At 40.1% G+C, this 144,179-nt stretch overlaps 1 protein-coding gene, 1 long non-coding RNA gene and 1 pseudogene across 3 annotated transcripts; all 3 read right to left on the bottom strand.

Moving 5' to 3' along the window:
- Positions 1–32,516: 32,516 nt before the first annotated feature.
- LOC112631089 lies at positions 32,517–34,458 on the bottom strand. Its single transcript, XR_003121064.1, has 3 exons — positions 34,330–34,458; positions 33,579–33,674; positions 32,517–32,635 (listed from the first exon to the last, which is right to left on the bottom strand). It is a non-coding gene; the product is annotated as an uncharacterized LOC112631089 (long non-coding RNA).
- A 17,540-nt stretch (positions 34,459–51,998) lies between these two features.
- On the bottom strand, positions 51,999–91,611 carry TRUB1 (TruB pseudouridine synthase family member 1). Of its 2 annotated transcripts, XM_025397570.1 has the most exons (8): positions 90,951–91,611; positions 87,103–87,201; positions 78,270–78,325; positions 69,736–69,817; positions 59,219–59,291; positions 57,374–57,513; positions 55,291–55,347; positions 51,999–54,558 (listed from the first exon to the last, which is right to left on the bottom strand). In XM_025397570.1, exons 1-8 carry the CDS (start codon positions 91,234–91,236, stop codon positions 54,299–54,301), a joined length of 1,053 nt encoding a protein of 350 aa, XP_025253355.1. In that variant the 5' UTR covers positions 91,237–91,611; the 3' UTR covers positions 51,999–54,298. The 2 variants fall into 2 exon arrangements, with proteins under 2 accessions (XP_025253355.1, XP_025253357.1); XM_025397572.1 differs by lacking the exon at positions 87,103–87,201.
- Positions 91,612–127,040: 35,429 nt separating this feature from the next.
- Positions 127,041–128,313, bottom strand: LOC112631078 (annotated as a pseudogene).
- Between the last annotated feature and the right edge of the window lie 15,866 nt (positions 128,314–144,179).

Raw genomic sequence — 144,179 nt, 5'->3', positions numbered from 1 at the left:
GGGATTCATCTTATAATAATGTTAATTTTTAAAGCATTTTTATTAAATTTTTAAAAATTGTTCTCCTGAAAATACAGAAAAATTCAAGAAGGAAGCTGCTAAGTGTGCCCAACAGTTCCACATCTGACCAGGACAGTGTTAACACAGCCCTGCTTCAAAGCAGACTGTCGCAGCAAGTCAGAATTCTCACTCTCTATTACAGAAGAGGCCCAACTGAAAGAAACAGCAGCCCAGGCACGGTGGCTCAAATGTGTAATTGCACCTACTAATTTTGAAAGGCCGAGGCAGGCAGATTACCTGATGTCAGGAGTTTGAGACCAGCCTAGCTAACATGGTGAAACCCCGCTACTGAAAACACAAGAATTAGCCAGGAGTGGTGGTACATGCCTGTCATCCCAGCTACTCGGGAGGCTGAGGCAAGAGAATCGATTGAACCCAGGAGCCTGAGGCTGCAGTGAGCTCAGATGGTGCCACTGCCCTCCAGCCTGGGTGACAAAGCGAGACTCTGTTTCTAAATAAATAAATAAATGGGTGAATGAATGAAGCAGCAATCCTAGCAAAAGATCTTCGACAAAAGACCTTAGCATTGCCTTCTTCTCTAGTATTAGATATGCCAGGTAAGAAACGAGATGCAGTTAGACCCAATTCTACCTGAGTCTATTTCTCAAAGTGTGGGCCCCAGATCACCTGCATAAGGATCATATGAGGTGGGAGGTGAGATGGTTCTTTAAGGTAAAGATTCCTGGGCTCTATCCTGACCCAGTGAATGAGAATCTCTGAGGATCGAGCCCAGGCATTTGCTTTCCTTAATAAGTTGTCCATGTGATGATTTTAGACATGCTAAAGTTTGAGAATCACTCCAGCCATAGCTGTCTCCTCTCCAGTGGGCCACAGGCACCGCCGACACCCCAGCACACACACAAGGGGAATCTTTCTGCACTAGCAGCTTAAAAGCTTTTCTGGGATGGTCTTTTTGGTATATTTTTAGTCAAGTAATAAAAATAATGACAAACAAGTATTTACTCTGTGCTAGTCATCATTCCAAAAACTTCTATTTTTATATTTACTGACTCTTATAATAACTTTATAAGGCAAGTTTACTATAATCCCCATTTTATAGAAGAGCGAATAAAAGCACAGAGAGGTTAAGTCACTGGCCCAACATCACACAGCCAGGATTCAATTCCAGGCTGAGCCTGGTTTCAGAGTCCACACTCTTAAGCTACACCAGGCTATTGCATATCTCAGTTTCCTGTAATGTGGCCCCAATCCCTGCATCTCATTCATCTAGCAAATACCTCATCTTTGAAGACTAACAGCAGTCCTGCCTCTGTGAAGCCTCTCCTTACTCCATGAGGTAGAGAGTCTCTTTCTACTGCATGTGAGAGGGGAGATGGAGACATAGGGAAGTGGTAGAGCTAGAGAGGTAATAAGAGCCAGGCAGGTCACGGAGAATGTCTTTGAGGAAGAAAGTCAAAGCAAGGTGCCTCTTTGGGAGCTGCTGCACGAATCCAGGCAAGAATGGTGGGACCTCAATGACGGATCACTGCAGCAATGTGCCTCTTAGCCCCACCCCTGACACTGTGACATAGACCACTTGTTAGCATTGTCATCAAAATCACAGTTCTGGCGGGGCACGGTGGCTCATGCCTGTAATCCCAGCACTTGGGGAGGTTGAGGCAGGCGGATCACCAGAGGTCAGGAGTTCGAGACCAGCCTGGTCAACATGGTGAAACTCTGTCTTCACTAAAAATACAAAAATCAGCGCGGCATGGTGGTGCACACCTGTAATCCAGCTACTCAGGGGGCTAAGGCGTGAGAATCACTTGAACCTGGGAGGTAGAGTTTGCAGTGACCGGAGATCATGCCACTGCACTCCAGCCTGGATGACAGAGCAAGACTCTGTCTCAAAAACAACAACAACAACAGCAGCAGCAACCACAGCAACCATCACAGCTCTCAGGTAAATGAAGGTAATCAAACATTATAAGACTCATTGCCATTGAATGTACCTGGCAATCAAACCGTGAACATGCATGCCAGATTTCCTAGACTTGACATAAAATTTCCCCCTATTTGCAAATCAGCACAGGTCAAAGTAAAAGGCCCAAAACAGGGGCCCGGGCCAATGTGCCAGTGACCTCCTAAGGCAGGACCGAGTCTTTCATCATTTTTCCAAATTCTCAGGACAGTGTAACAGTTGACAGATGTTTGTTGAATGAATAAATGAATTCTGTATGATCACATGACATTTTCTGGTATCTCAGTAGAAACATCAGTGCTGGCCGGGGGCGGTGGCTCACGCCTGTAATCTCAGCACTTTGGGAGGCCGAGGTGGGCGAATCACAAGGTCAGGAGATCGAGACCATCCTGGCTAACACGGTGAAACCCCGTCTCTACTAAAAATACAAAAAATTAGCCAGGTGTAGTGGTGGGCGCCTGTAGTCCCAGCTACTCGGGAGGCTGAGGCAGGAGAATGGCGTGAACCCGGGAGGCGGAGCTTGCAGTGAGCCGAGATTGGGCCACTGCACTCCAGCCTGGGCAACAGAGCGAAACTCCATCCAAAAAAAAAAAAAAAAAAAAGAAACATCAGTGCTGGGGCAACAAGCTTCCTGTCCTTCTCAAACTTTCCCTCCCTCCAAACTAGGAGTCCTGCATTGCTATGGAGGGTCATTACCCTTCCTTCATAATTGGAGATGTACTAAGCGATATTATAATGTCTCATATTTATGTAAAGCTTTTACCCGAGCAGATTGTAAATCCTTTTAAATGGTCTGATCCATCCCACAATAGTGCTGGGAATTGGGCGTTATTACCATCCTCATTGTGTATGCAGAACCAGTTAGACCTGAAGGAAAGTCAATGACTTGCCCAAGGTCACCGCACGTGAGCTGCCCAGGCGACTTCAGAAGCAGGCTTCCTAACTCACAGGCTGGCCCATTCCATCTTGTGGTCCTTCCCGCTCTCTCTGGCTCCTAAGACCATATGTGGCGGTGAACATCTGCGAGCTCTGGTCACTTATGCGTTTCCTGGTATCTGATACTCTTTCCCTCCCCACCAAGTACATTTCCAGTGTGACAATTACTCCATCAGCCACTCCAAGCAGGAGGATTTGAAAGGAGGGCAGCTATTTTCCATGAGTGCAATTATTCATGTGCACAAATAATTGTGCACATAATTGGCTAATGGAGAGTGCAATCGGCCACATGTGAGCATAATTAGCCACTTGCCCCTCATTTGGAGGGCATAATTATCAAAGCAGGCAATTTTATATCTGAGGATAAATTGTACATGCAGGAGAGAAAGACAGCTAGGAAATCCAGTCCTTAGTTACTTTTCATGTCCTTTTATTTCCAGAAAAGCATTTTAAGCTAAAGGTAACCTTCTGATTTCAATTGCCCATTTGGATCAACCATCAGACCTAGTCATGGAGAGGAGGCGAAAAAACAGAATCTAGGGAAGAATGAGCCAGGATCATGTGGACCAAGCTGAAGCCTGAATCTTCCTCGCCAGAAAAACCCCAGCAACCAATTACCCTGGACGTGACGCCGAGGCCCACCTAGTGGTCAGCCATCTGCCTAGGCAGACAATAAAGCTCAATTTTTCTCCTTCTCCATTATTGTGTATCATTTTTGCTTTAGCGGTTTTAACGTTTTCCTCACTTTGTGGTTTTATCATCTCAGAAATGCCAGTTGGCTTGGCACAGCAAGTGATTTTGTTCGCTGCTGGAAGTGGGTCATTTAAAATGCTTTAACAATACCTTTAACTAGTCATTCATCTGGGATGTACATAGAATAATAAATCGAGAACACATCTCTTTGTGGTTGTTCCAAGACCTGAGATGGCAGAGATTTTACAGTGTCTGCTGTGCACCCCCCTGCATTCTGGCTTCAACAGCTCTGCAAAACTTTTCCCGCTCTCCCACTCAATCACACAAAAATACACTTGCTAACAGCAGATCCTAAAAATACATGTCACATGCAAGCACAAGGGAAATTTTTTTTAAACATGAATTGACTCTTTAGGAATATGCAGGCTGAATTTTTTTTTTTTTAAAAGGAACACCAAATCTCCTATTACACTATCCTTCATTTCCATCAGAGTATTATCTTCTAGCGGAGGGAAGATAGCACAGTGATTGGGGAGACAAGCTGTTTGGTGTTAGAGGGACCCGAGTTCCTGGCTCAGCTCTGGCAGTTGCCAATTGTGTGACCTTGGATCATTTACTGAAACTTTCTGACCCAATTTCCCTATCTGTAAAATGGGTTGTTCTGAAGGTCAAAGGGAATGCAGGTAAAACTTAATGCTAGGCACATTGTAAGTTAGGCTCAGGTAAGTGGGATCTATCATTAATATTAAGAGCCTCATCTTTTAATCTCTAACACACCTTATCGGTACCAGGCACATGGCACTCTAGAGTACCCGTTTACAGCCCTAATTCTCCTCACCAAGTGGAGAGAAATGTCTTCTTACACGTCTTTATAATGCACATGGCAAGATGCCCATAGGAGGTCTTCCATAATTGGCGATAAATGATGATTCACAACATCACATGACATCCCAGACTGACATGCACTGACCTTGAGCACAATGTCACACTTGCTTCTATGGCTCCTGGACCTGAACTCCATCTCCACCCTTTCCTCTGTGGTCACCCTCAGAAACTGGTTGCAGGGGTGGGGGTTGGGTGGTGGGGGGTTGCCATTCTAATTTCTGTTTTCACCTCTTCAGCTTCATGACCTCTGCAGTCACCTCTATTTCAGCCACCTCAGCACAGTCATTCCCTAGACTTCATCATCCCTCAGACCTGAGACACCTCAAAATCTTGAGTTTCCTTTGACCTTGTTGATTTCACCTTCCTTACCTTCCACCTTGCCAGCGAACAAATGTGCACATCTCCTGCCAACCCTGCTTTCAGTGCCTTCACATTCATAGCTTGAAACTGGTCATGGTGGGAGTATTTGCACCACAGAAATAAGCAAATATTACAAATCAGGGCTTCCCCTCGCCCCTCAGGAGAACCAACTGTTAACCATTTTCCAGGACAATACTGCATGTATTCCCATGTATTTCTATCATAACCCTAATCCCTGCACACCTAACTATTCTCCATCATCCCCTATTGATTTCATTTACCTTCCTAGTTCTCCTTCAATGTCAGCGCTTACTGTATTTAATACATGCCATACTGTTCCTCAGTCCCATGCCCTTTGATGGCCCGATGATTCTACTTTTCTACTCTCCACTTATGGGTAACCCCCATGTCCTCTTCCTCTATCTCACTCTTTCCTCCTATTACCCATCTCTCATCAACTTCTAATCAAGTTCCCACTGCTAATATTGTGACCCTTCAGCTCCTGGTGCCTGTACAGTAGGCAATGCTTTAAATAGGATAGACTCCACTCTGTTGGTGTTTATTGTCCAGATACTCACATTATCTCTCAAAAAGAGAGAGAGAGAGAAAGGTTGTATGCAGGTCTTTTAATGGCTTGCCTATGCGGTCCCTTTTTAAACCCAGGTTTAATACTAATGTAAACCTTCAGGCGGTGAGTGACATGCGGCATTTGATGCTTCTTTTTCACTCGCTTCAAAGTGGAATTCTTTACTGTGCAACACCACACGACTCTCCTACCCTATCTCAGCCTTGAAGTGTTTACTAAAATTGATATTGCTCTTCCCTGAAAGAGGCAAGTCGTAAATATTGTCTTGTTTAAAATTAAAAATCTACAGTGAAGTGCTTACCACAAGAAGAATGTGTCTCAAGGTTGTCTCTAGTGCAACTGCAGTTGACATTCCGTGTTCCTTTACTGAATGTTCATTGAGCCCAGGCTTTGGTCGGAGGAGGCTGAGGGAAGAAGAAAGGTTAAAGAGAGACAGGAAGGAGGAAGGCATAAAATAAAATAAAAAAGAATTATTATGTAGGGCACTGCACACTAGCCTCTATGACTGCTCTGCACATGGGCTAAGAGACTGCAAGCTGATCTGAGAACCTTTGCCCCACACAATCCTCTTGGAAATTTGAGAGATTTTACACTAACATTGAGATTTCTGGCCTTTTCTGAGAAATCTTCAGTATTGGCTACACTGGGCTGCAGTTCTACACGGGAACACAGTTGGCTGGAAATGAGTAGCAGCTGTCCTTTAACACAGGCGTGTGCTCCCCAGCTGGAAACCCACCCACCCGTAATTGTTTTCCACCCAGCCAGAATCATTTACTTATGTTGTCAGCTGGGCCTCTGCAGGCATTTGAGTTTGTGACTTCTACGCTGCAGGAAGCCCTGGAGCTTACCCACATTTCTAAAATTTCCCAAAGTGATGGTTTGTAGGAGACAGTGGGATCGCATGATTTTATTCATCTCTGAACTGCTGTAGTGCCTTGTACAAAGTAGATGCTCAGTTAACTAGAATGAAGTGTTCACTGAATTAGATGGGTTGAACATCTGAGCAGATATAGGTCCTAGATGGCCCTGCAGAAGCTCAAATGCAACACTGCTGCTGAGATGTGAACAGCAGAATGTCATTCACAGCATTTTAGGCTCTGAGCTCTGGGTAATGGTAGTTGAAGAGAAGTCCCATTTAGCTGTGTGTATGGGACACTGGCCTCTTGAAGGGAAAAAGTTAGAATCAGTACATTAGGGTAACTCCTTTTACTGGAAAGATTTATTATTGGATCAAAATTTTAGTGCTTAATAAAAGGACCAGAGCACTAGTCATTTCGTCTTGGTTAAGAGAGTTTGCTACTGTGAGTCTCCGTTTCCTCATTAGAAAAACAAGAGTTTGTTGGAAGAATGAACATTCTTCAGGATTCCATTCTGGCTTCCTCCAGAAGAGGGGGTTGGTAAAATCGAGTTATCTCAGCACCTTCACAGCAACTATCTTTATAATTAGGCTTGTTCATGACTTCAGAATAATTTTAAAAAATTTCTAAATTCCAACTAAAATAATCAGCTTGGCTCTTCTGATGTAGAAAGCAGTGGGAGATTTCAAGAACGTTAGTTTCTCACCCTCTTGACTTGTTCTTTAGAACACCTGGCTTGAGTGAGTTAGGGCTCTGTGAGATTGTTCGTCTTCCTGAGCCATTTCCTTCAGCCTAGGCATCGTAGAAGTGCAAGTCCTGTGTGGAGATTAATGAAGACCTGTGTGACCACGCCTTCAAAGCATCTGCCTGCTCTCTAAGTCATGCACTGGCTAATTAGAGCGGAACAAAATGGATGCCTTTCCTTTTTGGTTGAAAATTAAAAACCAAGAAACTGTTTCTCTTTCTTTTGATGTGACCTGACACCACTGTGCATATGAAGCATCTCCTGTATTGAAATGAAGGATAAAGAAAATACCAAGGTGCTAATTGAATTCATGTCTCCTCCTCTCCCAGAAGCCAGAAAAACAGAACTAACAAAGCAGTTTCAGTTCTTAGAATCTAAATAACCCAAATGGGCCCCTTCTCAGACGAAAATCTTTTGAAAACATCTGCAACTGTTGCCAATCAGATCTGATTTTGTGTACAGATTCGGTGTATTGTTCTGTACAAACTGTTTCTAGGGAGACAATTCCTTAAAAAAGAAGCAAGAATATTATTTTAGCAAATAATTTGTTTATCACAAAGCCAGTGACATAAAATCTGTGAGGGCTTAATTAAAAATTGCTGGAAGCTCTCATGTCAAGTAAAAATAAATGAACAAAAATGAATTTCTTAAATAAAGATAGGTACAGCTCATTTAGACAATTTCAAAGCTTTTGCTTTTGTTGTTACAGAGTCTTGCTCTGTCGCCAGGCTGGAGTGCAGTGACACCACCTCGGGTCACTGCAACCTCCACCTCCCAGGTTCAAGCAATTCTCCTGCCTCAACCTCCTGAGTAGTTGGGACTACAGGTGCATGCCACCACACCTGGCTAAATTTTGTATTTTTAGTAGAGACAGGGTTTCACCATGTTGGCCAGATTGGTCTTGAACTCCTGACCTCAGGTGATCCGCCCTCCTCGGCCTCCCAAAGTGTTGGAATTACAGGTGTGAGCCACTGCGCCCGGCCCATTTCAAAGCTCTTGAATAATTTAAGTGTATTACTTTTTAAAACCGGGCGAGATGGCGGGCGCCTGTAGTCCCAGCTACTCAGGAGGCTGAGGCCGGAGAATGGCGTGAACCCGGGAGGCGGAGCCTGCAGTGAGCTGAGATCCGGCCACTGCATTCCAGCCTGGGCTACAGAGCGAGACTCCGTCTCAAAAAAAAAAAAAAAAAAAAACTTTATTAAATCGTTGTAATAAATAACTCTTAAATTTTCAATAGCAGGTACTACTTGTGGAATCCTTATTTCATATCAGACAATATCCTCAACACTTTTCATAGGTTTATTCCTCCTTGAAACCATCATTATTCCATCTAACGTATGCAGAAAGAGAGCTGAGAGAGACTAAGTACATTTAAGTCCATTCAGTAAGCGGCAGCATTGGGATTTGACTCCATCAAAGTCTGTCAAATATCAGACAGATTTAAGGCCCATGTTGTCTCTTTAAATAATAAAAACATTCAAGATTATGAATTCGACAATAAGTACAGCTTTGACCACATCCCATTCATTAAGAAATTCACTGTTCTTGTTATTTTCCTACTTATTATAGTTTTTATTTCTATCTATTCAGACATATCTCTTGAGATCTTAAATTTTTTAAATGTATGGCTATAAGTTGTTATGTATAAAGTTATTATCATTTTTGTTTATCAATATGTGTCTTGACTATTTCCTTCTACTTCTGAATATTTCCTGTCAAAAATCTGTTCGTCCTTGTTTTACATTCTGCCATTTTTGTTTCATTCAGGACAGGAGAACTAACAGATGGTAGTAAATAATTAAGAGATACTGAAAGGGTGTAAGGTTTAAATAGACTAAGAAATGAAGAAAACAGTGGTGTTTGTGTGGGTAAGGAAATATACAAAATAACATAAAATAAAATATTTTAGAGGAAGTAGTATGGTAAGGTTTTAAGAATTCCCAGGTTTTCTGGTAGCTATTTGTAAATAATACCAATGCATTTTATTTATATATTCATGTGTTTAATTGTGAAAAACAGTATCATGCTTTTCCAATCAAATCCATGTCAAATCCTTGAAAGAACAGCTGTTTAAACAAAGTTAGTGAGCATTCTCTCCATAGCCACTGTGAACACTATTGCTGAATTGTATGTATTTTTGCACTTGCCTGTTTACCTTTCTGTCTATTTACCCAGTGAGCAACTTAAGGAAAGCTACAATGTCTTACTTATCTTTGCGGCCCCTGTGCCTAGCACAATGCCCAACACATAGTTGACACTTGGTAAATTCTCTTTGAATGAATATAGTCATTTCCTGGAAATCCCTATTGAGCACTGTATTACACTCCATGGGCTGGTGTTGGTCAAGGTCCAGCACAAGTTTCTAGGTCTTTCTAGACTCCATGTGTTAAGCTGTGAGCTCCCCTTGCAGACCTGAGACCTGGAGATGGGCCAATTTCCCTAGCTCTGGCCTGAACTACTTCCAGTTTCCTCCTCCTCTCCATCAATATCCCAGCAAGCCCTGTGTACAAGGATGCATAAATTATAGTACCAACTGTCTAGCTACTCTGAAGACATCCTAAATGAGGGAATCTTGAACACTGAGTAAGGTGCCAAGCGAGAAGCAAGATGTCAAAGGTGGGGAGGCAGGAAGGAGGTGGTCAATTAAAAAGAGAACTTGAAAACTGTCTGTAGATTGGCCAATTATGTTGAAAGGCAGTGGTAATCTTTGCCATATAAGTTAGCAGATGAGAAAATGGAGACAGAGAGTATAAAGATCTGTTTAAAAACCTTTAGTGCAAAGGGAAAGATAAAAATAGGATGATAGCTAGTGGGAAAAACCAGGCCAAGGAAGATTTTTGGTTTTGGCTTTTGTTTTAAGATGCTTGGTAACGACACAGTTGAAAAAAATCTGGAGCAAAAGAAAGATAAAGCCCCTCGCCTTCAGAACTCCCATTTAAAGAAGGCCATAATAATTTTAAAAGTGATTTGAAGTCAGCCATGACATAACCTTCAAAGATTATAAGAACTCAGAAGGGGATGCAAAGGCCTTAGAGAATGTGACTCTACAACTAAATGTCACTTTGACAGCTTTTTTCTTGGAGGTACATTTAAGATTATTTGAGTTGTCATTTTCTCTAGGAAGACTTCACTTTAATTATACAAATATTGAATATTTTTCAAGATAAAAATAGTAAAGACTCTGCTTTGAAGTCTTTAGCCTTCAAACACTATTATGTGAAATCCTGGTTGGAGAAACAGTGAGAAATATGGAAATAAGTGCAATCAGGCCTCATAAATAAGGAACTGTGGATGTTAATGGTGTAGTTTTACCACAAACCCTTTAAAGGGCCAACGGAGAGGCTTTATTATTTCAAATGTCACAAACCTAAGGGTTCCCTAAGGGAACTAGTGATAAATATTGGTAAAATGCCTATAAAGACAACAAGGCAGAAACAAGCCAAAACTTTGAGCTGGCCATTTAAAAGCTACCTAACCTTTCATTTAATTGGCTTTTTGCAGCAAATCAGAAATAAGATCTAAAAGCCAAGTGTGATGGGTTCTCCCGAACATGCTCTGAAATATCTGCTATAAGGGGATTTAAAGTGCAATCGCTTTGCTCTCAGCTTGAGTGCAACCAACTGGGGAAAAATTGAATTTTGGTCTGCTAGTGGATTGTGGCCGTGTGCGTCTCTGGGTAAGGGTGGAGGTGGAGTGGGGAGGGAAGTCCTCAGAGGTGCAGCTGTGTGACGAGCAGCTTGGAAGAGCAGACAGAGCGAGCACGTGCACTTCAATGCTGTCTCTTCCATTATGTGGCTGACTGATCCCGCATAAGTTACCAAACCTTCTTGAGCCTCATTTCCCTCATCTGTAAGATGATTATAGTAATATTTAACTTAGAAACCTATAGCTAGGATTAAAAGACAGAACTCATTCATGCAACAAGTATTTATTAGATACCACTACATGCTGGGCTCTGTGCTAGACTCTGGGGATACAGCAGTGAACAAAACAGGTTGACATTTTAGTGTGGAAGACAGGAGATGCAGAAACGACGTAAGTCAATATCATGTGAGAAGGGGATGATGAACGCTGTGGAGAAAGTAAAGCAGATGCGGCAAATCAAATTTTTCATACCTGACCACAATACTTCATATCCCATAGGCTCTGATTACAATGTGATTTTGACCCTTCTCCAATTGAGAAATGTGATCTATGTTCCTCCTCCTTGAAACTGATTGGTTTTTGTGACTTTTCAAACTGTAGAATACATGGAAGTGATGCTGTGTGGATTTCAAGGTTGGGTCATATGAGGCAATACAGCTCCCACTTTGCTTGCTGGAATACTCAGCTGCAAAGCCTTCAGCCACTATGCTGAGTCCACTGCCCTGAGGACACTGAACTTGAGGAAGTTCAGACTAGCCCACATGGACAGACCACCTGGAGGAGATGTGAACTATAACAGAGACCCAGCCAGCCCCCAGCTACTAGAACCCTGCTTTGTTTCAGATTTAGCCAGCATCTGACTCTAACTGCATAAGAGATTATAAAGCCAGAGCCTCCCAGCTGAGCCCTTCCAGAATTCCTGACCCTCAGAAACCATGAGAAATAAGATGATGGCTGATGTTTTAACCCACTACATGTGGGGAGCGATTTGTTACACAGCAATAGTAGCTAGAACAGTAAAGAAGGGGAACAGAGAGTATAATTCTACAGAAGAGAGAGAGAAGACTTCACTGAGACATTTCATCAATGAATTGGGGGAGGCAGGGAGTAAGCTAAGATGTCTGGGGGAAAGTGTTCCAGGCAAAGAGAGTGTGCCTGGTGTATTCAAGGAACAGCGAGGAGACCAGAGTGTGCCTGGAGTCAAGCAAGGGAGGGAGAAAGGAACAACAGATGAGGTCAGACACCGGATAGCATAGGCTCTTGGAGGCCACTGGAAAGATGAGTTTTTAACTTTGAGTTGGGAAGCCATTGAATGGTTTGGGGCAGAGCAATGACAGGATATGATTTAGGTTTTAATCGGAACACTCTGGATGCTCTGCTAAGACTGATACCTTATTCCTTTCATTACAGTATCTCTTTAAAAATCCAAAGTTGGTTCAGTAAGGCTAAGAAATGTATCCAAAGCCAGTAAGCTACTAATGGCAGAGATGGGATACAAACCCAAGTTATCTTTTTCAAGTCCTAAGAAAATGAGCTTTAGAGAAACTTAGCATCCTGCTATAACTTCCGGAATGATGCTGATGGTGGCCATCACCTCAGTTCTTTTTTTTTTTTTGGATGGAGTCTCACTCTGTCACTCAGGCTGGAGTCCAGTGGCATGATCTCAGCTCACTGCAACTTCCGCCTTGCAGGTTCAAGTGATTCTCCTGCCTCAGCCTCCCAAAGTAGCTGGGACTACAGGTGCCTACCACTACACCCAGCTAATTTTTGTATTTTTAGTAGAGACAGGGTTTCACCATATTGACCAGGCTGGTCTCGAACCCAAGCTCTGGTGATCTAACTGCCTCAGTCTCCCAAACTGCTGGGATTATAGGCGTGAGCCACCATGCCCGGCCCACCTCAGCTCTTCTTGTGCCAACCCCTTTTTTGGGGAAAGCATAGTAGTTACAAGCTTAGGTTCAGGAGCTAGACTGAGTTCAAAGCCTGCTTTACCATATATGAGCTATGTCACCTTGGGTAAGTTACTTCTCTGTGCCTCAATTTCCTCATCTGTGAAATGAGAATAATAACTGTACCTGCCTCAGAGGGGTTTCGCATGGGATAACAGACAAAGCATCTCAGGTACTTAGCCCATTGCCTGGCACTTAGTAAGTGCTTAACCACATCAGCACAGCCACCCAGCCTAGCTCCCTGCACTCCGCCTCCCTCAACTCTGCATTAGAATAATCACCACTGTCCGCTCAAACCCCTCTTCTCTGCCACCTCCACCCACATTCTCCTTCCTTTTTGGGTCAATAGTGCTTTTCTCCACACTACCCTAGTTGGAAGCTCTTCTAATCTCATCCTCTATGTCCTGAGGAACTCTACCCTGTCCCCTACTGTGATTTCTAACCCAGCTCCAGGATTGCTTTTGTCAAAACCTCCTTAGGAGACCCAGCTGCCCACCATCCTCCGGACTCTCCTTCTCAGTTTTGCAACAGCGACGGCTCTTGGGTGGTCCCCATCGTTTATATATTTCACCCACTCCCCATTCCCTTCAATGTTGTCTTCTGCCTCTGGAGCCTATCTCATTCCCCTGGAGGGTTCCAGACTCTGGCCGTGGTCTATTTCTCTGTTGTTATTCTCGAGAACATCCATCATTTCTGCCAACGGTGTTCCCCACAGCCTGGTCTCATAGTTCCTCAAACTTGTCATTTTCCTCACCTTTGTCTTTGCCCCAGTTACATTACCGGTACGCCTCTGCCATTGCTCTCATGGTTTCTCAGAGCTGGCTCACCCGCATGGTCTACGAGGTGGAGGAAAGACTGCTTCCCGAAGAATTCTTTCTTTCTTTCTTTTTTTGAAATGGAGTCTCTGTCACCCAAGTTGGAGTGCAGTGATGCAATCTCAGCTCGCTGCAACCTCCACCTCCCGGGTTCGTGTGATGCTCCTGCCTCAGCCTCCCAAGTAGCTGAGACTATAGGCATGAGCCACCACACCCAGCTATTTTTTTTTTTTTTTTGTATTTCCTGTAGAGATGGGGTTTCACCATGTTGGCCAGGCTGGTATCAAACTCCTGACCTCAAGCGATCCACCCGTCTCAGCCTCCCAAAGTGCTGGGATTACAGGCATGAGCCACCATGCCCAGCCTGCTGCCCTAAGAATTCCATCCCTGACGTTGCTGCTAATGGACTGGGTGTTTGTTTTCTCCAAAGAAAAGTTCTCTGTACTAGCAAAGCAGAAGGGTCTCCTTTTCTAAGGAGATCCTTTTATTTATTTATTAATTTTTTGCGACAGGGTCTTGCTCTGTCATCCAGATTGGAGTGCAGTGGCATGATATTGGCTCACTGATATCTTGGCATCCCAGGTTCAAGTGATTCTCCTGCCTCAGCCTTTTGAGTAGCTGGGATTACAGGCACATGACACCATGCCCAACCAATTTTTGTATTTTTAGTAGAGATGGGGTTCTGTCATGTTGGTCAGGCTGGTCTTAAACTCTTGACTTCAGGTGATCCACTTGCCTCAATTTCCCAAAGTGCTGGGATTACAGGCATGAACCACTGCACCCGGCCTTTCCTTGTCTTAATAATGAGTTTCCTGGGCGATTCTGTGGCTTATAAAAGTGCCAGGCAAGTAGGGATCTACGATCCTAGGTTAAGGTTACATAATAAGTTATTTTGCCTTTTGGTATGAGTTGTCTCTGCTCTGAAGAACTTTGGGAAGGAGAGGAATACCTATTTATGAAACAGTACAGGGACTCTTATTGGTTGAATTGTTCCTCCAAAATGTATGAAGTCCTAACTCCCGGTTCTTCAGAATGTGACCTTATCTGGAATAGAGTCATTGCAGATGTAATCACTTAAGATGAGGTCATACTGGAGTAGGACTGGCCCTTAATCCAATATGACTGGTTTCCTTATAAAAAAAGAGAGAGACACAGAGACCTGGAGAGACAAGGGGAGAACACTATGAGACAGATGTTGAAGTAGAGGCAGATGTTGAAGTGCTGCAAGCCAAGCGATGCCAATGATTGCCCGCAAACCACCAGAAACTAGGAAGAGGAAGGAAGGATTCTCCCCTGCACATTTCAAAGGGAGCATGGCCCTAGCAGCACCTTGACTTTGGACTTCCAGCCATCAGAAATGTGAGAGAATTCATGTCTGTTTTTAGCCACCTGGTTTGTGATACTCTGTTATGACAGCTCTGGGATGTGAATTCAGGGCCTTCTAGAAGTAAAGGAACTCCACCCCTACTCCCTAAGACAGGGGTCCCCAACTCCCTGGCCACGGACCAGTACCAGTCTGTGACCTATTAGGAACCGGACTACACAGCAGGAGGTGAGTTGGGTGGTAGGTGAACGAGCAAAGCTTCATCTGTATGGACAGCTGCTCCCCATCCCTCACATTACTGCCTGAGCTCCACCTCCTGTCAGATCAGCGGTGGCATTAGATTCTCATAGGTGTGCAAATCGTATTGTGAACTGCACATGCGGGGCATCTAGGCTGAGCCCTCCTTATGAGAATCTAATGCCTGATGACCTGTCACTGTCTTCCATCACCCCCAGATGGTATTGTCTAGTTGCAGGAAAACAAACTCAGGGCTCCCACTGATTCTACATTATGGTGAGTTGTGTAATTATTTCATTATATATTACAATGTAATAATAATAGAAATAAAGTATACAATAAATGTAATGTGCTTGACTCATCCCAAAACCATGACCCCTACCCCTGCCGCTGGTCCATGGAGAAATTGTCTTCCACAAAACCTGTCCCTGGGGCCAAAAAGGCTGGGGACCACTGCCCTAAGATTCTAGATAATCCCTGTAGTTGATAAAAGAAAAAATATCCTTGAAATAAGATTTCTTGAAGAAAGAGGGTATCCAGAATGGCAACCCAGCTCTTGTCCAGCTCTAGAGGAGAACTGTTTCAGTGAGCATGTGGCCCAAGCTGGAAGCTTCCGTCGATTCAGCCACTTCAACATAGTGGGAGAAAGGGGCTGACGGACATAGGAACTAAAAAGGACTGTTACCCAGGACTCAGAATCAGCTAGTACTCTCTGCAGCTCTGCCAGATGTTTATGGCTTGGTTCATTCTCATTATTCAATGTCCATGCCATACCAACATTGAAATACTTTACTCTTGGGCCTGCTATAACTTGCAAGTTAGACATGGAACACAAATGCACCCCAAGGAGGAAACTGTTTCAGCAAGAATACCACCATGGAGTGGACAAGCGAGATGGACTGAGTGTTTCTGTCCCCACAAACTCATACGTGGAAATCCTGACCCTCAAGGTGATGATACTGGGAGATGGTGCCTTGGGGAGGTGATTAAGTCATGGGGGCAGAGTCCTCAAAAATGAGATTAGTGCCCTTATAAAAGAGACCCAGAGAGCTCTCTTGCCCCTTCTGCCATGTGCCATGACAGAGTGAAAGTCATCATCCATCTATGAGCAAACGGGCCTTCACCAGACACCAAATCCGCCAGTGTCTTAATCTTTGACTTCCCAGCCTTCAGAACTGTCAGAAATAAATCTCTGTTATTTATAAACCATGCTGTCTATGGAATTTTGTTACAGCAGCTGAATGGACTAATGCAAGAATCTGAAGATCTACAGAGGACCAATTTTCAAAAGTGACACCATGAAGATGATAATGGCTCCTGTTATTTCTCTCCTTGATAGTCAGAAACAAGACTGTTACCTTATGGACCAAGTAAGTTCCTAGATTGAGAAAAGGAAGTTCTCAGGAAGATATTGGACTTCTTGCTAATGAGGAAAAGTGGGGATTCAAACAATTAATGAGAAAAATCAGAGAGATTCTGTTCTATTTGTAACCTAAGTTGAAAAAGCAGGTCAAAGTGGCAAACGGAACACAGCGAACAACAAAACTATCTATATGTTCGGCTGCAAAGGATGAAGTGTTCCAGGAATTATAGATGAGAAAATCTATTATTGGAGGATTAAAAAGATATTTTCTGAAACCTGTACTCCAGTTTGTTGAACCAAATCTCTGAGTGGACTCCAAATGAAATCTCCTTTCTACAGAAGTAAAGCTATTACTCAAAATCAACCAAGAGCAAAAGAGCCACCTTACAGCAATGGAAACTGGTCAGCTGTTTCCACGTAGAACTCAATTCAGAAAAATATCCATTTTCTCAGCAACAGCTTGTCATCAGCTATAAGTTCTGCTTGGAAAAAGCCAAGTGATGCTTTGCAGTCCAACATTACATAGATATAACACGGATGCAGTGGCCACTTCTCCATGAGCAAAACAGACAAGCCTACAAAATATGATTAAAGGAATCATTTGCATCGTTTGAGTACTCCAGATTGGCATGGCTGTACTTACCTATTCATTCTACAGGCTTCAGCTGGGTTCTTGGTGAGATCTGTGGGTGCTGCGTGCAAACAATGATATACACTCAGTAAGTGCTCGAAGAACACTTACTGTTGATGTTATTGAGTGCATAGAGGAGAACTTAAAGGGGCTACGATAATCCTAAGAGTGGTGGGAAATCACTATGATTTTCCCATGCACAAGAAAAGATCATAACTTTAGGAAAAGTAACAAAGGGTGACAAGGTACCAACTGGGAATCCAAATTCTACAGTCACGACCTGGCAGTTTATGCTCCATTTCTTTGCTATGTCCTTGTTTGAGTTATTAATGATCCAAGTTTTGCATCTATAAAGAGCATAGCAGCCCTTCTTATCTCCAAAAATACTGGAAGCCTTAATGAGTTAATGTCTTTGATGTGAATTCATCAAAATAAAGGTGCAAAAAAAGTGAACTACAGACAAAGTGAAGAAGGATTATTACTTACCATTTCTACCTCCTTGGGTATTACTGAATAAACAAGATACTTTGCTTTTTTCTACATATTATTCTTACATTACCCCTCCTTTTCATGATTTCTCTTGTTCTTTTCTCTTGATCTCTTTTACGTGAACACACACACATACACACACACACACACACAAACTGACTATACATTTATTTTTTCTCATTTTGACAGAAACTCATACTGACCCCCTCCAGAGCGAGATCATAGGAAAGCAGATTTGGTTAGCCATTCAACAGTTGTCTAGCCATTGCTTTCTATAGATAAGGTACTATATTCATTACTATGTGATATACTTTGGATATTTGTCTCCTCCAAATCTCATGTGGAAATCGATCCCCAGTGTTGGAGGTGAGGCCTTGGTGGGAGGTATTTGAGTCATGGGGGGTGGATCCCTCATGGACAGCTTGGTGCTTTCTTGGTCTATTATTTTTTAAGTTTTTTAAATTTTTTGAGACAGTCTCACTCTGTTGCCCGGCTGGAATGCAGTGGCACAATCTCAGCTCACTGCAACCTCCACCTCCCAGGTTCAAGTGATTCTCCTGCCTCAGCCTCCTGAGTATCTGGGACTACAGGTACATGCCACCAGGCCCAGCTAATTTTTGTATTTTTTGTAGAGGCAGAGTTTCACCACATTGGCCAGGCTGGTCTTGGGCTTCTGACTTCAGGTGATCCACCCACCTTGGTCTCCCAAAGGGCTGGGATTACAGGTGTGAGCCACCATGCTCAGCCTCTTGCTCCATTAGTTCCCACAAGAACTGATTGTTGAAAGAGAACGGCACCTTCCTTTCTTCCTTCCTTTTTCTCCTCCTCTCTTGACATGTGATGCCTGCTCCCCTTTGCCTTCTACCATGGGTGGAAACTTCCCGAACCCCTCACCTGAAGCAGATGCTGACACTATGCTTCTTACATAGCCTGCAGAACGGTGAGCCAAATAAACCTCTTTTTTAAATAAATTCCCGAGCCTCAGGTACTCCTTTATAGCAACACAAACAGACTAAGACACTATGAAAGATAGAAAGGTGTTCAGAGCATCATTTTTGCCTTTAAGGAGTCTAAAACATCTTGGGGGCATATGAGGCATGAACACAAATAACACAAAGCAAGCACGTGTGCAATAAATGCCAAAAAGATTCGTGAAAATGAGTTCTTAGACTTTTAGGAAGAAGAAAGCTCTTTTTGTAATGGAATGGAGGTGCTGAACTTTGAGCTAGGTTTTTAAAGTTGGGTATAGAATTCGACACAGGAAGATGAGTACAGGACATTCCAGAAAAGGTAATGGTGTGAGCAAAGGCATGGAAGGGTGGCAAACTTGATTTCCACTAATGACAATTATTAGTCTAATTTGGTTAAAAAGTGGGTTGTCTGTAGTTGGCTAGTAGCATATCGAGCTAAAAAGTCAATTAAGGTTTGATTGAAGAGGCCATTAAATGTCAGGCTGATGCTAACATAGTGGTTTTCAACTTTTTTTTATAGCTTTGTTTTTAAAAAATTAGTATGCAATGGGAGCACAACTGCTCTGGCTAAAATGCTTCCTCCCATCGCACTCACATACTCTGATGCTTTTAAGGAGCTCCATGGAACCCTTAGGACCCTAAGAGAAGAATTCTGCAAGAAATGCCTTCTTTTTTTTTTTCCTTTCTCCAGAGATAGGACCTTGCTCTGTCACCCAAGATGGAGTACAGTTGTGCCATCATAGCTTACTGAAGCCTAGAACTCCTGGGCTTGAGGGATGCTGCCTTAGCCTTCTGAGTAGCTGGGACTATGGGGATGCACACTAAGCCTGACTAATTTTGTGGATTTTTTGTAGAGATTGTGTCTTCCTATATTGCCCAGCTCATCTCAAACTCCTGGCCTCAGCTTCCCAAAGTGTCGGGATTACAGGCATGAGCCACCACACCTGGCCAAGAAATGCATTTTGTATAGGCAAGGTGCAGCCATTAAATGCTTTTCATTATTGTTGTTGTTTCGAGACAGAATCTTGCTCTGTCACATAGGCTGGAATGCAGTGGAGAGATCTTGGCTCACTGCAAACTCCACCTCCCGGGTTCAAGTGATTCTCCTGCCTCAGCCTCCTGAGTAACTGGGACCACAGGCAAACGCTACAGCACCTGGTTAATTTTTATACTTTTTTTGTAGAGACAGGGTTTCGCCATGTTGGCCAGGCTGGTCTGGAACTCCTGAGCTCAAGTGATCCACCCATCCTGGCCTCCCAAAATGCTGGGATTACAAGTGTGAGCCACTGAGCCTGGCCCATTAAATATTTTTAAGCTTGAGATTACAAAATTAGAATAGAATATTCTGAAGATATACCTGGCATTGGCAGCACTATTGGATTAATTGGCAAGGGGCAAACTAAAGACAGGAAAACAGAAAAAGAAAAATATACTGGCCAACTGGTATTTAGTAAGCACTGAGTAAATACAGTTGTCTCTCCATATCCACGGGGGAATTGGTCCCAGGATGCCCCACAAATACCAGACTTCACAGATGCTCAAGTCCCTTATATATAATGGTGTACTTGAAATCATTTCTAGATTATAAGATCTATATACTACAATGTAAATGCTGTCGTTGTTATACTGCATTGTTTAGGGAATAATGACAAGAAATAAAATTTGTTCATACTCAGTATAGATGCTTTTTTCTTCAAATATTTTCTATCTACAGTTGGTTGAATCCAGGAATGCAGAACCCACAGATACAAAAGGCCAACTGTTCTTGCTAGATGAATGATAATAGCAGCGAGCGAAATAGGTAAAGATATTGTCAAGGAATTATTGATAACACTTGCTACTAATTGATTATGGGAGACAAGAGAGAGGTTATGGTGAGAAATTCAAGGTTTTAAGTCTGGGCTCCTGGGAGAAGCACAGGAGTACTAATAGGAAATAAGAAAAGCTTAAGAGGAAGTGATTTGATGGTAAAGATTATGTGTTAGATATTTAGCAGGTTAAATACATTGGAGAGATATTCAATTGGAAATGTCTAGGGACATTTGAAAACGGGAGACTGGAACGTAGGAGAAAGACCAGAGTTATTGACACAGATGCAATAATGTAATAAAGACTCATGAGTGGATGAGATGTCATAGAGAAGTCAAAGAGGTGAGGCAGATTCTGGGAAACAAGGACATTTAGGGGATGGGAGGGGGAAGGGAAGCTAAATAGATAGTGGAAAGTTTAGAGAGGAAAAAGAAAATCATGATCATTAGTCATAAAAACCAAGTGAGAGACACCTTAAAGAAGGGGACAACAAACACAGTCGATTGCTCCAAAGGCATAAGAAGGAACAGAACTGAGAAAAGGTGACAGTATTTTGGACTTACCAGCTACCCTCAAAAGAGCAGTTTCAAGTAGTAAAAACCAAAAAGAGGTCTGGTTATACCGGTTTGAGGAATAAAAGGATGGGGAAGAAATGGAATTAATGCTATAGGCCAGGTGATATGGTCTGGCTGTGTCCTCACCCAAACTCATCTTGAATTGTAGCTCCCATAATTCCCACACGTTGTGGGAGGGCCCCGGTGGGAGATAATTGAATCATGGGGGCAGTTTACCCCTTATTGTTCTTGTGGTAGTGAAAAAGTCTCACAAGATCTGATGGTTTTATAAGGGGAAACCCCTTGGTTCTCATTCTCTCTTGTCCGCTGCCATGGAAGACATGCCTTTTGCCTTCCACCATGATTGTGAGGCTTCCCCAGCCACGTGGAACTTTGAGTCCATTCAACCTCTTTTTCTTTATAAATTATCCAGTCGCGGATATATCTTTATCAGCAGCGTGAAAAAAGACTAATGCACTAAGCTTTCAAGAATTCCAGCGATAAACAGAACGAGAGAATCAAGGAGTAACTAGATTGCAGGAAACGTTTTTCAGGTTTTAAAGCCTGAGAGAATCCCAAGCATGTTTCTGGGCAAACAGACAAAAGAGAAAGAGTCTATAGAAAAAAAAACTGATGGTGAAAAAACATTAGTCAAGTTAAATTTTCTGAGTGATTAAAGCTGTACTTATCAAAGCTGAAGATATGGTTAGTGAAAACAGAGTGCCTGAAATTCGAACATAAGTCTTATAAATGGACAATTATTGCATATAAGGCTGTGGTTTAAGAAGTCCCATGAAATATGCTTTACCTGGAAAAATGCTCGTGTGTACCCAATTCGTCATCTGGCAGGAGGCTAAGCAGCAGTTCTTTCAGTCGGCACAGAAAACAGAGAAGTTTATTACCTTGAAACACTGCTATGGGCCATCATAACATTAGGCTGTTTGTATAAGTGCTTGAAAATATTGAGCTGTAATTTCAAGGAAATTATGCTAAAGTTCTCAGGCTCTACAGAAAGTAGATTAAAACTCAGTCTAGCCAAGAGGAGCCTAAGCAGACATGAAAACGAAATGTGGTATGGTATCCTGAATGGGTTCCTGGAACTGAAAAATGACAGTAGGTAAAAACTAAGAAAATCTGCATAAAGCATGGACTTTAGTAATACTAATGTCTCAATATTGGCTCATTAATTTATTTCCTTCCTTCTTTTTTTTTTTTTTTTTTTTTTTGATGGAGTTTTTCTCTGTCACCCAGGCTGGAGTGCAGTGGCGCAATCTCGGCTCACTGCAACCTCCGCCTCCCCGGTTCAAGCAATTCTTGTGCCTCAGCCTCCTGAGTAGCTGGGAATACAGGCAACCAGCACCATGCCTGGCTAATTTTTTGTATTTTTAGTACAGGCAGGGTTTACCATGTTGGCCAGGCTAGTCTCAAACTCCTGACCTCAAGTGATTCGCCTGCCTCTGCCTCCCAAAGTGCTGGGATTAGGGGGCCTGAACCACAGTGCCCGGCCGGCCCTGGCTCATTAATTGTAACAAATGTACCGGAGGAATGTAAGAGGTTAGTAATTGCAGAAACTGGATGTGAGGTACATGGGAACTCTCTGTACTATCCTCTCAATCTTTCTGTAAATCTAAAAATTTTCTAAAAACTACAGTCTAATAAAAACAACAACAAAAAATAAACTTGAAAAGCCCAATCCTGACAACAGGGCATAGAAAGCACACCTGAACTCCAGCCATTTTCATTCTGTGAGCAAGTGGAGTAAAACTGTATGGACCACCCAGAGAAGCAGCGGGATTTTAACTAGCAGCCTGTGTGCTTCCTGATACCACCTTTCTCTGGCTTGAGACTTGCTTATTAAAGTGAGGTCTGATCACACTCTCTCTGCTTTGGCTACTGGAAAACGCAGAATCCGAGTCGTGGCCCACTTTTGGCAATGTTGACAGCGCATGCGTTCACTTAGTGCAGCAATTGGGTGCACGGGCTCTGGAGTCAATGATTAGATTCAAATCCCGGCCCCACCATGATAGCTGTGGAAACGGCCCAGTTGCTCAGCCTCTCTGGGTCTAGTCCTTATCTGTAAAATGGAGATGATAATAGTGCCTGCCTCAGATGGTTCCTTGAGGATGAAATGAGTTAATATACATAAAGTGCTTAGAACAGGCTCACGGTAAGAGCTGAGCAAATGTTGGCTATTTATTTGGGGGTGTTTCGTATATTAGTCTTATCCCTTGCGTTATTCACGTCCCAGCCCTCATTTTTTTTTTCCTGTGTCCCAATTTCCTCATTTCTAGACTCTGTTCCCTTTATTTTGTCCTTTTGATATATGTTGTTAAGCCATTTTGAGTCTTTAACCATTGCTAATCTTCCCTTGGTTAACTGACCATTGATTGTGGAACAATTAATACAGTCCTTATTTCTAGTTTTTAAAGCACAAAAATATAAACATCTTATGCATGGCTGGTGTTAGGATGTGGTTCTTGACTCTGAGGTTTAGGACTGCATTTTAATATAATTTTAAAGTGTGTGTGTTTGTATTTTTCCTAAGCAGCTAAAATCAGCCCATTGAAGAAAATAGTTAACATCAGCAAAACGTATTATTTTGCTAGGCTAAGCCAAGGTCATTTTGATATGCCCCAAATTTTCATTATAAACTGTATCTCTTGGCTCAATAAACAAGTTCAATCATAAAAGTCTCCATACATGTATAGTTTACTAATTTTGGTGTTAATGGATGTCAGAGGTAGCTCAAATTTAATTGTAATCCCTATGCAAAGAACTGCCAGTTTCCTGGTGTTTCAGGTATACGGGTTAATTTTTACAGGGACAAGAGGACCAGGCCGCTTGTTTTTTAAATCTGAGAGACTCCTACATTGAGTGGGGAGATTGAGTTCATCATTTTATAAGTCAAGTCCCATATTAATGCTTCTTCAGGGAATCAATGAAATATTTCTGGAGAAAAATTATTTTTAGAATAATTTTTAAATGCTTTGAAAAACTGGGTATGTTTTATAGTCTTACATCTTTGATTGGTGGCATGATTGGTTCCAGCATACATCCTTAAAAAAAACTTTTAAAAAATGTAGTTAGCATACACAGAAATCTTTTAGCCATCTCCAATTTATTTAGTATAAGGAATGAACTGCCATGTGCGGTGGTTCACGCCTGTAATCCTAGCACTTTGGGAAGCCAAGGCGGATGGATTGCCTGAGCCCAGGAGTTCAAGACCAGCCCAGGCAACATGGCAAAACCCCATTTCTAATAAAAATGGGAAAAAAATTGCCGGGAGTGGTGGCACATGCCTGTAGTTCCAGCTACTCAGGAGGTTGAGGTGGGAGAATCACCTGAGCCCAGGAGTGCAAGGTTGCAGTGAGCAGAGATTGCGTCGCTGCACTCCAGCCTGGGCTACCAGAGTGAGACCCTGTCTCAAAAAGAAAAAAAGAAATGAGATAAGGAATAAGCTTACTTCTTCCCCCAATTACTAGACAATTATTGCAATATCAATTATTACAAGATCATCTTTTTCCCCACTGGTTCACTGTGCTGCCTTTATTGCATATCAGATTACTTGATGCATTTGCAAGTCCACATCCCGGGACTTGATGTCTGTCTCATTGATCTGCTGGTCTATTCCTGCACCAGTTCGGATTTAATTACTGTCGCTTCATAATACATTTTAATATTTTGTATTTTTCTTTCCAGCAATTTGATTGAATATTTCTTGGGATTGGCATGCTTTTCTGGGAAGGATTTAGAATGTTGGAGATGGGTCAGAAGCATATTTTAAACCTCCTATAGCACAAGCTCCTTTTTTAACAGAGAAGCTTTTTTACTTTTTCATCTAGAACAATTGTAATTTTAGAGAATGAGTAGTAAGGAATGTTGAGTGTTCTTCCAGTGAGCTCCCTGCTCTCTTTCTCTCATTCTGTCTTTGTATCTTAATTATATTAAAGTTGAGCCTCAAACACTTCATAGTTTGGAGGAGATCGGCAACCATTCCAGTGAGGCACAGCATCTGCTATGCTTTTGGATTCCTTTCAATCTCCCCTTAATTTTACCCACAGCTCTCTTTACTCAGAAACAATCAGTCCAGATTTCTCTACAAATGTTATTCCATAGACATACACATGACTATACACAGTATCTATTTTCTCTGATGTTGTTCTTCCAATTAATAGGTCATTTAGAGTATTGTTTTGTGTTTCTCTTTTCTTTTTTCCCTCCCTGTTAGTTTTTAACTAAGAGAAGTATATCTTTTCATTGGTTAGTATACTGCATAATTTATGCGTACATTTTTAACCATTAATTTTTAGCTCTTTTACTAATTTTTTATTCAGTAAAAGGCAAGTGGCTTCCATCTCTTTCCTTTTTCAACAGAGAAGAGGAAGGGGCAGACATTACAGCATAATTAGAATAGGCTCTAAAGACATAGAGCCCTAAAGGAAGGAAAGTAGGAAGAAAGGAAGGAGGGAAGGAAGGGAGGAAGGGAGGAAGGAAGGGAGGAGGGGAGGGAGGAAGGGAAGGGAAACGGAGGGAAGAGGATGGGAGGGGAAGAGAGCAGAAAGGAAGGGAAGAGAGGAAGGAAGGAAGGAAAGTGAAGGGAAGGAGAGGGGGAAGGGAAGGGGAGGGGAGGGGAAAGGGAAGGGAATGGAAGGGGAGGGGAGGGGAAAGGGAGGGGAAGGAGGGGGAGGGGAGGGGAAGGGAAGGGGGAGGGGAGGGGAAGGGGAGGGGAAGGAGGAGGAGGGGAGGGGAAGGAGGAGGAGGGGAGGGGAAGGAGGAGAGGAGAAGGAGGGGGAGGGGAGGGGAAGGAGGGAAAGGGAAGGAGGGGGAGGGGAGGGGAGGGGAAGGGGGAAGGGAGGGGAAGGAGGAGGGGAGGGGAAGAGGGGAGGGGGAAGGAAGGGGAGGGGAAGGGAGGGGAGGGGAGGGGAAGGAAGGGAATGGGAAGGGAAGAGAACAGAAGGGAGGAAGGAGGGAGGGAGAAAGGGAGGGAGGGAGAGTGGGAAGCAGGCAGGCAGGCATTGTGCTTTTCCTGTTGGATGGCTGCCAGACAGAGTCCATCCTCTACTGGAAGAAGATGGACCTTCCATTTGCTCTCTTCTTTCTGCTGGGAAAGGCCCTTGTGTCTCACCTTGCAGGAAAGGTCGACTTCTCAGTACATCTGCGTCCTCCAAACTCTAAGTCTAAGAGAAGGAGAAAAGGCGACCTGGCAAAGATGGAAACATCCTTGAGTCAGAAGCCCTTCTTGTGAAAGCCGCCAAGATGTATTCAGTGGCCCCTGCGTCCTTCCAGTGAACCAGTTTCTGAGTAGGAGATGATGACAGTCCTTTCCTAGCCCTTTGCAGGTTGGTGTGATGGCTCTGCAGAGAAGAGGACCTGGCAGGCTTTCGGGCCCCTGAAGGTATTGAAACTTCAGTGCCAATAAATGGACATGGAAAAGCAGCCCTGGGGAACCAGAAGAGTTGAGGTAGAGTTCCTCTATCAGCTGGCAGTTCAGAGGTTGTTTCCTCCAGAAAGCCCTCCCTGGTCCGTGGTCTAGGTAAGGCAGCTCTGAGTTTTTGTAGCTGCAGCCTCCTCCACCTACGTATGGATGAAGTTTCATTAGGCACAGCTCTTCCATCCCACCTCTGTGCTTCCTGGGCATGGATGGTGTGTGTTTCACCTCACGACCCTTTGGAGCCTAAGTCCAGGAACTCTATTACCCATTGCTAAGGAAGGTCCTCCTTCCTTCTAATTTTTGCTATGCACCCATGTCCCTGTTGGGTACATACTATCTTACAGTGCTGTGCTTGGGCATTGCTTTCAGGAAGAGAGAAGGAGTCAGCATGTTCTGTGGAATGTTATAAAGAATCAAAACAGTTAACAGTTTGTCACTGGCATGCAGTCAAAAGATAAGACATATTGGAGAAAGAATCTGTTACAAGCTCTTTATTCTAATAGCCAATTAGACCTAGAGTGGAATAAGAGATCAGAAACTGGATGACAAGAAGTGAAGACTATTCAATAACAATTAGGCATGAGACAAATTCTGAGTTAGAGAAATGAATAATGTGAAAGAAACATAACATCAGCTATTCGGAACATATTTTTCTAGGAATAAGAAAGGAACCAGAGAATTTTCCAAAAATATTTGATTGTTAAAAACCTTACTTAAGTGCATTACTTCCAAAATGAATACGGAGATAGAAATGAAGGCTTCAGAAACAAAATATAGGAAACACCCTGAGAAAACAGGCTGGACGCGGTGGCTCACGCCTGTAATCCCAGTACTTTGGGAGGCCCAGGTGGGTGGATCACCTGAGGTCAGGAGTTCGAGGTCAACATGGCGAAACCCTATCTCTACTAAAAATACAAAAATTAGGCATGGTGGTGCACGCGCCTGTAATCCCAGCTACTCGGGAGGCTGACAGGAGAATCGCTTGAACCTGGGAGGCAGAGGTTGCGGTGAGCCGAGATCGCAGCCACAGTACTCCAGCCTGGGTGACAAAGTGAGACTGTTTCAAAAAAAAAAATTAAAAAATAAAAAGATCTGAGAAAACATAATCAAATACTTCTCTGAAGAATTTCAACACTGAAATGGCCTCTCTTTTGTCACACATGGCTAAAAAATCTCCTATATGGGGTTCTGAAGCATTTTCATGGAGCATGATCTGTGAGTTACTGTACATAGCATCGTAAATGCAATTGTTGACAATTATTTTTTAAAGGGAAAAAAGCATATATATTCTACCAGGTCTGTGGAGGAATAGAGACATAAAGGCCAACCCTTTAGCTATATCCATATGCGGGGTTCATATTCTGCATGAAGAGCCTATTAACTTTTACATATTTAGGGTCCCCAGTCAGAGCCTCCAGTCTCTTGTGTAAAGTTTGGTTGGGCAATGCTCAGTGACCCATTCCAGCATCTACCATCCCACCTGGGAAAAGGTGGTCACTGAAATAGCTATGGCAATTGTTCTTTTATCCAATCGAGTGAGGCCCTTGCAAACGTGGATGTTGTTCTGAAGTTCTCTAATTTCATGTTTGAAGCACAAAGCTTGGACCTTGGCTGAGCAAACAACCTCAAGAGGCACTATGGCAACCTCGGCTTCCATCAAACTGTTCTTCCAAGAGAGTGGATGTGGATGCCCAATGCCTTGTTGTAGCTCCTTTGAGTACGAGGTGATTCCAAAGAATCATTTGCTGTTTGACCCAGAGGAACATGACTGCCAGAGGGAAGAAAGGCAATTGAGCTGAGAAGAGCAGTATTTAAAGACCAAGGCAGGAAATGAAGCATTGAACAGCTGCTAGAGCAGCAGCCTCTGCACATGATGAGCAAAGTACCTGACCATTGGCACATCAGTGGCCAGCTCTGTTGAATTCCCTGTTATAATTCTGGTTTCTCTCACTCAGGTCGTCGATTTGGAATTGGGCAGCCAATTCTGTGTTTACCTTGGTAGTAACACTCCCGCACATGCAACAGTGTCAGGAAGTGAGTATTGCTACGAGCAGAACACTGGGAGGAGGAACGTATTATCAATCCTATAATAGACAAAAGAACAACAATCCTGAACCCTCACATTCATTTTTTGGCTTTCCTGAGAGAACTAAGAATTGTGGGTAACCTTGAGGAAGGAAGGAAACAAGCTTTGCTGAAACCGGGCTCATTTTCAGCTGTCAGTGGAAAAACACAAAGCTGCACCAGTCTCGGCTGAAAGTCTCAAGCTCGGCCAGCAGTTGTTTTCCAGCTTCTTGTTACCTTTGAAATCCAGACATTTTCGATTTCTTCCTTTCTGCTGTGCCAGCGTGACGGAGCTAAGTGAGAGAGTTTGCCCCATGAAGGTGCCGCAATCATGCACTGTGTCACCACCGGACATGCAGCTGGCGAATGTGCAGGGCGCCTGCAGCCGAGGGGCCCGAGCGTGCTTTTGAAAACGTGATCATAGCCACTTTCAGTTCGTCTTGCCTTAAATCAGTGGAGAAAAAGAGGCAGCTGATACTCCGCTTGTAAGGGACAGTAACACCATAATCACTTTTTTTTCTGTGCCAGTTTTCTACCTTGCCCTAATTTCATAGATGAAATCACATGTGTAAAACTGACTTTGCAATTTAGCTCTGAAGTCCAGAAAGGCTACCCAGGGAGCACCATGCCTTTTTTTATACTTATTCCCTGATATGTTAAATCACCTAGAAAGCTGAAGGAAAAAGCTCCCCGGCCTGCGCAAGTGCAAAGAGGGTGCCTTGAAGGGTAGCCCACCATTCTAAAGCTGAAAGAAAGTGTAAGGCCTAGGAGTAATAATAATAACAAGTATTATCTTTCTGTTTTTAACCTCAGATGCAGTGAGTTGATTAATTACACTCCTCAGCTCACGGCACATTTTTATTGTTACTCCTTCCAATTCCTACTTTTGTTTCGTATATTTATTTAGATTCCATTCCAGCTTATGGACTTCCCCCCCACCTCCAGCCACTACCCCATAGGTAACCGTTCGAGTATGTTTAATGTACATGTATTTATTTGTATGTGTTCTTACAAATTGTGTAAGCCTATATTATCAATTTACATAATGGTACTGTGTTACATATCTTTCCCTTTCCTTTTTCACTCAGGTCGGTTTTTAAGATCCAACTTTGTTGCTGTGTGTATATTGAGTCTATTGATTCTAATTGCCACAGAATACTCCATGACTCTAATCTCTTCATTAGGTGATTACTACATGCCAGATTCAGTACTGATTTAGGCATATTGATAACTTGGATTACCAATAACACTGAGAGTGTGAAGCATTTGTGTTCATCAAAAGGGATGTGAGTTTCTCAGAAGGCCTAAGAGACCTGGCTCTCCAGAGGTATTTTCTTTCTTTCCTTTCTTTCCTTCCTCCCTCCCTCCCTCCCTTCCTTCCTTTTCTTCCTTCCTTCCTTCCTTCCTTCCTTCCTTTTCTTCCTTCCTTCCTTCCTTTTCTTCCTTCCTTCCTTCCTTTTCTTCCTTCCTTCCTTCCTTCCTTCATTCCTTCCTTTCCTTCCTTCCTTCCTTCCTTCCTTCCTTCCTTCCTTCCTTCCTTCCTTCCTTCCTTTCTGTTTTTTTGTTTGTTTGTTTTAAAACGAAGTCTTGCTCTGTTGCCTAGGCTGGAGTGCAGTGGCGTGATCTTGGCTCACTACAACCTCCACTTCCTGGGTCCAAACAATTCTCCTGACTCAGCCTCCCAAGTAGCTGGGATTACAGGTGCCCGCCACCATGCCCGGCTAATTTTTATATTTTTAGTAGAGATGGGATTTCACCATTGGCCAGGCTGGTCTCAAACTCCTGACCTCAGGTGATCCACCCACCTTGGCCTCCCAAAGTGCTGGGATTACAGGCGTGAGCCACCATGCCTGGCATCTCTGGAGGTATTTTCAAGGGTTAGATCGCCAGCCACTTTACCAGCTCACTGTCTCTGCTGTCATGGGTCTCTCTCTTCTGTATAGTGACTTTCTCTCTTCCTTGCTTTCTTTTTCATGTCTGTCTAAACAACTCCTAATTTGCTAGCCCAGGTGGCTCCTTAGTTTTTTATTAATTTGTTTGGCCGGCGAATCGACTCATGCAGGGAGAGAAAGGAACTCCCCACAGGAGTCCAGGCGACAGAGGTTTGTGGCTTGGACTGGAGTTGTGGCAGCGGAAAAGATGAGCAGTGGTCACATAACCAGATTCTTTTGGCAAGGGATGGGGCGAAGATGCAGACTAGGAGCCAGGAGCCAAAACTCCATGTACGTGAGACAGGCAAGGTTAAGACAGAAAGAGTAAATTTCACATCAAAGACTGTTAAGGGTAGACTACAGGGAATATTATAGGGACCCAAAAGAATGTGTGTTTTGCTGCTTACCATTGCACAGGTGCAGGGAAAGAAGACTCTTTATGAGACAGTTTTTAGGGAAGATGGGTTACAAAGTGTACCGTGTGTTGCAGAAAAGGGTAGACAAAGCCATCACAGATCCCCATAATCAGATGTGATTTCTCAGTCTTCTAAAGTCTTACAGATATATAATACAAATATATACACAAATATGTATATATGTGCGTATATGTACACACATATATACATACATAAATACATATATGTATCTCCCTTTTTAATTTTTAAAAATTCTAAGATATTTCAAACATGCAGAAAATTCTGTTACAAATCTTCTTACACCTACCACCTGGCTTTAACTTATGTACCCTTTGGATTGCACCGACCTATGTAGCGTTGTATTAACGTTTCTTCTCTTTCTCCTCCTATATTATAGAGAGATGCCTGAGGACAGGGGCTTGACCTCCTCTTTGTGTCTCAGGAGCATCTTACACAGCATCTGTATACCTTAGACCCCCTAATTCTTGCTGAATTGAACGGAGTTCTTGAAAGACCTCAAAGAGACCTTCAGGAAAAAGGAAAGTGTAGCAAGCAGCACATACGATTCTCACAGATTTGAGAAGCTGCAGCTATTTTTAAGGTATATTAATTCAGAAGGAATTACTGGAAGTGAAAATAGGACAGCTGCATCTTGTGGCATATAACATTGAAAACTTATTTCATGGACGGATATCCTTGACCAATATTTCTGATTCCAGAATTAAAGCCACAGGCAACCCGAATCCCAGCTTTCCATGATTTCTGTGCCCTCCTACAAATGATAAGTTTATTTATTATGAAAGACCTTTAGCTGATAACAATTTACCATCAGCTACATCAGGTTTATCATTAGACGTTTATGCCCTTTGTCGAGTCCCAATGGTTTTGTCTTCTGTGCCTCCCTTTACCTGCTATAAATTCAGGAAAGTGTTGTATTGTCTGAAATATTAGAATTCTGCCATATTGCTCCTTGGTACAGAGCTACCTCAATGACTTACCAGAATTTCCAGAATTCAAAGAAGAATTTGCTATATACCAAGGTAAATGAGACCTTGGCAAGCTTTCTAGATAGTGGTAATGGCATCTGGCTTGCCCTGGATGGTCCCAGTTGTAGATCAATGAATTATTTTCATGCTTCCTCTTCACTCTCAAAAGTGTCTCTGGGCCAGGCATGGTGGCTTACACCTGTGATCTCCAGTACTTCGGGAGGTCGAGGTGGGCAGATCACCTGAGGTCAGGAGTTTGAGACAAGCCTGACCAACATGGTAAAACCCCATCTCTACTAAAAATACAAAAATTAGCTGGACGTGGTGGCGGGCGCCTGTAGTCCCAGCTACTCAGGAGGCTGAGGCAGGAGAATCGCTTGAACCCGGGAGGCGGAGGTTGCAGTGAGCTGCGATCACGTCACTGCACTCTGACCTGGACAACAGTGAGACTCGATCTCAAAAAAAAAAAAAAAAAAAGTGTCTCCGTTTAGTTCATAAATTATATGATTACTCTATTAATCCCCCTACTAAGCTTTTTACATCATAGGACTGCCTTCTGTGGATGGAACTTCCATTTTTTAAATTTCTGCAGTGTCCCATTAAGTGGATTAAATAAGAGCCTTTGATTTGTTAAAGGAAGACACACTAGACATCACAAACCTCTCTTTATTTTTGGCATCCCGCTTTCTGAACATAACACAAACCAAAATAAGCCCATACCCCCAGATGTTACCATCATGAATTGTGCCGACATGACATAGCTGCTTTCCATGGGGAAAATGTAAACCATCAAAAAAAAAAAAAAAAAACAATAAGACGAAAATTTAAATTACACAGTAAAAAATGTTCAACATTTACAGTCCTGGACCATTTACTGAATTTAATTGAAAACCAGCTTAAATTTCAAAAACAGCAACAACAATCCAGGCTGCCTTTTTTTATTACACGTTGGATTGCTCCTTGTCTCTTTGCTTCATCTATATCAGGTCAAAAAAAGAAAAGAAAAAGAAAAAATAACAATACAACCTTGGAATCATGTGAAGTTATAACAATATTTTCAGCCCAGCAATTTCAGCCCGATTTTCAGCAGTAATGTTTCATTAGAATCAAACATTTCCTAGATGGTTTAAAAACACAATGAAAATCTGGCACTTTGGGAGCTGATGTGAATACAGCTTTAACTTCTTATTTTCAAAGAAAAATGAGATTTAACATTAAAAAACTAAAGCAATGCCCCTGAAGGTTCTTCTCTTAAAAAAGAAAGGAAGCTCAGACTGCTGTACACATTAAATAATTCAAATCAATGATCCTTTTAAGCCTTTAGCAATGCATGAACCAATAGGGAGAAGCAATCTAATACTTCATGCATTTAGGGGATTGCATTAGAAAGACTGCTAGTCTGCTTCTGCTTTTATAAATGCAAATGTATGCAGAGCAGACAGATTGGGATCTGTACAATTTAGCAATGATCGAAACTTGTAATTTTTGAAAATAGGACAGATGTCCAGACTAGTTATATTAAGATGCTTCTTATTGAAGAAGAAACCAAACCAAACAAACAATTCAATGCCACCTCCTCTTTTAACTGGAAACAAATAAACAAAGGCATCACAAATCAGAATAAGTTATATATCATCTTGTTTCTTGCATGGATTGTTCAAGTTGAGAGGCAGCTTAGGGTAGTGGAATAAACATTTCCAGCATGTGTCACTGCATTACTCATCTTTCCGTCCCTAAAACACAGGAATGAAGGGAAATGTTTCCCCATTCAAGGACCAGGGGTGGGCTTAAGTCTAACTTCCAGAGCGGCCAGGTCTCTGATTCTGCGGACTGTGCTCTCCTTGAGCCATAGACAGGAAGGCAGGTCAGAGTCAGGACAGTCAATAAATATCTGCTGAATGAAAGCCTTTGTTTACTCACTGAAACTTGTTGAGTGTACATCATCTTTCTATGTTTGTAATATCACAGCTCCAGAGGTTTATTTGATGATGGCAAGTGCCTAGAATGTGCCACAAACTGGGGAAATAAAGGTGAAAACATAGCATTTACTCTCAAAGAGCCCGCAGTCTGGTGGGAAAGACAGACAAGTAAATGTATGATTAAGGTGAGTGCTAGCGGCTGGGCATTCTGGCCTGTAATTCCAGTACTTTGGGAGACTGAGGCGGGCGAATCGCCTGAGTCCAGGAGTTCAAGACCAGCCTGGGCAACACGATGAAACCCCATCTCTACAAAAATTACAAAAAATTAACTGGGCATGGTGACACACACCTGTGGTCCCAGCTACTCAGGAGGCTGAGATGGGAGGATTGCTTGAGTCTGGGAGGTAGAGGTTGCAGTGAGCTGAGATGGTGCCACTGCACTCCAGCCTGGGTGATAGAGTAAGACTCTGCTCAAAAATAAATAAATAAATAAATAAATAAATAAATAAATGTACAAAGGCACACAGAGAGGCAGCTAGAAGAGTGGGAGGCACTGAGTTATAGGAATTCAATCAAATCTTCATTAGGAATGTCTGCGTGTGGGGCATGGTGTGGGGCACAAGGGATGGAGTCCCTGTGGGTGCTAGGAGTTCAGGAAGGGGAATGACACCCAGCTGTGCTTCAGAACAATCACTCTGGAGGCGAGGCAGAGGAGGATGGTGGGGTTACAGCCTAGAGGCCAGGAGGCTTACCGTGGGCCCGAACCAACACAGTGAAGGGCTGGAGAAAAAGAATGCCTGCTTATCAGAGAGACTCCAGCCAGCTTTCCCACAATGCAGCTGCTGCTTCACTTTCAGTCAGCGCCGATGGTTCCAGAGTTCATCCTTTCACTGAGCTAAATCCACCTCACTCTTACTGCCATGTGCTGGCCTAGATATGTACTCTGGAGAAATTCAGAAATGACAGCTCCTCAAACAGTGGGTTGTGTTCATGCTTGATTGCCATCAGCAAAATCTAGATAAAATATTTATATTTCTCTAACAAACAAAAAAGCAGACGTAAGGCATGCATTCCAAAACCTCCCTGGATTTCCCACTCTCAACATTCCAGGCAAGGACGCGAGGTCTTCCTAAAGAGGCTCAAAAGAAGCTAGTTTAAAAAATTATTCCTGGCCGGGTGCGGTGGCTCAAGCCTGTAATCCCAGCACTTTGGGAGGCCGAGACGGGCGGATCACGAGGTCAGGAGATCGAGACCATCCTGGCTAACACGGTGAAACCCCGTCTCTATTAAGAAATACAAATAACTAGCCGGGCGAGGTGGCGGGCGCCTGTAGTCCCAGCTACTCGGGAGGCTGAGGCCAGAGAATGGCGTGAACCCGGGAGGCGGAGCTTGCAGTGAGCTGAGATCCGGCCACTGCACTCCAGCCTGGGCGACAGAGCGAGACTCCGTCTCAAAAAAAAAAAAATAAAAAAATAAAAAATTATTCCTTAAAAAAATAAAGCCTCAGCTTTATCGATGTTTTCTGGATTTGGGAAGCTTTTACTTAATGAATTACCCCTCTTCTTGCTTCCCAAACTCAATAAATAAGGGGAAAGTATTGCTCCATTCAAGAAAAATAGGATTTTGCAGCTGGGCATGGTGGTTCATGCCTGTAATCCCAGGACTTTGGGAGGCCAAGGCAGGCAGATCACTTGAGGCCAGGAGTTCGAGACCAGCCTGGCCAACATGGTGAAACCTCATCTCCACTAAAAATATGAAAATTAGCTGGGCGTGGTGGTGGGCACCTGTAATCCCAGCTACTCGAGAGGCAGAGGCCAGGGAGTTGCTTGAACCCGGGAGGCGGAGTTAAGCAAGCCGAGATCGCGCCATTGCCCTCCAGCCTGGGCAACAGAGCAAGGCTAAGAAAGAAAGAAAGAAAGGAAGGAAGGAAGGAAGGAAGGAAGGAAGGAAGGAAGAGAGAGAGAGAGAGAGAGAGAAAAGAAAGAAAGAAAGAAAAAAGAAAGAAAGAAAGAAAGGAAAGAAAGGAAGGAAGGAAAGAGAGAGAGAAAGAGAGAAAGAAAGAGAGAAAGAAAGAGAGAAGGAAAGAGAGAAGGAAAGAAAAAGAAAGAAAGAAAAAAGAAAGAAAGAAAGAAAGAAAGAAAGAAAGAAAGAAAGAAAGAAAGAAAGAAAGAAAAAGGGAAAGAAAACTAGTGTTTTGCTATTCCAAAGACACCTAGAGCTCTGCTCAGTGTCCAGTGTTTTCCATCAGTGAGGGACAGAAAAGCAGGGGGGGTCAGCTGCTAATCACGACCTCTGGCCTCTGCTTTTTCACCTTAGAAGACTCACCTCCTGCAGGTACCCTGAGAGATCTGCAGTTCTAAGAAGTTTCCTGGATTTCTATCCACAACTTTAGAAAGGGCCCTTCAGCCCAGACTACATTACCAGAGCAAGATGGTGAACCACTGTGGTCCCTGGTCGGCCAGAACTCTGCCCATGTGGTAATGAGGCTTTTCTAGTCATGAAGCCCAGGGACTAATATTGCTACTAGGTTTTGATCCGGAAAATATAATTTAAATTTTTTTATTATGAAAGTTGGCAAACATAAAGAAGATTGAAGAGGAAAGTGAACTGACATATTAACTTCCTTCAGGTTCAGCATTACCAACATCTTGCCACACTTCATTTACCCTTTGCTTTCTTTTTAACTTATTTTTTTTTAAGACAGGGTTTCACTCTGTCACTCAGGCTGGAGTGCAGTGGCGCAATCACAGCTCACTGCAGCCTTGAACTCCTAGGCTTAATTAAGTGATCCTCCCAACTCGGCCTCCCAAATGCTGGGATTATAGGCATGAGCCACAGCGCCCAGCCTTCTTCCTTCCTTCTTTCTCTTACCTTCTCTTCCTTCTTTGCCTCTTTCTTTTCCCCTTTCTTCCCCTTCCTTCCTTTTCTTCCTCCCTCCTTTCTGTCCTTACTGTAGTATTTTAAAGTAAATCTCTTACATCATATTCTATGCTAATATTTCAGAGTATGTAACTCTAAAAAATAAAATTGTTCTTAGAGAACTACAATACTGCTATCATACCTGACCAAATTAATAATTCTCTAACATCATCTAATACCCAGTTCCCAAGAAAGTTTGAAAATCGTGAGGCTTGAAATGTCTATGGCCTCTCCAGGGAAAGGCCATGCTACAGACAGTCTTAACAGATTCATGATTGGGGAATTCTTCTAGATACTGAGCTGAATTTTCATCCTATGACTGCATATTGTACCCCCGTGTATCACGTTAAATAATAAATCCCTCTTTTTAAAGTTTACACATTTCAGATATCTGTATACATTTAGCTGGTGTCTCTTTCATCTTGGCTTAGCTGAGCTATACACATTTAATTCTTTTAATATTTCTTATAAATCAATCCCATCAGCCCGTTAATCATTTTGGAGCTTTTCTTTGAACCTCCTCCAGCTAGTTTCTATAAGCCTAGTAATGGGTAGTCCAGAACCAGACGCAGCATTCCAAGAGCAGTCTCACCCACATCAAATCGCTCCCCACTTCTCCAAGCACTCAATCCCAGACCACGAACGCCTTATTTTCTGTCTCATTTTAACAGAAACAAACGTCTTGTTTTCTGATTTTATTCCTGGTTATCTTTTGGCATCGCAGCCTGTGTCTCATCCCTCCCACTAAATATCCGTGCCTCAGAGCACCCTTCTCCGGATGTGATGTGAACGGCATTGGCGGAACCCGAAGAGTATACAGCTCGGCCACTCCAGCTGCGTGACGCTTGGCAAAACACCTATTCCTCAACACCACTTCAAGTTCTTCACCTAAATAACAAATAAAGATAGATCCTACCTACTTCACAGGATTGTTGGAGGGACAAATAAGATGATGTAAATGAATGGGGTCTACTGGCCAGACATGGTGGCTCATGCCTGTAATCCCAGCATTTTGGGAGGCTGAAGTGAGCAGATTGCTTGAGCTCAGGAGTTTGAGACCAGTCTGGGCAACAAGGTAACCTCACCTCTACAAAAAAATATTAAAAAATTAGCCGGGTGTGGTGGCGCACACCTCAGCTACTCAGGAGGCTGAGTGAGAGGATCACTTGAGCCCAGGGTGTTGAGACTGCAGTGAGCCACGATCGCACCACTGCACTCCAGCCTGGGCAGCATAGTAAGACCCTGTCTCAAAAAAAAAAGCGAAGGGAATGTTTTACTAACTTTAATGCTCTCTCTCTCTCTCTGTGTAGACATATCTACTTAGTCAATTTTTGTACACTTACATGCAAAAGGTGAACATCTATATTCTTTAAAGACATCAATAGCCTATTTCACTATTTCATAATCATTGCTGTCAGAAAATTCTGTTTCAGCTCAATTCTTCTTACCAAAACAATAGCTTATAAAGCATCTTTGAAATGTATAATTTGAATCCATACATCATGAAAATTTCAGATTTACCTTTCTCCTCTTGGATATAAATCAGGCATGTGGCATTTGCTTCTGTTTACTGACTGTTTACTAGGTTCTAACAATTAGACTAAACACTATCTGAATGACCTAACTCAGGCTTCATAATTTTATGAAGTAGACATTATTAATAATCCCACTTTATAAATGAGTAGAGCAGGGCTTAGAGAAGTTCATTAACTTGCCTAAGGTTAATAGCTGATGATGAGCAGTAGGGCCAGGAAAATCTACAACACGAGAGCCCATGCTGTCAACCACAGGCATGACTTAGTATTTCAAATACTAACTGGGAATCCCTAACTATAGAGTAGCTTCAAAAGGCCTCCTATTTGCTGAGCACTTGGAGAGAAGTGAAAAGGCATTGTCCTTTTCAAGAGGCTCATTGTTTGGCTGGTGAGGGACTCACAGCTGTTAAAAGAGGAACAAGCATAGTGGGAGTCATTATCATAGGCAATGGTACCAACTAAGCAAGGCCTAAGAAAATCCTGCTCTTACACCAAAACTCAGATTCATTGTTCTTAAGAAAAACCATTTGATGACTACGGCTAGTCATTTTTCCCCTCTAATTCCATGGCTCTGGATTATCTAATAAATTACCAAATACCATCAATTTTCCTTTAAACTGTCCGTTCAAACATCCATTATCTGGTGATACTGTAGTTTGGTATTTATCGCCTCAATCCTGCATTACTGCACCAGACTCAGTTCTAACTGGGCTCTCTGCATCTCATTTCTACCTATTCAGTTTTTGGCACATGTCACTACCAGATTAATCTTCTTAAAATAAACCTTCCATACGAGCCAGTCCCTTCACTGCGCTTTACTCAATCCTGGCTTTCAAGGGTCTAAATGACGTAATCCCAAATGATGCAAATCCTCCTCTCCATCCAGACCAGTCTGCTCTTTACTGACTGTGTTCATCTTGTACACCATCATTTGTGCTGGAACTATTCTCCCCTCCTCAACTGCTCTCCTCTCTTAACCCTTTGAAAATTAAATACTGTTCAAGGCTCAACTCAAGGTCTTTCTCTTCTGTCCTGACCACCAGGCGTCCTGTTCTCCCTCCTCTGTTTTCAGTAGGAGATCAGCAGATGTTTGCAGAAATGAATTATTGCTCTATCAGTAGCACTTTTTGGCAGTATCATTCACTGACATGTATATGTATGAATTGTCTTGCACCTCACTGCTACTTACCTTTTTTTTTTTTTGAGACGGAGTCTTGCTCTGTCATCCAGGCTGGAGTACAGTGGCACGATCTTGGCTCACTGCAAGCTCCACATCCTGGGTTCACACCATTCTCCTGCCTCAGCCTCCCGAGTGGCTGGGACTACAGGCACCCGCCACCACGCCCGGCTAATTTTTTGTATTTTTAGTAGAGACAGGGTTTCACCGTGTTAACCAGGATGGCCTCGATCTCCTGACCTTGTGATCCACCCGCCTTGGCCTCCCAAAGTGCTGGGATTACAGGCGTGAGCCACCACGCCTGGGCGCTACTTACCTTCTTATAGGTACACTTCTTGCGTTCCCATCAAATGAAAGTTTCTTAAAGGCCCAGACTACATCTTTTGTATGGCGTGCATTCTTTCCCTGCACAGTAGGCACTTGTGAATATTTGAAAACTAACATATTTAATTGATATAAAAGAAAATCACCTAGTTGTTACCTTTAGATTATATTGCCAATTCTGTGAGCCAAAAGAATATTAATGACTTAAGATATCTGGCCTCTAAGTCCTGTCCTTAATAATGTAATAATTTGAGGAGAGTTTACTTTTCCATACCCCAATTTTCTCATTTATAAAGTAAGAATTTAAAAGTCAGATAATTCAGAGCACCTGAATACATGAATGGGGATTTATTAAATGCTTTGCCATTAGTCAACACCTTGACAGATGATTTTCTAAGAATATAAAATTTAACACAACATTATGGTATCACAAGTCAGTTTACGTGTCTTAACTAGATACAGAGTGTTCCGTTTCTAGCAAAAGTAAGTGGAGAAAATAACCTCAAAACAAGTTTCCACTTAGGTATATAAAGTTTCAACTGAATCCATAAAAGCAGGTGTATTAGATATGGTTCTGCAGAGAAACAGAAGGATACAATGTGTGTGTGTGATTTATTAGATAGGAGGCTGAGAAGTCCCACAATCTGCCATGGGCGAGGTGGAGACCCAGGACTCCAGGTCTGAAGGCCTGAGAACCAGGAGTGCCAAGGGCAGGATAGATGTCTCAGCTCAAGCAGAGAGGGGTAATTTCAACCTTCCCCTGCCTTTTGTTCTATTCAAGTCCTCAACAGACTGGATGATGCCTACCCCTACTAGGGAGGGCCCTCTGCTTTACTTAGTTCACCAATGCAAATGCAAATCTCTTCCGGAGACACCCTCACAGACACACCCAGAAATACTGTTTAATTAGATATCTGGACATCCCATGGCCCAGTAAGTTGACACAGAAAATTAACCATTCCAGCAGCTAAAAAGAGAACAGCTGAGGCCTGGCGCAGTGGCTCATGCCTGTAATCCCAGCACTTTGGGAGGCTGAGGCAGGCAGATCACGAGATCAGGAGCTCGAGACCAGCCTCACCAAAATGGTGAAACCCCATCTCTACTAAAAATACAAAAATTAGCCGGGCAGGTGGCGGGCACCTGTAATCCCAGCTACTTGTGAAGCTGAGGCAGGTGAATCACTTGAACCCAGGAGGCGGAGCTTGCAGTGAGCCAAGATCATGCCACTGCACTCCAGCCTGGGCAACAGAGCAAGACTCCGTCTAAAAAAAAGAAAAAAGAAGAAAACAGCTGAAATTGTAATGTATTCTTAAAGTCCAGGAGTAGCAGTCGAGAAACAAAGCAATCAACAGACACAAGAGAAGTCCATACTTGCTTCCTCGCTCTTCTCCAAGGGTCTCTACTAGGTGCTCACAAAAAACATTGGGGCAGGGCAGGAGAACTGAGAGACTGTACGAGGCACAAAGGCACAGAATTCCCTCATCCATGAGCCCTGCTCTCACGTTAAAGTCATAAGCTGCTGGGGGAGAGGCCCAAGAAAAGATGCCCTGCCTTTGGTAGAAGGGTGAAAGCAAGAGCTGTCTGCCACTAGAGGAAGGACAGAAAACGAGCTCAGCTCAGGATATTGCACTGATACAAAGCAGAGAGCTGCCACTACTGGGGAAGGGGCCAAATTACTGAGAAATCACTGGATTCCATCCACCCCGGGAGTCTAGGAGCTCAGGGCCCAAGACCGAGGCCAGAGCATGAAAACTAAAAAACACCATCTTACTCCATGATGAGCTATAACAAGCAACAGTCGATCACCAGGGAAGGTCAAAAAGAGCATGGGTCAGATTCCTTCTGTGGCACAGATATGAAGACTTGCTGAAATCTGAGCATGGGGGGAAACACTAAGGAAAAACCCTTCCGCAATTCAGGCCTCACATGAAGCACAAAGCAGCAGCAGCCCACTCCTGCAGCGACTGGAAGTCTGGTGCGCTGTAAGTATAGCATCAACAAATCCAAACCTAGTTCAGCCACTGACTAGACTGCCCCAACCTCCCTCCACACTGATGACTGGACACAAAAAATGTGCCTATTTCTGGATAGAAGAACGACTTAGATCTAAGTTTATTTTAAAGACAATATTTGGCATATAATCAAGAAATACAAAACCCACAGACAAGAATGAAAAAAAGCTGTTAACAGACTCATAAAGTTATTAACAGACTTAGATTTGAATGTCAGAACTGTCAGACAAGGAATTGAAAGTAACTATGACTAATATGTTACAGGATTTCATGGAAAAGATAGACAAAATGCATCAAAAGGTAAAAAATGTCAGCAGAGCTGGGCGCAGTGGCTCGTGCCGGTAATCCCAGCACTTGGGGAGGCTAAGGCAGGTGGATCACCTGAGGTCAGGAGTTCAAGATCAGCCTGGCCAACATGGTGAAACCCTGTTTCTACTAAAAATATACAAAAATTAGCCAGCCACAGTGGTGGGCACCTGTAATCCCAACTACTCGGGAGGATGAGGCAGGAGAATCACTTGAACCCAGGGTGTGGAGTTTGCAGTGAGCTGAGATCCCGCCACTACACTCCAGCCTGGGTGAGAGAGCAAGACTCCATCTCAAAAAAAAAAAAAAACAGTGAGTAGAGAGATGGAAACCAGAACAAAGAGTTAAATGAAAATGCTAGAAATAAAAAACATGATATTAAAGACAAAGAATTTCGTCAACAGGCGTTGAGCACACTAGACATGGCTGAGAAAAGAATCAGTGAACTTGAAGATAGGTCAACTGAAATTATTCAAAATGAAAGACAAAAAGTAAGAACGCAGAGCATCCAAGTGCCGTGAACAAATAAAATGGTTAAACACACCTGCAATTTGAGTCCCAGAAGGAAAAGAGGATGAGGAGAGCATGGAGTAGGGTAAATATTTGAAGAAATGATGGCTAAAAATTTTCCTAAATTAACTTTTTAAACTATGATTTTATTTTTTTTTTTTTGCAGCCCACTTGAGACAGACCAAAACTGATTTAAAAAAAAAAAAAAGAAAGAAAGAAAAAAAGGATCAAAGAAATTAAGAGGCCCCCAAAAGGATAAATACAAAGAAAATCACTCTAGACACATCAAAGTGCTGAAAATTAAAGACAATGAAAAAAATCTTGAAGGCAGCCGGAGAAACTATACAAGCCGGAAGATAACTGAGTGACTTCATTAAAGTGCTGAAGAAAAAAGAAGTTATCCAACATGGATTTATATACCCAGCAAAAGTATATTTCAAAAACAAAACACTTTTTCAGACAAATAAAAACGGACATAATTCATTGCTATTAGACACGTACTAGAAAAAATATTAAAGGAAATTATTTAGAAAGAAGAAATATGACACCAGAATGAAATTTGATTCTACATAAAGAAAGAAGAAAGGGCACCAGAATGTGAATAAATGTAATAGATATTGTTAAGATTTTTAACCTCTTTAGAAGGTAACTGACAGTGTAAAGCAAGGGCTGGCAAGCTAGAGCAGAGGATAAATATAGTTATATTGGTACACAGCCACACACATTCATTTATGTGTATTTTGTTTTCCTTTTTATTTTTGAGACAGAGTCTCACTCTGTTGCCCAGGCTGGAGTGCAGTGGCACAGTCTCGGCTCATTGTAACTTCCCCTTCCTGGGTTCAAGAGATTCTCCTGCCTCAGCCTCCCAAGTAGCTAGGACTACAGGCATGTGTCACCATACCTGGCTAATTTTTGTATTTTTAGTAGAGACGGGGTTTTGCCATGCTGGCCAAGCTGGTCTCGAATTCCTGACCTCAAGTGATCCATCCACCTCAGGCTCCCAAAGTGTTGGGATTACAGTCCTCATTTATGTGTATTTTCTATGGCTGCTTTCATGCTATAATGACAGAGGTGAGCAGTTGCAACAGAAACCCTATGGTCTGAAAAGCCTAAAATATTTACAGGCATACCTCATCTTATTGCACTTCACTTGACTGAACTTCCTAGATACTGTGTTTTTTATAAATTGAAGGCGTATGGCAAACTTGAATGGAGCAAGTCTATCAACACCGATTTTTTCCAACAGCATGTGCTCACTTTGCTTCTGTGTCACACTTTGCTAATTCTCAAACTATTTCAAACTTTCTCCCATGATTATTATATCTGTTATGGTGATCTGTGATCAGTGATATTTGCTGTAACTATTGTAATTGTTTGGGGGCATTAAAAACCACACCTATATAAGACAGCAAACAATTTATTAGTGTTATGTGTGTTCTGACTGCTCCACTGACCAGTCATTCCGCCACCTCTCTCCCTCTCCTCAGATCTCCCTATTCTGAGACACAACAGTATTGAAATTAGGCCAATAACTGTACTATGGCTTCTATGTGCTCAAACAAAAAGAAGTGCACCTCTCATTTTATTTTGAGATACGGTCTTGCTCTGTCATCCAGGATGGAGTGCAGTGGCGTGATCTCTACAACTTCCACCTCCTGGGTTCAAGCAATCCTCCTGCCTTGGCCTCTTAATGTGTTGGAATTATAGGTGTATGCCACTGTGCCTGGCCTACATCTCTCATTTTAAATTGAAAGCTAGAAATGATTAAGCTTAGTGAGGAAGGCATGTCAAAAGCCAAGGTAGTCTGAAAGCTAGGCCTCTTGCACCAGTCAGCCAAGTTGTGAATGCAAAGAAATATATCTTGAAGCAAATTAAAAGTGCTACTCCAGTGAACACACAAATAATAACAAAGTAAAACAGCCGTGTTGCTGATATGGATAAAGTTTTAGTGGTCTGGATAGAAGATCGAACCAGCCACAACATTCCCTGAAGCCAATGTCTAATCCAAAGCAAGTCCCTAACTATCCTCAATTCTATGAAGGCTGAGAGAGGCAAGGAAACTACAGAAGAAAAGTTGGAAGCTAGCAGAGGTTGGTTCATGAGGTACGAGGAAAGATGCCACTCCATTACATAAGAGTACAAGGTGAAGTAGCAAATGCTGATGTAGAAGCTGCACAGTTATCCAAGAGATCTAGATAGTATCATTGATGAAGGTGGCTACACTAAACAACAGATTTTCAATGTAGATGAAACAGCCTTATATTGGAAGAAGATGCCATCTAGGACTTTTGTAACCAGAGAGAAGTCAATGCCTGGCTTCAAAGCTTCAAAAAATAGGCTGACTTTCTTGTTGGGGGCTAATACAGTCAGTGATTTAAATTGATGCCAATGTTCATTTACCAGTCTGAAAATCCTAAGTCCCTTAAGAATTATGCTACATCTACTCTGCCTGTGCTCTATAAATGAAACTACAAAGTGTAGATGACAGCACATCTGTTTACAGAATGGTGGACCAAATATTTTAAGCCCATTGTTGAGACTTACTGCTAAGAAAAATAATTCCTTTCAAAGTATTACTGCTCACTGGCAATACACCTGGTCACCCAAGAGCTCTGATGGACATGTACAAAAAGATTAATATTGCTTTCATGCCTGCTAACACAACATCTATTTTGCAGAAAATGGATCAAGGAGTAATTTCAACTTTCAAGCCTTATTATTGAAGAAATACATTTCATAAGGCTATAACTGGCATCGAAAGTGGGTCCTCTGGATGGATGGATCTGGACTAAGTAAATTGAAACCCTTTTGGAAAGGATTCACCATTCTAGGTGCCATTAAGAACATTCATGATTCGTGGGAGGTCAAAATATAAATATTAACAGGAATTTGAAAGAAGTTGATTCCAACCCTCATGGATGACTTGGAGAGGTTCAAGACTTCAATGGAGGAAGGAACCACACATGTGGTAGAAATAGCAAGAGAACTAGAATTAAAAGTGAAGTGAGGCCTGAAGACATGACTGTATTGCTGTAATCTCATGATAAAACTTGAACAGATGAGGAATTTCTTCTTATGGACGAGCAAAGATTCCATCTCATTTCTTGAGATGGAATCTACTGCTGGTGAAGGCACTGTGAAAGTTGTTGAAATGACAACAATGGACTTAGAATATTATATAAACTTAGGTTGTTAAAGCAGAGCAGGGTTTGAAAGGACTGACTCCAATTTTCAAAGAAGTTCTACTGTGCATAAAATGCTATCAAAAAGCATCACACACTATAGAGAAATCTTTCATGAAAGGAAGAGTCAACTGATGTTGCAATCTTCACTGTTGTTTTAAGAAACTGCCACAGCCACCGTAAGCTTCAGCACCTGACTCCCGATCAGTCATCAGTAAGAAAAGACCTTCCACCAGCAAAAAGATTATGACTCACTGAATGCTCAAATGACTGTTAGCATTTTTTAGTAATAAAGCATTTTAAAATTAAGGTACTTTTTTTTTTAGACATAACACTATTGCACACTTAATAGACTACAGTGTCGTATAAGCAAAACGTTTATATGCACTGGGAAGCCAAAAGACTTGTGTGACTCACTTTATTGTGATATCCACTTCTTGCATATTTGCATTATTGTGGTGGTCTGGAACCAAACCCACAACATCTCCAAGGTATGCCTGTACTAGCTAGCCCTTTACAGAAAATATTTGCTGACCCCAGCCAACAGCAGTAAGGTAAAAACAAACAACAACAAACCCAATGTATTATAGGGTTTCTAACATATAAAATTATATGTATAAAAACAATAGCATAAAAATTAGGAGACAGAAATGAAAATATACTATTGTAAGGTTTCTACATTACACATGAGGTTGTAAAATACTATTTGAAGGTAATCTGTGATAAGTTAAATATGCATATTATAAATCCTATATAAAACAGAAAAAATTTTTAAGAGGTATAACTAAAAAGCCGATAGATATAATGAAATACAAAAAAAGTATTCAGTACTAAAGAAAATGGTCAAAGATGAAAAAAGAATAATGAAAAGATGGCTCACATATAGAACAAATGAAAAGATGGTATAGCAAATCAAACCATGTCTATAATTACATTAAATGTAAATGGCCTAAACATTCCAACGAGAAGATTGAGATTATCAGATTAAATAATAAATTAAGACCCAGACATATGCTGCCTGTAAGACACTGACTTTAAGCATAAGGAAACATAACATCTAAAAGTTAAAAAAAAAAAAAAAAAATGAAAAATATATACCGTAAAAACACTAATTTTAAAAAGCCAGAGTGGTTACATTAATAGCAGACACATCCAGAAAAATATTTAGAAAAAGAAATACTATCAGGAATGAATACAGACATTCATAATGACAGATCAATCTATCAATAAGACATTACAATTTTACATGTATATGCCCCTAATAATAAAGCTCTCATACAAATATAGCAAAAAAAAAGGTGATAGAACTGAAAGAAGGGCTGGGTGCAGTGGCTCACGCCTGTAATCCTAGCATTTGGGGAGGCTGAGGCGGGCAGATCACTTGAGGTCTGGAGTTCGATACCAGCCTGGACAACATGGTGAAACCTCGTCTCTACTAAAATACAAAAATTAGCTGGACTTGGTGGCTGGCACCTGTAATCTCAGCTACTTGGGAGGCTGAGGCAGGAGAATTGCTTGAACCCAGGAGGAGGAGGAGGTTGCAGTGAGCCAAGAACACGCCACTGCATTCCAGCCTGGGGAAGAGAGTGAGCCTCCCTCTTGGAAAAAAAAAAAAAAGAACTGAAGAAGTCCAACATTGTAATTGGAGACTGCAGGTCTCCTCTCACCGTAACGGATAGGCAAAGTAAACCAAAAACAGAAAACAGAACAAAGCAAAACAAACCCCCCATTAAGGCTATGGAAGACCTGAATAACACAAGCAACAAGCTTGACCTAATTGATATTTACAGAATGACCCACCCAACAACCATGAAAGCACATTCTTAACCAATGTACATGGAACAAATTCCAAGGTAGACCATTTCTGAGTCATGAAACAAGTCTTAACAAATTTATAAGAATGGAAATCACATATTTTATGTTCATGTATTTTATATTCTCTCACTGTAATGAAATTAAACATCAACTAGAGAATTTTATATAGAAAATCCTCTAATATTCAAAAAGTAAATGATATACTTCTAAGTAATAGGTAAAGTGAAATATCATAATGGAAATTATTTTAAAATGAATGACAACTTATTGTAACTTATGAGATGCAGCTAAAGCAGTGCTCAAGGAAAAACTGGTAACATTAAATGCTTAAGTTTGAAAAGAAGTGACCTAAGCCTCTATTTTAAAACTAGAAAAAGAGCAAGTTAAACCTCAAGCTAGCTCACTGAACTATACACTTAAAATGGTGAATTCCATTGCTTATAAATGTGATGTTAAAAAAATTCCTTTAAAAAATAATTGAACTTAAAAGGAAATTCACCAGGTTCCAAAATAAAGAACACTCTGAAAACCAGAGTGATAAACACACTTGTTGATGCTACAGCAATCCAGGTAGTGGGGAAGGGAGGCAAGATTTACTCCTCTCTGTAACCAAAGGGTTTGCATTTTAAGTGGGGATGGAAATGAAGAGGTAGGTTTTGGAACTGTGATACTCGCAAACACAGACATAAAACTGGCACCCTTAAAGGACTATACATTTAATATAATGGTAGACTACAACACAATTTACCACAAACATAGGGCAAAAACAAGGAAGCTTTTCTTTATTGACTTAGGCTTTAAATTAAACAAAATACAACACAACAATAAGAAAACACCTCTGCAATGATCATTTACGATAAGGATTTTGGAACAGCAATATCTCTGGTGTGCCTAGCAGAAACAATCCCGAAATCTCTCTGGAAGGACTCTCTCAACCCATGCACACACACTCCCATAAAGTCTCACTGAATTAACTCATAATCCAAGTTCGCAACACAAAGGACACAAGGCAGGACACAGTCTTCCTTGGCTGAGAATGGGGAGATTCAACAAGCAATATTAGAGCATACTCCCGAAGAATTCCAGATAACTGAGTTAACAGAGACTATTAGGACTAAATAGACAATAAGACTCAATAGACTAATAGACTACACAGAAAATGAGACTAAAAAATACACATAAAGAAAAACTCTAAGAAATCAGAGAAAACCTCATTAAAACCATATAGTGATGAAGTAAACATGTGCCTAAATGGTTCAGATGAAAACGTAAAATACTTTGTGGTGATAAGGATGTGGAACCATCAGAATTCTCATACACTGGTGGTACAGCAACTTTGAAAAACTGCTTGCAGTATCTACTAAAGTTTAACATATGTATACTCTGCAACCTAGATTCCAGTCTTAGAAATATCCATCAGAGGCAGGTCATGGTAGCTCACACCTGTAATCCCAGCATTTTGGGAGGCTGAGGCAGACAGATCACCTGAGGTCAGGAGTTTGAGACCAGCCTGGTCAATATGGTGAAACCCTGTCTCTACTAAAAATACAAAAAAATTAGCTGGGTGTAGTGGCGTGTGCCTTTATTTCCAGCTACTCGGGAGACTGAGGCATGAGAATTGCTTGAACCTGGGAGGCAGAGGTTGCAGTGAGCCGAGATTGCACCATCCAGCCTGGGCAGCGGAGAGAGACTCTGTCTAAAAAAAAAAAAAAAATTCCAACAGAAATGTGTGCATGTTTACCAGGAGACAAGTGCTAGATTGCTCATAGAGTATTATTTAAAATAGTCAAAATTGAAAGCTAACCAAGTGTCCATCATTCAGTAAAACAGATCGATAGTGTTAATAACTGAATAATACTAAACAATGACAATGAACAGGAAGTGGGGCCTTTGGGAGGTAATTAAATTTAGACAAGGTCATGAGGTTGGAGCCACCATGATGCTTATAGCATCCCTATAAGAGGAGGAAGAAAGACAAAGCTTCTTCCCTCAGCCATGTGAGGACACAATGAGAAGGTAGCCCTCTCCAAGCCAGGGAGATGGCCCTCACAAGAACCCAACCACACACTAACACCCCGATCTCAGACTTCCAGCCTCCAAAACTCTGAGAAACAAGTATGTTAAGTCACTCAATCTATGACATTTTGTCATAGCAGCCCAAGCTAAGACAGCCAAAATATGGAAGAACCTCATGAATGTAACTTTGTGCAAAAGAAGCCAGACATAAAAGAATACATATCACATACTTCTATTTATATGAAGCACAAAAACAGACAAAATTACTAATCTACATTGTTACATGAAACACTAATCTATAATCTTGATGAAGCAGTAGAGGATTCTGGAGGCCTTAGTGATGTTCTGTTTCTTGACTTGTTTGCTGATTATAGACATGTTTGGTTTGTGAAAATTCACTAAGCTATACAGTTATGTGTGACTTTCTGTACGTATATTAAATACCAAAGTAAAAAAAAAATACATTTTACTAAAACCTTAATGAAAGAATAAGACAACACACGAAAAAAGAAGAGGCAGATTTTGGAGGAAAAAAACCTGGTGTAGAAATAAAAACAAAAGGCCAGGGCAGTGACTCACGTCTGTAATCGTAACACTTTGGGAGGCCGAGGTGAGAGGATCACATGATGTCAGGAGTTCAAGACCAGCCTGGCCAACATGGTGAAACCTCATCTCTACTAAAAATACAAAAATAAAAAAATTAGCTGGGCATGGTAGTGCACGTCTGTAATCCCAGCTACTTAGGAGGCCGAGGCAGGAGAACCGCTTGAACCCAGGAGGTGGAGGTTGCAGTGAGCTGAGATTGCGCCACTGCACTCCAGCCTGGACAACAGAGTGAGTCTCTGTTTCAAAATAAATAAATAAATATATATAAAACACAAGAGTGACTGGAATAAATATATGATTGTTAAACAGTAAATAAAAATAGGAAAAGGCATTCATTATCTGGAAAAGAGATTGGAGGAAATTCCCCAGTATGCAGCATAGTGGGATAAAGAGACGGAAAATACGAAAGAGTAATTAGATATACAATAAAACAAAAAGACTTAAATAGGATTACTAGCTGGAAGAGATGCAATATCCAAAGAAATGAAGGATGGGAATTCTCCAGAACTGATCAATATAAAAGTTCAGGTTCATGAGGAATGAGTTCCTGAGCAAAATAATTACTAATTATCTACACTTGGAAGCCTAATATTTTAGTGTTGGAGAGATTCTTCGAGATGGACTAGTCTGTCTCCTTTGTTGTAAGGATAAGGAAACTGAGACCCAAACAGATTAAGTGATTCACCTAGGATCAAAAAGTTGACTAATGGTAAAGATAGAAATAAAGTTAATATGCTGCATTTTAACGGTTATGGATGACAAAAGCAAAATAATCCCCCAACTTCAACTTTCCGACCAGTATCACTATTTATAGCAGTAATGTGAAGATATGCCTGTTCATAAAGAGAATGTAGCCCACACATTAACAAATGAAGGCACTGCTGATTCAACTGCCTTAACAAATTTGCTTAATAAATAGTATTTAATGAAGAATTAGGACAAACTAGAGCTCTGCCCATACATTCCTTAGAGAAAGAAATTGTTTCAAGACAATCCCTCTTTAAATTTAACTACAAGGCCATTATACTCATTTCAGTGCATAAACCTCGTATCTATTATCTTTTTTTCTATTTAAATGTTTCAGCATTTTACAGTGCTTTTGAATTACATCTTTTTCTATAATATACATCATGATATAAGGTAAATTACTTACTTTCTTTAAAACAGAACAATTCACCATCTAATTGAACCTCAAAATGTTCATTGTAACTGATACAAATTTCAAACTGGTCAGGGGACATAAAATGTACTGAAGATCTGATACAAAGCACTCTTATTTAATACAGTAAATCATTTCTGATGATGAGTCAATGGTTTGTTTTAATTCAAGTATTTAAGAAAAAAAAGACCTAGTCAGTACAGGCAGAGGAAAGTATGTTTAGCCTTTATTCGCATTTCAAAACTTTGAATTTGCAAAGAGCAAATTTCTATTACATAAAGGTCCTGGATTTTAAGACTATAAATAAAATAATTCTATGACTTTTAACAACTTTTAAGACAATCTTTTTCAAATATAAAAAACTTAAAGTGTCAAAATGAAGTGATTTGGTATGTTCCAGGTTGAAACATTTTCAGATTTTTAAAACCTTTTACCGTTTTCTGACAAGTAAAACAACTTTATTACGTCATGAAGGTTTAGACCTAGAAAAATATAAGACACAGAAATTTCTTGAATACTTTGACAAAAATGAAAAAAAAAATTCAGTTGGAATTTAAATACCAGACTATCAGGGAAAACTAATTTGTTTTATGAATGAGTCTTGAACTTTTCAGAGTATCTTAATCAGTTTCAACTGCTTGTAAGAGCGATAAGATTTTAAAGTTTCAATAAATTTTAAACTTTTCATACTTATTAATCTGACAACGATAAAAGGGGAAGAATTATTAGAATTGCAAATTTAGCTAGCAAAAATGAAAATTAAAACTATAGTTAGCAAAAATGAAAATTAAATCTAAAAGGACAACAGACCATGAAAAATCCTTCTATCAAGTATTTACAACACAAATAACTCATGCAAATATGTACAGAAATCATTAAGATATTTATTTATATAAATGAACAAAGTATACATATAAATCACATAAAAGCAAATCAGAAAAACTTTGATTTCTCTCCTATATTTACTAAATTAGAAACAACATATAAAACCCCTACTCAAATGGTAACACTGTAAAATGTTACAACTCTTTGGGAATGCAATAAGGCAAACATAAGTCATAAAGTTCTTCATATTATTTCACTAAATAATCCCCCTCCCAGGAATTTATCATAATCAAATTTAAAACTACTTAAGTATTCAGCAATAGATAAATAAATTAAGAGTATGAAGTAATATAATTAAAATAATCATTATCACAACTAAATACATATAGATAATATCAAATGAAAAAGTCAATTTAAAAGTGTAGGTACCTTAAGACTATGTGAACAACAAAAAGGAAAACAGTAATATAAAAATTTAAATTCTAAAGTTACTACATTAAGATGGTAGAGATAACAGTAATTTTCCCATTTGGCAAAATTTCCTTCAGTTCTAAATATAAAAGAAAAAGGGTGACTATCATTTTTTAAAAATTGTCAACAATCTCTACTCCCTCTATTAGTAAACTCTATGTGTCAATTTTTAAGTTGAAAAATACAGCAGAAATACCTCCGATGTGTTCTAAAACCTAAGTATTTTTCTATTTGGACTTTAACTTGCAATGGAAGAGGACATACTGTAACCTGTACCATTCCAACAGGCAGGCGCAGCCACTGCCACCTTTGGTTGACACACACTGTGGGGCACCGGATATGAACAGTTTTAAAACTGCACATTTTTATTTTATGACATTGTGTATTTGGTATGTTATGTTAATGCATCATGGTATTAACATTCTTTTTCCTTACAATTTTGTCTTATACTAAGAATTGTTTTAATGTTTTCATTTAAAATATGTTGCCAATATGCTGAAAATGCTGTACTGATGCATATATAATATTTTACATTGAGTTTAAATTGGGTTAAGCACAAATAAAACTACTTTAGTTTACATATTTTAAATTTCAGAGTTAGAGATGACAAAGTAGAAAAACACCTTTAAAAAGAAAGACAAAGCATAAACATCTAAAAACTTGTATTTTATGAAATTTCTCATGAGTCTTCCTTTTGAAACCGTATTTGAGTAAAGGAAGAGGGATTTAATGTTTCCACAGACTGGCTGCATAATATATTGCTTTCCCACAACAAAAATATGAAGCACTCATTATATATGAAGTTTACTATTATAATGTGGCTGCATTTAAAAAATTATGGTAAAGAGGGATAGGGAACTTTCAGAAAGCTATCTGAATGAAAATGTTTGAGAAGAACTGTTTTTAAATATTTAGAGCAGAAGAGATTAGCTGGAAATGCAGGGCAGCCATCTCAGCATCTATAAATATCTCTGGAAAGAGCAAACAAAAGAAACAATGTCATCGGGATAACGCCCTATAGAGAGATTTAAATAAATACTAAAGAATAAAGTTTTTAGTTGAAGACACATTCTTTACATTTTAAAAATGATGGTACTTAATAACTTGGTACAAAGTGCTTAACCACGTTGAAATTACCATGAACATATCTCATAGCTGCCAAAATACAAAACTATAGGAGCTGTCTTCTGCTCTAACGGTAGGAAGGTGACTTCAGTTATTAGTCTTCTACTTACATCCTATTAGCAGTAGCAGTAATAATTTGGTTCATTTATAAATATTATCAAAGTTTATTCATTTCCAAGATCTAAACTAACACAGGTATTACTAGATGATGGCCATTTTATCAAAGAAATGTTTTTAATAATAAACTCTCCAAAACACAAGAAAGAGATCAATAATGGCCACTTTAAACAACTTAAAGAATTTCAATAAAATGAAGCCACCAGGAAGCCTAAATAAAGTAAAAATAACACTAAATTATGTTCATTTTTGTGAAACTAAAGAAACATGGAGCTCACACATTTTTTCTTTGATTAGAAACTCGTTCAACTTTTTCACAAGACTTAAGACAGATCAAATTCAGAAAGTTAATTTTTCTGAATCTAATCATATTCATATTTTCACAATACAAAAAATCCTAAAAGAACATTCCACAACACAGCAAACAACTGAGCAACTGCAAGGCCATTTATAATGCATAGCAAATAAATTATATGCTATTGAAACTGTAAATGATGGACGTTTTTCTTCATGCAAAAAAAAGTTAGAAATATTGTTTGTCTTTTGAATGTAGCTTGTCATTCTGCATCTGCACACAGGATTCAAATGTCAACTAGAAAATGATGATATTCCCAGGTCAATCTCAACACGTCTTAATTACATCATCTTCTCCCTTTGGCTCATTTAGAGTTATATATTCACAGCTCAAAACCTGTTCATTAGACTTCTCAGGTTTTGATTTTTTAAGTGCCAGCTCTGCTGGGAAAAGAGATGAGCAATGCTCAAGAGACTGTGCAATGTCATCAATTGTCCATTTGTCTTCAGGAAGGGCATGTTCTTCTAGCGTAAATGGTCCCTGTTTGGTTCGGGTCAGCTCTAGCACATTGGCACAGGAAGACAGTTCTATGGCAACAAAAGGTGGAGAAAAAATCCAGAAGATAATTGATTCAGTATTTCATAGTCTATAATTGTTCAAATGACCGTACTCAATTCAAATCTCTCAAAATCACCTAAAAGCACGAGTATAATAATCTAAGAACCAAGAGCCCTGAGATAAAGAAATGATTAAGTAGCAAAATAATACTTTATAATCCACCTTATAAGCTGCTTTAAAATCAACAAAGAACTTGCACACGTTTCTGTTATTTAATTCATGCAGCAGCCCCATGAAGATTACCCTCACTTCACAGATGAGATCTTATGACCTGTCCAGTGCAACAGCTGCCAGTAAATGGCACAGCCAGAACCGAAACCTTCTGGCTGTTTATAAAGACTACGGCTTCCAGTTCAAAACAATTTGAAAATAACTTTTAGAAGGTTAAATCTTTTTTTTTCCCTATCCCTAGTTTGAGTTAAAATCTTTTGTACTTGAAAAGATGTTGGCCCTAAGTTCATTATTCCTGTCTTCATTTTCTGTTCTCTGTTTCTCTTCTTTCCCATTACAAGCATTTCACTGCAGCTGCTGAGGCTGATAATTGCAAGCCAGAAACCTACAATGCTTTTAAAGCTGAAGGCAGCAAGAGTTCAGTTCCTAAGGCCAGTACTCAGAAATAAGAAAAACGGAAAATTCCCTCTTCCCATTGAAAAGGAGTATTGCTCTCTAAATGATAATTCATAATTCATTTTTATGCTTACCTTTTCCAATGTCACTGACCAAGCTTCTGATATAAAAACCTCCTCCACATTCAACATCTGGAATGTTAACAGTGACATAGTAAATTGCTAACCTCCTATGAAATCCACTTTACATAGAAATGATGCCCCTAAACAAATGTAAAAACGCACTATGCAAACAATTGAGTGATAAAATATTTATGCACTAAAACATAAATTATTCATCCAGTAGCATATGTGTTTGTGAGATTGAAAAGTCAGAGTGTGGAGAAAGCAAACAGCAGAAACTCATGAACACATTTTAAATTAACTGGCAAGTCATACCACTTTAATACTTCAGCCTTGTTCATTTAATAGGTTTTAAATAGTTAGAAATCTCAGCTTTGCTATCATGAGCTGTAGATTTTTAAAAATATTTTCAGATTTGTATGCCTTGTTCATTTAATAGGTTGTAAACGGTTAGAAATGGTAGCTTTGCCATCATGAGCTGTAGATTTTTAAAATATTTTCTGATTTGTACATTCAAAAAAAATACAACCAACCAACCAACCAAAAACCCCTTTTCACAGTGACAAGAATTATGTTTGGGGTACTGCACTACACACGAAGAACTCAGTTTATTTAAATGTTCTCTTGGAAATACTCCTGAAGAAATCATAAAACAACTTAAAATTATACAATGTCCCAGAACTGAATGTAAATCTAAATATCTTCTTAACACAAGTTTATTGGTTAAGAACAGGGCTCTCCGTTATTTTTATTCATCAGCAAGACTTCCTGAAAAGAGCTGCCACATTTCCACACAAAAGGACTACATTCTAGCTGCTTCAAGTCTTACTGGTACAAATAAAGTCATTTGGGAGAATTAATCAAAACTCACCACCTGGGGATTTTAATCACCCCCTGCTTTCTTCAGTCAGCTCATGGTTGGGGGCCACTGCTGAGACTAAAAGTGGGCACTGGGATGAAATGCAGGTGTGCTAGCATTTTTGCATGATATTTGGCTTGAGTGAAAAGATAGCTCTTTTGGCCTGTTATGCTCTCCCTAGTCAATAAAGTATTTCTGACTTAAATGCAATCTGAAAAACCTGAGTTTTTCTTGCTTTCATAGAGAATATCTACTCTGCCAAACCAGCTGCTTCATTTTCATGGAATGGAGCCCAACCTTTTTAAGCATGTTTTTTTCATTATCTGTCAAATATTTTAGAAGCAGGAACTTGAAGAGACAAAGTGACTTTTTTTTCCCAATGATACAAAACCATATCCTGCAGAAACATAACACAGATAAAACAATAGTGCCCATCAAAAAAAGCAATACAGTTTAGATTAAAAGATTTGGGGACATTATTTTTAAAAGGAATCCTATTCAATCCACTGTGAAATTAAGGGTAAGCCCAATTTAAAGGAGTCTGAGGATTAAGAACTACAGCTTTGGATTCTTCACAGATCTTACATGTTAACAACTTTCTGCAGCCAGATCATAAAATTTCCAAACAACAGAAATGAACTTTTTAGTGTTTACATTTATTTCAAATATGTATTAGAAATTAAAATTCATAACTTGAATTTAAAATGTGACCATGTATTCAAGAATACATTTCTGACTTACCCGTTTTTTCCATATTTGCAGGATCTTTAATAAGTTATAGGTGGTGAAGAAGGGGGTGAGGGGTTTCTTGTCCAAAAACTAAAAATGCTTTGTTTTCAATGGAAAACTAATGTCAATTCTAAAACTGAATGTATGGGGTACTAGCCAAGGAAAAGCATCCAAAAGATAATAAAAACTAAAATTTAAAAAGGATATACTCCTTACCTACTCTTCTCTATAGAGATCTAAAGTATGTTACTTTCAACTTTCTAGTAAGATAACATAGTACAATACATGAAACAGCCTAGTTAGAAAGGCATTTCTCAACCTCCATATAGCTACAGGTGTCTCATTAAATGTGTTACCAAAAAAGTATGAAGAAATCCTAACTTTCCTTAAATTCAAATTTTAAAAAATCTCCAACATCCTACAGATCTATTAAAATGACACAAAAGTAGCCAAATACAAATCAAAAGTACATGTAAATACAAATGATTTCAAATTTCTCCATCTTACCTAATGTGAAAAATGGTGGCTGGAATTTTTGAAGGGAGATACTGTACACAGTCACTGGCCTGGCAGGTTTTGCTTCTACAACTTCACCTCTCTTCATCAAAGTCGAAAGTCTCTGTCCATCTTTCTTTAATGCAGAATAGCTTGTGAGATGAGAGAAGGAGAAAGGAAACGAAAGGAGAGCAAGAATTGAGAGGGATTTGGAAAGATTGAGAGATTATGATTCCAGATTTGGCATGGAAAGGAAGGATGACTGGCAGTGCTTGACAATGAAAATCCTTCTGAAAAATGAATTTTTAATTCTAACCTACTCCATAATGCTGTCATGGATAGAGTTTCTAAATATTTCTAAGGCTGATATAACCTCATTCTGGCACACAATAAGCAGTGTTACCAATTTTATTCTTTAATCATTTTTCTGGAGACGATCTATTCATGTCTTGTCCTTACAAGTCCTCATTCTGTGTTAAAGGCACAAGGAATTTAGTAGACTCTGGTCATAATACTCTCAGCTATATTTCCTTGAAACAATCTCTACTATAATATTCATTTTTATATAAGTTACCAAAACATTTCTAAGAAGGTAATAAGCAAATAATCTACTTAGCGTACCCTAGCTTTTCATGATGAAATTTTACTAGAAAACAAAATCCTTGCAATAATCTTAAAAAATACTAAAACAATCTTACACATAAATATAAATAAGTTTAATTTATTTTAACAATGATCCAAAATTATGTTTATGCAGATCTTGCCAAAATTTTTAAATTTTTATATTTGAGGCAAAAATCATGAAAAAGCATCTCCTCAGAGATATTTCAATGTTCCTTAAAAAAACCCAAGCTTTTAAATACAAAATAAATACTAAAATCTAAAAAAAAGTCAGAAACTTATCCTGACATATCCTTTAACCAATTCAGCCATTTTTTTAAAAAAGGCAATTTGCTTGAAATGGTAATGTGCATGAAAATATGGCTACATGGTATTATGATCTGAATGCCAAACCTCCAAATTTATATGCTGAAATCCTAACCCCCAAGGTGATAATATTAGGAGGTGGAGGCTTCTGGGAGGTAACTAGGTCACAGGGTGCAGCCCTCATGAAAGAAATTAGTATGCTTATAAAGGAGGCTCCAGAGAGCTGCCTTGCCCCTTCTACCATGGGAGGATACAGTAAGAAGGTGCCATCTGTGAAGGCATCTCAGGCCTTCACCAGAAACTGAGCCTACTGCACTGTGATCTTGGACTTCCCACCCTCCAGAACAGTGAGAAATAAATTTCTGTTGTTTATAAGCTACCCAGTTTATGTTATTTTTGTTACTGCAGCCCAAACAAACTAAGACAAGCAGTAAAGCAATCTACTTATATTTTTAGTAAGTTGTAACTCTCATTGGTTTCGCTGGTTGCAGAGAACAGTGAAGCAAAAGATTGTGCCCAACAGGAATGGTCTCAGCACCTGACATGCAGTGCACATTAGGACTCCGACTCACAGCTCTGACTTCCCTCCCAGACTGGACTGGTCCTTCCACAACAGTTCTAGGAAAAGAGACATCTCTGGGCTCTAGAACTGCCCTGATGTCTGTTGATAGAATCAGAAAAGCCAATAAATACTGTAATAGGACAGATGCCAGGTTGTGGCCACACTCAGAAACAAAGGAGACCACATTCCACTCCCTCTTAGAGAGTGTTAAAAGCTCCACATCCTGTCTCACCTTTACTTGAACATTTGGCACATCAGATTTAAAACCTGCGTTGCCATATGCTAAGAGGAAACTCATGTATTTTAACTAGAGTCATGTTACCCATTGGAAAAGAAAACATTTTTCCAAATTTACTAATTGAACTTACAGGGGGGGAACTTGCATTATATTCCCAGTAAATTTCTGTAGAATGCCTTCAATATCTTCTTGTGTTATTTTATCTGCCAAAAATCAACAAAAAAGACACTAAAACAACCACAGAAGTACATGTATTACATTCATAGCACCAACAGCCCTGAAAATTCATTTGCAATTTTTTCCAAAAAAGCATGTATTATGGTGTATGTTTTATAGCCAAAATTCTACCTTGTTAAAAAGAATAAAATATACATTAATGAGATAAAAGAGGGAGAAAGTCTTATATTCTCTATTAAAACAATTTCATTTGTTTCAATTTTTCTCCAATAAAAATAATGCAATCATCTTATATATATACTCAGTTGGTTCTGACTATGGCCTTAAGAAGATCTGAGGAAAATCCCACATTAGCTATAGAAATGATCCTGCAGTAATTAATAATGAAGTGATCAGAATACAAGCAGCAAAATAATCCCCGTAAGTTCTTTTCTAAGTTTCTCTAGGGATCAAATATTGTAAATAACTTAATGTGGTACTTAACATTAACAGGCATTATCCACATTTTAAGTTTTACCTGGTAAGATTTCAAATCTGTTTTATGTTATGGCAGAAATTTTACACACTCACATTCAACTCTGTTGTCAAGTAAAATTGCATTTATCTGTCCCCCCCAACCTCCCCCTTCTCTATTGTTGGAATTTCTCTCGTTTTACGTGAACACTCACAGCCAGCCTCAAAAATAAGCCAGTGCAAAAAAAGAACACACGTAAGCAAGGATTTTAGCATGCTTACTAAACAAGCATTTTTTAAACAATGATTTTAGAAAATGTGAATGAAGACATATACATAAAGCTTTTAATATCTTTTACTTAGTCATGTTTTCAGCTTTTGTTTGGTATTGCTTCAAACAAAATGATGCAATATTAAAGCAGAGTTCTAGCATGGACCCTGAGCAAGGGTGACATGCAAATTAGTGAAGTGTTCCATATTTTACATATTTTATTTTTATTTATCTTTTTTTTTTTTTTTTTGAGACAGGTCTTAATCTGTTGCCCAGGCTGGAGTGCAGTGGTGTGACCTTGGCTCACTGCAACCTCTGCCTCCTGGGTTCAAGCGATTCTCATGCCTCAGCCTCCCAGGTAGCTGGGATTACAGGCGTGTGCCACCACACATTACTACTTTTTGTATTTTTTAGTAGAGGCTGGGTTTCACCATGTTGGCCAGGCTGGTCTCAAACTCCTGACCTCAGGTGTCAGGTGGTCCTCCTGCCTCAGCCTCCCAAAGTTCTGGGATTACAGGCATGAGCCACTGTACCTGACCGTGTTCCATACTTAAAAAAAAAAAAAAAAAAAAAAAGACAAAAAGTACAGTTCTATAATTTTAAAAACTAAAACCTATGATACATTGAAATTCAGAATTTTCATACTTAAAGATGTCTTCATACATATTTCGTATTTAGTAATAAACTAAATCACAGAAGTATTCTATTATCTGTTTAGTTCACACCCAGTGGTAAGAAATTTCAGTGCTTTTACCATTTTGTAGAAAATTTATCTAAATTTTTTATTCTGGTATATGTGTATTAAATTTGATTTTATTTGAACAATATTAAATAAAAACGAGTATGCTTTGAATTACTCTTCCAATACCAGAATTAAAAGTCAGCATGGAATACTATGTCCAGATTTTAATATCAACCCAGCAAGACAGTTTTAACCTCAGTATTACCTTGACCCTTAAAAGCTAAACACAAACAAAAGACTAGAATCTACTAGACTCAAACAGACAGAGGAGCTATAAAACTCAAAAGAATTTCTCTAGCACCTAGCAGCTCCAAAAAGGCAGACCTCAGATAGCTGATCTGTTCATACTGTTTCTCAGATATATCTCATGATACAGATGAGGATTTTTCTATGAAAAAATTTTGGTCTACGGCAACATTAAGACATTATTACTAGTGGAACCTTAGTTATACAAATGTAAGATTTCCAGATCTAGACAGCCAATGCTGTCACCAAGCTGGCACCTGCTGAAAGAAATGCCACTGCTGACAAAATTGCAATAGTTCACAACTTAGCCACGTATTTTTTAAAACAAGGCCAAACAACTTTCTACTTCTGCTAAGCTGGTCTCTTTACTGACACTCCTGCAACTGTGTACTCCTTTGTGCTGCTTTGGTGGCCCTCTTTTGCTGATGTCACCACACACATGATGACAAGATGTGTTCTTTCTCATTCTACTTCTGCCACATTGTCTTTCTCTGACTGAACATGTCAAGTATCTGTGGTTTGTGCTGTTCACTCTATAATTAATCATACATAATTTTTAACTATTCTCTTTCTACATTTATTCTCTCTTCTTTCTACATATTCTATTTCTACACACACACACACACACGTAGGTATTATCTCACCAATGAAATTCTAAGCTTCTCAAAGACAAAGATAATTTTTCTTATATAGCATACACTATTAAAATGGCACTCAGGACATCTGCTGAATTTAATTTGCTGAAGAATAACAGAATCTCAAGGCTGAAGGGCATTTAAAAGTCACCTAGGCCAATCATCCATCTGATGTTTGAATTACTAGGCAGCCTACACAGCAAGTTATCTTATAATAAAATCTAAGCTTGTGGTACATGAGTATGTAGTACAAACTGGCTATATCCAAAACATGATGTAAGTCCAATCGAAATAATAATAATTGTTCTTATGACATAAGTACAAAGACTCTACTTCCAAAGTATTTAAAAAGAAACAGAATAAAATGTCCACAGTAAATATATCCAATAACTAGGCAGAATAAATATATTTGGTAAAAGAGGTACAAGTGTTGTAGGACTTGGGTAATTATTTTTTGTTTAGTAAATTAATAAGCCATCAAAGTGACAGCATTCATTTGAAATTCACTTTTTAAAATCATTTTCATAAAATGAATATATACAAGATCATGTTATACATCATTATTTCCTTAAAATTTTACTCTTCCAATGAACTCACAACATAATAGTTGAGACTTAACTGGACTATAGAGCTAAAACCAATATGATTGAGTTAAAAACTGTATTTGACTATGATAGAGTAACTGTGACTGGATAAATCTTGCCACCATAAACAGCTGTTAAACAGGACAAAATATATTAAGCAACAATTTCTAGACAGACAACAGGCAGCAAGGACCGTAATCCCTGAGGAAAGAGAAACAAAGCAAGTCCCATGATCACTTGCTTTTGTCTGGAGGTGCTTTCTTAACTGTGGGACAGACAGGGGGATAGTCAAAGCACAGTGATCTCACTGAACAGAGATCAGAATCTGAGGAAGTAATGGCAGCCGGAATTTGAGGAAAATACACAGAGAAAGAAATGTCTATGAAGGCCCCCTTGATACTCTGACTAAATTCTAAGCTGTACATACATATATACAGAGTCTCTACAAAATTAACTAAAGAAGTACTACCAAAGTTCTTACAAGGCTGGGGGATGTTTTAATTTTAACCATCCAGAATGAAGAAACTTTGCTGAATGCACAGGTCATTTGACAGACATCCCAGAAAAGTCATGCTTTAGGAGCAGAGCTAATCTAGACCTGGGAAAAAAGTCTACTTTAGAGCCATTCTAATATAAAATCTATACAAAAAACAACTAGAACAAGTGAGTGAGTTTAGCAAGGCTGAAAACACAAGATCAATCTACAAAAATCAATTCCATTTCTATATACTACCAATGAACTACTAGAAACTGAAACTTCAGAATTTGAGGTACTCAGAGATTTCATAAACAAAGGATGTAAAGATCTGATACTGAAAACTACAAAACTATGGCTATAAAAGACCTAAATAAATGAAGAGAGATATCTTATTTCATGGGTCAGAAGACTGAATATTGTTTAGATGTCAATTCTTCTGAAATTGATCTATAGCTTCAAAACAATCTCAATCAAACTGCCAGCAGGCTTTGAGTGTGTGTGTATAAAAATTGACAAGCTGATTCAAAAATCCATATGGTAATGCAAAGGACCAAGAAAGCAACTTTGAAAAAGAACAAGTTGGAGGGCTAACACCCCTTAATTTAAAGACTTACAAAGCTACAATAATCAAGACAGTGTGGTAGTGGTTTGAAAATAAATACATCAATGGAATACAACTAAAAGTCTCGAAATAAAAGTATGCAGATACGGACAACCGTTTTTTGACACAGGTCCAAAGGCAACCACAGAAAGGATAGTCTTTTAAAAATGGTTACAAAACGATGTACATATGCAAAAAATGACCTTGAATCCATATCTGAAATCATATTCAAAAATTAACTCACAATGGAGAGAGGGGCATAACACTTTTATGATGATAAATATGTTCACTATTTTCATTATAGCTATGATTTTAAAGGTGAATGTATATTAATTTTTAAAATTATATATTTTAAATACAGTATTTCTGTATGCCAATTATACTTCTAGAAAGCTGTTTTAAAAAAATAAATAGGGTCTTCAAACTGAATTGCGGTAATGTATTTGGGGTGGTGGGACATCATGGCTGAGCTTGCTCTTGGGTAATTTAGGAAAAGTTATTTGCTCTAAGTTTGATATTCAAAATAAAAGAAAGGTCATAAGGGACTATTATAAACAACTTTATACCAATATTTTCGCAATTTTAGATGAAATGACAAATTCCTAGGAGAAAAAATTATCTATGTTGATATAAGCAATAAAAAATAGTATAACCAATAGCTGGTAGAAAAAAATCCAACCCATAGTTTAAAACCTTCCTAACAAAGAAAACTCAAGAACAGATGTCACCCTGTAAATTCTACCAAACATTAGAAAAAAACAGCAGAAATTCGCCCTGAGAATAGAAAAAATGAGACCACCACCCAAACTCTTGTATGAGGTCGTCATAACTTTGATATCAAAACCAGTCCAGGACATAAAAAGAAAAATAATTTTTAACGGTAAACTCACTCAAACACAGATGCAAAAATCCTAAACTAAATATTAGCAAAACAAATGCAACAATTTATATAAAGGATAACACATTACAACTAAGTTGGGTTCATTCCAGAAATGTAAAGTTAGTTTAATATGTGAATAAGGAGAAAAATCAAGAGATACAGGAAAAAATATTTGATAAAATTTAATGTCTGCTAATGATTTAAAAAAACTAGAACTCAGCAAATTAGGAATAAAAGGCAACTTCTTTACTTTGATAAGAAAGCTATTTTAAAAAACCTATAGGGCCAGGTACGGTGGCTCAAGTCTGTGATCCCAGCACTTTGGGAGGCCGAGGCGGGCAGATCACGAGGTCAGGAGATTGAGACCATCCTGGCTAACATGGTGAAACCCCGTCTCTACTAAAATTACAAAAAATTAGCCAGGCATTGTGGCTGGCACCTGTAGTCCCAGCTACTCAGGAGGCTGAGGCAGGAGAATGGCGTGAACCCGGGAGGCGGAGCTTGCAATGAGCTGAGATTGTGCCATTGCACTCCAGCCTGGGCAACAGAGCAAGACTCCGCCTCAAAAAATAAAAATAAAAAAAAAACCTACAGAAAAAAATATGTAAGAAATAAGGTAGGAAGGACTTGTTCTTCCAGATAGCAAGATAGTCTAAAACTACAGCAATTAATATAGTCTGGTGTACATACAAGTATAAACGAACTGATCAATGTAAAAAAAATAGATTTTTTTTTTTAAACAATAGCCTAAGTGGGTACTTGAGTGCAATGAAGGAGAGAACACAAGAGTACTGGGAAAGTGCTGAAGCAACTGGACATCCATGCAGGAAGAAAAGGTGGACTGCAGAGGGAACATGAAAGGCAAAGCAATAACAGCTTCTAGAACATAGGAAAATATCTTCATGCTTTAAGAGTCAGAAAAGTTTTCTTAAACAGGACACCAAAAGGACCAACCATAAAGGAGAAGGCCTGATAAGCTGGACTAAATTAAAACTAAGAACTTGTGTTTTTCAAAAGATAAGAGAGGAAAAAGGCAAGCCACAAATTAGGAGAAAATATCTGCAACACACATAACCAAAAGAAGAGAACATATCCAGAGTATATAAAGAACCTACACATCCTCGAATGGAAGGTGCTTAATAAAAAACAAAAACTCATACAAATGTATAAGAAAAAGGCAACTCAAAAGGGAAAGAACAAATAAAAAATGGGTAAGAGACCCGAACAGACAGATAATACACAAAAGAAAATGGCTAGTAAGCCAAAACCACTTGATAAGGTGCTGAATCTCATCAATAATCAAAACCACAACGGAATACAACTACATACTCACCAGAACAGCCAAAATTAAAAACACTATTAATAGCTAAGGATGTGGAGCAAGTGGAATGCTTATGCACTGCTAGTGGAAATGCAAAGTGTTCCAAGTACAATCACTTTGGACAACTGTTTGACAATTTCAAGTACAGTTAAATATACACCCATTCTGTAACCCAGGAACACATGCGCACGCACACACACAAACACACACACACACACAAATTTATGACCTATATTCCATTTGGGTATATACCCAAGAGAAATGATGGTAGAAATACGTCTACCAAAAGGCAGGTATAAAATATACACAGCACTTTATTCACAAAGCCCCAAACTGGGACAGTATGTGTGTAGTATATTCACACAGTGGCATATTACATAGCAATAAAAAAGTCCAAAATACTCATACATGTACCAACATGGATCTCAAAAATATACTAAGTGGAAGAATTTAGACACAAAAGGACACATAGTATTTAATTCTATTTATACTAAATTAAAAAACAGGCAAAACTATGCCTTAGTTTTAAAACCATCTCCATAGTGTTGGACGCTAGAGTAGTAGTTATCTTTGCAAAAGGAGGACAGGGTAATGACAGATAGGGCACAAGTGTGGTTTCTAGAAATCTTCTATTTCTTGACTAAGGGTGATAGCTAGCTAGATACACAGATATTTGTTTTGTGAAAATTGATAGAGCTGTACCTTTATTTTTTGTTTCATTTTCTTTACTTGTACATTTTATAATGAAAAGTTTAAATACAAACAGCTCTGTAAGAATTTTTATACCTAGCTACACACTAGTCCAATTATAGCATATAACCTATTAGTTTACATCACAATTTGAAACTAAATTCAACTCTTGAGCTTACTCCAGGATAAGTCTCAGCAGCCAAACCATATACAGTCCAAAAGGAGCCAGTACTGTTAGATACAACATAGCTACATCCATTTGAGAAGACCTTGGTAACATCTGATCTCAGGACTAAGGGGTGGTGGTGTTTAGAATAAAAGATTAGCATGAGATTCCACTTTTTTTTCCTACCTTTCTTGCCTCATGGGAGGGACAGAAAAAACTACTCCCATTACAGGGACAGTTAGGCCTTCCCAGACGCTTGGTCCACATCTAGCCTGAGAAGCTATGGTCCTAGTGTCCTGAGCTCAGTGGAGAACAGATGAGCACACTGAAGCTGTGTGTCCTCAGAGACACCAGCAATAGTAGCAGACACTTAATACCTAGATGTGGATGAGAAGACAGCAGCAAAAGGCAGGAAGATGCTGTGCCTTTCCTGGCTTAACTGCAACCATCTTTTCTGAGAATGCCTCTGCTGCCTATCTTTTTTTATTCAAACACTATATGTCATATATGTCATTCTGTATGCTATATACTACACCAAAAATACACTGAGGACCAAAAGAGACATGGTTTCAGCCCCATGGCTGAAATACACCTGCATGACTATCTGGCAGACATCCTGAAGTCTGGCAGTACACTGGACAATTCTTCACTGTGTTCTACGATCCTCTGTGTTACAGGACATCTGGCATCCCTGGTCTCCACCCATTGAAGGCAGCTGGTGTCACCACCCCACCCAGTCATTGTAACAACTAGAAACACAGTTTTTAATTGACCTGTTAAGAACAACTGATGTTGGATAAAGTAACTCAGTATGCAGTCAATGGCAAATTAATGTTCTTAAGTCATTTTGTCCTATCTAGACAAATACTATTTTTAACTGTTATGTCAGATAGCTGAAGGCTATCTCAGAGGAATAAGAAAATGAGTCTCTGGCTTAGACTCAAACATCAAAGCATGTAACAGGGTCTTTCCCTTTGTTCTCTATCATAACACTCTTATTATTCCTAAATAGCACTTTTCACTATTTACAATTACGCTGTATGTTTGAGTGTTGATCAGGAGTTCAAGACCAGCCTGGCCAACAAAGTGAAACCCCGCCTCTACTAAAAATACGAAAAATAGGCAGGCATGGTGACACATGCCTGTAGTCCCAACTACTCAGGAGGCTGAGGCAGAAGAATTACTTGAACCCGGGAAGCAGAGGTTACAGTGAGCCAAGATCACGCCACTGCACTCCAGCCAAAAGACTTTTAGTGTGCTAGTATCTGTATGTTTATATATGAATGCACCTACTTTATTATAAATTACTTTTATTTCTTACTTATATTCCATTTACAATATCATATTGATTTTTCTAAATGTATAAGTAAATTCAAGTATCTCTGAATTTTATTTCAGGATAGTAAAGAAGGCATTGTAAGATATTGGTCACAGGTCTCTGTATCAGGTCTCAGAAGGTTGAGAATATTGGTCAGAGTTCTCCATTAGACAGTAAGTTCCTTAAGGACACAGGCTAGGTCTTACATTTATCTATCTTTCCCTTGGTACCTGCTATAGCAGCTTCAACAAATAAAAAAGTATTTGTTGATTTACTGTAAGCACACAGAAAAATCACACCAATCAGCAAAATTCTCTGAGCTCTCATTTTCCGGGACTACAAATACTATTCAATAAACTGTAGGAACCTCTTCTCTTCACAGTCGAAAAAAGTTGTTAGTTTTGCTATGATTTACTGCGTCACTACAATGAGATGATCTAACAAACTGAGCTTTCTTTAAGGTAAGTAAATAAGGTGACAAATTACCTAACACAGCATAGAGCTTTTTAAAATTCTAAAATGCTTAAGAATAGGAAGAAAGGATATGTTTAAGTATTTTTGTCACCCTGGTCCCCTTCCAGCATCCTCAGTGAATTACACCATCATGTAACCAATTTTAAAACACCAAAACCTAGATCATGGTTGACAACTTCCTCACTATCCCATCCAATCAACTAAAAAGCAAGTCTTGCCAGTTTTACTTCCTAATCATGGGAAATTTTTCTAATAGGAAAACTCTGTCTCTACCACTGGCACCCTGGTCCAACCTACCATCATCTCTGCTTGTACTACTATAAGAGCCTCATGACTTGTCTATGAGACCTCCAAATTCATTCTCCTCCAATCAATCCTCATAATCACACTATGAGGTTGCTATCATTATTGTCATTTTGGAGATGAAAAAACTGCAACATAAAGAGACTAAGAAAATTTCAAATTTACGCAGCTAGATAAGGGCAGAGCTAGAAATTAAACCCAGATTTGTTTACTCTAGTGCGCCTTATATTTTTCACCACGTGGTACCCCCCCAGCCTTAATTATATTACCCCAGGACTACTATTCTGAATAATAATCATTCTCCTTATTACGGTTTGGTAAATAGAGTCAGAGAAACAGGAAACTTAATTACATAAGTCCTCATGAATACTTTAGTATACTCCGGAAATCTCTGATGTCCTCTTATTGCCCTATGACTCCTTAATCTTACAAGTCTTCTGGTTGAAGGTTAAAGCTGGTTTTCAATTAAGTGAGGGTCTGCTATTATATGCTAATAATAATAATTCCAAGAATATTTCAACATCTGTTTTTGAAAAGTCTTGAAATAAATCAGCAATTTTTCTTTTCATTATGTTGTCTAATTGAGCAAGATACTAAGCTACATATAAATGTTAACAGAATAAATGAAGCTATTATGAACAACAAAGAGGTTGTCCTCACTACTGCGGCAATACGCAATATGTAATAAGGATAATCAACACAAAACTATAAGGGGGCCAAATGCTGGCTTGCCTACAACTAAGAGATAACAGTAAACAAACAAACAAACAAAAAAGCACAAAGTCCACAAATTGGTGACATAATCATGCAGGTGAACTGACTTAGAAAACTGCAATTGCTGCATTATAAACAGCATAAGCACTGTGAGAGCTGCTAGGAGACCATTTCATTTATCTATCCTTCCTTAGGGTAGTGAAAGATGGGATAGTAGGAAACTTAAGGTGGGCCCCAGTGAGCTCTGCTTTACTTCCAGAGAAATAGCTCACCCTCTGTCCTCTTTTTACATAGTCCAAAAGCGCAAAAACATGATGAGTTTTAAAGTACTAAGCCTGGTACATTTATTTCAACAGCTGACAGGTAATTTTTTTTTTTTTTAATGGCAAGACAGATAAAATCTAACAGAGTATCTCCGCTTTGTTGCTCATTTACTAGGGAAAACAACGTAAATCCTAGCCGTAAGTGCTTTTGCAAGCAAGGAGGTTATTTGGAAGAGTAATTCTGAACACTTAGATTTGTTTTAAAATTCTACCTTCACAGAAACTTTCCCTAAATGTTAGAAAACAGGCCTACATGAGATGAGCTTCATACCGTAAGGCTTTTCTTCTGTTACCTTCCCCGTAGAATCTAGTGTATCAGTAGCTTTCCCCAGTTCTCCAATGGCAATATATCTCTAGAGGAAGGGAAACAAGAGAGAAAATGGGCCATAAGCAAAGAAATACTGTTATGCATGTCTTGAAGTTTATGCAGAATTTTACTAATACTACCAACCTGATACCAAATAAAGGCTAAAATAACAGACTGCAATGGTTTTGTTTTTAATATGTGGAAAGCAATTGTGTAAACTGAAGAGCATTCACAAACGTCGCACACTAGCCAATATGAGAAAGAGAAACCTGACTTTATTGATAATTATGGCTTAATAATTATGACCGTCACTATTGTAAACAAATTTCTCAAACCACCTTTATACTGAGAAGTTTGTTTAAGGAAAATTTTCAAGTCTATCCATGAGCAGAGAGAATGGTACAATAGCCCTGACCCCATGGCCATGTTAAGTTTCAAGAATCTTCCCACACATATAATTAAAATTAACTTTAAATAAACCAACTTAGTACTTCTTACATGAAATACTAAGACAATTCTTAGTAACTAGGTCATGCATTTAAATAAAAGTTAGATCTGTAGAAAACACAGAGTTAGTGACTTCACTATTACATGTGGGTTTTTTGTTTTGTTTTGTTTTTGTTTTTTTACGATGGAGTTTTTGCTTGTTGCCCAGGCTGGAGTGCAGTGGCCCCTGGGTTCAAGCGATTCTCCAGACTCACCCTGTGGAGTAGCTGGGATTACAGGCACCCACCACCACACCTGGCTAATTTTTCGTATTTTTAGTAGAGATGGGGTTTCACCATGTTGGTCAGGCTGGTCTTGAACTTCTGACCTCAGGTGATCCGCCCGTCTCGGCCTCCCAAAGCCAAAGTGCTAGGATTACAGGCGTGAGCCACTACGCCCTGCTATGTGTTTTCTTAATAAAGATAAATTACTACTTAAGATCTCAGGAACAAGAATCATTTCTAAGAACCGATCTTTATTCACAAGTGAAGAATTAGATCATTCTTGGTTACGTGAGGACTGTCTTATTTCTCATCTTAGGACACACTTGTAGTACACATTCTTTTCACTACTCTTTTGGTCAAACGCAAATTTTATTTGGGGCATCACATGAAGCAGTGAAAAAAGTGCAAGAATCTATTTCCCACTGAAAATAATCTGTATTTATGTGAGCAATTTTATAAAAGAAAGTTCAAAGTACTTTGCAGACATACAAGCTTATTAATGACAAATTTATTAGGCTAGTGAAGGGACCCAACACAAAAATGAGAAAAATATTAAAACTTCAAGACCTCATAAATATGCAGACATTTTATAACAGCTTAAGGGTCTTTGATGAAATCACCTTAATATTATATAGCTCAGATTTTTTTAAAAAAATAAATGTAATACAGAAGGGAATATTTCAACACATTTGAATTAATTTTTTTAAAGTTTCATAGGTATTGACAAAAATTAGTTTTTTTGTAACTAAACACAGTCTCATCACCTGAGACACCCATTCCTGCTTCTGTATTTTGGGACTATCAACCTTGATTAAGCATACCACAGGGAGAAGTACGAGAGAAGTACAACAATGGTAAAAGCACAGGCCCAGGGTCAACTGGCTGGGTTTGAATTCTGACTCTACCACAATTTGTAGATCAAGTTAGTCTTTCCTGCTGGAGCTTAATTTCCTTATCTTAAAATGTGGAAAATAATAATGCCTCATGAGAAGAAGCAAAGAGTTTAGAGCAACAATATCTAGCCCTGGTAAATAACAGATAATAATACCATCACCATTTTTATTTTCTAAGAAAGAAAATATTGAATGATTCACAGTAACACTAGCTAGAGTTGACTCACCTGGTTACAGTGACCTCCCATAAGGAAAGCAAAGCATCAAAATGTTTCATGATTTTTTTGCCTTTAGAGTCTGTTTAGTTGCATAAGAAAACCACAGTGCAATCTTGCAGACTGAGCCTTGAAAGTATCTGCACTATCCCGCTCTGTAACAAGATTGAACTAGGAAACTTAACATGTTTCCCAAGTATGCAATGCCCATTCTAGTCTCTGGACTCTCGGTGTTTTGTGCACCTGGGGCACATATGCCACTTCCCTGGCCTTGAACTCCCTTTCTTCTCTAAGGATCAAACCTTATTCAGCTTTCAGAGCCACCCCTTAATCCATCCCAACTTCCAATTACCCACCTCCACAGCATGACTAAGAGTAGGTGCTCGATACAAATTCCGTACATAGAAAGAAGGAAGGCCCATATCAAATCCACAAATTCAATCATGTTTCTTAAGGACTATGAATGTCCAAAGTAGTCTCCTAAGTGCTAGGGAAGGACACACAGATACATAAGATAGAGTCCTCTCCCTCTAAGAGGTTACAGTGTAACAGGAAGACTTCAATAAAGACAACTACTGCAGAGGGGACTGGGTATAATGGCAACAACAGACATTTCTGGTTTATCTCACTGAGCTCTCATATCACATGGCTTAGCACATGACGACCTATAGAGATATTCACTGTTTTCCAAGTGTATTTTATTGATCCTTACTTTCTTGAAGTATGAACTCTTAGCTAGAGTTTCCCACTGCTGTTCTATTGTGTTCTTTACTAGACAGAAACACAGTAGCAGCTTAATAAAAAGTTGCTGACAGAATGATACACATGCTAGAGAAGTGCCTATGTGTGCAATTCTTCACATTTCACCATAGTTTTGAATATCTAGATTTTATCTGTTAAGTCTCAACCCATTCCAGGGTCTGCAATTATAGTGTATGTAGCTACGTGTTGGATTCTTTTTAGGGGAGACAATATCTAAATCAACATTCTTAAATCAAATCAAAATGTTCTCAAACATTTTGGTTTCAGCGCCCCTATACACACTTAAAACTTATTGAGAAACCCTGTCACACATTTTTTTGTAAATGTATCTGCCTAGATTTATTGTGTTATAAATTAAAGCTGAAAATGTTTAAAACTTCCATTAGCCATCACAGCAATGATACCATGGCACATCTAGTAACCTCTGAAAAACTCTGTCATGTATTTGTGGGATTGCAAGTTAAAAAGGCAAAACTATGAAAATACTTTCAATTTCAACAGGCACCCTGAAAGAGCCTCAGAGTCCTTAGACCACACCCTGTGAACCAATTATTGAAATCATAGCTGTTTCCTAGCTTTCCCTTGTCCTGGCATCTAGTAATAATTATCCTTCAATTTTATTCAATTATCCACAAACCACTTAGAAAAATTCACCCACACAGTTAAGCCTCCAGCTGAAACAAAGTCTCACGACCAAAAAGATATTGGGATAGAAGAAAAAAGGCATGGAGATGTATACATTCAACCCTAACATTTTATCTTATGGAGTCTAAAATATTTCTTTTCACTGGCTTAAATTCTAAATAGAGTCTGTGCTTTAGAGCTGTTAATTCTCCAAGACGTGTATCTGGGAATTGTGAGTTCTACTACTGTATTCATTACAATGTGATTCCACTGCACCAAAGAGAGGTCCTGAAGAACATTCCATTGACCTGTGTACTCTCTGGGACTCATAGTTTCTCACTGATATTATTCTACTCTCTACTTTACTCATCTTCAAGTTCCCTGAACCCCACAGCAGATATGAGCTAGACATCTCTAGCAGCAAATCAGCTTCTGTACTGTTTAGGAGAAAGAAAAATGTTTCTATTACAGAAAGTATACACAATCATTTCCTTGGATCTCAACTGAAGTGTGATTTTGAAAGCTTGTGATTTAAAACTTCACCAACAAAATAGGGATATTACTGAGGATGAGAAAGAACACTTTTTTAAAAACCTGTCAAACCAAAAACATGTGGCTTTGAATGTCTTCAATAAGAAGGAACAGTTCTTTTTTATAGTTCATAAGTATAAGCCCTTTAAAATTTTCAATACAGTATTTTTGAAATATATGGATATTAATAGAGTATATAGAAAAGGTACAAACTGGACTAGCCTCTGGAGAAGACTGATTAGAAATTCTGAAATCTTCAAGAGTTGGCTAAGTTTCATAGGAGCATTATTCAAGTCACACTATAGAGTTCTCATAACTGGTTAACCTAAAAATGTTACTGTGTTCTTGGGGAAAGTTACTATCCTTTGACCACACCAAAAAGGGGAAACTTCATTCACTCCAATGATAACACTTGTTTAATTACTGGAGGCGGATACAAAGTTGCCTTCTGAGGAAATGCTGGCTTTGCCTGCAGGTGCCACTATGGTTTACCTGCACAGAGATATGGAGGTACCTTTATATCTGGACATACTAGTTAGATTCTTTGGGTTTTCATAACCTTTCCATCTGGTTTCTAAAGCATTTATAAAGTAACCAACTTTGATCAACAATATAGAAAACTAATAAAGACAGCACTCCAAAACCTCATCAAAGTCTGTTCCTTCAAAGTACAACATCTGGTATCCAGCTTTTGCTAAATGACTGGCTCAAAGAAAGTGTAATTTAGGGAAGATAGGAGAGGGACTACTGCCCTCCTCTAGGTAAGCTACATTTTATACTTAGATCAACTTAGGCCAAAGGAACACATCAGACTAACCTCTCAGAATAATTTTACCTAAACTGTATTTTACGTAGCTCCATGTCTACATCTGTTGTAAAACTATTTTTGAAAATCGCCGTCATTTAATATCCCTTATTGTCAAAAACTTCTGAGTTTAATGTCCAAGGAAACTGTCTCTCCCTTAAAGAACTGGCATGCTTTCTCTTTCTGATGAATGTACTATTTTTCCTACGTCACCAGTAATCACAAAAAGCAATGAAAAAAAAATGAAGTTAACTGTATTCAAGAGTTCCAACAGAACTCGCCTGAGTAAAATTAATTTCAGGAGTCTACAGAACATGTAGCGAGAGAGCTCCAACAGGCCTGGACCTCAAGACAGAGATTGGGGGATAGGTAAAATACTTGGGAATAGTAATAACAGTATTTAATGAGCAATTTCTGTATACAAGGCACTGTACAAAAGCTTACATGCTTTTCTTACACATTATACACATAATACTAAATGATCAGACAGAGGAAAAAAAAGACTTGAGAAATATGATCACTGGTAGAACAAAGCTCACTCCAAGGCAGGAGAGGAAGACAATGAGGAACACAGGGCAGTGGCTCTTTCCTTAACTCTTACCCTGATCTGAATGGGAAGAAATGCAAGAAATGATTTGGGTGGTCTGATGAGTATCTGGTCTTCATAGATGGAAGCAAAATAATATGATGGCCTAAAGATTTTATTTAAAAGGCCAGAATTTCACCTAATAAGTGACAGCAGTTGTACGAAGTGGCACTATGTTGAAGAAGATTCTAAGGATGTTTCTTGATTCAGCAAGAAGAAATGTTAGGCCATGTTCAATTAGCGTATCTCCAATTAGGACTGGCTAGGGAGAGAAGGCTGTACTGTAAATACGGCCATAACAAGAACACTGAATATTTGCCATCCTAGAACTAAGTATTTCTACTCTTGATGTAACTCCATCCTACACATACCAGAAGTCTAATGTTACTAGTTGCACTGTGATGCAAATAAAAATTCATCTGTCAAAACAGGAAGTGAAGAAAAAGTGGACATTAGATCTGGGCCAAGTTAGGGGCTGCAGCCACCTTTTTTTTTTTAATGAAATAGAAGGAAAAGTATCAAGAATACATCATACATAGGGTTAGAGTTGGATACACTTTGGATGTCTGTCCCCTCCAAATCTCATGTTGAAATGTAATCCCCAGTGTTGGAGGTGGGGCATGGTGGGAACTGTCTGGGTGATGATACCAGATCCTGCACGAATGTCTTGGTGCCCTCCCTGCAGCAATGAGTTAATGCACGATCTGGCTGTTTAAAAGAGCCTAGCACCTCCGCCTCTCTCTCTCTCACTCCCTCTCTCACCATGTGACATGGCCACAAGTATAAGCTTCCTAAGGCCCTCGCCAGAAGCAGATACCAGCACCACGTTTCTTGTGCAGACTTCAGAACCATGAGCCAAATAAACCTCTCTTCTTTATAAATTACCCAGCCTCGACTATTCCTTTACAGCAACACAAACAGACTAACACAAAGTTGTTTGATAAAATTTTTCCTTTTCATAAATGTATGTATCTATAGGGTCATTACATAAAATATGTCTCTTACTATGGGTCTTAGTCAAAAAAATTTTGAAAGTCACTAGGTAAGATGATCTCTAAGATTCCTTCCAGTGCTTTTAAAAAAAGAAAAAAAAATTATTAACAGTTTTTAACTACTTTTTATTAAAAAATAGTCTTCATCATCACTAAACTCTTAATGATTTAGTTCTTTTAACATGTACATAAAACTAAAAGGATAAGAAATATAAATAGCTAACAAGACAATGATGCCTATTTTTGAAATACAAAATACCTAAGAACTAGGTTTCTGTAACAAGATGCACCTGTGGTATTCTATTTATGTTACAGTCATCTGAGGATCAGTGATTTCACTGTATGACATTCAGGTTTTGTAGCTGAACAGCAAATTGGCTGTCATAAAATTTATACCTGAGTCAGTGATGTATTTACATTTTCAGTCATGATATTTCTGAAAATATGCCTGAAATTTACAAGTAAAATCTTTCAATAATTTATAGTGTGCCTGTGTTTGTAGTTTGGGGAAGGAGGGGTGAACAATGAATATCTCAATGAACACAATATATTTTACCTTGGGAAAAAAAACCCAAACAAATTCCTTAATGTAAACATAACATTTTTATTATTAACATAAAAGTGCCTTGTTTATTGTATAGATTTTAGAAAATGCCAAATAATGTGGGAAAAAAAAATCATCCATAATCCCAGATTAAAGTAAACATTGTTCATCTTTGGGAGTAAACAAATATTAAACAACTGGCAAAAACCAGTATCAGAAACAGATTCTAAACTCTGTGTGTCAGTATTTAAGCACAATATACATATTTACTGAGAAACTGTCAAACGCCTTCATTCTAACACAATGTTTACACTCTAATTTTTCAACACCAATATTTTGAAGATTACAAAGCAAGCCACACTTCATTTATCAGAGGTACTAAGATTCCTTCCAATTGAATGGCACACAGATTTTTATGCCAGTTGATAACCAAAATGAGATATCACATGCAGTATGTTCTCCAGGGCTTTTTAAAATCTATCAATCAATCTATGTATCTATGTACCTATCTATCTACCTACCCACCTACCTTACTTATTATTTATTGAGATGGAGTCATCTCACTCTGTCACCCATGCTGGCGTGCAGTGGCATGATCTTGGCTCACTGCAACCTCCGCCTCCTGGGTTCAAGTGATTCTCCTGCCTCAGCCTACCAAGTAGCTGGTATTAAAGGTGTGCAGCACCACACCTGGATAATTTTTTTTGGTATTTTTAGTAGAGATGGGTTTCACCATGTTGGCCAGGCTGCTCTCAAACTCCTGACCTCAAGTGATCTGCCACCTTGGCCTTTCAAAGTGTTAGGATTACAGGCATGAGACACCACGCTCGGCCAGGGCTTTTATTTTTAATACTTAAACCACTACTATGTCAAGTGTTTTCCACAGGCCAGTATCTATAATAAGTTCAGAAAATGAGATTGCGTAGAAACTTATTTAGCAATTTTACATTGCCATAATATTTTAATTATATTTTACAAAAGTCATCAATCAGTCCGCAATGAACTGAAAATTGTTTTAAATAGTCTTTGACTACAGATTCTTTTAAAGAAACAAAAGTCATTTTATCAATAATTTATATTACATTTAGAGCAAGAGTTTTAAAACAAAGTTTATTCCAGGAACATAATGAAATTTTTTGCTACCTCTTGGCATACTAATCTTCCTTGCACATGCATTTTCATTGGCCCTTAGTCCCAGCACTTATAACCAGCACCTAATTACTCATATGGATACAGACATTATCTCTTTGACAGCTGGAAGAGACCCCTTCTACCAGCAGTTCACAGCTTTCCAACCACTCCTGCCTCCAAATAACCCCTTCTCTCTTCTATCAAGTGCCTAGAAAAGTGCTTTTGGATCTATTCAAGGTTACTCTCATACATGAACATACTTTATCATCTTAAAGAGGCCCTACTCTTTTCTTTAATAAACATTTTATAACCAATGAACAAAGCATATTTTTGCTAAAAGGGCGCAGGTTTACAAAATGGTATTGTTTCTATAAAAATTCTAAGGTTTAAAAAAGTCTGCCACTAGCATTTATGATCTCTAAGTCCCAATCATCTAAGAAATATGATATTTTAAAAGTCCAAATATAAGTTTATTAAATGATGAGCACTGTAGCATTGTTTCTTTAAGTCTAATTGGTTTTCAATTAAGAATTTTCAATTTTCAGTCTCGATATTTTCAATCTCAGATATGTTTGTAGACATAATACTCAGGAATGATACCCATTCATGCAGTTTACTCAGTTTATTTTTCTATTTGATAAAAATCCAATACATGTAAGTCATTAAGAACATTAAAGAAAAACAGAACTATTTCAGTATTCTTACCTTGGACCCTGACAACATACTGGTCAACATTTTTGTTCCACTTCCAATTCCAACAACTACAAATCAAAGAAAGAAATATTATGACACTTTGTTCTGAAAACTAGGTTTTTAAAATAGCTATATATTTTGGTCATAATTTCCCGGCTTAGGTAATGTGAAGTGGGAAAGAGCATATATTTAGCAAAATTTCAGGGCTCCTATTACTCCAAACAGTTGAACTTGTCATGCAAATAAGAAACTCTAAAGAAGGGATGAGAAGACCTTTCTCCCCATTCTCAAAGCATTAAACTCAGTAGAAACCTCAACCCAGCCCATTAGATAATGAAGCCTTAGAACAATCTCAAAGGACACACTGGAATTTTATATGGGCACCAGTAAAAAACACATGGCACAATTAACCATGTTCAAGTGGGTATGATAAAGTCTTTTGACAGAATTCATTATTAAACAAAGCAAAAGCCATTATCATAGCTAATGAACCATTTAAAGATGATTAGCACCCAGCAGTATATACAACCAAGAAAAGAGAAACACAACAACTCAGTCTAACACAAAGAAGAATACAAGGTAAAATGAAGGCTGAAGAATGTATTTTAACAGAGACCAAATATAAAGTACAACAATGGCCTACCTTTCTCTTAAATTTCAAACATTATTCATACGACAACACATTTCACTCGGTGAGGGTGAGAGGATTTAGTCACTTCTCTTTTTGTAAGAAGCCACATTTTTGTAAGAATTGAAATATTTGTCATCAACAGATACAATGTGCATAAGAACACAACACAACCACCACAATTCAGAATTATAAAAGCAAACAAGGAGTACTGATTGGCAAACTGGAAAAAATATCTTCAATATTTACGGCAAATATCATTCAGTGAGTTTACCATGTATCAGATTCTACTCGAAATGCTCTCCTTTCATTATCCCATTTAATCCTTATAACAACTTTAAAAGGCTAGGCATGGTGGCTCACGCCTGTAATCCTAGCACTTTGGGAGGTTGAGGAGGGCAGATCACCTGAGGTCAGGAGTTCGAGACCAGCCTGACAAACATGGAGAAAGCCCATCTCTACTGAAAATACAAAATTAGCCGGGTATGGTGGCGTATGCCTGTAATCCCAAATACTCAGGAGGCTAAGGCAGGAGAATTGCTTGAACCCAGGAGGCGGAGGTTGCGGTGAGCCAAGATCGTACCATTGTACTCCACTGCACTCCAGCCTGGGCGACAAGAGCAAAACTCCATCTAAAAAAAAAAAAAAAAACTTTAAAAGATGGTATAATTACCCCTGTTGATAGATGAGATAGATGAGGAAATAGGAATAAGAGACTAAGAACTTTGTCCAGCATCTCACAACCAGTACCTGGTAGAGTTAAGATTCAAACCAAATGGTCTAAGAGCTGACCCCCTTCCTTTCCATTCCCTCTGCCACCTTAACTCACCTAGGTTTTCTTTTCACTGCCAACAGCCTACATCACTGCAAACCTGACAGTTCTACATCCTATCCCTTTCTCTTCCAATTCATACCACTTCTTAACCATTTCTGAAACCCTATTTTTCACATTACAAAGCCCCCCAAACAATCCTTAGTAGGGTCCCAGTGCCTACAGTACCAACTCCTTATTAAAGTATTCAAAGTCAATCCTTTGAAGCCCAGCTCAAGCCCCAACTCATTCATAAAGTCTATTCCAACCCCCTCAAAACTTCTATGGCACTCATCTGTATTGATCCAAGTCATATAGTTCAAGGTCTAAGATCAAAACAGTCTGCCCTCAGTAATCCTCTGAAGAGCATAATACTCTTCAAATGACAGAACTTGTAGATACTACTGCTGATGAGGCAAACAGGAAAGATTCAATGCAATTTGATTCCAATCAAATAAATCCCCAAACAATATTTTTTTGAACAACTACTATAAACATAATCCCAAGAGGAATACTTCCAATGGAAAAGCAAAGAAACTTGTGACACATTTCCTAACTTCAAAACAGCTTATAATCTCATCAGGAAAATAAAATACAGAAAAATACAGTGCTCAAGAAATGTTGCCTAATGAGTGAAAAATGCTAAATAACAATATGATAGTATATGATTAAGTGTCAAAATGAACAGAGAGAGAACAGCTGCCATAGCAAGGCAAAGGTGGGAGCATTCTAAATGACTAAAGAGGCCAGAGAACCCTTCATTCAAGCATTTCAGAGTTTGTATTAGGCCTTTGAAGGATGTACAGGGAACACAACAGAGAGAAGAGAAGCATGTTTTAAAAAAGAAAATAATTGCACAAACTCTCAGATACAAGGATGAGAACAGTGGGTTTATCAACTGAACACAGGGTATCTTAGAAGCAGGCTGACACGTTTGACTTTAACATGGTTGAAATCCTGAACTCATGATGGTTTCTGAGCTAGTTTAGTGACCCAGAAGGATAAAATTTAAAAGAAGGCATCTTAGAGTTACCCAGCTTAATCCTCTCATTTTATACCTAAGAATAACCAAGTGCCACTGAAGTGAGGTGATTAGTGAAAGCAGAATTTTAGGAAGACTAGTATGGTGGTGGCATATAGAAAAATTATCTGGAGTTGGGACCTAGCCAACCAGCAGCTTTTCATTCACAGGTTAGTTTCCCGGACAGAATTTTTACTTAGCATGTTTTGCCTTCAATCACTCAAAATTGTATTCAGTACTTATTGTGTAGGTGCAGAAATAAATAAGACCTGGCTTCAGCTGTGATTTAACAATCTAATAGAGAGACAGATATTAACAAAAACCAGGAGAACAAAATGAAATTTTACATTAGTAGTATAGAAGAGCAAGCAGGCAGGCTTCAAAGGTAGGAAATGGCATTTCAGCTGAACCTGGAAAGGCCAGTAGGACTTCTACAACCAAAGGTGCTGAGAGAGATGAGCAGCTTATAAAAGAAAAACATGAGCAAAGGCACCACATTTGCAAAGGTGTGGAGAATTTAGAGAGTGGATGAATGACAGGGTTTTCCATGCACTGTTGCACAATCACTACTCTCCTACTCTATCTCCCAAGTGTTCTGTGCTCACTCAAATGTCTTCTCTATTAAAAAACAAAAACAACTATCTCCAAACTTATCCAATGTCCTAGTATCCTATTCTCAAATCAAAAAGAATTTGTTTATGATGAGAGTCTCTCTAGGACAGGCATGGACTCCATACATGTATTTCCAGCTTTCTATAGGATCACCTTACAAGGCTCGTATCTTTCCAATTGTAGGAATCTATTTTAAGAATCTGAAACACCTGGCTGATACAGATGTGTGGGTAAAAAATAAAAACTAAAAACAAAACAAACAAACAAGTTCTATCTAGAAAGACATCCCTCACAAAATCAGTTCTGATAAAACTCTGGTAATAACCTCAGGGACCTCAAATAGGGAAATGATTAACAAATTGTATTTTAGCCATATGATGGAACATTTTATAGCCATTAAAAATAAAGTTTACAAAGAGCTTATCAACATGAACAATGTCTATGTTACAACGTTAAGTTTAAAAAATGGATATATAAGTACACACAGTGAAGTAGAGCTCAACTTTAAAAATCGCATGGACAAAAAGCTACAAGGAAATATGGCAAAAATGTTAACTGACTATTGATGAAAGGTGGAAAATGGATAATTTTTTATTTTCAACTTTCCTGTATTTTCAAAATTTTCCCACTGTTTGTATAACCTCTAAAATTTAAAAACATCATTTTTGAAATGGTATATAGAAATTTTATTTACATTTTAAGTGATTTATGATAAACAGGTGTATTCCTTTCCTATTGCTACTATAACAAATTACCAATCTGGCTTAAAACAATACAAACTTTTTATCATACAGTTGCGGAGGTCAGAAGCCTGAAATGGGTTTAACTAGGCTTAAAATCAAAGGGTTGGCTTGGCTGTGTTCTTCTCTGGAGGTGCTAGGGGAGAATCCTTCACTAGAGCCCCCCTAGAGGACCCATTTTTTTGCTTGCCTGCCTCCTCCAGCTTTTAGAGGCTGCCCCCATTCTTTGGCTTGTGATCCCCTTCACTCTTCAAAGCCAGCAACCCACATTACTCCAACCTCTGCCTCCACTGCCACATCTCCTCTGACTCTCTCTTCTGCCTCCTCTTCCACTTTTAAAGAATATTATGATTACATTGGGTCTACTTGGAAATTTCAGGATAATCTATCTTAAAGTCAGCTGATTAGCAACATCAATTCCATCTACAACCCTAATGCTCCTTGTGATGTAACCTAATATATTCACAGGTTATGAAAATTAGGACACGGACACCTTTAGAGGGCCATATTTTGCCTACCATTTTTTTTTTGAGACGGAGTCTCACTGTCGCCCAGACTGGAGTACAGTGGCGCCATCTCGCTCACTGCAAGCTCCGCCTCCCAGGTTCACGCCATTCTCCTGCTTCAGCCTCCCGAGTAGCTGGGACTACCGGTGCCCGCCACTGCGCCCGGCTAAGTTTTTGTATTTTTAGTGGAGACGGGGTTTCACCGTGTTAACCAGGATGGTCTTGATCTCCTGACCTCGTGATCCACCCGCCTCGGCCTCCCAAAGTGCTGCGATTAGAGCCACTGCGCCCGGCCTGCCTACCATGTATTTTTGAGAAACTTGTGAACCCTCTAGCAATCATGCTATAGAATTATAAACCTGAATTTCAGGTTATAATCTTAAATTGTCAGCTAAATTCTTAAATGCATCATTAATATTGCAAAAAAAAATGTTGAAAGAAAAAGTGTATTTTTTTTGCACAGGTCCAGTTTTAGTTTGTTTTCTTTTGTTTGTTTGTTTTCAAAAAAGACCTTTTGGCCGGGCATGGTGGCTCACCATGCACTTTGGGAGGCTGAGGTGGGCAGATCACTTGAGATCAGGAGTTCAAGACCACCCTGGTCAACATGGTGAAACCCTGACTCTACTAAAAATACAAAAATCAGCCGGGCGTGGTGGCAGTCACCTATAATCCCAGCTAGTCAGGGATTGGGAGTTGAATTTGGGAGGCGGAGGTTGCAGTGAGCCGAGATCACGCCACTGCACTCAAGCCCGGACAACAGAGCAAGATTCCATCTCAAAAAAATAAATAAAAAAAAATAAAAAAGACCTGTATACAACACTTCACAGGATAAAGTATATATCTATATACTATAGGTATTTTGTAAGATATTTTTGAAAACCTTTTGACTCAGTTTTGGTAGACATTATCCTCTTTTAAGAGATGAAGAAACATTCAGTGAAGTTATGGGATTTTCTTAGGGTGTATATAGTTAGTAATTAAAGCAGCCAGTAGCCAGTGTACAAACCGAAGTATGATTAGAGTCCAGTGTTTATTTTACCACACAATTAAAAATCGTCTTCTCATAAGTTTCCAGAAGTGCTAACTTGGACAACAAACATCCCTTACTCTGTGACTAAACACCAACAATTTTTTAAACTTTCTCTCTCCTTGGAAATCACATGCATTAGAAGAAAAATTAATACATCTGACATATGAACATATTATATCATCATAAAAGTCCCTGTGTGATCAAATATAAATTAAGCCTCCAACCAGAAAACTGTTTCCAATACAGTTTCTTCCACACATACAAATCTCAGCCCCTTCATAATACTAAAATGGAAGCTTCAACAAGATCCCTTAGGCCTTGGCCGGGCGCGGTGGCTCAAGCCTGTAATCCCAGCACTTTGGGAGGCCGAGACGGGTGGATCACGAGGTCAGGAGATCGAGACCATCCTGGCTAACACGGTGAAACCCCGTCTCTACTAAGAAATACAAAAAAAAAAAAAAAAAAAAAGAAAGATCCCTTAGGCCAAGGGTGTCTAATCTTTTGGCTTCCCTGGGCCACAATGAAAGAATTATCTTGGGCCACACACGTAATATACTAACAACAGCTGATGAGTTTAAAAAAAAAAATCACAAAACAATCTCATGATGTTTTAAGAAAGTTTACAAATTTGTGTTGGGCTGCATACAAAGCCCCCCTAGGCCACATGCAGCCCGCAGGCCAAAGGTTGGACAAGCTTGCCTTAGGTTTAGGGTAAAAAATAAACTTTCATTCACTGCCTTGAATATGACTATTTTCTGCATGCCAATGAAGAACTGCCACTAGAAATTAATAGAATTGATCTATTCATAAATAAGCAACAGATCTTATCCTCTCTTTTCTTGTATTTGTGGTGCTATGCCTGGAAAACAGTAAAGCAGAAGGGTTAGGAGCATAGGCTTCAACTCAAAGGCCAACTCTAATCAACTGGTACAGGCTACTGAAGTGCTAAGCTGATAAGAATCATGAAGCCCCAATTTCTGCCAAGAGCACAGGGCACGAGGAACAAAAGCAGGAGCGCCAGGTATCTGCCATCCACAATAGGGCAGATGCTTTGGAACTGAGCAGATCTGGCTCAAATCCTGACTTTGTCACTCACTAATTCTGACAGTGAACATGTTACTTTATCTCTCAGGGTCTTCCTTTCTTCTTCTGTAAAATGGGGATAGTAATAACTTCTCTTATAGGTTACAATGAGAATTAAACTATAGAACTTACGAATGCCCAAAACTGAAGACCTTATATACAGTAAGTGCTCAATAAATGCTTATTATTAGCTGGGGTTTTTGTTTTGTTATGCTTGTTTTTTTGGAGTGCAGTGGTGCAATCACAGATCACTGCAGCCTCAACTTCCCAGGTTCCAGTGATACTCCCACCTCAGCCTCCCAAGTAGCTGGGACTATAGGTATGTGTCACCACACCCAGTTAATTTTTAAATTTTTTATAGAGATAGGGTTTCACCATATTGCCTAAGCTGGCCTCGGACTCTTGGGCTCAAGCAATCCACCCACCTCGGCCTCCCAAATTTCTAGGATTATAGGCATGAGTCACTGTGCCCAGCCTGATTTTTTCTATTTTGTTTGTTTATTTATTCATTTATTTATTGAGACGGAGTTTCGCTCTTGTCGCCCAGGCTGGAGTGCAATGGCGGGATCTCAGATCACTGCAACCTCCACCTCCTGGGTTCACATGATTCTCCTGCCTCAGCCTCCCAAGTAGCTGGCATTACAGGCACATGCCACCACACCAGGCTACATTTTGTATTTTTAGTAGAGACAGGGTCTCACCATGTTGGTCAGGTTGGTCTCGAACTGATTTTTTCTATTTTAACCTCAAGTAAAAATATTACTGCCAACATAAACCTATAATTTTAGAAAATACAAAAATCATACAGTTTATAATGTTCTTGAAGCATACCATTTTCTTCACCAATTTTATCCTTTTAAATAAGCACTCATTTACTTTGGATAGCTTAGATCAAGGTTTGCTGTTGTTCCTTTGTACCTAATTTTTGCTGTAAATGAAACTGAATAAAATACAAAATACCAGAGCATGTAAAAAGATGAGTATTGTTCCATAAAGTTTGTTTCTCGTATGTGAGGAAGAGGGCACTGAGAGGGATCCCAATGTATGCAGGTAGTTCTGTGACTAAGCATGCAGTTACAGAGTAAAATATACCCTAGCCTGTGTATAACACACTTGCACTTCAGAATCTCCACCAGGGGCAAAAAACAAAAAACAAAAAACAGATGGAATAAAAAAGGATAAAATATTTTTATTCCCTTTGATCAATTCTACTAATTTTCCTTCACAAGCAATAAAATAGTCAACTAATATATCTCTAGCAGAAAATGACTTCCTCTCAAGCTTCCCCTTCTCAAGAGAGTTGATTTCAGAGATTAGATTAGAGATAGGCAGACAAACAGAGCCTTCTACCTTTGTCAAGAGTCCCCAAGACCAGCCCACATTCAAAGACTGATATATAGCTCAGATTTTTTACAGTGATGTAGTAAGAATACACAGTTGGACCATAAGAGATAAAGACACAGAGAAATCTGGGCACAAGCTTCCTTATCCTCTCCCCCTCCTGTGAGAGGATGCTCGAGCGTGCTGCTTTCTCTAACAAAAAAAGCGGTAACACGTGTGCAATGTTTCGCTCAGGGAAGCTCATTAGAAACTCAGTGCCCAAAGCTGTGTTTTGTTTTGTTTTGAGATCGAGTCTCCATCTGTCACCCAGGCTGAAGTGCAGTGGTATGATCTCAGCTCACTGCAACCTCCGCCTCCCAGGTTCAAGCGATTCTCCTGCCTCAGCCTACCAAGTAGCTGGGATTACAGGCACATGCCACCACACCCGACTAATTTTCGTATTTTTAGTAGAGACAGGGTTTCACTATGTCAGTCAGGTTGGTCTCAAATTCCTGACCTCGTGATCCGCCTGCCTCAGCCTCCCAAAGTGCTGGGATTACAGGCGTGAGCCACCATGCCTGACCCCAGTGCCCACAGGTTTTACTGGGGACTTGAGAGGATGATCACTCAGGCACGCTCTGCCTTAGCAGTGGAGCAAAATTCCAGATTCCTAGAAGGAAAGCTGGTGTTCCCAGAAACATCTGAGGCACAGCCAACCAGCCTTATCAGACAGAGAAGGGTGGGAACACTCCTAAAATCCAAGTTCCCAGATACCAGCCAAGGGCAAGCTGTGCAAGCAGACCTTTCTAAAGATAGTAATTTCAGGCCTGCTATGTTAACTCTTTTCTGCACAGAGAGAAACCTTTTTTCAAAGTCCCATCCACACATAAAAGTAGCTATTTCTAACAGCCTTGTAGGCCTTGTACGATTTAAAGGCTTCTTTATAAGATGGCACTATATATATCCAGTAGATCTGAAACATTCCAAAGTAGAGTGAAAAATATAAGGCTTTAGTCAATCTATCTGTTCTCAACCAGTGTTTCTTTCTGATATTAAGTGACAGTGGACACTTAATTTCCTTTCATATCTCTTACCCAGAACTCCTCGGGCTGCGCTGTCTAGAGTCCCTCCATGCCCAATTTTCAAAGTCTGCTTTTTCCTCTTGGTCCATTCTGGAGAAGGCATTCCAGCTTCTACGAGAGTAATGGGGATGAAAAAAAGGTGATTACCACGACAAATTAAGTAGGATTTCCATAAACTTGGGAGGAAGAGGGAAAGGCATTTTCAAAACAAATAAAAAGTATTATACAAACTTCACATGTTAAGAGACTATGACCTCGTTACCAGTAAAGAAAAGATTTTAAAATGTATATTCCCTAAATTATAAAGAAAGAGTATTCCAAAATTAGCTATCAAGACACTAGAATTCATTCTCTAAGAGAAAAATGGCATTTTAAAAAGGTGGGTAAATACCCAAACTAACCTGCAAAAATCTAGTAAATTCTTGGTAGTGGTGGGCTCTTAGAGAATCATGAAAAGAAGTTAATTTTTATATACAAAGATACTTTTAAAAGTCCTCAATTTCCATTTCTAAATCTCTTCCATGGTCTTTGCTGGTATCTCTAGCTACCTAACACTGGGAGTACATCTCATGCAGGGCTATTTCTAAATACACCAAATTCCCAAACTCCCTGTATTCGCTGTCTCCTTGAAATTGAAAAACCAAAATTTTCAATTCATTAAAGAAATGAATCTCAACAAAACATTATGTGGAAAGCAGCTAAGATTAAGTTGCACCTTAACTTCCTAAGCATTTAGATCTTTAAAAAGAGGATGCCAGCCTGGCTTATCTCATATTCCTGTTGTAAATATAAAGTGAGCCAGGCACAGTGGTTCATGTCTGTAATCCCAGCACTTTGGGAGGTCGAGATGGATGGATCACTTGAACCCAGAAGTTTGAGACCAGCCTGGGCAACACAGGGAAACCCTGTCTCTATCCAAAATAAAATACAAAAATTAGCTGGGCATGGTGGTGTGCACCTATAGCCCTAGCTACTGGGGAGGCTTAGGGGAGAGGACTGTTTGAGCTCGGGAGGCAGAGGTTGCAGTAAGCCAAGACTGTGCCACTGTATTCCAGTCTGGGCAACAGAGTGAGATCCTATCCTATTTAAAAAAAAATAAAAATAAGGCAAAATAATGTAACTTGAAAGTATTTTGGGGAGACAGGGCCAGTGCTTCCTTCTGGGTAAATATAAATTGTTTTGATGATGGCATATACCATATTGAGAGAGTATTGACTATTAGATGTCAAGTGAGAAAGAAAAGCAGGAACTGCTATATTGATCTATACCTGCCCCCAAGCCCATCAAACCTTCCTTATCAACACTGACGCAGAGTAGAAAGAAAATAAAGCAAAGAAAACGAAATGAGTGGACAGACAAGGGAGGAGGGAAATCAAAGCAACAATGGAAATGCAGAAGCCAGATTAAATGGCCAAAAGAATGCTGGGTGGCTCGGCCTCCCAAGAAAATTATCACTCTACTGAGTCAGAACCATGGTCTCTGGAACACCCTGGCATCATTCTCTAATTATGACATCACTGTACTTAGAAGGGTATGGCTGTCTGCTTTGACATAAACTTCAAAGGCCAGACCTCGGTTTCAAACCCTTGGCCTGTCACTTGCAACCCATCATGGATCTCTCACCCACAAATTAACAGAAACCTTTTGGGGAACTCTTTGTATTTTCAACTTGACACCCCTTGGAGTAAGAAGGCCCCATAAATATACTATCTTCCCTTTGTGCCCAAATATACCTCCTTCTAACTTGCAGACATACTGCCCCTACTATATAAAGTGGGGAATTTGGTTCACCCCACTAAACTAAGTATTCGTGGATTTTTATTATTTTCTAGCTATAAAATTCTGGTACACTTAGGGCTTTGAAGGATCCCAACAGACAAAGATTAGGGATTGCAGTATAACAGGAATCAACGCAAAGAAAGACATGGAATGGTATTGGAGGACACAACCACTGACCATGGTTGTCAAATACAGCTAACATTAGAATGTAGGTATCTTTAAGAACCTTCCCAAGGCCGAGCGCGGTGACTCACGCCTGTAATCCCAGCACTTTGGGAGGCTGAAGCGGGTGGATCACCTAAGGTCGTGAGTTCGAGACCAGCCTGACTAACACGGAGAAACCCCATCTCTACTAAAAATACAAAATTAGCCAGAGTTGATGGTGCATGCCTGTAATCCCAGCTACTTGAGAGGCTGAGGCAGGAGAATCACTTGAACCTGGGAGGTGGAGGTTGCAGTGAGCCGAGATCGCGCCATTGCACTCCAGCCTGGCCAACAAGAGCGAAACTCTGTCTCAAATACTTCCCAAGTAATTCTGACAGCCAGTTATAACGACATCTGGAAAGCCATAGCCTAACTAACATAAATACAGAATAGGCCAATCACAAACAATATAGAAATCAAGGATAATGAGAATGTCTCTAGCTAAAGATTCTAGCCTAGCAACAGCCTTGAAACAATCATTTTAACTAAGATTCAACAAGAAAATTCAGTTCTTAGAGAGATTAGCCAGAAGGCCAGAATATGGCTTTGTCAGAAACTTGTCTGAAAGAATGGTAATCATTACCTTAAGGATAACAAAAAAAGAAACCCAGAGTTTAGTTAACAAATCAGGAAAGCAGCAGTTCTATATAGGAAAACTAAAAAACTATGATGACACCACAATACATATCCTTGATGCAATTCCTTACTTTGACATCCTCTGAATGAGTCATCCTTTCAGGCAACAAAGCAAAACTTTAATAAAAGAATGAGTAGTCGTGATACTGGAATTAAACATCTGCAGGAGCGTGCCTATTTGCCCATAAACATTTAAATCTGTACTGTCAGTTATAATTCCCATTAGAATAATTTATTTTTGCATTTTTTTTAAGTGTAAAGTTTTCCATGGGACACTAAACAATGTAAGAAAGTCCCTGTACTGGTTTAATGGCGAGATAGAATACGGCCAAACTCTGGAGAACCTTGAATAACCTAGCTAACTAGTTTTACCACCACAGGGTGCAGAAATCACTAGGCTGTCAGCTCAGTTAAGGTAAGAGACAGTATCTTTTATCTTCAAGTCTCTATAGGCTAGCACAGACCTGGTTTAGTGTATATGTCCAACGAACTTAAGGATCCTGGATGCTTTATGTGTGAAATCATCCGAGCTGATTAAGGGGGTGATTTTTTAGGCTCTTCTAGTATTTTCCCAGTATACGTGAATAAACGAATCAATAAAAAGCACACTCTCAGCTTAGTGACCAAGTTATATTTAGTGTTCCTCAAACGTGGTCCATAAACCACTTACACTGGAATCACCTGGAGCAACTATTTAGACTTGCAGTTTCCTAAAAATACCCTGAACCATCCGAATCACAATCTCGGACAGGGCAGGGATTAGGAATCTATATTTGTACAAGAGACTCTAAGTAATTGTTAGGCCCACTAAAATATGAAAACGACTTTATTAAGTCTTGGTTAACGAAGTATATCTGCATTTCCAATACATTCTGAGGAATGCAACTTAGGTGGTAAGTGCCAGTACTTCCTTTTGGGGTTCATCCACATGAACCCAACAAAAGCCTCCTGAGGGATCAGATTACAGAAAATAGGTCTGCACGCCCAAGGGCAGGGTTTTATTGTGTAAGTATGGGTTTTTTTCTCCCACTGAGAACTACAACTGCCAAGTAGGCTACAAGAGTTCGTGTCAGGGCAAGTCCAAGCCCGAGATGCCCGAGATTTCTGTCCAGAGCTAATTCAATGGTCATTCTCCCTTTCCCTTCCTTTTGTCTCTTGAATCACGAGCGTCGCAAAAAGCCTAATGTGCTTCCCCTCTCGTAGCGACCGCCTCAGCCTGGTCCCCACCCGGGCTGCAGTACCTGCCAGCAGCTTCTCCTTCAACCGATTCAGCAGCTCGGCTGAAGTGGGCCCTTTGGGCTTGTGCACGGCGAACACGCCGCTCAGGGACAGCAGCTTGGTAGCCAAAGCGGCCTTGGAGACCCTGGCTTCGGATCCGGTCCTGGCCGCGGCCGCAACCACCGCGGCTGCAGCCCTTGCTGGCGGGGTCGCAGCCATTGCTGCGACCGTTCCTGCAGTTTCAAGGACAGGGCATGTGTCTGTTTTCAAAGACGACGAAGACGTAACCGCCGCCTCAGAAGCGGCCATACTTTTGTAGTCCAAACCTGTTTCATGGTGGAGGCGCACGCTGATGATGCAACAAGAGTGCGCCTGACAGGACCGTCTTTCTCATACCGCGAAGCTGCGCAGAACGGAGAGGTCACAAGGGCTTGTGGGAATTGTAGTCCATGGCCTTCCCATACAGACCGAGAGCCTGCTGTGCCCTTGTGTTTTAAATAGAAAGTTTTAAATGTTCAGTTTTCCTGGGGCTTGTGAAGATCCATGGCTTCCTGGGCTCACTGCTTCATTGACTGTGTTGTGCTCTTGCATTCAGGTTCAGAATTAGAAGACATCCAAATGTGAGCTCTATTGGAGCGAGGAACTTATGTACCACGTTTGCCGAGACATCCTAGATGCCTCACACGTTGTAGGCACTTAAATAAATATTTGAAAACGTATAAATAAGTATGAATTCTTCAAATTTCCCGAAGAAACCAAGCCAATGGTAAATCACTTGAGCTTATTTTGATGCTCTTCATGCACTCCTGTTTGCCGCCCTCCAAGCCCCCACTGCCTCCACTACAATTTTTAATAATTCCGATTTTGAATACCAGCTTTTCTGTAGGTTGCATTCCTTAGTACACATTGCTTAGATATCAAAAGGCATTCTTGCAATTCGTAAACTTTAAACTACTTTCTATTTGAGACCTTCTCCCTAAAAGTTATTCACTCCTCAACAAGACTGAGGAATATTGTTTTGATCCCAGCATAAGGCAGAGTGGAGAAAAATTACTTTTGCACCAGATACATTAAATGCTATCATAAGTATTGTGAGACAGATAAAGTTTGTCCTCATTGTTTTTTAGGTTTCTTTACAGTCACTCTTTCTCCTCATCATACTCTTGGACTTTAACATCTGGTATTTTAATGATGCCCCTTAGCTGCTCACAATCACCAGTTATGGGATCCCATTTGAACTTGCACCCATTCGTACAACAAACACATGGCAGAACAATTTATTAAAAGGAAAAAAAAAATTTTGAGGGAGTTTTTTTCAGGGCGGAAAGCTGTAACTCCTAGAAGGAAGTCACCTACTCTTGTGGTCTATTATAAAAGCCTAAGCTAACTGAAAAGATTGGCATATCAAAAGATTAGTGGACACCTGGCCCTGCTTCAAGATGTTCGTTTTTCCAGGAAGATGTCATGACTTCAGAAGGGATGACTGCACCCCAAGGAGCATGGTGTCCTTTAGCCTCAGGAAAGAGTTCTCTGTTCTTGTGGCATGGAAGCAGAGAGCCAGGGACTTGCAGGGAAGGTTGGAAGGCTTGACCAATGACGACTTGGAGATTAGAGGCCTTTTCCCAATTGTCCGGACATCAGCAAGCCTCCCTGTTTCTGTTGTGGCTCTGGGGGTGAAGGATGCAGAGGGATGCAGAGGGAGAGCAGAACTGGGGGTGACAAATGATGCTTATATTCGAATTTTCCATCAGCCCAGTGTAGGACCAGAGTTAATTTGATTTAAACAAAATGAAGAAATTGATATTTCTTGCACGTTTGATTTCTGGGATGCTAGGACACAACTAAATTAATTCTACTCTGCTATCATATCGGCATTCTTGGGATCAGAAGCACCAAGTTTTGTTTTTCTAAGGTAACCAACATCTTCCACATTGGGCAGGCCTTGAATTCACAGGTTTTCTTGCTCCAATACAAGTATGAGTTTGGGCTTTTTGGTTAGAAGCAACAGAAAACTGATTCATACCAGCTTGGGGGGCACGGGGGAGATGATTTATCAGAAATACACTGGTACACTATTCAGAATCTAGAAAGTTCTCTGTCTCTGGCTGCATATCCTTCTTTTATGCTAATCACTTGTGTCTTTTTTTTTTTTTGGAGACAGAGTTTCACTCTTGCTGCCCAGGCTGGAGTGCAGTGGCGCAATCTCAGCTCCCCACAACTCCTGGGTTCGAGGGATTCTCCTGCCTCAGCCTCCTGAGTAGCTGGGATTACAGGCATGTGGCACCACACCCAGTGCATTTTTAGTAGAGACAGGGTTTCTCCATGTTGGTCAATCTGGTCATGAACTCCTGACCTCAGGTGGTCCGCCTGCCTCAGCCTCCCAAAGTGCTGGGATTACAGGCACGAGCCATCGTGCCAGGTCCACTTGTGTCTTTATTCCTCTTTCCTTCTTCTAATAGGCCTTTTATTGTAACTCTTCATTCCACATCCTTGTTTTAAACCATCCTATTTTGATCCAATTCCAAAAACCATCTGGATGAAGTCACTCCTGACCACCTGTAGAACATAATACCTCATTCTTTCTATCCCTCTACCATGACACTTTCCTAGCTAACTTTCTGGCTTTATTTTTTCCCATGGCACATCTCACCTGACATACCATGAATATGATCTGGATGTTGGTTCCCTCCAAATCTCATGTTGAAATGTGATTCCCAGTGTTGGAGGTTGGGCCTGGTGGTAGGTGATTGGATCATGCGAGTGGACCCCTCATGAAAGGTTTAGCACCATCCCCTGGGTGACAAATGAGTTCTCACTCAGTTAGTTCATGTGAGAGCTGGTTGTTTAAGAGTCTGGGACCTGCCTGCTGTTGCTCTCTTGCTCCCACTCTCAGCCATATGATGTGCCTGCTCCCCATTCACCTGCTATGACTGGAAGCTTCCTGAGGCCCTCACCAGAATTAGATGCCCACACCATGCTTCCTCCACAACCTGCAGAACTGTGAGCCAATTAAGCTTCTTTTCTTTATAAATTACCCAGTCTCAGATATTCCTTTAGAGTAACATAGATGGACTAATTTATACCACATACTTTACTAATTTTGTTTAATGTCCGATGCCCTCTATCAGAATATCAGCTTCCTGCGGACAGGAATATTGTATTCATTGCTATATCTCCAAGGCCTAGAATAGTGTCAGACATAGCACTCAATAAATACTGGGTTGTTTTGTTTTATTTTGTTTTGTTTTGAGACGGAGTTTCATTCTTGTTGCCCAGGCTGGAGTGCAATGGCACAATCTCTGCTCACTGCAACCTCTGCTTCCCAAGTTCAAGTGATTATCCTGCCTCAGCCTCCCAAGTAGCTGGAATTACAGGTGCCTGCCACCACATCTGGCTAATTTTTTTGTATTTTTAGTAGAGACGGGGTTTCACCATGTTGGCACAGGCTTGAACTCCTGACCTCAGATGATCCGCCTGCCTCGGCATCCCAAAGTACTGAGATTACAGACATGAGCCACTGCACCCAGCCAATAAATACTGTTGAATGAATGAATGAATGAATGAATGAATGAAACTTCTATAAAGGCTGGTGTGATGGTTAATACTGAGTGTCAACTTGCTTGGATTGAAGGATGCAAAGTATCGCTCCTGGGTGTTGCCAAAGGAGATTAACATTTGAGTAAGTGGGCTGGGAGAAACTGACCCACCCTCCATCTGGGTGGGCCCTACCTAATCAGCTGCCACCACAGCTAGAATAAAGCAGGCAGAAGATGGAAGAGCAGACTTGCTGAGTCTTCCAGCCTTCATCTTTCTCCTGTGCTGGATGCCTCCTGCCCTCAAACACCACACTCTATGTTCCTTGGCTTTTGGACTCTTGGGCTTACACCAGTGGTTTTCCAGGGGTTCTCAGATCTTCAGCCACAGACTGAAGGCTCCACTGTCGGGTTTTGAAGTTTTAGGGCTCAGACTGGCTTCCTTGCTTCTCAGCCAAGCAGACAGCCTGTTATGGGACTTCACCTTGTGATCCTGTGAGTTAATACTCCTTAATAAACTCCCCTTCATATACGTCTACCCTATTAGTTCTGTCCCTTGAAAGAACTCTGACTGAAACAGCGAGTTAGTGCCTGTTCCCTGAAACGTGGAGTGCTGAACACATAAAATAATAGATGTAAGTCACAAGTGTAGCTTACCACACCTGACTTCAAATTCCATTATCTCATTTTACAAGTATGGAACAGAGGTAAAGAGAATAAAATCACCTAAAGTCATATAATAAGACTCCACCTTTCTAGACCAGCTTCCATGCTGCCTTCAACCACCCATGTACCTCAAAGATTCATTAATTAATAAGATTCAAAAATTAGGGACTCCAAATTTGTCACTAGCTCCCCCATGGCTGCATTCCTGGGGCACTTCTCTGATCGCTGTCACAGGCATGTATGCCTGGGAAAGCTGGTCTTCACAAAGGCTTGTTCAAATGTTGTTCACCTCTGCAACTTTCTGTGGATGGTAGAATCAGAGAAAGTAGCAATGATGAGTGCTTTTAGACCACATAGTCCAAGTCCTTCATTTAAAAAATGAAGTACAGGCTGGGTGCAGTGGCTCACCCCTGTAATCCCAGCACTTTGGGAGGCCGAGGCGGGTGAATCACAAGGTCAGGAGATCGAGACTATCCTGGTGAACATGGTGAAACCCCGTCTGTACTAAAAATTAAAAAAAATTAGCTGGGCATGAAGGTGGGCACCAGTAGTCCCAGCTATTCGAGAGGCTAAGACAGGAGAATGGCATGAACCCGGGGGCAGAGCTTGCAGTGAGCTGAGATCGCACCACTGCACTCCAGCCTGGGCAATGGAGCAAGACTCCATCTCAAAAAAAAAGGAAAAAAAAAAAGCACAAAAAGGTATTCCTAAAAACCAGGGAGAGAAAGCTGAGTATGCTCAAACCTGTGTGTAGACTTGAGAAAGACATAGTTTTAAAGTCCAGAGAAAAGGATGAACATGTTCCATCTTTTCAGGATTTCCATAATGAAATTTGAGAGAGCTGGAACGCTTTTAAAAATATCTTCTGTTATGCAATTGAAAATTCTCCTAACAGGGAAGAAAATGGTAAGGTAATTAAAGAAACCAGTGGCTGATTGCACAAGAACTCTGCTATGAACTGAAGAGTCTAAAGGAAATATCATATCTTTAGAAACAGGCATCTAGAAAATTTTACTTTCTAAGGTACAAATATCTGTACTGTTTAGATTTTGACCATACATTCCTTCTGTAATTAGGAAAAATAATAGCAACAAAATAAATCTTAAAATTAAGCAAAGAATGTGTTTTTATTTTTTTGAAAAAGGAAGGGTAGATTAAAAAAAAAAAAACTAATACTAGGACTCATCACAAACATGTAGGAGTAAGGCCAGAAAAGCTGACATCCAATTGATCTGAGAATAGGAAAACATTCCAGAGATAGTAGAATAAAACAAAACTGAACTTTTAAAAAAGATAGAAAAAGAGATAGATTTACTGCTTAAGGCCAGTAAGATAAAGATGATGGAAGACAAATGCCAAGCAAAGCTCTGACTTTTCCTGTACTCTTCATCAAAGAGAACAGTTTTTGGATAGAAATGGAAAAAGCAAACAATTAATAAAAAGAGAATGGTGTCCATAAGGGTGAAAATATTGGAAGAGGACATCTCCTTAGACTAGCTGAGATGAGATCGCCTGGTCTCAACAATTATATCTTAGGGTTGGGGGAGAGGGGAAATATGAGAACTTACAAAAGATACTGCTTAGGGAAACAGACTTTTGCTAAACATACACTGTGTGCTGACATAGCATTTTCTTATAATTTCTACAGTAATTCTCAAGTTATACTTGTGGAGAAAATAAAGTGTAGGCTGGGTGCTGGAACTTCACTACAAGGTAGATGTTATTATTATTATCCCCATTTTATAGGTGAGGAAACTGAAACTAAATGAGATTAGGTAATATGACCAAGGACACATTGATAACATAGAGTAAGTGGGTATGTCAGGAGTTCCCAAGACCAATCTCAGGCTGGCTTCACTAGAAAAACTCAAGGATTCAGAAAAGCTATAATACTCATGGTTATAGTTTCTTATAGTAAAAGGATACAGATTAAAATCAGCAAAAGGCAAAGCACGTGGGACGAAGGCCAGTTATCCTCTCTAAACTGACACATGCACAGTGCTTAATTATCCCAGCACTGAAGTGTGACAAAGGTGTATGAAGTGCTGCCAATTAGGGAAGCTCACCTGAGCCTTGACATCCAGAGATTTTATTGGGGATCAGTCATGTAGACACAGTGCCTCCATGACTGACCGTAGGTACTCAGTCTCTAGTCCCCTAGAGATCAAACTGATACAGCAGTAGCTCAGGGCCTAAGGTACACAAAAACATTTTTATCAGGCAGGATACTCCACGGGCTCAGAGGTTGTCTCCCAGGAGCTGGTAAAAGGTTAGTCATTTCTTTTAAATGTGCAAAACTTGAGTACCCCAAGCTTACTGTCTGTATTAATCAGGGTTCTCTAGAGGGACAGAACTAATAGGATAGATGTATATATAGAGGGGAGTTTATTAAGAAGTGACTCACACAGTCACAAAGTAAAGTCCGACTATAGGCCCAAGCTGAGGAGCAAGGAAGCCAGTAGTGGCTCAGTTCGAGTCCCCAAATGTCAAAAGTAGGGAAGCTGACAGTGCAGCCTTCAGTCTGTGGCCAAAGGCCCAAGAGGCCCTGGCAACAACTAGTGTAAGTCCAAGAGTCCAAAAGCCAAAGAACGTAGAGTCTGATGTTTGAGGGCAGGAAACATCCAGCACAGGAGAAAGATGAAGTCCGGAAGACTCAGAAAGTTGGCTCCTCCTACCTTCTTCTGCCTGCTTTTTGTAGCCGTGCTGGCAGCCAATGGGGTGGTGCCCACCCACAGTGTGAGTGGGTCTTCCTGAGGGTGAGTCTTCTCCAGGTCCACTGACTCAAATGTTAATCTTTTCTGGCCACACTCAGAAACACCCAGATACTCTCAGAAACGATACTTTGCATCCATCAATCCAATCAAGCTGACACTTAATATTAACCATCACACGGCCTTAACTCTTTGCTGCACAGTAAAGAAGCTGGCACTGGAACCCCTGCCTCCTCCAAATCCTTCAAAGCCTACTACACCCACTGCCAAAGATCTTAGAGGAAAAATGAAGAATTGCCTCTGGAGTAATTGCAGAAGACACAAATTGGGTAAATATTTCAATTTTCAGAAGGAATTGAAGCCAGATTCAGTGAACTACAAGCAATAAATTTGGGCAAAATTCCAAAATAAGTTCCTTATATGATAGTTGTATAGGCTGGGCCTGGTGGCTCGTGCCTGTAATCCCAGCACTTTGGGAGACCTAGGTGGGTGGATAACGAGGTCAGGAGTTCAAGACCAGCCTGGCCAGCATGGTGAAACCCTGACTCTACTAAAAATACAAAAATTAGCCAGGCGTGGTGGCGGGTGTCTGTAATACCAGCTACTCAGGGGACTGAGGCAGGAGAATTGCTGGAACCAGGGAGGCAGAGGTTTCAGTGAGCTATGATCGCACCATTGCACTCCAGCCTGGGGGACGAGAGTGAAACTCTGTCTCAAAAAAAAAAAAAAAAAAGAATAGTTGTATAGAAAGGCAGTTGTGGTCATAAAAAACCAAAATGGGTTATTAATTCCACAAACATTTATCAAGAATCTACAATGTATAAAGCATTGGGGATTTAGCAGTATACAGTTTAGAATTTTGCAAATGTGTTTTGAGCTTCTGTGCTAGATGTAAAAGGAAAAGTTGCTGCCCTCAGAACTCCTTTTAAACAAGTCATGTTATACCAACACAGTTCGTTCTTTGATAAGTTCACTAGACTGGTAAGTGAAGGAAATCAGTAGGTATGGTTTATCGGCACTTGAGCAAACTCTTTGGTAAGGTATATAATGATATTCCTAAGAACAAGATGATGAAATGTGGGCATTGCAGGAAAAATTACGTGGAATAACCACTGGGAAAGTATGCTGTTTAATGGATTAATGTCACTCAAAAGAGATTTTTGGTATTGTGTAACAGGGCAGCATCTGGGGCCCTGTTCTGACCAAAAATGTAGGTATCATTGACTTGGATGAAGCTATAGAAAGTATGTGTACATCATTTTCCATTGACAAGAAGCTAGGAAAAAAAGAGTAAGCGCATTTGAGAACAGAAAGACCTTCCAGAATGGTAAATTCTGAGCACCTAGCATATGCCAGCCGTGGTGATTAGCACAACTCATTTAGCCACATGCAACTGAATTTTTACAGAGATGACCATTAGGCCCTCACATGTGAATGCTAAAAAACAATTTTCAAAATCAGGTCATAGAAAACATAGGTTAGAATCGGCCGGGCATGGTGGCTCAGGCCTGTAATCCCAGCATTTTGGGAGGCCGAGGTGGGCGGATCACGAGGTCAGGAGCTCCAGACCATCCTTGCTAACATGGTGAAACCCCCTCACTACTAAAAATACAGAAAAAAATTAACCGGTCGTGGCGGCGGGCGCCTGTAGTCCCAGCTACTCCGGAGGCTGAGGCAGGAGAATGGCGTGAACCCGGTAGGCGGAGCTTGCAGTGAGCCGAGATTGCGCCACTGCACTCCAGCCTGGGTGACAGAGCGAGACTCCGTCTCAAAAAAAAAAAAAAAGAAAATATAGGTTAGAATCAACCTAAATGAAAAGTCTTGAGGATTTCAGTCTAGAATGAGCCTTACATGAGTGCAATATACCTTTGTGTGAATATAAAATGGCCACCAGAACAGCTCATGTGATCTTGACAGCAATAACAGAATCATCATGTCTAGAATGAGGGCGTCGTTATCGGGTCCTGATAACATAATGTGGCTGACTCTCTGCAACAGTTCATATTCCAGGTCTTTCTCTGTCTCAAAGATGCCTTGTCCTCTGCTTTTGTTAAAGAGGCAATCTTGGCTGGGCATGGTGACTCACGCCTGTAATTCCAGCACTTTGGGAGGCTGAAGTGTGAGGATCACGAGGTCAGGAGTTCAAGACCAGCCTGGCCAACATGGTGAAACACTGTCTTTACTAAAAATACAAAAAAAATTAGCTGGATGTGGTAGCGGGCACCTGTAATCCCAGATACTCAGGAGTCTGAGGCAGGGGAATTGCTTGAACCCAGGGCAGAGGTTGTAGTGGGCCGAGATCGTGCCATTGCACTCCAGCCTGGGCAACAGGTTGAGACTCCATTTCAAAAAAAAAATTAATATTAGTGATTTCAACATAATATTAACACCTGATCATCATTTGATGTGTCACTTCTCTAGGGACATTTGCACTTTTGCCGAGGAATCCAGAAGACAGTGGCCTGGATTAGGAAGGGCAGACACTTGTGGACATGGAGACATTCTGATGCTTGCCAAATCACACCAAGCCCAACCTACATTTTCTTGACAGTTTCTTCCATTAAGCTATACCAGTACTTTATGGCATTGTCAACCCATGTCCATTCAAATAAATTACTGTTCCTATCTCAGCTGACTAATTTGGCAGCAAAAACTAGTCCACCTGCCAGTGCATTCGCTGGCTCACACAACCTCTCCATCCAAAAGTATACAGCACATTTTCACGTTAATAAGCAAAAAGAGACAGCATGTCCTCTCGCCCTCAACCTAGGAGTTTGGAGTAAGACAAATGTGAACATTTTAAAGGGCAAAGAGGTGGAAATGAGGGGACAGGATGCAGAGGCTTGGGAGGATGAAGGTATTTTACAATATATAAAAATACGAGTACTAGAATTTTTTCTTTTTTAGTCCATAAAGAAATCCCTGTAATTACTCCTGAGCCCTCAGAACATTCATTCGCGGGGCATAATTGATTCTCTACAATGTACAGAATGCTACACAGGGACATTCAGGGCATTTAATAAAGTCTCCAATTAAATGGATATGTACAATTACAAATATTGAATTTTCATTAAATTGCATTAATATAAATATTTATAACATAAGCATATTAAATATGTGTGATTATATATGTTGGATACATTACAAATACAATAGAACAGACTACTCTGGAATTGGTCAAATGTTGTCTTTAATGCTGCCAAAATAACACAGTAGCTATGACTGTTTTTATGTTATTTAACATTTATTGGCATAACAAATGTTTATTATGCACTTGCTCAGTAATGGACACCTGAGAAAACTTTCATATTGAGCACTGCTGCAAACAGAGGCATTCTTATAAAACAGTTTGGGGAAGTGCTGTCAATATGTTTTTAAGTAGGCTCTGGGGATTTGGAATATTTAAAACCATTTTCTATTCACATTTTGAAGATAACATACAAATTGTCTTCCTTGATTAATCTACACTGTCATAGGTTGGGGAAATGTCCTTCTGTGACTTCAGTTTTCTTTAAACGTTTAATAATATTCTCCACTTGAGGAAGGGTTTAAGGCTGGCTTCGGAGACAGAGGTGATGGATGTCTCCCATTACCAGCTTGAATGAAAAGCCTTTTATTTAGCATTGTCTATGCCTAGAGGCGAACCAAGGAAGCAGGCTTTACCCTCTGTCATTTTTCATCTCAAAACTGAAAGCTTCAACCTTTCCTATTACTACTTAATTGAATTTAGAAAATCATGATCTTCTTTTTAAATATTTTACAGGCTTTTAAATGTAAAATTGATGGGGGCGGGGGCGCTGGCTGGAGAAGGTTTGGATATGTTCCTTCGAATCTGATTTGGTATCTATTCCACAATTTAAAAAACATCTGAATGTTTTGGCCAAGTTGGAAAATAAAAAATATGTTCTCATCCTTGGAGCCAAGGCATATCTGCCTAAGTGTCTTGATTTTTATGGTTAGCTATAAGTAGAGAAAAATATTTTAAAAAGCAAATCTTGATTATAAACCCTAAAATTACTTTTTACTCTTCACATTGGATTGCAGATTATTATTCTATGAACTTCATAATAGGAAACTCAAGAACAAGTTCTGACCTACACTCACATCTTATATCCACAATACATGTTATTTTCTGATTTCTTTTATATTCTACTCTCCTACTTTTCAACAGCACTAATTAACCATGAACACCTGATCCTTTATTGCCTCAGAAATAAAATTTACTTATTTACTTCTACTTTACAGAGTTTCTAAAGGGAAAGAAAACAATACTTTCTTAGTTCATTTATAGACCACACTCAAAACTCAGTGTTGCTGGGGTTTGATCTGTTTCTTAATCTGTACCATGGGAACTTACAGTTCATATCTGGTTTGTGATTGGTCATAACATCTCAGTCAATAGCTGAACTGATTTATTTTATCCTGTTCTGCTAAAGGGTATATCCCGCCTAACAAATTTATCTTTGATAACAAACAACTATTCCAGGGGGGACAACTCTCTCTCTCTCTCCCCCCCCCACCACCCTCTCTCCCTCTCTCTCTTCCCCCCTCCCACCATATATATACACATATGTATGAGAGAAAGAAAGAGGTGGTGTGGTGCAAAAGCGATAGCCATTCAGTAAAAACTGTATTTCAAATATACACACAGTCATTCTGTTTTTCAATTTTAGTACAGTGTTCAATAAATTACATGAGATAGTCAACGTTTCATTATGAAATACACTTTGTGTTAGATGGCTTTTGCCCAACTCTAAGCTAATATAAGTGTTCTCAGCACATTTAAGGTAGGCTAGGCTAATCTATGGTGCTCAGTAAATTAGGTATATTAAATGCATTTTTGACTTATGATCTTTTCAATTTATGATGGATTAACTGGGACACAACCCCATCATAAGTCAAGGATCATTTGTATGTAGTTTTTAGAATAATATTAATATCCTGCTATCTATATTACATAATAAAGATTCCATATTTTATGAGAAAGCTGGGATACCTATAGAATCCACAAAGCTGCCAGACTCTACAATTCATCAAAGAGAAGGGCAAGCTCATATATAAAGTTTTAGTCTTGATCCATTTCAAAGTGTATAGCCAGTTTGTTGTTTTAAACACACGTTCATATCTGATATTTTACATATTTCATGGGCATACATTTTATTTTCTGATTACAATGAAGACACATGTAGTTCACACTCCAGCATATAACAGATAGGGATGCCAGGCAAGCATTTTTAGACATGGTGTCATTTTACTGAGAGAGATCTTCTTTTCTGATAAACGGCTTTGAAAGCAGCCATATAGCTTTTGCCTGTCTTCATCTCCCCCACCTTGCAGAGTTTGTCAGTGCCCCTTTATAACCTGCTGGAAGAGAATTATAATCTGCAGTGTGACTTCGCCAGCCATTAATCTTCCTCCCATTTTAGGGGTCTGAGAGAATTCCCTAGAGCATGTTCTCCCCTGGCCTCTGAGTCATCCTGTTAGTTTCTTTAGTCACAGATAAAAGAGCAGTCTTGTGCTCTCACCGCTGGTCTCTGGGGGCAGGACCAGCCACGCAACTGCAGATTTTTTCCATGGTTTCATGTTTGTCACCAACCAGCCGAAAATCAACCCTATCAACTCCAGTTAAGGTGTCGCTGTAGGCAGAAGATGTTTTCACAGCCAGGACACGGCTGTGAAAATAAGGAAATGACACATGCAATTGAAATCTTAAATATATTATCATTCAGGGTTTGGGGGAAGAATTCTGTTAAAAGCTTTAAAAGCTTTAAAAAATAACATTTTCTGCCAGCAGCAGCATTTTATCATCAGTTGCAATAAGTAACTCCTTAAATGCATGACTTCCCTTAGAAGTCATGAATAAGCCAATTCTGATTCCTGGGTACACAAATTGTCCAGGATGTCTCTTCCAGGTACCAAATTATACCTCTATATTCTGCCCAGAGAAGAGCCCTGAGATAATCTTATCGCTGTGTATTATTCCCTGACATACTCCACCGTGGTAGGGTAAAGGACACGACTCTGGGTCAATGTCGTGTGTAAATTACACCACTCAAAACTGGTTTCAATGTCTGTCACTCAGTCTCATGATCAAAATTACTGGAAGGTGCACCAATGTGTCCACATTTATTTCTTTTTTCACTGAGAAATATACACTAACACTCAGGAAACATTTTTATCTCAGGGGTCACTGGTTCCTGATTGGTCCACTCAACATTCATCAAACACCTCTTAAAAACAGAGCCTTTGTTTCAGGTTCCATGCTAAAGAAGTTCTGGGTCAAACGTACTTCCTAGAGTTCACAAGAACAACAGTAGCTGACCCAGGAAAAGGAAATTATCTATTCTGGGAATCCTAGTGGTATCACTGGAAAATCATATTGGCAATTTATTAACATTATTTAAATGTTACATATTTATATAAATCAGTGCTTCACAAACTACTTGTGGAAAAGGATAAGTTTTAAAAATGCCTAATCTATTGTACACTCATACTTTCATAAAACACAATGAAAATGAACTACTAAAAATATTAAATTAAAAAAAAAGAAGCTGGGCTCGGTGGTGGCTCACATTTGTAATCCCAGCACTTTGGAAGGCAGAGGCAGGTGGATTGCTCAAGTCCAGGAGTTCGAGACCTGCCTGGGCAACATGATGAAACCCTATCTATACAAAAAATACAAAAATTAGCTGGGTTTGGTGGTGTGTGCCTGTGGTGCCAATTACTTGGGAGGCTGAGGCAAGAGAATCACCTGAGCCTGGGAAGTTGAGGCTGCAGTGAGCTATGATCATGTATGGACTGCAGTCAAGCCTGAGCAACAAAGGGATAAAGGACACCCTGCCTTAAAAATAAATAGATAAAAATTAATTAATTAATTAATTAAAAATTTAAAAGCTCATAATATGATGCCACATTTATTATTATTATACTGTGTTAAATTCCTATAAAAGTTCTCAAATATTTATTCTCAATTTCTGTATCTATTTCATGACAGACTGAGACATAGTTCACCCGCTGGTACAAGTTTCTAGGTCAGGTTTTAAGTAACAGGACCTGAACCATTGCCTTTTGTGCTTTATATATCCTTATATGCTTGGATACATTGAAATCAAACTGAGATGCAAACTTTTTCAAGGACATTTTGTCTCAGAAGAGGAAAGGTACCTTGTTAGTTCAGTGGTATATATTGGCAACTTGGAACTCATCTTTTCCTTTCTGGGGACGAAATATTATGGAATAAGCACAGGCTTGGGATTCAGACCTAGGTTTGAATCCTAATCTGTTATTTACTGGCTGTGTGATCTTTAGCAAGTTACTTAACCACTCTGAGCCTTTTTCCCTAATCTGTAAAATAGGGTAGCCATAACAATTTCCTCTCAAGACTGTTATGAAGATTAAATGCAACAATGTATGAAGTGTATCTTGAATGAAGTGAATAGGCAATAAATGGAACTATGGTTATTATAAATGGCAACTCACTAAACTGGGAATCCTTTTAAGACAGGCTATGGAAAAAAAAAAACCCCACATCTTTTTCTTTGTATATGACCCAATTTCTAGCTCAGTGCCCAACAATAAATGCTTATGAGTGTAAAGAGAAAGGAAAAGGAAGGGAAGTAGTAAAAAAGAAGGAAGAGAAGAAAAAAGGAAGCAAAGGAAAACGGCAATGCCAGCAGAGAAAAATTGAAGGGTTTTCTCACTTTAACGAGTTTCAGAAAGTGCTTCATTATATTAATAACTTGCAGAAATTGGAACGGGTGAGACATAAATTCCTTGGTTAGCTGCCAGTGAGGGTTCAAAGTGAGGTCACTATCCTTCACTGGGCATTAGCCACCACACCACAGTCATTGAACTGTCCTTCAGTGGGTACTTACTGAGCAATGTACCCAGCACAGTGCTAGGCAGGCAAAGTGTGCAGTAGCATGACTCTGGGACACACCTATTTAATTGGAGATGAAAAAACATTACATAGCTTGATAGCTCTTGAAAACTACAAAATTCTTCATAGCTTCAAGAAGAGACACACTTAGCATTTTTTAATGAACAAATAAAAAGAAAGACTAACAGTGATTACTAATGTGTAACTTTAGCTGGGTATCACTATACAGGGTGCCCTACCGTAGCAGAGCTTGCTTTGCAGACGGAAGTGGTGGCTCACACCTGTAATCCCAGCACTTTGGGAGGCCGAGGCAGGCAGATCACCTGAGGTCAGGAGTTTGAGACCAGCCCGGCCAACATGGCAAAACTCCATCTCTACTAAAAATATGAAAATTAGTCGGGCATGGGGGCGCATGCCTATAATCCCAGCTACTTGGGAGGCTGAGGCAAGAGAATTGCTTGAAGCCAGGAGGCGGATGTTGCAGTGAGCTGAGATCGTGCCTAGGCATCAGAGTGAGACTGCATCTCAAAAAAAAGAAAAAAAAAAAAAAAGAAGTGGTGGCATAGGCTGAGTGAGGCTATTTATCCCTCTCCAGGATTGCTGATGGGCACTGCAGAGTACTATTTCTTTTTGCAGAATACATCAGTTATTTTGGCTTGTGTTCCCAGACCATGATCTTTTCTGAAAGGCTGTTACCTGGCTACAGATGTGATAGGAAATGATATTGGTCTTTGGCCTTTTGAGATTACAGCAATAAAACCTGTAACTGGGTATTAGCGTTCAATGATTCATTTTAAGACTACAACCTTTTCTTCACTTTCCTTTTGTGGGAAGAATTGCCACTGGAGAAAGTACATTTTGTTTTCCTCCAAAAAATCACATTTGACTATTTTCAATGCTCTGTAGGAGTCTGTAACACAAAGCTCTTTCTTGTACTTACAAAAAAAACCCTGCTTTTCTGTGATTTTTTAAAAATACTTAATTTGGTGCTTCTATCAAGGAAAAGATTTTCGTTTTTACTGAGAATAAAGTAAAATATCCACGTAACAGCAATAATACAACGCTCTGTGCTGTACAAATACTTAATATGGTAATTACTTCTCTGGATAGAATTGAAAATGACCATTTTTCTGTGAGGTAATTCTCTTTTGTTTCTAGGGATGCGTAAAGGAAAATACGTAGGCTCACCAGGACACTAAGGAATCAGTCTCCATTCCCACAAGGAATTCTAAGTTTCATCACGTTGGATTTAGAAAATTCCTTAGCATTCTTTAACTCTGATTTTTTAAAAAATTACTTCTTCAGTTAGCTAAAGCTTTCTAAACTAAACCCAAGAGGATGTTAAGTCCTAGAAGCTTACACAAACTCAAAAGTACGTAATAAGGTCCTTTTCCCCTTCGATGCATTAAATGTTTGTAAGCATCAGAATTCTATGTGTATAATTAGTAACGTACAAATGTAATGTCTCATCTTGAATATCTGCATAGTTCAGCCCTTTATGAATAGATAGCAGGCAGAGTCTGACATTAGAAGAATCAGACCGCCCGGGGAAAACGAATGAAATACATTTTACAGTCCTTTGATTTCCTCCTAACTCAGAGGGGCTTTGATTCCTGGTTTAAAATTATAAGATTTATTATCATTCCTCTTGCAATAAAAATATGCTCATTTTTCAAGTAGTAATACTCTCATTAAGAATTGAGGAAGAAATTACTAGGACACAATGGAATGTAGAGCTTTAAGAGCTTTCAAAAAATTATCAGTAGAAACCACTGATTATTTAGGGCCCATGATAGATCTTCTTTTGTTTTAGCAAGATATAAAAGAGAAAATGATTTGTATAGTTACCTTCCTTTGTCAGTGAGAAACAAAGATGGAGACTATGACCTATCCTGACATATATACACACCATTTGTAGTGGGAATTGTTTATTAAAACCATGGCACAGAATGTGGCTCTGTATTGAAACTGCGATGGCCCCCAAGTATGTCTCTTAAATAGCATAAGGAAGCGGTACCCTGTATTTAACACCATCTCTCATTGTTTTTTAGCACAGATTTTCTTTGTTTGCTTTTTCCTTTTCTTTTCTTTTTTCTTTTTGGCTTTTATTATTTTTTAAATTTACACACAATAATTTTACATATTTAGGGGCTACCATGTGATAATTCAGTATGTTTTTGAATAAAATATACAATAAATTATTGTTAGTTATAGTCCCAATTTTTAATGATATCTGGAGATCCTACCCTCTGGATATACCTACAGTGACCCTCTTATGACTTTTGGTCCTAAATTAGCTTTCAAAAAGGAGACAAATTCAAGATGATTTTACATTGTTCATCAGGCGATTCAAACCCTTTCTCTCTTTTTCTTCATTGTGTTTTACCTCTCTGAGACCTAGACGTGGTAGTTTCATTGCCTCAATAAGCTGAAATACCCTAAAAGGTATATATGTATTTTTTTGAGATGGAGTTTCACTCTTGTTGCCCAAGCTGGAGTGGAGTGGCACAATCTTGGCTCACTGAAACCTCTGCCTCCTGGGTTCAAGCAATTCTCCTGCCTCAGCTTCACGAGTAGCTGCGATTATAGGCACGTGCCACCACGCCTGGCTAATTTTTTGTACTTTTAGTAGAGACAGAGTTTCACCATCTTGGCCAGGCTGGTCTTGAACTCCTGACCTCAGGTGATCCACCTGCCTCAGCTTCTCAAAGTGCTAGGATTACAGGCATGAGCCATCGGGCCTGGTCAAAAGGTATATTTATATTTTCATACATCTTATTCCTTTATAATCTCTGCAGGCAAGGCCCTGGGAGAATGGTGAAGTTGCAAGCTTTTGTGCTTCTCTCTACGACTGACTGTCTCACATCTCTTCAATTTCACGTGCTACTGTCTTTTTACATCCCCTCACCACCATCACACTTTCTTTGGATCCTTGTGTATACTAACATTCAATTAACGATAAAAACCTAAACTTAACCTGGGTTGGGGTTCTCAACCCAGGGTGCACATCAGAATCACATGAGGAGTAAAGATTCGCATGGTCTGGCCCTATGCCAGACAAGGAACCTGAGTCACCGGGAGTGAGAACCAGGAATTTTGGTTTTTAAAAAGCTCATGAGCATTTCTGATGAAGAATTATTATACTTATCTTCCATTAGATTCTGCATTTTAATAGGTCCAAAACCTGCAACTAAACCCACTATGATCAAATGAAGAATTTTAAGTAGCTATGGGAGAGAACTACGGAAAGCTGAGAATTCCCCAGACATAATGGGTGGAGGAGCTTGGTTCCAAATTCCTTACTTGTAACAACTACATTTTTTGAGCAATAAAAATATTTTATAAAGTTTTTTTCTTTTCTTTTCTTTTTTTTGAGATGGAGTCTTGCTCTGTCACCAAGGCTGGAGTGCAGTGGCGCAATCTCGGCTCATGCAACCTCTGCCTCCCACGTTCAAGCAATTCTCCTACTTCAGCCTCCAAGTGGCTAGGATTACAGGCACGTGCCACCACACCTGGCTAGTTTTTGTATATTTAGTAGAGACGGGGTTTTACCACGATGACCAGGCTGATCTCAAGCTCCTGACATCGTAATCTGCCTGCCTCGGCCTCCCAAAGTGCTGGGATTACAGGTGTGAGCCACCACGCCTGGCCAAAATTTTTTTCTTTCTTACTGAAGACTGTATGTTCTTTATAGGAAGTCTGAAAAAATACAAAAAGAAATAAAAATCATATAAGATATAGAACTCAACATTCTCGCTTATTTCCTTCAATTCTTTAGGCAATTCTTGTATTTTTTATTTTGGTGTTTGTAAAAAATTGGCTGTATCTTTTTGTATTATTTTCTGCCAGCTAAACTAATTTTGTTCTTTGAAAGTAGGACCTAGATCTTTCTCCCTATCTCTCGAACACACACACACACACACACACACACACACACACACACAGTGCCTAACATAGAGCCTCTAATGTTTTATGTGCTCAATAACTATATGGAGATGGAATGAATTTGGTGACCCAGTTTTGGACTCCTTTTTTGGGCATGCCTGTAAACATAGTAACAGGAAATATAGTGACTTCTATTCCTTGCTTTCTCAATCAGCTTCAAAAGATATAATATCTTAGGGTAATTATGGAAAAAATAGAGATATCAAATACAATTTGAGTAGCTCTTTGCTGTTTCAAAATAACTAAATGGCAATTTTTAAATTAAAAAAATAAATCTTCTAAGAAATAAGACTTCTGTTTCCATATTAATTTCCTTCAAAAAGGATCATTTTAAATGCCATTCAGCAGCTGCAACAGTCAAGTCAGGATTAGATTTGGTTGCATGTATCAGTAAACCCAAATAATAGTGACTTAAAAAGGAAAACGTCCAGAAATACGTAGTCCAGTGCTGGCATAGTGATTCCATGGTCAACCAGAGACTCAAGCTCCTTATTTCTTCTTACTCTACCTTATTTCACGTGTGGCTTCTATTCTTAAAGTTATGTACAAATATGGCAGCAGGAGTGCTACCCTATACCTCCATATTGTTCATACAGGAAATAGGAGGAAAGAGAGAAAGAGAGGACAACAGAGAGAGCACCTTGGCTGAGTTAGTGAGCTGTACGAAGCAATATCCCCGAATCCACATCCATCAATTTCTGTTTACATCTCAATTGAGCTGTAGTTTCAAGGGAAGCTAGAAAAATGTGGTCAGTGCTACCAAGAATATAATCAAGATAAAAGAGGACAGCAGATACTGTACAGGCAAGTAGCAGTCTCTTCTTCCACAGCAAATTATTTTATTTAACAGTTAAAATGCTTTGGCTGCAAATAACAGAATACCTGAGAATAAACGGCGGCCGGGCGCGGTGGCTCACGCCTGTAATCCCAGCACTTTGGGAGGCCGAGGTGGGCGGATCATGAGGTCAGGAGATAGAGACCATCTTGGCTAACACGGTGAAACCCCATCTCTACTGAAAATACAAAAAACTAGCCGGGCGTGGTGGCGGGCGCCTGTAGTCCCAGCTACTCGGGAGGCTGAGGCAGGAGAATGGCCTGAACCCGGGAGGCGGAGCTTGCCGTGAGCCGAGATCACGCCACTGCACTCCAGCCTGGGCGACAGAGCGAGACTCCGTCTCAAAAAAAAAAAAAAAAAAAAAAAAAAAAAAAAAAAAAAAAAAAAAAAGCTTAGGCAGTACCTTTTATCCTACAAACTAAGGGTGGTTCAGGATTAGCGCAGCAGCTCAACAAATGTTATCAAGGTTCAGGTACCTACCATCTTTCCGTCATGCCAGTCATACTATACCAACAATATATTTCTTTGTGGTCAAAAGAAAGACCATAATGGTTGAAGGATGCCCTCACATGACAACATCCAAACATGGGAAGGCACAAGTTCTGATGTGTGTTCCTTCCGGGAAGAAACCTTCCCTGAATTTCTCCCACCAGACTCATTGAGCATCACATGCACACACTGAAACCAATCATTAGCAAAAGTAATAGATTACAACAATTGGTTTAGACTAACTTATCAACAATTCCCTCGCGGGGTTCCCTATGTGGGAAGCTAAATACTTGAACAAAACCAGGGCTCAGTTACCAAGAAAGAAAAGAGGTAGGCAGGAAAGTGGGGAGGATGAGCTATTGAATCCATAAAAGTTCCTGTTTGCCACACATACTCTGTTTTACAAAACGCAGTGATTTACAACTGTTCTCCTGAGTTGTACATACTTAGGAAATTCCATGATACTTCACTCATTACTTAAATAGTATTTTCTTTCAAAAGGGCAAGACACAAGCCTGACAGCAGACAATGAATGAATTAATGTTGAATGAATGAATCATTAAACATTAATTCACAGGTGCAGATTTCTATTTCTATAGTTGTAGAAAAATAAAAGGAGCTACCTTTTGATGAACAGCAGTAGTACTCATTAAGTGTTACACTTTTAGCATTACAATGGCATTGGGGGGGAAAGGACAAAAAGGTACCCATTATTTTAAAATTAAAATAATAATCAAATAATTTGCATTTTTCCACAGAGATGATCATACATTTTTATTGGATGTTCTCTTTAAACCCCTAAGGACTTCCACTGGTCAATGTAAAATTAGTCTTTTCTTTTTTCCATAATAACCTTGTTTGTGAGCCTTATTGTATGTTCTCCCCACTCTTACCCCAAATAAAGCAGCCCAGACTCTGTATGTTGAAGGTTTGAATTTCCTTAGCTACAAGAAGAATCATTTGACCTAAGTTCTCAAACCCTAGGCCCATAGAGGTTTAAAACCTAAGGTTTCAAAACCTAAGACCCAGGGTGTTTCTGGGAGTTGAGGGAGAGACAAGCGAACCTTGCATGGCAGAGTTAAATTCCCTGGGACTGAGTAGGGGAGTGAAACATGGTGGCAAGTACAGTGTGTGAGGTGCGTTCCCACCCAGCTGTTTGGCGCTGACTAGTTGTCTGATATGCCTGTATGGAGATTGTACCCCCAGCACTGGGGCCTGAAGAGCAGCCTCTGGCCCATGTGAGTTTCTGTGGCAGGATTTTTGAAGCCCGCCCAAAGCACTGGTGCCCAGCAACAGGGCATATATTTGAAGAAGTCATCAGGAAAGATGGCAATTATTGTGGAATCCAGGCTGTCCTTATTTTCTTAAAGTCAAGTAGATTCTTGGATACTTAGGATCCAATGGAAACTGGGAAGGAGTTTCAAAGTGACAAAAACTACCAGCATCTATCTGATATTCATTCTTTCTAAATAACAAAACTGCTAAGTTATCGGAGGCAGCTGTATCTGCCTTAAACACTGCATTGCCTACCTTTCTCACACCTGTGGTCAATGAGAAGACGTCATCAACAGGGGCTTTAGAAAAAGGCCATATGCTCTTTGGCTTTCTCTTCTTCCTGCTGGAAATGAGGAAATCATGTCTGGAAGTCCAACAGCTGTCTATTAATCCTGAGGATGAGAACCACTCACTAAAAATTACAGAGCTGGAATATGGGAAGGGCCCCAGTTCCTAGCTCAGGGCTCCCTCCATTGAGAATTTTACATGAGATATTAACCCTTACCTTTATTGGTATTATCGATCCGTCTCTGTTATTGACAGAAGCACTAACCTCCTGTAAAGTACATGGCATGCTTTGGTCAAGGAATAGGCCAAGGCAGACATTCAGGCCTGCATGACTCAGAGGCATTGGTGCGCAGGTGCACACCTCCACTTGTTATATAACCTGTTTGTGTGAGCACATATTTGACTTGGAGCCACTATTTTTCCAAAAGGTATAACTGCCCTGCTTGTGCTGTACAGGCGCTCTTGGGCATGGCTTGGCTCAGCTCCGCATGACATTTGAAGTAGTCATGGACCTGACACCTCCTAACCAGATCGTATAATTCTCACAACCTTGGAAGTACTATTATGACTGATTCTTTTTGTTTTTATCATTGTTAACATGATGAAGGACTGATTAATCCTGGAGTCAGAATTCAAGCACAATTTTATCCAGCTCTAAAGCACACCCTTAATTATCAAGCTATCTGGTAAGTCAAGCTGGAACGACTTTCATGCGAAGGGAAGAAGGGGGGTAGATACCAGAGCAAAAACCAGATAACCAGAAACCAATGGAAAGAATTCTTAGAGGAATGTGTGTGTGTACATTTGTGTGTGCTTATAGTAACAAAGCCCCCCAAATACAATCATGCTGATGAGGCAGCTCCATCTGTTTCTGAGCCCTGATCATTGCATTTGAGATATTTCTGAGCTTGAAACCTCAAGTCAAACTTAAAAACATGCCTAGCAGTAAGTCCACTAATTGAATTAATTTAGATGCCAATTCTGATAAGTCAAATCCCAAAGAAAAAAATTTGATCTGAATTAACTAGTTTAATTGTCTGCGAAGTCCAAATTGACCAAATAATTGCAAGTTAATCCCCTCATTTAATGGTTTGTACAGCCTCCCACTCTGATTGGAAATGGGATATTTGTACTCTTGGAACGCTCTGCCTCTGTAACAGGTGTGACTCCTTTCACCAGGCTCAGGTATAAATGTCAGGGGACATTTGGCAACGTATGGAGATATTTTGGTAGTCACAGCTGGACGATGTTACTGGCATCTAGTGAGTAGAAGCCAGGGATGCTGCTTAACACCCTGCAATGCATAGGACAGCCCCCTGAACAGAATTACCCAGGCCAAAACACCAGCACTGTTACTGCTGAGAAACTGTGCCCTAGTCAAACAGTACTTAGTGAAGGGAGAATTAAGAACTTTAACCTGCCAATAACAGCTCAATCCGTTATTTCAGGCTTCAAAGTAATATTTAAACCAGGCCTGTTGATTTGTCAAATTAAGCAGGTAATTGATCACACTCCATTTCACTTTTCCGTTGTAGATGCAGCCAAAAAGTGTGGCTGATAGGTTTCTAAAATCCTTCATCCTTTCTCTTTCAAGTCTTTCTGTTTACCGGAAGGTCATTAAGTTGCTTTGCTTTTGAAGTCCATTTATTACTTCTAGATCTACTGCAGTCTATTTAGTCTTTCTTAATGCTGTCTAGTAAAACATTAATGAGAAGCTCACGCATAGTCATAGAATTTGTCTGATTACCTCATTCATGTTTAATGAGCTTGCTGCTTACACTTCAGGATAACCTAACAGAAATTGGATAATGTAATTCCTTCTGGGTGGAGTGCTCCTAAATTTGGCTCTGAATTATTAATCATGTAGGCTGAGGACACTAAAAAGTCTTTTGCCCATAAATTTATCTAAGTCTTTGACTACATAATTTCTATCAATATACTCTCTTCCCAGAAATTTCTTTTAATCAATTTTTGTGGCTGAAAACATCCGATTTTCTTCTGAGTACAGTCCTCAGAATTTAAAACCTGAGAAATTTAGCTTCATCATAAGATTCAAACTTGAGGTTATTGTTACGAAGCACTATAAGCACATCAGTTTCTTAAGAAGAAAGATGAATCATTATTTTAAATGTTAATTTGCAACTTCTAGAATCAAGGCAATGTCTTTAATTTTAGGTACATATATTTATGTATCTAGATCATCTACGCTTATTATAAATTTTAAAATTCTCATCTTATGGATTTTTGGCAAAAATTTTCATTAATATTCTACTAGTTTTGCAGCTATTTAGTAATATATAAACAAGTCCCATGGTAGCAATGATTACAAAATTACTCAGTTAGTTTCTTTTATAGGTGGAAACAGCTCACTACAATAAAAGGTTAAATTAGTTGTCCTAGTCAAAAAACTAGAACTTTTGCATCCCATCTCTTTTCTAAGAATAAAGAAACCATTTCTTTCCAGTAGAGCAAGAATAATAATAAAAGTCAGACTGTAAAGTTTTATGAAGACTTCTAGGTAATCCTGACTCTACCAATTCTAACTACCCTATACCAAAAGAACAACAAACTAATTTCTGTCAATTCATGGGAGCTATAAACCAATTCAAGCTGTGTTCATGTGTTTAGTCCAGAATCATTATAAAACATTACAAAAGAAGCATTCTACTGAATTAATTAGCCTCTGCTCAACACAGGAGTACAATCAGGATGACCAAGCCTCTGCTAATCCAGCCCTTATTTCTCTCAGCCAGAACCTATTAGATTGACTGAAAGCTAGGGTAATAAAGTTGCAGTGAATGTTTTGCAGTTTGGGCTTTGGTGGGATCACAACAAATAAGACAGTCAAGCCGGTCATTTTGGTCATGTGGATTGACTTAACTGTTAGGGTTTAAGGGGGGCTCATTCTGAATCAGGTGAGAAATAGGTCCAAAGTCAAATGGAGGTCAAAATATTAGATTTATTGCTAGTAAAGCTGGACTGGAATAAAGGGCTTGAGTCTACGACAAAGTCAGGCTTCCTCTTTCTCTTTTCTGAGTTCTCCTAGATAGATATGCCTGAGGACCAGCTGTCTGCAGGGGTAGGGTTTGCCCTTGTGCCTGTCACCTGAAGAAATAAAGGATGTTTGTGTCCTGGGAACAGCCAAGCTAAGAAAAGATGTAAGCCAGTGGCTCAATGTACCTCTATAAATCCCACCACAGGAAAAAGCCTGCAAAAGAAGGAAGGCAGAAGCCTCTACCTAACACCTCCGAGAGCCTGGAAGTCCCTAATTTGAGGGCCAAGGCTGAAAAGCCAGGAGGAGAAGATGACTCCCACCTACCCAGATATCTCACTGCTTTGCAAAATGAGAACTGAGTTTTTCAGTTTTTAGTAATCATACTTTAAGGATGGAAATAGAAATAGTCTTTCTCCTTAAAACAGACTTTTTTTTTTTTTTTTTTAAAGATCATTTGAAATGCAGTATTGAATTTCTGGCTCAGAGTTGGAAAAAGTATTTAACTTCATCAACTAGTGTTTTCTTGTGGAGATGACTGGATTATATTAGCCTGAATTATTGAGTAAATCTATAGTCTCTTGCTTTTGATAACAAGGTTAGGATTGGACACTTAAGTAACAGTATGGTAAAGGAATCTTGGGAATAATTTCAAACAGTGATTCTCAACTCTGGGTGAACATTAGAATCACCTGATAAGCTTTTAAAAATAAATGTTAATGAGCCAGGCCCAGTGGTGCATGCCTGTAGTCCCAGCTACTCAGGAGGCTGAGGCAGGAGGATAGCTTGAGGACAGGAGTTCAAGGCTGTAGTGTACTATAATCACACCTGTGAACAGCCACTGCATTCCAGCCTAGGCAACATAGCAAAACCTGTCTCAAAAAATATTATATTGGCTGGGTGCTGTGGCTCATGCCTGTAATCAGCACTTTGGGAGGCTGAGGCGGGCAGATCACCTGAGGTCAGGAGTTCGAGACCAGCCTGGCCAACATGGTGAAATCGTGTCTCTACTAAAAACACACACAAAAAATTAGCCAGGCATGGTGGCAGGTGCCTGTAATCATAGCTACTTGGGAGACTGATGCAGGGAGAATTGCTTGAACCTGGGAGGTGGAGGTTGCAGTGAGCCGAGATCGTGTCATTGCACTCCAGCCTGGGTGACAGAGTGAGATTCTGTCTCAAAAAAAAAAAAAAAAAAAAAATTAGCCAGGCATGGTGGCATGCCTATAATTCCAGCTACTTGGGAGACTGAGGCAGGAGAATCTCTTGAATCAGGGAGGTGGATGTGAGGCAAGGTTGCGCCTCTGCACTCCAGCCTGGGTCTGTCTCAAAACAAAAAACAAAACAAACGAACAAACAAAATATGTGTGTATATATATACAGATGTATACACACACACACGCACACACACACATATATGTATTAATGGCAATCCCCTTTCTTAGAGCTTTTGATTTCATTAAAGTGTGACCCAGGCATCTGCATTTGTAAAAGGGCCTCTCTTCTGACAGATGCAGCCCCAGTGCAGAGGTCGGGGTTTGGCTCAGGTTGTGCCCTACCCTTACTCCCCTCTCTTCATCATGAGCTCTTTGATCAGTATTGTAGGGGAGGCAAAATTCCACCTCCTTTTTTGTGGTTTCCCAGCTGGGCCTGAGGATTAAATTGACCTAACATAGATTAACAGGAGAACACCATACAAAGTTATTCAATAGAAGTTTTACGTGGCACAGGAGCCCTCATGCAAAAATGAAGACCCAAAGAAGCACTTGAGAGAGTCAATCCCATACTGAATTGCACAAAGAATGGTAAGTCGTGAAATGTGAGAAGGTAAAGGGGCTTGAGCGCGGGTAGTTAATTGGCTAGAGAAGTGATGAGGCAGATAAGGGTTCATTTGACAAGGTTGGTTTGTACCAATTTCCCTCAGCTTCAACTTCCTGTCCTTGATGATAAGAATGTTATTCTTTTTGGTACAGGGTGGACATCTTTCACATGGGATTTTTGTGCTCTGCTTCTAAGAAACAGAATGAAGGTCAGAGTGATCTTCTTGCACCTGCTGCTTTTGTAAAAGCGTCTTTAATTCAAAATAGTCATTATGCCAGAGCGGTGTATTTTGGGGCGGCATATTTTTGACTTCTTCAGTACAAAACTGCGTAAGTATTCATAGCAGCCCAAATCCCCAGGCCCTGCCTCATAGATGTGGAGTAAAGCCCTGAGCTATTGAGTAGGAAGTAGAAAGGACGCTGAATAAAGTACAGACACCAAAGTACTGAATTAGAAGCCGCAGACCTGGGGGCTAATCTGAAGTTCGTCCCTTACAAACTGTGTAACCTCAGAGACAGCCACTCTCTGGGCCTCTGTCCCCTCCTTTGTTAAAATGTATAATGGGAATGTCTGGAGTCTCGGTTTTAGCTTTGGGGAACTCTAGATCTGGTTTCATTCCATCTTATTCAAGGACAGGTGTAAGGAGTGTATTACTCTGGGTTAAAAATAAGTCTTCTATAGTAGTTCCAGAGAAGGCACTAAAAGCAGCTTTCTCCCATTAGATAAGCGGCCTTTTACCCACAGACACGGAGTGACAGAGTCAGGTTAAAACATGAGCAGGCTTCGCTGTTGAATCCCATCCTCCTAAGAGCCAGCGGGGAAAAAGAGGAGGAGCCCTGGCCAAATATAGGAGCTTAAGGGGTGTAAGTCTCACCACTCCTGGCAGGATCCGAGGCTTGCTCAAGGTAGAGAAGGATGGGTGAGCCCTTCTGCTTACAGAAGATCCTCAGGAAACTGGCTTTGTCCCTGCTCACGGAGAGTGGAAACTGAACTTCCTTCCTTTGGCAGATCTCAGCAAACCTAGATCTGGTCATCAGAATGTTGCTTTAGCCAGTGGTTCTCAAACCTTAGCGTGCATCAGAATGACTTAGAAGGAGTGTTTAGACCCAGATTGCTGGCCTCCACCCCCAGAGTTTCTAATTCAGTAGGTCTGAGAATTCACTGTTTCTGTTGATCTGGAGACCACACTTTAACTCTACTGCTTAGGCCATCTTAGGAAGAACCACTAGGTTCTCCCTCTATGAGGCAGTTGCAATGCCTTTGGGCCACTATTATCCTTCTGAAAACTTCTGAATCCACTTGTAGTGTGTGTGTGTGTGTGTGTGTGTGTATGAAAGATGTGTCTACTCTTTAGGTTTCATCAGGATTAATGTACGATACTATTGGCTGGGCACGGTGGTTCACACCTGTAATTTCAGCACTTTGGGAGGCCGAGGCAGGCGGATCATTTGAGGTCAGTAGTTGGAGACCAGCCTGGCCAACATGGTGAAACTCCGTCTCTATTAAAAAATACATATAAAAATTAGACAGGCGTAGTGGCACGTGCCTGTAATCTCAGCTACTTCGGAGGCTGGGGCATGAGAATCACTTGAACCCAGGAGCCAGAAATTGCAGTAAGCTGAGACGGCACCACTGCACTCCAGCCTGGGTGACAGAGCAAGACTCTGTCTAAAAAAAAAAAAAGTATGATACAGTTGTTAACCAAAGATACATTTGTCATTCTTTCAAGCAACAAATACAAAAAATAAATGATTAAGAAACCCTGGCCGCATGCTGTGACTCACGCCTGTAAACCCAGCACTTTGGGAGGCCAAGGGGGGCAGATCACAAGATCAGGAGATCGAGACCATCCTGGCTAACACGGTGGAACTCCATCTCTACTAAAAATACAAAAAATTAGGTGGATATGATGGCACACACCTGTAATCCCAGCTACTCGGGAGGCTGAGGCAGGAGAATCACTCAAACCCAGGAGGCAGAGGTTGCAGTGAGCCAAGATTGCACCACTGCACTCCAGCCTGGGCAACAGAGCAAGATTCTATCTCAAAAAAAGGAAAAAAAGGAAATCCTACGCACATGTGCAAAAACACTTGACCTTTTATATGACAAAATTACAACAGATAAAGACCACACTGAGATTTGCTTCTACATTTCTTCATTAAAAGTTTTAAAAGTTTGATATTGTGACTAGTATTGTCTTCACAAATACACATTTTCTCCACTTATAGCCAAGAGATCATTTAACTGTTTTGCTATTGTATATAATACCCCAATAAACATGTACTGATAATACTTTTTTCTGCATTTTGGATTGCAAATAGTCATACTGAGTGAAATTATTCTTCATGTGCATTTTAGAAAATCCTTTTCCCAGCAAATCATTCTAACCATCCTCCCACCCCATCCTGCTCCCTGTCCCCCAACTTTCGGTTCTGGGGCCTTGTTCAGTTGTGGCTGCACTAAATATTCACTCATTCGAACAATATTTATTGGAGACTTACTATGGGTCTGTGCTATACGCCAGGGAGACAGTGGTAGAAAAGACAATCATGGTCCCTACATCTATGGAGCTTACATATTGACAGAGATGAGAGAGAGAGATCAAGTAATTGCAAGTTAAATATTTACTCTGGAGAAACAAATGAGGTGCTGAGATAAAGACTAATAGACATGCACTCATGTATATTAGTGGTGGTCACCAGGAAAGGCCTCTCTGACATGACATTTAAGCTGAAACTGAGAACAGGGAGTAGCTAGCCATGCTACTGTGGGTAGAATAGTCCAGTCAAAAGAAACTGTATGTGCAAAGGCCCTGTGGTGGGAAGAGTTCTGGTAGAGAAACTGAAGGAACAGTGCAGCTAGAACTGAGGAAACAGTGGAGAGAGAGGCAGGATTCAATAGTAAAATGCTTTGTAAGCCATTCTAAGAAGTTAGGGTTTTATTTTCATTGAAATGGATGGTTTTAAGCTGGGCAGTTACCAGATTATTGTTTTAAAAAGATCTCTTTTGCTGTTGAGTGAAGAAACAATTAAAGGAGCAAGAGTGGAAGTGAGAAGACCAATTAGAAGGTTGTGGTGGGCTCCAGGCAAGTGATGGTACAAAATTGGACTAAAGTGGGATTGTGGAGATGGTGAGTAAAGGACATTTATTTGGAGGTAAGCTCTGTGGGATTCCCTGATATGAGGGATGAGAGAGTGAAGAAAAGGGAGGAATCGAGGATGACTCCTAGGTTTCTGGCTTGAGAAACGGAGGGAGTAGTTATATAATTTACAGACATGAGTAAGACTTGAGAAGTGAAGAAGATTGCTCAGGAGGCCACTGAAGTGGCTTGAGGATCCCCTCAAGCAGTTTCCCAGGATCCCCCTCTAAGGAAGCTGGCCAAGGGGAAACTATGGGACCAACACCCAGTTTTCTCTTCCTATGTCCATGATCTCTCTTCTTTGGGAATCTTCTCCCCAAAACTAGGCTATGGGGTGCAATCATCTTCCCAGTTATGTAACTCAAGACCACAGCCCCTCTTGACTCCTCTTTCTTGCTACCTACATTACTTTTCAGGATTTCGCTGAATCACAAAAGGAAAACAGAAAGATAATAAAAACTTTTATTTTATTTATTTATTTATGAGATGGAGTTTTGCTCTTGTTGCCCAGGCTGGAGTGTAGTGGCGCGATCTTGGCTCACTGCAACCTCCACCTTCCGGATTCAAGTGATTCTCCTGCCTTGGCCTCCCAAGTAGCTGGGATTACAGGCACATGCCCCCACTCCTGGCTAATTTTCATATTTTTGGTAGAGATGGGGTTTTGCCATGTTGGCCAGGCTGGTCTTGAACTGCTGACCTCAGGTGATCCACTTGCCTTGGCCTCCCAAAGTGCTGGCATGAGCCACCATGCCCAGTCAGAAAGATAATAAAAACTTTTAAACTTCTAATTCCTGGTTCCTTTATTTTATTCAGTCATGCTAAACAGAGGCCCGAATGGGTTCTGTGCCTTGAGACTTTATTTCTGAGAGGGGACTTACTATGGTCTGAATGTTTGTGTCACCCCAAAATTCATATGCTGAAACTGAACCCCCAAGGTGATGGTATTAAGAGGTGGAGCCTTTGGGAGATAATTAGGTCATGAGGGCAGAGTCTTTATGAATGGGATTACCAGATACTGAGTCTGCTAGCACCTTGATCTTGGACTTCCCAGCCTTCAGAACGGTGAGCAGTAAATGTCTGTGGTTTATAATTTACCCAGCCTAAGGTATTTTGTGATAGCAGCCCAAACAAACTAAGCAGGACTTCACCAATTTCTCCATCTCAAATCCTCTTATCCTTCCCCTTCCCCTTGGAACTAAGCCCTAGGTCTGACAGACTGTTTTCTCCTGCCACACTTCACTTCATACAGTGCAGGCTTGTGAGGCCACCAAGTGCCTTCTCTTCTTACATTTGTGTATTCATTTCCTAGGGTCACCATAACAAATTACCATAAATTGGGTGGCTTTACACAACAGAAATTTGTTCTGGTGGTTAGCTGCCCAAAATCAAGGTGTTGGAAAGACCACACTCCCTCCAAAGTGTCTAAGGGAGAAGTTGTCATTGCCTCTTCTAGCTTCTGGTAGCCCAGGTATTCCTTGGCTGGAGGCAACATCACTCAGCCTGGCCTCCAACTTCACATGGCAGTCTTCCCTCTGTGTCTGTGTCCAAAATTCTCTCTCCTTGTAAACACACCAGTTATATTGCATTAAGAGCCCACCCTTTTTCAGTATGACTTCATTTTCGCTTAACTAATTACTTCTGCAATTATTCTGTTTCCAAATAAGGTCACATTTTGTAGTACTGGGAGGCTAAGGCTTTAACATATCTATTGGGGGGGATGCAATTCAACCCATAGTGGTAAGAAATTTACATTTCTTTTCATTACAGACCCCGTGACATCTCTACAGTTTCCCTACACACAACCCACAGTGGACCACACTGGACCACAGTGGATTGGCCCCATTTGGGCATTCCTTCTATACTAGCCTGGAAGTCTCAGAAACTTCATCGAGTCCTAGAGGTGAAGAATCTGTATAGCTCATCTCACACTGTCATATAATCAGGGTACTTGCAAATTTTCAATATGAAAAATAATTATTAGACATGCAAAATGTTTGTGTTGGCTTGATCACTGCATTTTTTTCCCATGTAGGCAAGCTACATGGACATCAAATTATCAGACAGTTGCTTGGAGAGAATGGAAGAAGCTGGAGGTCGGGGAATGGGAGTTTTACAACTTGGACATTTGGTAGCATCCCAGGACTACAAGAAGAAGACAGAAGGGTGTCCACCTTTGCTCAGTGCTTAGATGAACGCTGCTAGCCTTGTCTCTGATGTGTGATTTTTACCTCCTTGGCTGACCAAATCCTCCCCTGCCCTTTCTTTGTTAGATACATATTATATCTTTGATCTGGTTAAAGTCCATTCTTATTGCCTGGGGAGCCACTTGACTGCTTTAAGGCACTTGCTAATCTCTGCTCTGATCCATTAGGAATTCATTTAGAGTTTAACTCTCTGAGGGCAACTTCATTTCTAAGGCTTGAGGACCACAGTGCAGTAACAAACAGAGCAGAGAAAGGTAGAGGTCCCAGCAAAGGGGGCTGCCTCATTGGGACAGTATACTGCAAACCCTCAGGAAGGTGGGAGGATAACAGGAAGACCCTAAGGAAATGAGAGACTCAGGGTGAGGGTGAAAACAGGAAACAGGAAGAGTGAATGCCAACCTTCACTTTGCAATTTTCCCTAGAGCCAATTCTGACAGTATCCTCCTGCCTCTTTACAAAGAGCAGGCGGCGAAAACTGAGATGACAACAATTTTTTTTTCCTCTGTAAAGCTGGGCTCAATTTGAGACAGAATATTAATGGCAAAAGGCTCAATATCTCATTATCAATCCCCATGGGCATATAGTCCCCAGAAAAGATAAATATTTGACTAGATGATAATATGTGCGATAATTTATAGTCAGCATTCCACATGCATTTTCACTGAATCTTTTATTTGCAACTAGTACTTCGGAGTGGCCTATACAATTATATACATATATATTTTAAATTCTGAACTCAGGATCTGAGGATCATTAAGCCCATATAAGTCTTCAAAAAAAGAGCAGTTTCCTTATTGATTTACCCAGGACAGGCAACAGAATGTCTACATTCTTTCCCTTTATCTTTCAGTTCATTGAGTAAAAATAGATTGAGGCTTACCCCAGTTTTCTCAAAATCTTGCTTGAAGGTGAACATGAGGTCACCTTAATGGCTATCAAAACCATTTCTTACTGCCAAGCTTGAAAAATGTTTCCCACTTCTCTGAAATTCTGTCTTTGGGGGAACTTTAACCTCTTTCTAACTTCTAATTAGCTTTTCTTCAAGGACAAGAGTTCAGTGGAAAGTGAAAACAAGTCAGAGAGGCTGCGTGGGGCACCTAGGTTGCAAAAGTAATGGGACTCCTTTCATCTCTTCCTCTGTGCTAATTCTAGGGATTAATACTGTTGTCTGTAAAATATCCTTTGAAACCAAGCCTCCTAAAGAAGGTATTGATGTATACAAGCAGACACAATTCCCAGATGGGCTACTGGCTGATTTATGCTGATCCATGCACCTACACCCTCACAGATTTGTCTTCAATGACAACTCTTATAAGATGAGTCATTCTTACATGGACTCTTCATAGACAGCCTATTATAGATCCTTCCAAATCCCTCTAGTCAGTGCATTCTGGAGTCAAGTACTTTTCCACTAGGTGGGGGAATGTTTTTCTAGTGGAAAAGGAATCTTCCATTCCTTTGGACATCAGTAACAATGACTGGCAGAAAATGTGTTGTTTCAAAAGACTGCATTGCAAAAGCTCTTTATTTTCACATTGCTAAAAGATGCAGTTAAGTGGATTTTTTTTAAAATTAAGGAGAAGTCTGTTCTCAAAGATAAATGTATCCTTTGATTCAACAAATATTTGTTTAGTAGCTACTCGGAAGATACTTTTAAGATACTTTCTCCATTACTTTTCAAGTAACAAATCAATGTTTGTAGGAAGAGGCACTAGGTTTAAAGTATAACTTTAACTCTCATAGAGCTTACATTCTGTTGAGGAAGATGGATAATAAGGAAGTGAAGGCACAAATAAACCTAACAGCTTCCAGTAGCGATAGGTTTTGGATTTTTTTTAAAGAAATGAATAGGATTTTTGGAGGGTAACTGGGTGATAGCGTTTGGATGTTTGTCTCCTCCAAATCTCATGTTGAAGTGTGATCCCCGGTGTTGGAGGTGGGGCCTGGTGGGAGGTGTTTGGATCATGGGAATGGATCCTTCATGAAGGGCTTGCTACCATTCTTGTGTAATGAGTGAGTTTTTCACACTATTAGTTCACAAGGCAGCTGGTTGTTTAAAATGAGTTTGGGACCTCCAGTCGTTCTCTCTCTTGCTCCCTCTCTCACCATGTGACGTACCTGCTCCCCCTTCATATTCTACTATGATTGTAAGTTTCCTGAGACCTCACCAGACGCCAAGCAGATGTTGGTGCCATGCTTGACAGCCTGCAGAACTCTGAGCCAAATAGAACTCTTTTCTTTATAAATTACCTAGTCTCATGTTTATGGTTAAGGTAACTCAAGTTCGAACTATTAATCATATACAGTCTGTTATGCTAATCCCTTTTAGGTATTCTTTCTACTAAGTTGAATAATTTTCCTTTTCCACTTTAAGTTCTTCTGCAAACTGCTACTGAGTCTATGTATGTAATTTTTCCTGGTTAGAATTTAAAATGTTAGCATTTATTACATGATAGGGTTTTATAAGCTACTTCTTGTTTATTTAGGATACTCTTTAATGTTAATTTAGTGTTTGAAAAGTAAGAAATGACATTGAAATAATTATTAAAAGGAAGTGTTTTTTTTTTAAAAAATAAATCCGTATGTTTGATAAATTTGGAGAATTTCTTATTTGGCAAATTATCGTTAGGTAAATTAAATTTCTGTAAATTGGCATTTGGCAAGTTGATTCTCAGATAATTCACCAGCAATTATTCAGTTTCCATTAATGAAGAAAGAACATTATGAAGAAAAAACAAAAAACAAATAAAATAAAATAAAAATAAATTTTAAAAGAAAACAAAAAAAGAAAGAACATTGACATAAATGTAGAAAATATATATTGAATTCAAGCCTTTACTTTTTGAGAAAAACCTGCTTACAGATTTAATTTGGTTTTAAAATTTCCAATCATCAAAGTTGTCGGCATCTCTTTATATACAGTTTTATCAAATTAAAAATATGTCATAGTTTCTGCTATTCTTTCAGAGCAGCCTTTAAAAAAAATGCTTCCTCTCATAAATAATATTTTCCTAGGATGAAAACTCAATTACTAAGGAGAAGAGTTAACTTCAATTCAACAGAGACATGCTTTATTAGTGCTTCTCAATGCCTTCCTGGATTTTTTCTCCAATAAAGTTCCTGGTATACTGCCGGATGACTACCCAAAATGCAGTTACAATTGTGGGATTTTATGATTTAAAAGTAATTTAAAAATCAATTCCCTTTGCCATTTACTCTAAGAGACAATTATTGCCTGGTATTGTTTTGAAATGTGGTCAGATAAAAGAAGCTTTCTCTGGCCCTCTCCATCCACCAAGTCAGAGGTTACACTTTCCACTCACTCAAGTTCCATTTTATGAGAATGGCAAATATTTTTGGTATGTCTTTGCTGTTTCTCTTCTTTTTCCCCTCCCTTTCTGAAGCAATGCTAAGAAGTTGCTTGTGAATTTTTGCCCTTTGTATTCTACATTTTGCTCAAGTATTTCTACCTTTTATTGTCCCTGTCTGCATTTTACTTTTCTGCACAAATACAAATTAAAATGAGTATATTTTAAGAAAAGTAGGAGCAGTATCATCTTTACAAAGGAATAAAATATGCTTGAAATTCCAGGGTCTTTCCTCACCCAGAATAAAGCAGAATGATAGATTATTTGAGTTAGACACTTTGACTTAGAAGACAAACATTTCCTCTAAATGGGTGACTTCAAATTTCTCATTATTCTATTATAATATTTTGGGGGTAACACAGGTTTTTTAATAAATAAATAAGTCCACTAGTGGGTAGGCTAAATAATGCCCTCCCCCTAGATGTCCATATCCTAATCCCTGAAACCCGTGAATTTGTTATCTTACATGGCAAAGGCTCTTTGCAGATGTGGCTAAATTAAGGAGTTTGCAATGGGGAGATTATCCTGGGTGGGCCCAGTGTAGTCAAATGGGTCCTTATACTAGGTAAGAAGGAAGCTCAATGTCAGAAAAGAAGATGTGATGATGAAAGCAGGGTTTGGGGTGATGCCACTTCTGGAAGGGGGACCTGAACCAAGGCACGAGGACAGCTTTTGGTACCTGGAAAAAACAAGGAAGTCAGTTCTCTCCTAGAGCCTCCAGCAGGATCGCAGCTTTGCCAACCCACTGGTAACTTCTGACTTCTGTATGAGAACAAGGTTGTGCTGTTTCAAGTCACTAACTTTGTTGCATTTTGTTTATAGCAGCAGTAGGAAACGAATACAACCAGAATGTAAGAGGAACTTTCCATTGGAGTCCTTTTTAAAGAGTAGGGCCTCTTTAAAGAAATATTCTTTTTGGACTGTCCTAAATTGTTTATTAGGAATGAATTTTACAATCTTTACTTATATCAGTGGTAACGGTGGAGCTGGAGAGTCTTGTGTCTTCTCCACGCTGCACAGCGAGAACCACCAACAGTGTGGTGGAACTTATGACCCTTTCCAAGGCCACGGCTCTTTTGGCCTGCAAATGTCAGCCCACACATCTCCCTGTGCTTGTGGACCGGTTTGGTGATCCACTGGGTGTCAGGATTTCTTCTGATGGCTTTATGGAATGGATCAATGAGGATAACCTCAAAAAATCTGTATGTGGAATCTTTACCAACCCAGTAAGAATTCTAGGACTGTTAGAGCCCCACAGTGGCATTTAGCTCACTCCTCTGCAACGGACTGAAGGTTTTGGGCAAACTTTAGCTGGTTAACACCATGATGGACAGGCTTGCTGTAAGTTGCACCCTTAGGAACTGGGCGTTTTCGGCCACCACGATACACACGAATCCTACATATAACATAATCTTGCTTGGCCTTGTAGCCCAGTCAGCCCGCTTTACGGGGCCTGGTGCGGTGGGGCCTGGTGGAGTGGTGAGCCCTGTGGACAGCAGAGAGCTTGCGGTACTGCCAGCAGTGGACCCTCAAGAGAAAGTGCATGACATCACACTGCTTCTTCCTCCATAGCTCCTGGATGTACTTGTATGCAGCCACCTTGGTTTAATGGATGGCTGCTGCCAGGTGGAAAAGAAAGAGCTTTTCTCCACTAAAGAAATATTTTTACACTTTTTTTGAGGGCGTTTTTAAAAAAATTAACCCCTCCACAGTTACTTCTTATAAATTCTCTTTCCTTTGGGAATTTTTGCTCCCAAGAGAAACAGTACAACCTTAGAGCAACTGAGCAAAGTTAGGCCGACTCTGAGAAGTTAGGCCAAGTTGAAGCACCACACCAGGGCTCAAGCAATTAAAAGACCTAAGGCTTCAGGTCATGGTTGGATGTGAGATCTCAGATTCTATTATTAGGTTGTTTTTCTCCTCTCTGCTCACAAACAAGCTCTCTTCCATATGCCAAGCATGATGGCCATGAAATTCAATACACATCCAATTAACTTAGGAACTCCCTGAGGAAAGAGGACTCAGGATCACTATGGCAGAAAGGTCCCAGGAGGACTCCAATTGACCTAGCTTGGATCACATGATCAAGTTAGATTCATCACTGTGGCCAGGGAGATGATATACCCTGATTGGTTGGTCTGAGAGATAGCATACTCTGATTGGCTGGTCTGGGAGATGAGCCTGCCCCGTGGCAGGAAGTTGGGTCAGCTTTAACCAAACCTCACAGAATGGGTTCCCCATAGAAATTAGAGAGTTAAAGATTAAATATCAATGAAAAGCAGAGATAAAAGACCATGTCATTGTGGAGGGGGAGAGAGAGAGAGAAAAAAAAAGACTGTCTTATGACTTTCTAGTTCTTGGATATAATGCCTCATGACACCTAGCCACATTGCCTGTGGATTCAGGAGTATCCTGCATGCTTCTGACAAACTCTCTCATTTCTTAAGTCAAGAGTGTTTATATTCTTGGCATCTAAATGATTCCCAACCAAGAAAGACCAAAGTAATATATCTTTAATGAACCAACGTGTCAGGTGATGTTTTATTGATAACAGTATTTTTGATACCTGTGATGGAATTCTTTTCCCCAGTAATAGCCCCCTGATTTTCTTTGGGGCAACACTCTGGATTCCCTTGTTTTGGATAAGCCTGGTCAAGCCAAAGTTCTGGGCATGGGATAGGTGATTCAAGTCTGCCAATCAGCCTGGGGCCACAGGGATTAGTTCAAGGGTGGGCAGTTGATCCAAGTCCAAGATTTTTTTGTGGAAACCATTGAGACTCCTTCTGCTGAGCTTGAAGCTTTGAGGACATAAGAGACTCTGGAATCCATCTTATCAGCATGAAGGCAAAGCTTGCCTGAGGATGAAAGAAAGAAGATCAGAAAGTGAAGGTAAGACAGCTGACCCCTGAGGATGTAGCCTGAGCATACGGATCTAACTGTGTGCTTAACCAACTCCTAGACTTTCAACTATGTAAACCAATACATACTCTTTTGCGCTTACACTAGCTTAGGTTAGATTTCAGTCACTTACCACAGAAAAAGTTTTTACCAATATTTTAATTTATATATTGTTTCAGTTATATTTGCATCTGTAATGTATTGCTATGCAACAAATCACCCCTAAATGTAGGGTCTTAAAATAACAATAATGTTTTCTTTCTGTGATTCTGTGGGCTAAACGAGTGAGCCTTCTGTTGGCCTTGCTTAGGCTCACCCATGAATCTGCACCCCACTGGTATACCAGGTTAGGGATGGGTTTCGCTCAGCATGTGGTCATCCATCCTCAAGGAGGCTAGACTATTCCTCTTCACATTGCAATATCAGGGCAGTGTTCAGGGGCACACATCAATATACAAATGCTTACCAGACTTCTACTTATATCATGTGTGTAGATGTCCCATTGGCCAAAACACATGTTGTGACCAATCCTAGCGTCAGTGATTCATGCTATAAAGTAGCATGAATAAAAGAAGGATGATACATTGAGATCATTTATGCAATGATTTACCAGATCCTTAAAAAATTTCTAAGTGCTTCTCTGTCCATTAGCTTATTTAAGCATCATAATAACCCTGTGAAATACTCAAAATCAATATCAATTTTGTGTCAGTTAGGCTCCAATTAGGAGAGAGAAATACCGTCAGAAATTTAAACAGAAAAAAGTGTAATATAAAGAGTTATCAATTGGTAATAAGGAACTAGCAACTGGGAATGGGAGGAGATAAAAGAGAACTCTGAAGACTAACCTAAGAGTCGGGGAGAGTGACCAAGAAAAGAACACACTTGGAAGGTAGGCCGAGTTTCACACCTTGTGGCAGGCAGGAGGAGCACACCTGTGGCCCACTGGATAGAGGAGAGGTTTGCTGAGTTGTCCCGGGCCAGAGCTGGTTATCAACTGGTGGGCTGAGGCTGGTGAGCAAGGAACCATGAGTCTCTCACCAGTGTGCCAGCCAAACTTGCAAGAGCAAACTTGCAAGAGTATGAATGTCCCTGGCCATCCTATATGCATGCCATCCATGTATAGCTATGTCATAGGAGCAAGTGGGAAAGAATAACACAGGAACTGCAAAAAGAAGCCTCTTCCACCTGCAGAGTCCCTGTGGCCCTCTCTATTGACAAAGCTGTACACAGTGCCGGCTGACAGAGGTCAACAGGTATAGGGTCCGGCTCTACAGTATCACAAAGCAGAACAACAAAGGGAACTGAGAAGCGATCAGTTGAAAAGGGGCGCCGTCCATCTCTTTGGCTTCTTCACTTCCATACGCACCCTTTCACAAACATTTGAACTCCTTCGCGAAAATAAAACACCTCGCCGGGGGCGGTGGCTCACGCCTGTAATCTCAGCACTCTGGGAGGCCGAGACGGGCGGATCACAAGGTCAGGAGATCGAGACCATCCTGGCTAACACGGTGAAACCCCGTCTCTACTAAAAACATACAAAAAAATTAGCGGGTGAGGTGGCGGGCGCCTGTAGTCCCAGCTACTCAGGTGGCTGAGGCAGGAGAATGGCCTAAACCTGGGAGGCGGAGCTTGCAGTGAGCTGAGATCCGGCCACTGCACTCCAGCCTGGAGACAGAGCGAGACTCCGTCTCAAAAAAAAAAAAAAAAAAACAAAAAAAAAAAAACTAGCCGGGCGTGGTGGCGGGCGCCTGTAGTCCCAGCTACTCAGGAGGCTGAGGCAGGAGAATGGCGTGAACCCGGGAGGCGGAGCTTTCAGTGAGCGAGATCGCGCCACTGCACTCCAGCCTGGGCAACAGGGCGAGACTCCGTCTCAAAAAAAAAAAAAAAGAAAACAAAACACCTGTATGTTTTCACCGAACGTAACACAGCTTCCCTTTGTAAAAATGAACACGTGTTCACCTCAAAATGAGGAAACACACAGTTCCAACAGTAATAACTCTGAAGTTCAGTCACAGTCCCAGTGAATATTTTGTTTGTTTTTGAGACAGGGTCTTGTCATCCAGGCTGGAGTGCAGTGATGCAATCATGGCTCACTGCAGCCTTAACCTCCCAGGCTCAATCAATCCTCCCACTTCAGCCTCTTGAGTAGCTGGGACTACAGGTGTGCACCACCATGCCTGGCTAATTTTTGTACATTTTGTTGAAACAGGGTTTTGCCATGTTGCCCAGGCTGGTCTCAAACTCAGGGGCTCAAGCAATCTGCCTACCTCGGCCTTCCAAAGTGATGGGATTACAGGGCGTGCCAATGCACTGGGCCCCAGTGAATATTTTGTTACCTGAACACTAAATTATAAAGTTAACCTCCAACAATTTAGATATAAAATAAGAGTGGGAAGGAGAGAAAAGAATATTTTTATAACATACAAATGAATATATACTGTTTGAAATGCTTATTTAGAAATAAAATGCTTGTTCCCCAGTGCCATAAAGAAACAGCACTTGAACATAAATTTAATTTCCAAGGCCATTTTTACTTTCTGCAGAAAGGGTACACTTGCCAGCAGTTTTACCATGAGAGTACACTGAACAAAGGAGACAGGGTCATTTATAACCTGACCCATCCACCTTACTGTTGTGTTCGGTTTCCATTGGCTGGAACGGGACCTCACATTCTGTATTAGTCCCGATTGGCTAGCAACTTAGAACTTTCTAAAAGAGGCAAAGGCTGAGGAGAACAAAGGAAGGAGGAAGTAACCTGTGGAATGCTGAGAAAGGTAAAAGCACCTCCAAATACGGAAGAGGAACAGGCTATGATCTAATGCTTGCTTGGACCAATATAAGCATGGCAGGGCAAATATTTAGGCTAAATTGTGGGAGCTAGGAACATAAAGTACATTGATTTATTTATTACAGCTAGCAGATATTTAAGACTGTTAGCACAGGTCTTTGAATAAATTTTGCTTCTAGGAGAAGTTGCTATACTCCTAATTAGTCAGGGAGAAGAGTCTTTTTAAAGAGGAACCTCTACTTTACTTTTTACATACACATACAACAAGCAAGGAGAAAATCTGCAAAGCTAATGTGAACTCAGAAAATCTGGCACAGGTCTCAGTTAATTTAGAGAGTTTATTTTGCCAAGGTTGAGGACACAGCCTCAGGAAGTCCTGACGACCTGTGCCCAAGGTGGTCAGGGCACAGCTTGGTTTTATACATTTTAGGGAGACAGGGAACATCAATCAGTATGTGTAAGAAGCACATTGGATGGATTGGTCTGGAAAGGCGGGACAACTTGAAGCAAAGGCAGGAAGAAGGCTTCCAGGTCGCAGACAGGTGAAACACAAATGGTTGCATTCTTTTGGGTTTCTGATGAGCCTTTCCAAAGGAGGCAATCAGATATGCATCTATCTCAGTGAGCAGAGGGATGACTTTGAATAGAATGGGAGGCAGGTGTGCCCTAAGCAGTTTCTAGCTTGAGTTTTCCTTAGTGATTTTGGGGGCCCAAGATACTTTCCTTTCACATGACCACAGTCCTGATTTTTGTAAGATGCCATAGAATGATCTATGATTTCCTCCTCCCACAATTCCTCCTATATTCACTTTACCCTCAGACAGAACCTCAGATGGTCAAGGTTCTTTACTAGGTGAAATGACCCAAACCTTCATTCCCTAAGGGTCTGAGTCTTCAGTCATGCTGCTTTTTGTTTGCTTGTTTCTGTAGTTTTCTATTACCTTTTACTATTGCACATAGAAGTACTAAGAGGATCTCTAGATAATCCTCTGTGTTCCAGACATGGTTCCTCTTCCCCATTGTGTAGCAGCAGTTCAATTTCCCCTTGGTAACTGGGATCAATCATTCTAGCCCGTAGAGTAACACATTTTTCTGCTGGTTGGCTCAGTGGCACAAGTCACCCCAAATGGCCAGGTGGCAGTTGCATCTCTCAGGAAGCCACAGTTTCACCAAGCAGGCAATAAAGGGTGGATTTGGAGCTGAGTGGTGAGAATAAATTGATAGCAGCACAGTTGTCTCTGTTCTTCAAATAAGAAAACTATGATTCAGAGAGCCAATTGATATGCTTTACATCATGTGCTACCAAGAGGCAAGGGCCAGGACTTCATCCCTGGTCCTCAGGCCTCAGATCAGAATCTTCTTTTTTGCTCTTTTAGGGATAGTTGTTCAGCTAGATTGGATCAAGCACCAGACACAAATATAAGACCTGGGTCTGAATGCTACCATTTATTTACTCACTGTAAAACCCTGGGCAACTCACTTAAGGATTCTGGAGCCTCAGTTTTTTTCAACTGTAAAGTCAGGACACTGGTCCCCACTTGACAGGATTAGAATGAGAACTGAATGGTTAAAGGTCTATGAAGGCACTCTGTAAACTCCAGCAGATTATACAAAGCTAAGGCATCATTATTAAGGATCGCACAGTCTCTCAAGTTACTGCTTACCCGTGGAAAATTTTGATTAATTCCTTAGCATCTCATAGTTTATGACAAATGGCCCTATTAAGGGAAGTTACTGCCACCCAGGCAGCGACGGGGTGATTTCTAAAATCAGCAGAAAATGTAGAACAAGTGGGCATAGTCCAGAGTGGCAGGAATTGGTAGGGTTCTATGGACCAGTAATCTCTGACTCTCAATTATTTCTGCCAAATATTTCTTTCGAGTCATTTTGGGAAATGGCTCACTGCCTTTTGCTATTTTATTAAATCTAAGAACCTCATTAAGTCAAACTATCAGTGATGCATTGTCAGCAGGAAGAAAATGGGGAAAATCCTCTTTCAGTGTTTGATCACGAAAATCTTTCTAACAAACCCAAGACAAACACATTCCACTCCTACTGCCTATTCACATGAGATTAACTATTGTGCCTGTTCACAATATTCAATCATCATTTCTTACTCATTTAGAGCTGCTTGCATGCATTAGGAAATGGAGAACAGCAGGCTACAGTGTATCCTTCTGCATTCTCAGTGCTAGAAATATGGCTTAATTAAATGCAATTAGGACCTTGACACTATTTTTATTAAGAAAAGAAGCAGCCAAAACTCTCTCCTCCAAAATAAAGAAAAAGATAGTAGAAGAAATTAACATTTGTTTTTCACTTTCTACTACACACTCTAGGTTGTTCCCAGTTTTTTTGTTGTATTTTATAGACCATTACTCACAGTCGTGCCTAACAAACACCTAGACTGCCTTTCTCGCCTTTACTTGCTACATTGATAGTCCCCACTAATAATAAGCATTGAACATATTTGGAGGGAAAAGCACAGTTTCCTATGCTCAGTCCAATTAATGAAAATGTTGTTTTCCATATAGTTTTCAGGAAGGTGTTACATCATTAAACATCATCATCTGAGGGATGATTTGAGACAGGGTCTCACTCTGTCACCCAGGTTGGAGTGCAGTGGCACAATCATGGCTCACTGCAGCCTTGATCTCCCCAGACTTAGGTGATTCTCCCACCTCAGCCTCCCAAGTAGCTGGGACTACAAGGTGTGTGCCACCATGTCTGGCTAATTTTTTTATTTTTATTTTTTATTTATTTATTTTTTTTTGGAGAGACAGGGTTTTGCCGTGTTGCCCAGGCTGGTCTCGAACTCCTGGGCTCAAGCAATCCACCTGCCTCAGCCTCCCAAACTGCTGGGATTACAGGCATGAGCCACCATGCCCAGCTTCATCCTACATCATCTTAGCAGCTGTCTGTGTGCCTAATTTGGTGTCTGGCACACAGGCACACAATAAATATTTGTATGGAGGCCTTTGGCTTCGTGTCATAGCCTGTTATCAATGAAAGAATCATAGAAGAAGAACTCATAAAGAGGTTCTAAACTTTTCAGATGACATTTAAAATTAACTGGTTTCGGGCTATCATGCTAAACCAAGACTTTTAAAGAAAGTCTTCCCCTTCATTATTAAAGTGATAAATGGTCACTATGGAGTTTTTTGAAAATATAAGGAAAAATAAGATGAAAATCACCCATAGTCTCACAACCCAGATATATTTTTTAAAATTTTGGTGTATTTTCTCCTGTCTCTCTCTCTCATTAGGATTGTACAATACACAGTTTTGTGCTCAACACTTTTTCACATAATATATTTTGAATATATTTTTCTTGTCATTATGTGGTCTTCGAAAACAAAATATTCAATGAATGTATGAAATTCTATGCTTGTATATATGCATATGTGTACTCCCTCAGTGTGTATATACAAAGACACACACACATACCCTCACACACATACAGGGACGGACACACACACAGAGACACAGAATACTACATAAAACAAAGCTGAATTTGTTACTTATGGTAAGGAAGAGCCATGCTGGTCAGGTAGAATCTGGCTGAGCAGAATAATGATTTTATACTGGATTTTGGGGAAGCATAGAGTTCAGGGATTGGGAGATTTTCAGGGATATAAGTAGACTGACGTCAACTCTAGAGATGTGGTTACTCCAGTGAGACTGTCGTTGATTGGTTGGCATTCAGAAGCTCATTTACTAGACTAACTTGATTCCTGAGTGGCTGACTTGCATATGTAAGAGACTATCACTGATTGGTTGGTTTGTCAAAGCATGTTCACTGAAGCAAGTTGCATTGATTGATAGAGTTTAAATCCTGGTTATAATGGTACTTGTTACCATGGTTATAGAACAATCAACCTTTTCCCAGGAATATGGGATTTTAAAAAATTCTTAATACAATAATTTAATCATTCTCTTATTATGGGATAACTGGATTACTCACAATATTTCCCCTATTATAAATAATGCTCCAGAGACTATGCTAACAATATTTGAGCATATTCCCGGTTATTTTGTTAGGAAAGATTCCTCGAAGTGGACTGGTGAGTCAACAGATGATTTTGTTTAATTTCATTAAAGTAATACGAGTTTGTTACAGAACATTTAGGAAATATAGATACATAAAAAGGAGAAAATTAAAATCGTCCATAAGCTACCCCTCTCCATACCATATTATCCCTGTTTAATGTTTAGAACTTATTCTTCTATTCCATTTGTTGTGTGCCTCTGTAGATGTATACAAAAAAACACAAATGAAAAATTCTGGTAGTTCTCTTTTCCATTTTGCTTTCTTTATCTAATTTTCCGGGATATCTTTCCTTGTCATTACATAGTCTCATGTAATGTCTGGATAAGATGTGTGTTTATATCCGTATGTAATACCACAGTTCCTTTAACTATTTTCTGTTGTTGGATATGCAGGTCTCCCTTCCACCTTATTTTGTTCAATCCTAATAGTATTCTTATATTATTTTAAATTTTTTCATTATTATTATTATTTTGAGACAGAATCTCGCTTTGTCGCCCAGGCCTGAGTGCAGTGGTGCCATCTCTGCTCACTGCAACCTCCACCTCCTGGGCTCAGGCGATTCTCCTGCCCCAGCCTCCCAAGTAGCTGAGACTACAGGTGCCTGCCACCACGCCCAGCTACTTTTTATACTTTTAGTAGAGATGGGGTATCACCATGGCCAGGCTGCTCTTCAACTCCTGACCTCAGGTGATCCACCCATCTCGGCCTCTGAAAGGGCTAGGATTACAGGCGTGAGCCACCGCACCTGCCTTCATTATTATTAAACAATGACTTATTGCATATATGTATACCTAAATGTTCACACATGTCTATGTTTATTGTCTAAAAATGATTTCACAGAAGTTGGACTTTGGGTCAAGTATTGGGGCAGGGTTTTAAGATTTTTTGATAAGTATGTTGGAAAAATGGTTTCCAGAAAGTTAAAAATGTAAACTGCTGAATTTTCTTCACCCTATGTAATACTTTGCCTCAAAGTATTTTTTCTGTTCTTTGCCCATTTTATAGAAAGAATTAGTATCATATTTCTATATTAATTTGTATTTTACTGAGTGGAGGGTTGAAACTACTTTCCAGTTATTGTTAAAATTGTTTTTCCTTCTACCAACGTCTTATTTATGAACTTTGTTATTTTTCTGTAGTCAGGTTCATATTTTCATATATGGTTGTTAGAATACTTCATATAAATATATTCACCCTTGGCTGGGTGCAGTGGCTCACGCCTGTAATTCTAGCACTTTGGGAGGCTGAGGTGAGCAGATCACCTGAGGTCAGGAGTTTGAGACCTGCCTGACCAACATGGAGAAAACCTATCTCTACTAAAAATACAAAATTGGGCAGGCTTGGTGGCGCATGCCTGTGATCCCAGCTACTCAGGAGGGTGAGGCAGGAGAATTGCTTGAACCCGGGAGGTGGAGGTTGCAGTGAGCCGAGACTGCGCCACTGCACTCCAGCCTGGGCGACAGAGCAAGACTCCATCTCAAAAATAAATAAATAAATAAATAAATACACACACACACACACACACACACACACACACACAGACACACACATATTCACCCTTGTGGCATTTCAGGTATCTTATTATTTGCTTTAAATTTGATTTAGTGTTTTAAAAATCTCAGTATTATGGAAATTTTCAAACTTTCAAAGGTTTTTATATACTGTATGTAATACTAGGGAAAATAGTATAATAAACCTCCATGAGCACATTACCCAGTTTCAATAATTATCATGGCCCATCTTATGTCTCTATGCCCCCCAGCCTCTCTCACACTGGATTATTTTGAAGCAAGTCTCCAACATCAAATAGTCTCAGCAGTAAACACTTCTATATGCATATATATATATATATACACACACACACACACACACACATTTTGTTATTCTTGTTATGTTTGTTGAGACAGGGTCTCACTCTGTTGCCCATGCTGGAGTGCAGTAATGCAATCATAGCTCACTACAGCCTTGAATTCCTGGACTCAAGCAATCTTCCCACCTCAGCCTCCCCAGCAGTTGGGGCCTTCAAGTGGCATCACCATGCCCAGCTAGTTAAAAAAAAATTTCTTTTGTAGAGACAGGGTCTCTCTATGTTGGCCAGGCTGGTCTCCAACTGATCTCAAGCAATCCTCCCATCTTGGCTCCCCAAAGTGCTGGGATTACAGGCAAGAACCATCATGCCCAGCCTGTATATACATATATTTAAAAAATCTAACAGCAATATTATTATCACACCAAAAACCTCTATAATAATTCTTTAATATTATTAAATATCTAGTCAGTGTTCATATTTTCCTGACATATATACTATATATTTGTATATATAATATATGCACATATATTTGCATATATTATTTATATACATATATATACACACACATATATGTAAAATCACAAATCATTGGATTCTGAAGTTAGACTCACACAATCAAAGGTATTACCCAGTATCAAGCTCCACAAGTAATTTCAAAAATACAGGCAATCAGGCTGGGTGTGGTGGCTCATGCCTGTAGTACCAGCACTTTGGGAGGTCAAGGTGGGTGGATCACTTGAGGTCAGGAATTCAAGACCAGCCTGGCCAACATGGTGAAACCCCATCTCTACTAAAACTACAAAAATTAGCTGGCACCTGTAATCCCAGCTAGCTAGGAGTCTGAAGCACAAGAATTTCTTGAGCCTGGGAGGCAGAGGTTGCAGTGAGCTGAGATCACACCACTGCATGCCAGCCTGGGCAACAGAGTGAAACTGTGTCTCAAAAAAAAAGAAAAGAAAAGAAAAAACATAGACAATCAAGAGAATGAGAAAAAGTACAGACAGCTTCCAAGGATGGGGCAAGGTCACTGTGGGGGTGGCTCTGAGAAACCTGGCAAAGCGATGGACAACACAGAGGGAAGGGGACATGCCTGAGTTGCCCTGAAGATGCTTGAGGGAGGAATGCTAAGGGACAGAGGCTAAGGCGAGTAGGATGCTTGGATGGCTATTTCATGTCAGGCTAAAAGATCCACCAGAGGAACGACCCTTGGAGGGCCCAGAGGACACGCCCTTCAGCCAGGGCATTGGAATGTGCTGGTGAGGGGGCATCAGCACTGCTAATCCATTCAGTGGTGGTGCTCCACTGCAGGTCAGGGTCAGCCATTGAGAAGATGGTCTGAGTTGGGCTTGTTAATGGGGATAGGGATGATGGAGCCCTGAAATAATAGAGGCAACTTAACCACCAGAAGCCAGGAGGACATAATGAGTGTAACGAGTAGCAGTGTGGAAGGGGGTGTTGACCCACAAGGGGCTATGGAGATGACTGATAGAGCAGGGTATCTGTAGGGGCAACACAGGCACCAACAAGGGTGGTGCTTAATATCTAGAACCACACACACAAAAAAAGACAAGAATGAAAGAGCAGGGAGAGAGAGTGCCTGTCTCACGTCTCCCAGTCAGAACTCAGTGTTACTTTTTAAATAGCATTTGCAGTAACCCAGGCATATTTTGCTAAGGATTATGCAGAGGCAGAGAGCAAGCCTTCTTTTATTAACATTTGAGTTCTAGCTGCCTTCTCCTCTCAACTATTCTTCGCTGATTCTCCATCTCCAAACTATTTGTCCTAAACTTTTTTGGCCTCATCCATTCTCCACCCACACAGCACACATTAGCAATGATGCGGGTGGCCTCACAAACTTCAAAATCTGACAGTGCAATCTCAAACCTATTGCTAAATTACCTCTGTGAGCTCCTTCAGACCAGACTCAGCACTTCATCTTGGCTACTCTCTGAAACCCAACTTCAGAACTTTTGATAAGCAATATGGACTTCACTGAATGCTTCATAAGGAAATAAAGAGAAGATTACATGACAAATCATAGAGCAAAACTTCATCAGCAAACTTTAAACAAACTTCAAAGTTCTACCTTTGGCCGAGCGCGATGGCTCACACTTTTAATCCCAACACTGAGAGGCTAAGGTGAGCAGATCACTTGAGGTCAGGGGTTCAAGATAAGCCTGGTCAATATAGTGAAACCCCATCTCTACTAAAAATACAAAAATTAGCCGGGCATGGTGGCGGGTGTTTGTAATCCCAGCTACTTGGGAGACTGAGGCTTGAGAATCGCTTGAATCTGAGACGCGGAGGTTGCAGTGAGCTAAGATTGCACCGTTGCACTCCAGCCTGGGCGACAGAGCCAGACTCTGTCTCAAAAAAAAAAAAAAGAAGAAGAAGAAAAGAAAAAAGAAAAAAAGAGAAAAGTTTCACCTTGATGATCTGGAGGTGCTTACTTAAGCTTCTTTACCACTCTCTACCTTGAGCAGTATCTTTTGGGCACTTTGCAGTTCTCAGGAGTATCTATGCTCTTGCCTTCATATCTTTCCACTTGTCATTCTCTCTTTTAGCATATTCTTCCTACCTCCACTTCCCAAACTGGATAATTCGTGATCATCCTTTAGGAGTTATAGATTTCACTTCTTTTGAGCAGCCTCCCTTCTCCCTCCAAGTCTAAATTAGGGATCTTTCCTGAAGGCTCCTCTTATTATCTCCTCGCTTACTCTTTATATCAGTCAGGGGCCCCGCAGGAAGCAAACGGCACACTCCGAGTTAAAGAAACCAACCAGGAATGCTGAGGCATCTGGGAACCAGAAAACTTGAGAAACCATTCATACCCCTAAGCCTGAAGGAACAAATGGAGAGAGTGGTGTTACTAACACCCTCGTGAGAGCTGGGGCCATGGAAGCAGAGTCATCCAGCAGGAGTCAGAGCCAGAGAGGAGCATCAGCACTGCTAGACTGAAGAAGGAAGAGCTGGGGCTGGGGAATGAATATTCTGATGTCCCTCTCCTTTCCCCTCCTTCCAATATCTGTCCATAGGTTGCACCTAACCAGAAGTCAGAGGGCAAGAAAGCCCAGGCCGTTCTCTGGGGGCCTTGAGTTTGACAGAAAGATACAGAGAATAGATGGTGAAAGGAGAATAGCCAGCATTTCCTATATTAATTCTTTATCACATGGTGTCGTATTTGCTGAGTTGCTGATTTCAGCTTCTTGAAGGCAGGTGCAGCATTCTCACGACCTGGTACAATGCCTTGTATATGTAAACACCCTATAAAGAAATCTTTACATCATTCAGTACACATATCAGGTGATGCAGTACATATTGTTAATTCTCATATTAATCCCCATTGCCTAATGTATGGAGAGAGGAACAGAACTAACATTTCCCAAATAATTAACTAATGAGCGGCAACGTAGCCCATGGCAGAGTGCAGAGACTTCACAGCCACACTGCCTAGGGTCAGGTCTGCTTTCACCACTTCCTAGCTGGGTGACCTCTGCCAAATTGTTTGTCTGAGCGTCAGTTTTCCAACCTAAAAACAGAAGCAAAAATAGACCTCCCTCATAGGGTTTTTTAAAGAATTCAGTGATTGAATATACGTGAAATGGTTGGAAGAGTGTCAGGCACATAGCATCATAAAAATGTAAGGTGCTTATTATTAATGAAATTATAATGTAAAAATATAAGGTGCTCTAATGATTGGTATTGTTACTTATGGCTAAAATTGCACCCCATCTTGGAATAGAGCTGCTTGTCTACTGTTAGAAAAGAGGTTTCTGGGTCTTTTGGACAGTACTCTCCCTGTACAGTCATTTTAGCAATGTGCACCTGGATAATATTATCTGCTTAGCCTGGTGACTATAACTCAAAAGGAAAGTGCTGTGAAAACTTTGCAGAAAATGACTCAATGTTTTCCATCCCTGGTGCAAAGCTGGCAGTGGTAGGAGATGCATGGAATCATGGCCTTTGAGTTGGACAGATGTGATGCTTCAAGTCCCACCTTCCCTCATTACTAGGTGTGTAATCTCATGAAACTTCTTTACTTCTCTGATCCTGAGCCTTCATCTGTAAAAACAGAGAAAACAGAGCCAGGCACGGTGTCTTGCAAATGTAATCCCAGCTACTTGGGAGGCTGAGGCAGGAGGATAAAATAAACCAACAAAACAAAACAAAAAAAGGCCAGGTGCAGTGGCTAACACCTGTAATCCCAGCACTTTGAGAGGCCGAGGTGGGCAGATCACCAAAGATCAGGAGTTCAAGACCAGCCTGGTCAACATGGCAAAACCACGTCTCTACTAAAAATACAAAAATTAGCCAGCTGTGGTGGTGGGTGCCTGTAATCCCAGCTACTTGGGAGGCTGAGGCAGGAGAATTGCTTGAACCTGGGAGTCGAAGGTTGCAGTAAGCCAAGATCGCACCACTGCACTCCAGCCTGGGCAACAGAGCAAGACTGTCTCAAAAAAACCCAAAAACCAAAAAATGAAAATAGCAAAATAGCATCTACTTTGCAAAATTATCTGAAAATTAAATAAAACAAAGCATGTGTTAACATCTAAGGCCATATTTGGCCCACTGTAGACTGTTTCTGTTTTTTTTTTTTTTTCTTTCAGAGAAAACTTTAAAAGGTACTCTACAGATAAAAAACAAAATAAAAAAATATAGCCAAATAAATATTTACCCAACATCCACAATCATGGACTCCAAAGTGTACTGCTGTTGTTTGAGAGCCACGTCCACCACATAGTAATTAGGTGGCCTTTGGGGAGTTACTTAATTATTGGTGTTTTAGTTTCCTCATCTGTAAAATAGGGATAATAATAGTAACCATCTCATAGAGTTGTTCTGAATATAAATAATCTATAATATGTGATGTACTTAGAATAATGCCTAGCTCTTCATAAGTGTTAATTCCTCCTCCTCCTCTTCCTCCTCCTGTTATCGTAGTTGTTATTTGATCAAGGGACAAATTAGGCACTAGAGGAGACACTAAGACGCTTTATTCCATGCCACTGCCATCAAGAGGTTGTGATCTTCGACCCGAGTAGCCGTTTTAAGGGAACCATGCCCATGTCACCCTTTTAAGTTAAAGGAAAGTTTTCTTTGACAGCCTTCAACCTAGGTAAACTCTCAGGGTAAACAAAGCCCTGAGATTCCTAACTCACCATGGTCGCAAAGCCTATTGCTTTCTCTACACTGTCTTCACCACAGGTTATACTCAGGTCCCAGCTGAGGGAGAGACAGGGTCTTCCGATACCCACAACCACAGAAGAGAAAAATGAGAGATGATTATTCCTGCAGGAGCTTCCGCAGATGCATCGATACAATCTACGCAAATGCAGTAAAACTGGACTGATTAGGTGGGGTGAATAGCATGGGAAATATGAGCAAAACAAATGGTGATTACGGCTGAGACAGGATTGCAGCACGGCTATTTAATTCTACCTTAATTCAACAAAGCTGGCATGAAAATGTTTAGTGTCAAAGACCTGGCACACCAACAACAACATCATTAATTAATATTGACTAAGTGTCCAGAGCCTCTTGGGTACTGCAGAGCAAAAACAATTCCCAGCCTTAAAATGAAAACAGGATAGAGAAAAAGGGTCATCTCCTTTTTTTTTTTTTTTTTTTTTTTTTTTTAAGATGGAGTTTCACTCTTGTCGCACAGGCTGGAGTGCAATGGCACGATCTCTGCTCACTGTAACCTCCGCCTCCCAGCTTCAAATGATTCTCCTGCCTCAGCCTCCTGCATAGCTAGGATTACAGGTGCTTGCTACCACGCCCAGCTACTTTTTGTATTTTTAGTAGAGACGGGATTTCTCCATGTTGGTCAGGCTGGTCTCAAACTCCTGACCACAGGTGATCCACCTGCCTCAACCTCCCGAAGTGCTGGGATTACAGGCGTGAGCCATCTCGCCAGGCTGGGTCATCTTTTAAAAATATTTTTCTCCCCCAGGAAGGTGGGCAGTATGAGAAGCCATTGGATTCATTTAGGAGTATTCTTATAGGGAAATGGAAATATTATCAAAATGACGATAATGGCAGCTGACCGTGAATATCAGATACTGTCCTAGTACTCTACATATATTGTTTTTTGTTTTGTTTTGTTTTGATGGAGTTTTGCTCTGTCGCCCAGGCTGGAGTGCAGTGGTGGCACTATTTCAGCTCACTGCAACCTCTTCCTCCCGGGTTCAAGCGATTTTCCTGCCTCAACCTCTCGAGTATCTGGGATCACAGGCATGCGCCACCATGCCTGGCTAGTTTTGTATTTTTAGTAGAGACGGGATTTCTCCATGTTGGTCAGGCTGGTCTTGAACTCCTGACTTCAGGTGATCTGCCTGCCTCAGTCTCCCAAAGTGCTAGAATTACAGGCGGGAACCACCGCGACCAGTCATATTGGCTTATTTAATACAGGTAGTTAATCCTCATTCCCTGACAAATAAAGGGAAGGATGGGGGCAACGTTTATTAAGCTCTTAGTGAGTGTCCAGCACAGAGCTATTTTCTTTTGTACACGCTCTCATTAAATCCTTAAATGGTAATTTTCCTAGCTGAGAAGAA

Source organism: Theropithecus gelada, chromosome 9 (assembly GCF_003255815.1).
Source record: "Theropithecus gelada isolate Dixy chromosome 9, Tgel_1.0, whole genome shotgun sequence".
In the NCBI taxonomy this organism is placed as follows: Eukaryota; Metazoa; Chordata; class Mammalia; order Primates; family Cercopithecidae; genus Theropithecus; species Theropithecus gelada.
This window is presented reverse-complemented; position numbering and strand designations above follow the sequence as displayed.

Bases quoted from the DNA above. Each gene is read 5' to 3' on its own strand.
- TRUB1 (XM_025397570.1), bottom strand. From the start codon at position 91,236: ATGGCCGCTTCTGAGGCGGCGGTTACGTCTTCGTCGTCTTTGAAAACA. The intron at 59,292-69,735 runs GTATGAAGCTCA...GATTTTTGGCAG, and splicing joins AACAGAAGAAAAGCCTTACG to ATAAAATAACACAAGAAGAT. The intron at 54,559-55,290 runs GTAAGCATAAAA...TTGTTGCCATAG, and splicing joins GGTCAGTGACATTGGAAAAG to AACTGTCTTCCTGTGCCAAT.